The sequence below is a fragment of the Coffea arabica genome, chromosome 2e (assembly GCF_036785885.1).
Source record: "Coffea arabica cultivar ET-39 chromosome 2e, Coffea Arabica ET-39 HiFi, whole genome shotgun sequence".
Lineage (NCBI taxonomy): Eukaryota > Viridiplantae > Streptophyta > Magnoliopsida > Gentianales > Rubiaceae > Coffea > Coffea arabica.
Window position 1 is genome coordinate 17,485,780 of NC_092313.1, and position 137,978 is coordinate 17,623,757.

General features: G+C 37.5%; 17 protein-coding genes, 1 long non-coding RNA gene, 1 other non-coding gene and 1 pseudogene across 43 annotated transcripts; 11 read left to right on the plus strand and 9 right to left on the minus strand.

The window, feature by feature from the left end:
- Nucleotides 1-4,175: 4,175 nt before the first annotated feature.
- LOC113731422 (uncharacterized) lies at nt 4,176-9,042 on the minus strand. Of its 4 annotated transcripts, none has more exons than XM_072079462.1 (7): nt 8,583-9,042; nt 7,595-7,806; nt 6,939-6,993; nt 6,209-6,526; nt 5,997-6,071; nt 5,786-5,860; nt 4,176-5,016 (listed from the first exon to the last, which is right to left on the minus strand). In XM_072079462.1, the coding sequence occupies exons 2-7, from the start codon at nt 7,720-7,722 to the stop codon at nt 4,462-4,464; spliced, it is 1,206 nt and encodes a 401-aa protein (XP_071935563.1). In that variant the 5' UTR covers nt 7,723-7,806; nt 8,583-9,042; the 3' UTR covers nt 4,176-4,461. The 4 variants fall into 4 exon arrangements, with proteins under 4 accessions (XP_071935563.1, XP_071935565.1, XP_071935564.1 ...); XM_072079464.1 differs by having other exon boundaries at nt 6,939-6,987; nt 8,583-9,041; XM_072079463.1 differs by having other exon boundaries at nt 7,595-7,858; nt 8,583-8,720.
- A 1,357-nt stretch (nt 9,043-10,399) lies between these two features.
- On the minus strand, nt 10,400-15,165 carry LOC113731423 (glycoprotein 3-alpha-L-fucosyltransferase A-like). The gene is made up of 7 exons (XM_027256690.2): nt 14,561-15,165; nt 13,728-13,888; nt 12,399-12,640; nt 11,925-12,029; nt 11,465-11,621; nt 10,975-11,202; nt 10,400-10,751 (listed from the first exon to the last, which is right to left on the minus strand). The coding sequence occupies exons 1-7, from the start codon at nt 15,023-15,025 to the stop codon at nt 10,496-10,498; spliced, it is 1,614 nt and encodes a 537-aa protein (XP_027112491.1). The 5' UTR covers nt 15,026-15,165; the 3' UTR covers nt 10,400-10,495.
- Nucleotides 15,166-21,545: 6,380 nt separating this feature from the next.
- LOC113731424 (cold-regulated protein 27-like) lies at nt 21,546-26,472 on the minus strand. 2 transcript variants are annotated; one of them, XM_027256691.2, is made up of 5 exons: nt 26,166-26,472; nt 24,233-24,412; nt 23,815-24,085; nt 22,051-22,169; nt 21,546-21,959 (listed from the first exon to the last, which is right to left on the minus strand). In XM_027256691.2, exons 1-5 carry the CDS (start codon nt 26,325-26,327, stop codon nt 21,831-21,833), a joined length of 861 nt encoding a protein of 286 aa, XP_027112492.1. In that variant the 5' UTR covers nt 26,328-26,472; the 3' UTR covers nt 21,546-21,830. The 2 variants fall into 2 exon arrangements, with proteins under 2 accessions (XP_027112492.1, XP_027112493.1); XM_027256692.2 differs by having other exon boundaries at nt 21,650-21,959; nt 22,051-22,160.
- A 3,050-nt stretch (nt 26,473-29,522) lies between these two features.
- On the minus strand, nt 29,523-30,488 carry LOC113729712 (uncharacterized). The gene is made up of 2 exons (XM_027253964.2): nt 29,979-30,488; nt 29,523-29,792 (listed from the first exon to the last, which is right to left on the minus strand). Exons 1-2 carry the CDS (start codon nt 30,373-30,375, stop codon nt 29,707-29,709), a joined length of 483 nt encoding a protein of 160 aa, XP_027109765.1. The 5' UTR covers nt 30,376-30,488; the 3' UTR covers nt 29,523-29,706.
- A 9,473-nt stretch (nt 30,489-39,961) lies between these two features.
- On the plus strand, nt 39,962-43,664 carry LOC113731430 (ABSCISIC ACID-INSENSITIVE 5-like protein 7). Of its 5 annotated transcripts, none has more exons than XM_027256706.2 (5): nt 39,962-40,119; nt 41,099-42,258; nt 42,825-42,896; nt 42,996-43,025; nt 43,326-43,664. In XM_027256706.2, the coding sequence occupies exons 2-5, from the start codon at nt 41,134-41,136 to the stop codon at nt 43,398-43,400; spliced, it is 1,302 nt and encodes a 433-aa protein (XP_027112507.1). In that variant the 5' UTR covers nt 39,962-40,119; nt 41,099-41,133; the 3' UTR covers nt 43,401-43,664. The 5 variants fall into 5 exon arrangements, with proteins under 5 accessions (XP_027112507.1, XP_027112509.1, XP_071935566.1 ...); XM_027256708.2 differs by having other exon boundaries at nt 39,980-40,125; XM_072079465.1 differs by having other exon boundaries at nt 40,052-40,206.
- A 1,194-nt stretch (nt 43,665-44,858) lies between these two features.
- Nucleotides 44,859-49,259, minus strand: LOC113731428 (protein DJ-1 homolog C-like). Of its 3 annotated transcripts, none has more exons than XM_027256699.2 (9): nt 48,775-49,259; nt 48,413-48,613; nt 48,042-48,191; nt 47,765-47,944; nt 47,174-47,248; nt 46,538-46,738; nt 45,938-46,075; nt 45,423-45,853; nt 44,859-45,283 (listed from the first exon to the last, which is right to left on the minus strand). In XM_027256699.2, the coding sequence occupies exons 1-8, from the start codon at nt 49,021-49,023 to the stop codon at nt 45,644-45,646; spliced, it is 1,404 nt and encodes a 467-aa protein (XP_027112500.1). In that variant the 5' UTR covers nt 49,024-49,259; the 3' UTR covers nt 44,859-45,283; nt 45,423-45,643. The 3 variants fall into 3 exon arrangements, with proteins under 3 accessions (XP_027112500.1, XP_027112499.1, XP_027112501.1); XM_027256698.2 differs by having other exon boundaries at nt 44,859-45,319; XM_027256700.2 differs by lacking the exon at nt 48,775-49,259 and having other exon boundaries at nt 44,859-45,319; nt 48,042-48,253; nt 48,413-48,549.
- A 3,513-nt stretch (nt 49,260-52,772) lies between these two features.
- LOC113731427 (methylcrotonoyl-CoA carboxylase beta chain, mitochondrial-like) lies at nt 52,773-57,757 on the plus strand. The gene is made up of 10 exons (XM_027256696.2): nt 52,773-53,286; nt 53,386-53,505; nt 53,968-54,402; nt 54,617-54,707; nt 54,871-55,103; nt 55,208-55,372; nt 56,153-56,227; nt 56,523-56,654; nt 57,209-57,265; nt 57,338-57,757. Exons 1-10 carry the CDS (start codon nt 53,053-53,055, stop codon nt 57,539-57,541), a joined length of 1,746 nt encoding a protein of 581 aa, XP_027112497.1. The 5' UTR covers nt 52,773-53,052; the 3' UTR covers nt 57,542-57,757.
- Nucleotides 57,758-58,329: 572 nt separating this feature from the next.
- Nucleotides 58,330-58,402, plus strand: TRNAR-UCU (transfer RNA arginine (anticodon UCU)). The gene has a single exon. It is a non-coding gene; the product is annotated as a tRNA-Arg (tRNA).
- LOC113731429 (thioredoxin M3, chloroplastic-like) lies at nt 58,367-62,269 on the plus strand. 8 transcript variants are annotated; one of them, XM_072079469.1, is made up of 5 exons: nt 58,920-59,058; nt 60,849-60,926; nt 61,108-61,158; nt 61,506-61,610; nt 61,718-62,269. In XM_072079469.1, exons 4-5 carry the CDS (start codon nt 61,598-61,600, stop codon nt 62,035-62,037), a joined length of 333 nt encoding a protein of 110 aa, XP_071935570.1. In that variant the 5' UTR covers nt 58,920-59,058; nt 60,849-60,926; nt 61,108-61,158; nt 61,506-61,597; the 3' UTR covers nt 62,038-62,269. The 8 variants fall into 8 exon arrangements, with proteins under 8 accessions (XP_027112502.1, XP_027112506.1, XP_071935570.1 ...); XM_072079472.1 differs by lacking the exons at nt 61,108-61,158; nt 61,506-61,610 and adding an exon at nt 61,373-61,465; XM_027256704.2 differs by lacking the exons at nt 60,849-60,926; nt 61,506-61,610 and adding an exon at nt 61,373-61,465 and having other exon boundaries at nt 58,921-59,058.
- Nucleotides 62,270-64,018: 1,749 nt separating this feature from the next.
- LOC113731435 (uncharacterized) lies at nt 64,019-69,304 on the plus strand. Of its 3 annotated transcripts, none has more exons than XR_011840316.1 (3): nt 64,019-64,380; nt 65,837-67,518; nt 68,183-69,304. XR_011840316.1 is itself a non-coding variant. In XM_072079473.1 (2 exons), exon 2 carries the CDS (start codon nt 65,870-65,872, stop codon nt 67,451-67,453), a length of 1,584 nt encoding a protein of 527 aa, XP_071935574.1. In that variant the 5' UTR covers nt 64,019-64,380; nt 65,837-65,869; the 3' UTR covers nt 67,454-69,304. The 3 variants fall into 3 exon arrangements, 1 of the variants encoding a protein (XP_071935574.1); XR_011840315.1 differs by having other exon boundaries at nt 64,020-64,380; nt 65,837-67,521; XM_072079473.1 differs by having other exon boundaries at nt 65,837-69,304.
- On the minus strand, nt 67,704-72,330 carry LOC113728668 (subtilisin-like protease SBT3; annotated as a pseudogene).
- On the minus strand, nt 71,930-78,110 carry LOC113731434 (probable receptor-like protein kinase At1g49730). Its single transcript, XM_027256713.2, has 9 exons — nt 77,735-78,110; nt 75,908-76,462; nt 74,628-74,909; nt 74,254-74,515; nt 74,045-74,097; nt 73,821-73,888; nt 73,613-73,702; nt 73,053-73,137; nt 71,930-72,927 (listed from the first exon to the last, which is right to left on the minus strand). Exons 1-9 carry the CDS (start codon nt 77,814-77,816, stop codon nt 72,398-72,400), a joined length of 2,007 nt encoding a protein of 668 aa, XP_027112514.2. The 5' UTR covers nt 77,817-78,110; the 3' UTR covers nt 71,930-72,397.
- On the plus strand, nt 72,923-74,413 carry LOC140036776 (uncharacterized). Its single transcript, XR_011840317.1, has 3 exons — nt 72,923-73,165; nt 74,030-74,122; nt 74,275-74,413. It is a non-coding gene; the product is annotated as an uncharacterized lncRNA (long non-coding RNA).
- Nucleotides 78,111-82,696: 4,586 nt separating the features above from the next.
- Nucleotides 82,697-86,998, plus strand: LOC140036775 (PI-PLC X domain-containing protein At5g67130-like). The gene is made up of 9 exons (XM_072079474.1): nt 82,697-83,037; nt 83,270-83,365; nt 83,508-83,633; nt 83,738-83,875; nt 85,088-85,186; nt 85,516-85,819; nt 85,937-86,160; nt 86,266-86,352; nt 86,462-86,998. The coding sequence occupies exons 1-9, from the start codon at nt 82,921-82,923 to the stop codon at nt 86,618-86,620; spliced, it is 1,350 nt and encodes a 449-aa protein (XP_071935575.1). The 5' UTR covers nt 82,697-82,920; the 3' UTR covers nt 86,621-86,998.
- A 7,520-nt stretch (nt 86,999-94,518) lies between these two features.
- LOC140036777 (U-box domain-containing protein 26-like) lies at nt 94,519-96,543 on the plus strand. Its single transcript, XM_072079475.1, has one exon. It carries the CDS (start codon nt 94,940-94,942, stop codon nt 96,176-96,178), a length of 1,239 nt encoding a protein of 412 aa, XP_071935576.1. The 5' UTR covers nt 94,519-94,939; the 3' UTR covers nt 96,179-96,543.
- A 3,424-nt stretch (nt 96,544-99,967) lies between these two features.
- Nucleotides 99,968-102,637, minus strand: LOC140004550 (transcription factor bHLH95-like). Its single transcript, XM_072079483.1, has 3 exons — nt 102,043-102,637; nt 100,983-101,423; nt 99,968-100,286 (listed from the first exon to the last, which is right to left on the minus strand). Exons 1-3 carry the CDS (start codon nt 102,400-102,402, stop codon nt 100,194-100,196), a joined length of 894 nt encoding a protein of 297 aa, XP_071935584.1. The 5' UTR covers nt 102,403-102,637; the 3' UTR covers nt 99,968-100,193.
- A 4,447-nt stretch (nt 102,638-107,084) lies between these two features.
- Nucleotides 107,085-115,749, minus strand: LOC113731436 (E3 ubiquitin-protein ligase MBR2). 6 transcript variants are annotated; one of them, XM_072079482.1, is made up of 7 exons: nt 115,593-115,749; nt 112,877-114,104; nt 112,251-112,762; nt 108,638-108,688; nt 107,772-107,867; nt 107,553-107,693; nt 107,085-107,458 (listed from the first exon to the last, which is right to left on the minus strand). In XM_072079482.1, exons 2-7 carry the CDS (start codon nt 114,015-114,017, stop codon nt 107,327-107,329), a joined length of 2,073 nt encoding a protein of 690 aa, XP_071935583.1. In that variant the 5' UTR covers nt 114,018-114,104; nt 115,593-115,749; the 3' UTR covers nt 107,085-107,326. The 6 variants fall into 6 exon arrangements, with proteins under 6 accessions (XP_071935583.1, XP_071935579.1, XP_071935582.1 ...); XM_072079478.1 differs by adding an exon at nt 115,028-115,121 and having other exon boundaries at nt 112,251-114,104; nt 115,593-115,741; XM_072079481.1 differs by adding an exon at nt 115,028-115,082 and having other exon boundaries at nt 112,251-114,104; nt 115,593-115,715.
- Nucleotides 115,750-121,638: 5,889 nt separating this feature from the next.
- On the plus strand, nt 121,639-122,946 carry LOC113731438 (protein ALP1-like). The gene has a single exon (XM_072077426.1). It carries the CDS (start codon nt 121,639-121,641, stop codon nt 122,944-122,946), a length of 1,308 nt encoding a protein of 435 aa, XP_071933527.1.
- Nucleotides 122,947-128,780: 5,834 nt separating this feature from the next.
- LOC113731439 (caffeoyl-CoA O-methyltransferase 5) lies at nt 128,781-130,629 on the plus strand. The gene is made up of 5 exons (XM_027256721.2): nt 128,781-128,984; nt 129,114-129,193; nt 129,297-129,441; nt 129,751-129,882; nt 130,093-130,629. Exons 1-5 carry the CDS (start codon nt 128,892-128,894, stop codon nt 130,384-130,386), a joined length of 744 nt encoding a protein of 247 aa, XP_027112522.1. The 5' UTR covers nt 128,781-128,891; the 3' UTR covers nt 130,387-130,629.
- A 4,404-nt stretch (nt 130,630-135,033) lies between these two features.
- LOC113731440 (small ribosomal subunit protein uS9) lies at nt 135,034-135,816 on the plus strand. Its single transcript, XM_027256722.2, has one exon. The coding sequence runs from the start codon at nt 135,139-135,141 to the stop codon at nt 135,571-135,573; it is 435 nt and encodes a 144-aa protein (XP_027112523.1). The 5' UTR covers nt 135,034-135,138; the 3' UTR covers nt 135,574-135,816.
- The last annotated feature ends 2,162 nt before the right edge of the window (nt 135,817-137,978 follow it).

A 137,978-nucleotide genomic window follows, 5' to 3' on the forward strand; every position in this document is an offset into this window, starting at 1 on the left:
ATCACTTTTTTACCTCACATACATCAAATCGCTACAGTAATTTTTTTACAAAAAATCCAGAAAAATGCAATCCAAACACAACCAATTAATAGTTCTTTGAGCCATTTTTTTACAGTGAGAAAACTTAATAGCACCCAATAGTTGTCCAAAATTTTACTAACATCAAGTTGTCTAAAAAATCTTACTAACATCACGAACCGACTGATGGTGGTGATACATTTTTTTGCACTTCTACTTTACAAGTTAACAAGAGGTTCTTTTGTTTATCCCACTCAGAATTCTTCTAACGATTTCTTCTTTCTTGTTTCAAAGTTGGTATCACTAATGTGTAGAGGTGATATATGACAGCATTTTCATCACAAATTTGAACTAATTTTAAATTTTGATATAATAAATCAATGTAATAATACTCCAAATATGAAAGATAGAACTCGAGTTGAAGCCTGCATTGGAGATTGAAACCATGAAAGCTCGACTTGGAATGTCCATCCATATGGAGCCAAGCTTGAAGAAAACTAGAAGTCTATAATATGTATGCTCAGTTCAGGCAACAAACTCAGCCAACATTCTTTTTTCTATCAGGTTACAATTTTCGGCAAACATCCTCCATTTATATTTATTTCTTTCCCTCGTATAAGTTTCATAGACCATAATGTTACGCATGTCAACAGTAAGATCCCAATTTAAACCTCCCTTAAGGTATGAATTTGGCATCTTCATTTTGGGTACACATTTCGCAATTCTCTTGCAAGTTTCACTTGGAATAATACCACATGTTTTTTCTCCATTAGTCAGAGGAAAAAAAAAAAGAAAAAAAGATGTCGGATCTCCATCAGCATCTTCTATTCTTTATACAATCATGCATGGACAAGAAAGTTTTCCGATGAGCACATACAACTTGTAACCATGTGGCTACTTCAGTCCCAACGATCGAGGGTCTTACTCATGTCATTCAACCCCAGTGTCTTGTAAGACATAGGAGATGGAAAAGAAACAGGAAAAATGTAAAAGGTCCAGATAAGGTCAACCAACTTATCACTAACTTTATAAGCATCAAATTGATATAGTCCAACTGGGCTCTTGTGATGGGAACACCTGCATAACGAGTCCTTCTGGTGGAAAATTCTCAACTATCTCGCGGTGACGAGGCATATCCAAAATCTGTTGTCATTATTGTCTCGCTTGAACTGCTTTGTTGCTTGATGGATATGACCACTAAAAGAAAACAAAAATGTACACGTAACTTGCTTCCCAATATTCTGCAATGCAACTTTTCAAAGAAAAACTGAAAAAGTTTAGTCCATCATAGAGAAGATGATGCCCACTTTGTAGTTCTTGGCACTATAGCCACTGTCAATTCTAGGCGACTGTGTTCTTCACGTTGCTGCGTTGCACCAATCTTCCACGGTTTTCCGAATCTTGTTTTCGTTTTCTCTTGCTTGCAGTTATATGTACTTTTCATGTTTATTTATTTATAAAAAATCATAATTTCATTCATGAGATCAGCAATAATGGTAGAAAACACATCATCAGACATGTTACAAAAACAACAACAAAATTTCTATGACTTACATACACACCAGATTTGAGAAAATAACGAATATTAATTACATAATGAATCTCCAATCTATTTCAGATGATATCAATCTCTTTGAACCCAATAGAGAAACATCTGTGCATGTCTTCTCTTACTTGATTTACCGTTTAACTGTTTCAAATCCATACATCAAGTTGAGATCTCAGAAATTTCAAATTTAGTAAACAACTTTGAAAGATTGAAACTTGACAAAGAAAAAAAAAACGTAAACTACAAGTAAATTCTCGCTAAAAATCCTAAAAGAGAAGATTCTCTCACTTTAAAAAAATGACCCTTAAAAAACTCTAGGAGTAAGAAGTCTCTTATTAAGAAACCCTAAATACCGGAAACTCTCATTAGAAAAACTTTAGCAGATTCTCTCACTAGAAGGTCCTAGAAAAGTATACGAGAAATCTTAGGAGAGAAGGATTTGGTGCTTTAGAATATTGAATGGCTAGAAAGTCATGAATTCTGCTTTTGTGGGAGCAACACTCTTCATGTTCTTAAGGTGTCGGGATTTTATCGTCCGTTTCGAAATTCAGTTTCGGGGTTTTATCTGTTATCCTTATCCAAAATGAGCAATTGAATGTCAATTTGTTGGTAGGAAGCTACGTGTGCACATTTTTTACGGTTAAAAAAAAAAAAAAAAAAAAGGGAAAATCCTATTCTGATCCACAATTTATAAAATAGAAATAAATTAAATGATATATAGTTCAACTCTCCTTGATTTTTAGACATCTCATATTTGCATCTATCTATCGCATAGGCATATCATCTTTTAAAATCATTTTTCCTAAGTAGACTCTAAAAGCAAGCGTGACACAAAGTTAAAAACTAGTGATGCAACATGAATAATGATATTTCTATATATACCACATCACATCTATTTAGTTGCCACCAAAATTCTTTTTTAACACAAAATGTACCAAGTAAATTGAACAAGTGTTCGTGGGCAAAGTCGCAGCAATGATGATCCGGAATGTTTTCCCACGAAACAAAAGTACAGCGCTCGAAAAAGGTGGTGTTGCTCCCAGTTCCAGATACCCAGAATTGTACTCGTAACCCTATCGGCCTATATTAGCCAAGCAAAAGTGGAGTGAGTATAAAATAAAATAAAATAAACTTTGAGACTCCTTAGGATTCCCGAAAATACGGCAGACAGTTTGGGGCTCTGACTCCCTCCAATCATGCTGTACACCCTGCAGCTTTTTTTGAGGCTTTGGCAATCATTGAGATGGACAACGTTTGTGAAGCAAAAAATGTCCATTACGTAGACAAATTCATCGGGACATCCATTCTAGAAAAGATTTAGACAAAAAAGAATCCAGTTGGAAACGTACAAACACTAAACTCTTTTGTCTAGCAAGAAGCCGACGACGTTAGAAGTCATGCAAATCAATTTTGATTGCACTGAACCACTCAGCTTAGATTCCTCTGCGGATTAAGATTCTTCTTTGGAAAGTAGATTAGTAGAGGTTCGAACTCTACCTCTACAATGAAAAAAATTCATTCAAAGTAGGTGTCAAAACACCCTTTTTATCTAATAGGTTAGTCCCTTATGCACCGTGTTTTTAGCCTCCTCTCTTCCCTGGATTAGGATTAGATTATTAAGTTACAAAAATGTTATCAGTACCGTAAAAAAAAAAAGAACTTTAATTGCGCTGCACCAACGTAAGGTAGCCAGCAATTTGGATTAAAGAATTCTAATTTGGCTTCGTAACGTCTCATTTCCTATTCATGTCAATGAATTACAGCAGCCCCCTTTTTTTAAAAAAAAAAAAAAAAAAAAATAAGCTGCTTCTGCTCAAGAAGTGTAAACATGGAGTATCGTAACCAAAAATAGTATGTGCAAGTATATCATGTGGTGTACGTGTACTGTATTTGTCCATAAATGGATTTGCAATTTAAGGACAAGTCCACAGTGAAATTCAAATACAGGCTTAAACATTTAAGAATTGGTATATAGTAGTAATTCTTTTCAACCTTTGAATGTGATACATATATATATATATATATAGACACACACACACATAACCTTTATTCACATTTGCAAAATTCCTTTTACCACCACACACCAGATGTGTGTATCTATTTGTTGGTATTAAGAAAAAAAAAGTCACAATTATATTATCCACGTGAGAAAATTTCAACTAAAATTTTGAGCTCTTTTTTTTTTCCCTTTTAAGGAGGGGGAGAATTGAGTTTAAGAAGCTGGTAATGAAACTAGAAATCGGAATCCAGGGCCTCTGAGTGTTAGTAACTTAACCTCAACTGCAAGAGCTGGAAATGCATAATGTATCCATTTCCGGGAAGAAAAAGGCTGCGAGTCTCTAAATTTTGGTAGCCCTTTTGGGGCTGAAAAGGAAAAGTTTGTCGGCCGTCGACGAATTGTACGCACAACCGTTTATCGAACTCGCAGTTCAGCAATTAATGTCATTTTATGCATGTACTCCTCGTACGGACTGCTACCATCCTGACAGCTAGCTGTTACTCTAAACCAGCTTCATATTATAGTTTCATTTAATATAACCCCTGGTCGGCGGGTACACATATTTCTGGTAGATTCAGGATCATATTCTGTTTAAATGAAGCTTCAACATTTTCATTAAATCTGGCCTCTTCTTGTACATAAATTATAAAGTGAGGTACTCCAGCTTCCATTGTAAGAGCAACCCTGCTTTGCGACAATAAATAGTCGACATGTTCTATCAAACTAATGAAAAAGACTACAAATAGTAGTGTCTCGGCTACTACTCCGCTTGTTTCTCCAACTAAGAATAAACATGACATATATCATCATCAGTCAAATACACTGAATTGCTATATTAAAATGTGGAGACTAAGCAGCAGCCCAATACGAAATAGCTGCTGGAGATCTTAATATCTTAAACATACTTGCCTCTATATTTTGGCTTTGATTCCTTGCTGAATTTTGTGCCCCCTGCAGCATTAAGCTGCATGTCAAGCGGACTAAAGACGGCTGAATGAAGATTGCCATCTTCCAACCACTTGAGATGGTTTTCCCTGAACTCCAAATGTTTGATTCTAGCTGCCTCTGCAATGTCATCTGTATATGGCGCAATCTTCACCATGGTTAACAACACACGACTGTACCTGAAGCTTAGGATCTGCTCACAGCTTGCAACCATTTTCAAACATGGGTGCTCAGGAAAACTGGTATCAATTGTGTCTTCCTCTCTCAGTACAGGATAGAAGTACACAAGCCTTCCACCCATTACAAGCATCCTAGCAGCAAGGTCAAGCAAGTCGTGTACACACTCCACTAAGCTGTAAGGAGCAGTGGAAGGTATGTGGTCATTCCTTTTGTCATCAGGAACTGTATACGGGCCCACTACCCCTTTCAAAAGCTTTCTGCCACCAGATTTACGGCCCCCAGCACGAACTCCATAAGGAGGATCACATATTATACAATCAAACACCTAAAAGAAGCACAACGAAATTCATAAACCATGCAGGCAAAGAACATGCCCAAACACAATCACGGGCATACAAGTCTAACGAATGAAAAATGCTGTGCATAAACGTACAGGCAGGAGCTTCTTTGTTTTTTTCTTTTTTAATGCCAAACTCCAAGGCGACCAGCTACTAGGTTCTATTACTAGGACCACCCTACTACACAGGGAAACCCTATTCCATTTAGCTCAGACATAGGATATAATACAATTCCATTGTCCCTGCCAAATAAAGCTATCTTACTTCTTGTATTCATAAATCTTGACTAAAAGCAAGAGAATGCATTCACAAGTTAATACAACTCCTCTGCTTCAAAATAGCAGTGGATGGCAGATATTTTAACTCTACATCTGAGACTTTACCACCAAGAGAAAAATGTTTTGTTCATTGTCTGCTATCCAGGTAATGATGGAAGAGAATTTAGTCTTCTCTATAATGCTGGAGGGATAGAAGGACATGAGAAGTTTAGCCATGACAAAGACTACCAGCCTTAGCATGTTCTTAGGACTTGTGGGTCAAGAGGAAAACAAAAGATTTTAAGGATAAAATGTCACATGAAAGTCCTTGCTTAATCTATTCCAGGAGTAAGCAGTTCATCCCACACAGTTATTGATATGCTGGTGGACTACAGTGGTACATTTTAAGCTAATCCTTGTACCAGATTTGTTTCAAGCTTTTTTTAACTGGAGAAGGGGGAAAAACTGTCATTTATTGTCCTTGACCAGGATTACTTACCTCCTTTAGTCCAGGACGCCAAGGCGGGAGGTTGTTGTCTGCCCTCAACAGAGAAATTGGCATGGGCAATCCATACTGCCACGAAAGCCATATAGATGAGCACTACTTTGTAAGTATTCACAAAAAAAATGTTGAAGTATAAAGTTTCACTGCATAAAACAAGATAAAAATAATAATCATAATAATAGAAAGTCAATTTCCGTATCTTAACCTGTTTGAAATTGGTCCAGACATTACAATCAGGACCACGACCATCACGAACTACACGAATATCGATATCTGCACCCTGAGAAATTCACATTAATGGCACGCAAAAGCAAAAGAAATCTTAATGTTTTCAACCAAATGTAAGGTATCCAACCAGAAATGTTATGTGAAACAAAGCCTAGTAACAGAAGTTTTAGTGCACATAAAATCACACACCATTGTCATTGCTCCAAAATGAGCTGCAGCAATCAGGATGCTTCCAGTACCAACAAAAGGATCATAGACAAGTTTCCCAGTTTTGGCCTGTGCTTGATTGGCCATCAGGAAAGCCATCTCTGCATCCATGGCTGTGGGACCAAGGTAAGTGCGGCTTTTTAATTGGTAAGTTGGCAGAAGCTTCCTATCTGCAGCCCCAATCTCTCGACCAAAAAAAATTCTTCTGCAGACAATGGGAGGAAGCCCATTGTTAGATCCGTAATTATCAGTTTCCATGAGCCAGAACTTGTGATCAGGGTGGCTTAGATTGACCTGGCCCTGTAAGAACCAAGGTCACTTAGCATCTGCTAACAACAGGAACTATCACCAAAAAAAAAAAAAGAGGAACAAAGTTGGCAACTTCTATGAACAATGATCCTTTCACCACATTAAGAGGGACTATGCAAAGATCTGTACGTATGTCCAAAGATGACAGTTACCTTTACAGGTCTCACAATTACCACCATAGCTTAATGCAGAAAAAGAAACACAAAAGTAATGCTAGACCAAGAAAATTTTATGTACTTGCTGGTACCCACTATCATACCCTTCTTTCCCAAAACATTAGAGAAACAAGATAGGAAAGTTATCAGTACATCGAGATTCTTAAAGGCAAAACAGAGCAATTTATCCAAGATTGGTGTATCAACGAAACAGAAGAGAAAGTAAGACCATGGAGCAGATGAAACACCTGAAACTCAATTTCAGACACAAGACTGCATGAGACTTTTCCTTTTAACCTGAAACTGCAATAGTCAAAAAGTAGCACCCAGCACCACTTTGCAAGATATTAGAACACCTACCCACTTTTAAATACTAAAATTTACTTTGCAATTCCAATCAATCAGGAATACACTTTGTGAAACCAAAATTCCTAAAATAACTTTGACATCATACTCATGATGGGGGGAAATGCATTATGTTGTGCCCCTAATAATGAGACAATCAGAAAGGGATACACAGATACAGCTTCACAACTGTTTGGCATATGGGGAGGCAACCTTGCGGACTTATCAATGTTGGAGATTTTATAATGTCTGAGTTCCTTTCACATTGTTCTTACAAGTTACGATTTTCAGACAAGGAAGGCAAAAAGGAAAAAGGAATTTTAAGAAAACAAAAAAGATATCATAAATAGCTATAATCTTATCTTCCAACAGGAAGCATGCAGAAGTAAGGCTAGTTCAGAGAACCAAAAAAAATTCGTAGCATAGTCTACCATCTATCAAAATAATCCAAATTAAAAGCCATGCAAGGTATCATCTGACATGAACAACAGATAATCTAAGCAACAGAAAAAGGAGAGGATCAGATCTTTATACAAATAGAAAAAGGAGATAACCAAACCTTAAATGGAATGTAAGAGAGCTGTTGAATACGATCATTCTGCTCTTGAAAGCTAACAACTTTCCCAAAACTGTCCACAGTAATCTTGAATGTGCTTCCAGATGTAAGGTATGGCAACTTCTGCTCATCTGGACAACTTTTTATAGCCTCTTCCAGCTCCTCAAAGCTACTTCCTTCACCCCAGAGCTCATAAATCCCTTTTACAAGAATGCCTAAACATCCAAGACTTCAATTCGTCATATACTCATTCACGCTTCAAGGTGACTATTGACAATAAGGAAATAATTGTGTTGAATCAGAGGAAAATCTAAATTGAGCTCCAACCAAAAGGAAAAATGGATATTTATGGAAAATTCTGATCTGAGTAAATGTCTAGTTAAACAATCCCAAGATATAACATGATTTTCAACTTCCTTAACAATCACGGTTAACTCCTTCAAATGGAGTAAATATTCTCTGCTTTTACGCAAGAAATGAGAAGCATGCAAGGATACGGATATTAAATTGCATATATGACAAGAATGATGAGGCGCATATAACAATCCAGAACAAAGATTATCAACGAATTAGCTGTAGGGGCTGTTGTCAACTAGCATATTAACATTTGTCTGGACACCGTGCTTCTCTACAACCTAAATGAAGATCTATAAAAACTCGGCAGTACCCATAACCAATTGAAAAGAAAAATTTTAGTCTAATTTTCTTTAGCTATAAAACTTACTCTTCTTCTTAAAAGCAAGCTAACAAAAACATACCCTCCACTGCAAACAACATATTATGAGGAGAATATATTCAAGCGCAACAGCTATTACAGCCACTTCAGTTTAAGCAGCAAGATTCAGTATTCTTTTCCCCTTCTACTACGAGAAGGCCCCAAAGAAAAAACACAATAAATTATCAAAATAACAAAAATAATTGGAGGTAAATATAGTAAATAATAAACAAAAGAATGTATTAGACAAACAAAAGGAGATCCCTTGTTGCTTACTTCTATTGGCTATATTGCAGGCGATTTGTTCAGATGGAAGATTAACAAAATGGAAGGGAGAATCAGGGTGGTGGTCCTCTGGAAGCCTCCACTCAAGCGACTTCGATTGTGGGTCGGTTTCTTTATCAAAGGCCCCAAAGAGGTCTGCTAGAGATTCCACCTCCGGCCTTCTGTAGTCCAGCAACCTGTGGTAAAATACGCATAGATACCACATTATTTTGTGCTTCCTTTTCTTTTGCTAACTTTTATTTTTCGCAGAGATAGTAGGACAGAGTGGTGGTCGCCCAAGTTGTTAACAGCGGACGGCGGCTGCCGGATGGCGGCGGAGGAGCTGTACTACTCCTCCAGAAGTGAGGTGTTCCGATACCAAAATCCAAAACCCAAAACGCCAAAGCCCTGCCACCGCGCAAGGATGTTCCGCTAATAAGTTTAGTCACACGTTCTTTTCTAAGTTAAATTAAAAATATGTGGGGGACTCCAATTTTTGGCATCAAAATATAACTGGTTTTTATTAATCGAAAGTGTTGCGACGTTAAAAATTCAAATTAAGTTATACTACATAAATATTTTTTATTGAATTTGACCTTCAAAATGTCAATTCAGTTGGAATTAAGAATTTATATTGAATGCAGCAACGTTCAAGAAATCTCATTCAAGTTAAAATTAAGAACTTGTACGGACTGTGAATCTCAAAAAATTAAATTCAGTTAAATTTGAAATTTTGTTTTGAATGCAAATTCAAAAAATTAAATTAAATCAAACATAAAAACTTTTTACTGGATGTGGTGTTCAAAATAACTACGTTGGTTAAGTTAAGATTTTGTAATCAGTGTGGTGTCCAAGAAATTATATTCAGTTAATAAAAAATTTTGTCGTAAACATGACTTTTAACGGATCAAATTAAGTTAAATTCAAAATTTTGTATTGAATTCAAGTTTAAAAGATCAGGTTAAACCTAAAAATTTTTGTCGAATGTGACCTTCACAATATCAAATTTATTTAACATCAAGAATTTCGTAGTAAGTGTGACTTTCAACAAATCAAATTCAATTAAATTCAAAGTTTTGTACTAAATCTCTTTTGCTTTTTTGCAGGTGTTTGCATCCATATGCTTATTATTGTACACACGCATTCAAAAATCTGTACGTATATATATATATATATATGCAAGTGTATGTCTCTTGACCTTTTCTAAACTGAAGTTTAGAAATTCGGCTTTTATAAAACTAATCCCAGAAGAAACCTCAAAAGCCGGCAACTCTTGAGGTCGTCCCAGGGACTTATAAACCAAACCCAAACCCCCCCCCAGAACCGATGTATGCAAGTGTATGTAGTAGTATGCAATTTAAATATTTGACTGATTACATATAGTAGTAACTCTTTAAGTTAATTGGATATTAAGTACCATTCATTCCAACAGTTGACTATATTTTGAATCGAAATAATTGTCAATCAATTATGTTTTGATAATACTTTGATGAATTGGCCTCCATCCTGTTTAAAAACTGGCAAAACCTTCGTGCAAAATATCCTTTTTGAAGTTGTGTGATTTTGTCCTCCCAATCGACGGTTAATAAGGCAGAAGATAAGCAACAACTGGCTATTTCTTTCATATCACATACATATATATATATATGTCCTAATATGCAGTGGTACATCAAAGTCACGAAAGTCTTTCAAATACATATGCTGATATGCAACTAGGCAAGTAAATCTTAAGCTATTGATTTCTTCTTGATCCTTTTTTTCTCCCCACTCTCTCCCTTCCCACTTTACGTCTGGGGATACGTCTGGGGAATAAAAATTTGCAGCACAGATGCAGAGTCAAACATGCCTTTTTCCCCTCTTTCCAAGTTAATTTGTGAATTGTGCGGAACAATCTTAACAGTTGAGCAGAATTCTCGAATTGCCATCTACACGAATATGACCTCAAATTTAGCACAAGGATTGCTTTCTATGTGATTTCTAAACTCACTGTCCCCCTTAAATGTAAAGGTATACAATGCCTGTCTCTGTGTCATGCCAAGAGGATATATTCTGTGAACTTTTAGCCCATCATCTCCTCTTATCTTTTCTGGTCTTTCTTGTTTCCAAACTGGCACATGTTTCGCAGACTTGAACTTTGACAGCACCGCGGACTGCAATGCCTTCAAGGTTAAATTGGATGACCTGCCCAAAAAGGTCCAAGAATGAGAATGCAGGAAGGGTTGGATCGGTGTCAAACTACAAAATAAACATATGCATTCGGGGTAAAGTAAGAAAGAAAATCCAAATTCATCGACTTGTTCATCTAAGACGACAAACACATTCCTGATCCACCCACAAAGTCAGGTACAGTGGACTGACAATCTTCAGTCTCTATGACGAAAACTCAATAGGTCAAAAAGAATACCTTAGAAAAATCGACACCATCTCAAACCTCCCTCTTTCGCGAACATATACATGATAGACAGTTTCTAAGCCTCTGGTGCATTTGCATGGCCGTTTTTGAAACTCTACTTTTTTCTCCTCTCTCTCCTGAACTTTTGTTGCCAAGAAAATGCATAGACGACAAGAAGAATGAACTGCAGCCATATCAACAAGGGCCTTGAAAGAATCTGATGGGCCCTCAAGCTTCCACCTACAAAGTAGACTCAAATTTTCCTCAAACTGCAGAGTGGGTAGAAAATTAAATTTCCACATGTAATACAAGCAGCAAAAGAGTAAATTTTGATATCAATCGACAATGACATGAGCAGAAAAAAGTAATAGAGGAAACTGACTGCGAGCCCATTAGAGAAGTTGTACCATAATCTTTAACTAGAACAGGCAACATAACACTAACCAAGATGATGTATACGAAAGTCTACTAAAAGACTGGCCTATATACAAATGATACTCACCTTAATGATTCATTATATGCACCAGGATTTTCAGCAAGATATGTCATATTCTTGGCAACCGAATCAACATCATTTAGCTCCTTAATGTGTAACACAGAACTAGGAGAAGGGGCAAAATCTTGGATATTTGGTGCACCCACAACGACAGGAACAGTTCCTACAAGTTCATGTTAAAGCTCCTTCATTAGCAAAACAATGAGATATGAACCCATTCCCAACATATAGGCTCTTTTCACACATCCACAGCAATTACTTGGACTACATTGTTCTTTAAAAGCTATAACAAATGAGACACAAGACATTACTTCAGATTTCCATCTGAAATCATCCGAGAAATAACATTTCTCAATGCCACAAAAGTATAAGAAAACCTAGTTAATTTCCATCAGAAAGTGCTATCTCGAAGCTTCAAAAAGGAAGAATTTTGAAGGAAGGAATCGAAAAACAACATATTTCATACCGGCCACAAGAGATTGGAAGAACTTCTCAGTAACATAATCCTCCTCATTTGAATTCTCAAAAGCCAAGCTGAACTTGTAACGCATCAGCGTTTTTACCTTGTCCACTGCACAAAATTATAACTGAAGTTTAAACAATAAGATGTGCCAGCCAGCAGCATATTTCCACAAAAACACTACCTTATCAAATACGTAACAATTTAGCATCAACATTTATACAATCTATTCAAATGAAAGCATTAACATCCACTACAAAGATTTTCTGCAAACTTCTTAGATGCAAAATAGTAACCAGATATCAATTGAAAGCAATGGCTCGTTCTTCTCCTGTAATTCTAAAGTGCAGAAATAACTCCAACAAGGAAATTTTAATAGCTTAAATAATTAGAAGGCCATTAATTCCACAGTATCTAAGAACCAGACTTCAGCTTAAAGACAATAAGAAGACAAAAACATTAACAGTGCAATATGCTCACCATTTCCACCACGATTTCGATGACAACTTCCATAAGAATCAATTTTGATGTTAGCCCTCTCAAGTGCTTCAAGAGCTTGAAGTCGGAAGTTTCGAGCACCACAATTAGAAATAAAAGCTGCTGCCAAAGCACTCTCAGTTTTTGGTTGCAAAGGTGCCATTATATCATACTCAGCCCAAGAGAAATACCCAACCGGAACATCTGAAGAGAGACTTGTTGTCATAACAATATCATATCCCCTCCTGATGCATGATGACAAAACCACATATTATCAGTCCGTTAATAATTGAAAACTAGAAAAGTTCACAAGAAATGGAGGGAATTTATATCATAATCAATACAAACTAAAGTTGTATACCAGGATAAGCCACACGTCAGTAAGGTACAACTTTTCCAAGTATATATCATTAGTTCCATTATTTGTTTCTTTCACAGATTTCTACCGCAAATACAAGAAAGAGACTTAGAATAGTAGCAGTATTTCCATATTATGATGCATGGCAGCTCTAGGCTAATAGCACAATAGCATTTCCAATGTCTTCTCAAATAGTTTGTGCCGTGCATTTACCTCAGTTGCCATATTCCAGAATGGCAAAAATAAAAAAAATGAAGGGGGGGGGGGCCGGCAGAGGGGACGGTGAAATAATTAGCAGCTACAAACTGTCAATTCCACCAAGCTCCCAATCCAAAATAGAAAGATTAGAGTTAACATGATATTTCATGACACATTAAAAAACTACAGATGGGGAAAGAATATACCCTTGCATTCCATCTTTCTCATGCAATCAAGCAACAAGAATGTGCCATTCTTTTACAAAAGACCACTTTTAATGATCCTACCAGCAAGAACAAGCATGTGTTTATATTCTCATCAAGTATCAAGACAGTCACATTCTTAGTTGCTCTATGATGTTGGGTGACAAGTCCTTTGACAAATTACAACTAAAAAGGTATATTTAATTAACAATTGGCTCCAGCCTTCAGCATCTTATTCTACAAGTATGATAATCAAGAAAGTCAAATTGTTCTTGCATTTTCCCATAGCAAAAGCCTGCTATGCATTGAGTTCATCAGGACCATAAATACAAAACACAGAGAGAGAGAGAGAGCAACAACATCAAGTGAGAGACACCTAGTAGTTTTATGTGCCAATCTAAATATGCAAAGCAACTTGTTCAAATTAAACAATGGATACAGCTTACAGCAAAAATACTTTAGTGCGAAAACTGTTTCAACTCGAGGCAACGTTTAACAAGAATTAGGTTTTCAACAACATGAAAGAGACAAGGTCAATGAAATGTGAACATGCTATAGTCAGTTCTTACCCACCGTCGTGCCATAGCAACATTGTTCTCTGCATAATATTGAGCTGACTCCATTGATCGAAGCACGCTCGCGGCACCATCTTGTTGAGGTAAACCAAATGCAGCATCAGGCTTTCTATTGCTATCAAATCCAAATTTACATCCCACAGAACAGGACTTCCACTCCTAAATTGAAGCAAGTAACATTAATAAATACATGACCCACATAATAAATTATTACCCAACAAGCAAAACCAAAAGGAAAGATATTTTAATTGTATTAGGATGCTAGAATCCACATAACCCAATACAAATTTCAGAATTTATGTTCCATCAAGTAAAGAAAATTGTCATTTCTTCAAATTATTAATAAGCTTTAAAAACAGGATAGCGATTAAAGGCACGTGTGATGGTGCAAAACACAACATCACCCACCTTTACATTAATACGGTTTGTTTACATTTTTCTAAAATCAATTTGGACATTATCATTATAGGACACCTACCAGGAAAACTACTCAGTGCTCTAAATAAAATCAACAACTAACGAATTATTGAAATTAATCTACTGTAACTTTAATTTAGCAAAAATTATGGTATAGCACATCTGTTAAACCTACTTCACAATTACTCTTCTTTAAATTTCTCATCATAGAATAGGTTGTGTCACTACACTATCCGACCCTACCCTACCCTATAAACAAACAAAAATTTGGACTTTACACAAAGATTATCCACCAGTTCATCAATACTATTAAGCAGCAGCCTTACAATTCTGAACATAAAGTAGAAAATTCCAAATTAACTACTAGTATCAAATAACAAAAATTTAATGAAAGAAAGGGAAAAAATGGAAAACCTGTTCAGCACCAGTTACAAAGATGGGATCTTTCTGAAAATCCCTAGAGTAAGCCACCGAGTCCTCTTTCTCCAACCACTCCTCACAGGTATTTTCCACTTCGGAGCCGCTCTTCCGATCAAAATCGTGGCCGGTCACACTGGTCAACCCGGCGTCTGCCTCATCTTCACCGTCGCCCATATGAATATGCGTTGTGGTGGTGGTGGATGAGGTAGACAACCAAGACGACGACGTCGTATACTGGTAAAAGGAGTCAGCCCAGGAGTTGACTAAGTCAACGTTCTTGTCCACGTCCAGTCGGCCCAGAAAGGCGATCTCTGCAATCACCACTAAACTCACAATCAGAGGCATCAGATTCCACCATTTCTTCTTGGAGGTATTACTGTTACTGGTGGTGGAGGAGTAGGATGACCCGCTTGACTCTTCGAATCTGGGATGCCTCTGATTCGGAATTGTGGAACCCATTCAGATAATGGTAGAATTTTTCAGAATTTTGAAATTGGGGAAAAGCATGCACCGTCTTAGGATGAAAGGGTCCTTTGTGACGAATAAGAATCCGCCGCCTTCATCCTCAGGGGATTTCAACACATTCGAGTACGAGGGACATTAATAAGTACAACATTTTCTCGCTTTGGTTCTGGTTTTTGTAGGAATGGGTTGACCAAATGGAACCTTTGGTGTAGAGTCTAAAAAATGCTACTACTAGGACCAATGTTCCGGTTGGGATCCTCTATGCCACTACTAGATGCTAAATTCAATATCAATCCCACTTATCACGTAATGATAGAAGAAATTTAAATAAAGAATACATAACAAATTAAATAAACAGGATACTTGACATAAATATAGAAGTGGCACTGAATTATCACTTAAAAAGTGGCACTAAGGATCCCGTGTGCTAATGATCTATATCTATATCTATTGCAGAGTGGATTTTTAGGAGACGGCCTCTCAATGGCTTCCAAACTTCTCATTCTTTTTTTTAGATTTTTTGTATTTATTTTAATACATAAAAAGTAGTGGGTTATAACCAATCCTATTACCAGTTAAATTTAAAATTTAAAACTTTCTCACTATCTACTTCATAAACCGTTTATAGTTTGTTATTTATACTTTAAATCTTTTTTACTCCTTAATTAAAGACAAATGCTCATTTGTATACTATTTTAATACAATTTTACATTTTTATAATTAAGAAATATTTATCACTAAACTAATCCTATAACCACTCCTATAAATGAGCTTTGCAAATTACAATCACGTTTCAAAAAAATCACAAATGTGCAACTAAATGTAAAGTGGATGGGATAAAGTGCAACTAAATGTAAAGTTAAGGGGTTTACTATATTTAACCCAAAAAAAAATCGCAAGAACGGAACAATTGTTTTTTTCCCCTTTTAGGATGGCCGGACATCCATGTGCAGTGACCAAAAAATGTTTCCCTTCTTAATGAACGTAAGATGGCCAATTTATTTATTTTTAAAAAATGAATAGGGCTGTTTCATATCCCAAAAAAAAAAAGAAACAAACCCAGGTTCCTCCATTGTTATGATTCTTTTCACCATTATTCTAAGAAATTTGCTAAATTGAGTTCCTTAGGGCAAATAATGAGATGTGTAACCAGTCCGTTTTTTTTATTTGTGTGACCAGCCTATTATTGACAAAAGTTTAAATTTTTAAAAAGTATACAAAAATTAGGGGAGATAATATTAAGAGTTTATAGTAAATTTATCACACTTCTGGTGTGGTTTTCGCCTGTCAATACCACGAAAAAATAGAATAAATCATTATCAATTATTACACGCTAAATAGAATTCGAAAACATACAACATGATCAAGAAACAACAGAACCAGTTACGACTAGATTTTGACCTCAAAAAAAATTAGAACTAGATGCCATTGGCACGTTGCTGTAATTTGCAATGCCAATTAAGACTATTTAGCGCTTTTTTTTTTTTTTTGCAAGAAATTCGGACACTATAAAACTTATTTAGGCAAACTTTACCTCAGCGAGGATTTGAGTATACTATCAAGTTATTGAGTATACTACAAATCATATGATCATGCTCACATTTCCCCCACGTTTCCACTCCAATTAAGAGTTCTCCAATTTAAGAAATGTTTATCTTTTAACTAATCCTATAACTGCTTCTAAAAATCCTATAATAATACTCACGTTTTTCCTACATTTCTCCCACTTTTTCACTCCAATTAAGAGTCCTTCAATTTAAGAATTTCACTCCAATTAAAAGTTCTCCAAAACATAGCATCCTCATTCAACTTTCTTGCGTGCTCACTCCAATTAAGAGAACTTTCTTGCATTTTTCCCAAAAATTTATTATCTCCTTCAACTTTTTTATGGTATCCATCTTAGCTCTTAACATAATTTCACTATGGAACATGCTTGCCTACAAGCATTTCAACGACAGCTAAATTTCAAACTCGCAATATTGCAAAAGGAGGAAACATTTGTTTAGAAAACGAAACGTACACCGCAACGATTCTATACAGCAGTTCGAAAAGTTTCAACAATTTTGCTTTGACGAAAGAGAAATCTCACATCAAATTCGAAGGACAAAATCCCAACTACACCAATTAAAATGTCGTTCGCATCAAATTAGAAATCCCGATACTGTTTATTCTTTAAACATTTGCATTTTCATTGTTTTATTAAATATTATTTCCAATAATGTAATATTTTCGATTGATTATTGTTGTTATTGTCTTTCGTCTTTAAATAGAAGTGAAATGTTAGGTAATAGGTCATCGTTTTAGACGCATTTTCTCATGATTCAATAACAACTTATTACGCAACAGTAAGTATAAAATTTTATTTTATGATCAAAATAATAGATGTCCATCACTATTTTTATGTCATCTTTTTCCCTATGGCATAAGTGTTGGTATTTGATTTTTTATGGAATCAAGTTCCCTCCAGATAAAAAAATTATGGAATTGGATATGAGAAATTTCTTACGATAAAAAATTTAAATCTTCAAATTGTTGGCGACTTAGTTTGGATTCTTGGAATTCGATAACTATGTATAGTATTTGATATTGTCATAATGACAGATTCCGTACCTTTAGGCCAAAAGAGTTAATGTTTCTTATCACAAAAAGATTGTCATTATCTGATTCTTTGTCACTCTGGTCTAAATTATAATGACGTGGTCGACATTGTTGTTAGGTAATTAATTTCATGTACTTTTAATTTTAACATATTTTCTGTATTGTATATAATATTTTATTTGTCAAACAGGTACAATGTTAACATATAAATCAGAGATTCCAGTGGTAACATGCATCTTAATCTACAAGACAGACATGCACGATTCGTATTTAGTTGTGATGCTTATTATCTCAGAGAATTACAAAGAAAGGTAGAATTTCTTGATATATATTTATGTTTTATAATGCTATTTATAGACTATGTAAAAAAAATACACTAATTTTGAATTTCATACGTACTTAATTCTCAGAAAAATGGTGATAGGTTGTTCAACCAACGAATCAATTCATGCAAAAATCGTGTATTTTCATTTATAGTACGCACTCCACAAAATTCAACAGAATTAATTAAATCACCAATTTTGATTTTCGTACTAAAAGTTGAATGGTGTGAAAAGTGTTCGCACTTTCATGCAAGATTATCAAATCAAATACATAATATTTGTAAGTATTTCATTTTAACAACATTCAATTACATTCATTTTTATTCATATATCATTCATTTTCTAATATAAATTTATATTATTTTTTCAGAATCTATCTTTCGAAAAAAGGCAGTTCTTGAATGATATACACATTGTATCATATTTCAAACTATTGTTAGACAGATATTACATTTTAATTGTGTTGGTACAATTTTTTAACCTTTTTTTATTCACCATTTTATTTTCATTTTTTTCAATAATGTCAGCAGCGTGCGTAGCACGGGTATTCACACTAGTTTTCAGAGTAAAAGTACTAGATAACTATTAAGTGCGCCAAAATTAACTTACACTCGACATGATAATAGATGACTTGCACAGCTCATTAATTTTCTTTCAATTAAGTACGAGTATTATTTAATATTCTGTGTTCGGTGTTTGTGGTTAAATAATTGACTGTAACTGTATTTTGGAAGTTTTTTAAAATTTAAAATTTTATTATAACAATCTATCTCTATATACATTTGAGAAGGAATTTTTAGTAACAAGCCTCCACGCATTTTTCCACTACCAATTTCATTTTTCTAGCATTTCACATTTAATTTAATTTAATTTATAAAATATATTTCTTTCAACTTCCACATCTACTTTTCACATTTGAAATTATTGGTTATTTTTTAAAATCATTTCATTTCAAATTATTGGTTAATGTGCATGTTATCCTATTTAAACTTCAACCCATCACGTTTCCGATTACCTTGCGTTATTTATGATTTTATAACAATTAAAACTTCTATAAGACCATAAGAAGAGATAACAAATATAACATCCTTTCATGCTTTTTTATTAATTTAAATAAGTATGATTATTTACACTCCATTTTTGTTATTCACATTTCAATAATCATTTTGGTCATATAATTTTAATTAATTAGACTATATAATAAAACAAATGGTGGAATTGCAAATAATAAAAAAAATGGGGTGCAAATAACATTTTCTTAAGTAAGAAGTGACTTCCATGCTTTTCTAATTTAAAAAAGTAGTGACTCCACTTATATAGAATTTTGGTTTGAAGTTTATTAGTGGAAGGTAAATAAAAAGAAAACATTGCCAAACTTAGTAAAAGTAAAAAAGTAAATGACAATATTTTATTTTTTAACTTAGTAATACTAAGTAAAAAGGCAAAATTAAATAGAAAACAAAAACGAAATAATGTCGTGGATTTAAAAAATCAAGAATGGTACTATTCATGAAATCCAAATTATGAATTCACTAAATAAAAAACAAAGTACTACTAGCCTTTTAACGTGGACTTTTTTTTTTGAAATATTCATTTTTGATAAAAAATAATCATAATAACAACACCAATTTTACCAAAAAATTTTTAAAAAAATAACATTATAGTTTAAGAGAAAGATATAGAACATTCAACTCTAAAATACTACTTAATTTGTATATATTTGGCCCAAATTTGACATTAGATTTGAATAAGAGTGCAAAACCCAAATACTAAGGATAACTTTTGGTATCATTAATTATTTTATGTATTCTTATTGCTGTTTTCATATGTAAATATGTATTTGCTATGTTAAATATATATATATATATTGATTGTAGTACTTGAGGATATTATAGATATTATTAGTTTTTCATTTCCATTTTTAGATACTAATAATTGCAACCATTGTAATCATTTTTCAATTTTATATTTTTCATTATGATAAGTAAAGTTAAATATATTAGGTCACAGGATATGAATTTAAAGGTTAGGTATAGAGGGGGAGGGAGGGAAGAAAATGGTGAGGAGTTGAAAAGTAGTAGGAAAGATTGAAGAAAAAATATGAGTTACAAGAATAGACGGAGAAGGAAGAGAAGAAGAAAAGGGATTGTAGGAAAGAAAGTTATACGAGGCATCACTTTTTTGACCCATCACAAAAAATTAAGTCATAAGGTATTAGATTTAACACCAAGGTTAGATAATAGTTGATATCTCAAAGGGTTATTGTTACGCATTCTAACAATAAAAAATCATAAATTAACAAAATAGATCTCTAAATTTTTTCAATTTATCTGTATGGCAATTCATCATACATATGGCAAAAAAAATTTTCAGTTGCTATGACAATGTAAGAAATTTCCAAATGTATTAAGAATTTCCTCAAGGTAAACAATGAACAATATATAGAGAAGAAGTAGCAAATTTTGAACTATTGAAAAATAATGAAGTATTCGTCTAATGTGAATTTTAATTAAGCTCTTAAGAGTAATTATTGACATTATAATGGGATTTGCCTTTCAAGATGAAAGAAGATTAGAGCGAAAGCTTAAGGGTAATTAGTTTTATGAATGGCAACGGGGTCAAGTTGGGGCGGGGCGGGGTGCCCCGCCCTACTCCCCCCTCTCCTGTGGAATTAATAAAAATTTGTCATATAATTTTATTATAGTTAAATTTTAGCAAATAATCAAGTACTAAAATATCAGGGGGAGAGATGGGTTGGGTGGTACGGGGAGAGGGAGTGTAAGCAAGAGGTCTCGAGTTCGAGTCTCTTGCTTACACAAAAAAAAAAAAAAGTACTAAAATATCAATATATCATCAAATTATTATCTATTGTGATTTCACAATTGAAATTCATAAAAATAATAAAACAAAAATTATTTGAATACAATCCAACATGATCCAACAAAAACAGCTAAAGTAGTCAATTATTAATTGCTTGTGTTTGGATTGTAAATTATTTGAAATATTTTTACTGTAGCACTTTTTATGATGTGATGTATGTGAGATAAAAAGGTGTATTAAAAATTATAATGGTGATGTAAACAAATAAATTTGGACAAATAATCTCCTGTCCAAACACAAAAGTTTTCACTTTTAACACAAAGACAATTACTAAGTCATTATTATATTTTTTTTTGAAAAAAAAAGTGTTGTTGTGCTCAGTGTAATTAGAAATTTAGTATAAATTTATTAGTAAATTTAGTATAACTAATCAATAATTCCTATTAGTAGACATATATAATTATTAGTATAATTAATAATATTAATATCCATTATATAACACATATAACTAAAAATATCATTATTATAAGTTCATAACTAATTAAATTAAATATTATATATATATATATATTTTGAAACTGCATTAGTTTGGAAGTAATTTTTAAGAGAAAGATTATTGTGTCAATAAACTCCGATTTCCCCTCGAAGCATCTTAAGCATAAGACCCGTGGTTATATCTCCAGAAACGATTCAAGAACTTCTCACCTAATATATATATATATATATATACACACACACACACACACATTTGCTCAAGTTGGTGATCCACAAACTTTCACAAAACTTCCACCCTGAGATAGAGAGATGCATCAACATTTTATCTACAACCTCATAGCTACACCGTCGTGCAAGGAGGTTACATGGATCTAAAATCTACTTTTGATGATCAACAAACCTGTCGAAAAATTTCAAAACCTTCTTCCTAGTCCGTAAAACATTACCGTCATATAAAGTATTCAATGAAATAGCATCCTTTACTCCAAATGGGGTGTAAACTAAATGCTTGTCATCTTTCTTGTTGGTGGTCATAACTCAAACATCAAGCCATGCCTCAGATTTCACGTCAAATTGAGAAGGGACCAGTTCTCAAAATCTTTTGATGAATCTTCATTAATCGCTTGTCCTCCCAACGTCTTATTATTGATGATTGACTTTCCTAATGCAAATAATTTCCCAGATGGCACAATCTGAAACATGTGGCAGAAATAACGTTAAGATATCTATGACACCAGTCATATATTAAATGAAAGCAGCTAAGGAACTAAATTCAGGTATTACTTGATCTTCACTTGAAGTATCATCTGCAACTGTTTTCAACCTTTTTGCCAGAGAAATAGTGTGCGGATCATGTTCACAGTCTTCATCAGCAAAATTCTGGCCCGAACCTTCTGCAGAATCTATCGTTGAATAATTGACATTAAAAAAAAAAAAATTAGGATAAGACCATCAAAGTGATGCTCAACATTATCTATAGAACCATGGCACCTAAAGTTTCACTAATATCTAGTGTACTTCAGCGGCTAAACAAACAACATATTGTAACTACAAAAATGCTAATTATTCCCTGAGCTCAAATTATTGGTCTCAGCTGCTACATTAACAACACAAGAAAATGCATGCTGAACAAATGCAACCAGCCTGTTAATCCATCATTTCAGAGAATACATGGTACTTGCCTCAAGTTCTTTTGTTCAACAGAGATGGGTTGGGTGTACAATGGGAGGAGGGAGGTATATATTTCAGCACAATGTTAAGCTTAAGATGTAACCATGATACTTGACCAAATAAGTTGCTAACTTGAAGAACCATTAAACCAAGAGTGTATTCATGACAGAGGAAAAGAACAAATTACTAGTATTAACTCCTAAATGGAATTTTAACAATGACCTAAACAAGAAACTGGGTCAACATGTACACCTAAACCTATGTTAATGGTAAACTTTGGAAAGGCCCGTCTCACTATCCTCCATGTTCATAAGCCACGGAACAACCACATTGAAGTGGTACTAGAGGTATCAAAAATTGAAAACTCCTTGTTATCTACATCTTTTCCTACCTTGATTTGGAACACCCAGTACCAGGTGGTTCTGGAATGACATGAACAACAACGAAAAAGAGGAATGTCAATCAAGTAAAATGCAATAAATAACCTATAAACATCCCTAAATAATAACCATCATATCTGTCAAGGAACCACAAGTGCCAAAACTGCAAAGAACGTGAAGCAGAAGAAGATGCATAGATGCTTCGATCAGCAAAGTCAAAGAAAAATTTTGAAACTTGTGCATTGTCGTGGCTACAGTATACAAATTTTGACAAGTATATGGAAAATCAACTATCACAATGGCAAATAAAAGCACATATTCAAGCAAACTGACCAGCTAGTAAAGGTAATTAAAGTAATCAAGAATCCCACAGTATACGATGAGGTGAAAAATGGCCTAAAGGCTACAAAGGAAATGGAAAGCACTGCCCTAGCTGCCAGAAAATATTCAATTAGCGAGCTTTCAAAATATTCCCTACAAGCTTCCTTGAATGAAGGCAGTGTGTGTTCAAGATTTGCTTATAGCGTTTATGATTATATCTTGCAAAGACTACTTTATGCACAGTTTTACATATTCTTAATGAAATAACTAAATCTTCTTTTCAAAGAACATGTTGCCCGAGTTAATCATGTTCATGCCCCATGTTGCACATTCTCAACCCCGTAACAGGGAATTTCAAGGTCCAAGTTGTAAGGCAAGAAATGATATTGATGCATATACACAACGCATCTATTATTAAATTTTAAGAATTGACAGATTGTCTTGCATTCCTTAGCCAAACTATGCAGGAAAAAGCAAACCAAGGTCGTCCATATGTATCCCTAGATATCTCTAACAGTTACCCCAAATCAAATAGGAATACTCACAGAATAGAAATATAGGTCTAAATGTACATATATACATTTACTATACATGTATGTCAGCATTCAGGTAAAAGGGAAGGGAATGAAGTCATATATTACACAGGAATAAGTGCATAGGTCAGATCGAAGATTACCTTTAATAAATGAATTACTGTAGCATGTCTTTATATGGTTTTGTTCTGAATTTGATGCTGATCCACTAGAAAAAGGTCTCTTGCCTTCCAAATGCTCCTCCTCATAGCGTAACTTAATGTGGTCTTTAGGATCAGACGATACATGGGAAGAGTCCTTACCTGCACGTCTTTCACAATGTATTCTTGGAATCTTAACAGTAGAAATATAAGAAAGAGGCTGGTCCATATCAAAGATTATCTTCTGCCATTGGCCATCTTGTAAAACTGAGAACTGGAGGGATACCCCCAAAAAAAAAGGAAGAAGAAGAAGAATTCAAAACTACAACCATCTTTTTGGCCAGATGGGAAACCAAACAAAAGGAAGCCCATGTAATGAGAAAAATACTATGTACAGACACCAAAGAATATTGAGAGTTACCTGCTCAGAAGCTTTGCTGACACAGACAGGCAGCCTTTTAGATGAATCTTTACCACTTCTGTTTTGTTCAGTGCACCATGCTGTGAATCCTCTTGATCGTTGTAGTTGTTGAGCGAATGATGCTTCCAAATAATCAAGATATTTGTTGTGCTGCTCATTTGTCCATGCCTCACACTTATCCTGGGGTAACATGTGAATGGTTAATGAGAAAAGCATTTAATGCAATCAGCATAATACAGTTTTGCATTGATCCCTAGAAACAAATTTAACATCCTCAAAACTCCAATTCTTAGTGTCCCTCATCCCAAGGTTGTGCCATACAGTAGGATAAAGTGAAATCATTTTGGCCACCAGTAGTATTATACTGTCTAATGCAACTAGACAGTCTGCCAAAACATTGCATTTCATTGTACCTCAAACAAAAACATCCCTAAAAGTATGGATGAAGCATAAAAGACAATAACCAAAAGAAAATTCTGTAGAATTCAATAAACAAAAGAACTGTAAAACAACTGCATTTCCACCTTTCCCCATCTAAAACATGGTGACTGCATCTCTCATTGTTAACTAGGACATGAACTCATCATTTTGTCAGATCCATATCCACATAAATGTCATGCTAACACTTTGACATATTTTATCTCATCAGAGCAAATTGTAATGTCACAATAGCATGCATCAGAAGATGGTAGCACAAGAGCAACAAGTGCTTCTATAAGAACTTTAACCATTATGCATTCAATATCCTCCAAATAATGCAGACAGCACTTTTCCATGAATGCAAAGTTCATATTAAGCTGTTCTCCCAAAATGAGTCCCACATGCTAATCAAAAAATTCATATGCCTGTCTCTTCTGGTTTTCCTCAAGTCAGGTCCATAGAGATGAGGAAAAGAAAAAAATCTCACTTGAGTTACAATAAATGGTCAACATACTTAATGGATGCAAAAGTTTTGGATTCCTTAAATGTCATGAAAAACTTAATAATGAGTTGTTAGAGGTGATAAGTGGATTCAACTTTGAAGAGGAGCAAGTACATTTAACGAACTACTATTTCTCCAATCATCAGACCCAAGACAAGCTTGTTCAACCACTCATTTCTGTCACTTGAACGAGAAAGCAAGATCCCATTAAGTCTGTCTTCTTTAAGACCTCACAGTCGTCATCCATTTAAGATGCATTATACTTAAAAGTTTTCCAAAAATGCCTTTTCCAACACAGCGTCACGGTTAACGACTATCTGTCTTACAGCAACAACTTACTACTTGATTGTCAAGTTTTTAAAACTCAAACCACCCTGATATCAAATCAACATGAGTCAAGAATCAACTAAATTGTATATGCTCCGGTTCCAAAAATGCAGTGCTGAAATTTCTAAAAAAGCAATAGCTCTGTTGTTGCGTCCTGGTGGACAAGTTACCCCGCCATGCCCATTTTCAAGTCCTGCTATGGTATTACAAAAAATATATATATAACTTTTAGTACAACTAAGCAGATATCTAGCTAACACCGCCCCCCCCCCCCCTTTTTTTCTCAATCCAAAAAAAAGAAAAAGAAAAAGAAAAGGAATGGTATAATCACCTATGAAACTAGTGAAACCAACAGTTTTAACTATCTTGTTGCCTTCAAGAAGTTTGCTTGTCTTCCTTTCTCACTCTTTCATCCGGCACTGATCATACTAAATCTATTCATTCTCTTAAACTACAACAATAATTACGATATTAAAAAATAATAATAATTTGCTTATGGAATTCACACAGCAATAAATAATAAACATCAAATTCCAAAAGCAAACCGTGTCATTGTAACTTTTATGATCCGGACCAGATTTCGTCAGACAACCAAATTTCCACATAATACAAAGGAGGAAGGTAGAAAGAAAGAAGACACACATACATTTCGGGAAAAAGCAGTTGAAAAAATGCCAGAATTACCGGTCTTGCATTAGCAGAAGGAAACAAGATATCTCCGGAACTTTCAACAGTCAAAGAAGAAGCAGCCTCGGAGTTCGATCGAGTCAACTCACAGCTGCAAAACTCTTCCATCACCAGATTCGCCGACGCCGGCGCAGTCTCCGACCGGTTACTCTCTACCATTCTCCGACCCTAACAATGCAGATTTGCACCGAAATACCTCCCTGATTTATCGGATAAAACGAATGCAAAAGGAAAAGGACAGACGAAACCCTCTCGAGAGAGATTGAGGAGAAAAGTGCGGGATGGGGGGGGTGAAGCGGTGGAGGTGAAGGAAGAAATGCGATGTTGGGTGCCAATAAAGGCTCCACATGGCGACGCTTTTTACACGTGTCAATAACATCAGACTGCTGCCACGTAGGCAAAGGGCTGATAATATCTTCGTTCCAATGTCAGCCAGATATTTTCTTCGGGGGTGCAGCATCAGACGGATCGTTTTCGTAGCAGATGAGGTGACCTTGGCATAGAGGTTGTTCTCACGCGCCTTGTTATTATGACGCTTTTTAAAGTCGTCACCTTCTAACTGTGCCGGAGGATAGGTGTGAGACGATATTTTGCACTTTACTCTTTCTCTGTTTATTAGTATCACCCCGAGGATATTTTTGTGTTACGTGGCTTTACGGATTCATCACGTGCACGTCACATTTGTAAAATTTAACATTGAAATTTAGATAATGTAATGTGCATTTACACTCGTCAATGTATAATTAATTTTAAAATAATTAAGCACTCGCACGTACACATAAAAAGTGTAGCTGCAATAAAACTCTACTATTATCACACACTTCCTAAATTCATAATATTTTAACGGACAAATATTGAATTATTGCAGTCAAACTTAAATTGGGCCAACTTCTCACCCAGACACAATAGAAAATCTTTATCACGTACCTTCAAGGTATAGAATAGACAATGCCTCTTTTTTTTTTTTTTTTCTTCCTTTTTCTTTTGAGTTAGTAGAGTTCAATCGGCTCAGCCTACAGCAGCTGTTGAGTTGAACGACCATAACCAATTCTTCATCATAAATGAGATAATCTATGTGCGAATGGGTGAATTTGAACCCTTTTGTTAAATTTCTATGATAATGGAACTTTGGTAAAATAGTTGAGGAAAAGTCGAAATATAACACCTCCATTTTAATATGCACATTTTAGAAAATCTTTGGTGCTATCATTTTGAAAAAAGAAAAAATTTTGAAAAAAAGAAAAAACCAGCCTGGTGCTATCATTTTTAATCAAACAATTAAACAGAATCCAGGAGGGCAGGGATGGAATATCCCAAATACCATGCATGTAGATGTTTCATTGTCAAGAAGAAAGGTGGCCCGTTGTCTTAAAAAACTGGGTACTATATATAATGATAGCTTATTTCGTCATCCTTTTTTTTTTGATAGGCATGAGCTTGGTCCGCCCTGTCAAACCTTTTAATTTATAATTTTATATCTAAGATTTTTTCTTCCATCTTCGAGAAACTGCGTGGCTAGATATTTTTGTTGGAGTCTTGTGATCTGGTTTTCTTTCGATATAAGTATGCTTACTGGTCATTCCTACGAGGTGTACTGTAGATTAAGGTTTATCAAAGTCAATAGTCAAGTTTCTTGCCGTTTGACAAAAAAGAAAAAAAAAGTCATTCCTACGAAGACCTACATACTGTTTATGAAATATACACAAGCAGCAAGCTTTTTTGTAATGCTTTTCCTCAGAAATATTAATGAGTTTTATTCCATCCAAAATGTTACATGCATCCAATATTAGTCCATGTTCCTGTTTATGGCTATATTGATTGTTGCCCAATTTTTATTTTTTTTTATTGGCCAAATAACTTGATTATTTTTGGAAAATAATCATCCAAAATATACAAAAGAAGATTTAAAAAATAAATAAATAACTTCAACATAAGTCAAAAGCATGAGAAGTAGTTTATTATGAGTCTAAAATTGGAGTTCTTAACATGAATTTTGTTTTTTAGTCCATTTTGTTGTTTTAAGAGTTTGTAAAAAGGAAAAAAAAAACAATTTATATATTTATTACTTTTGTACTGTAGAAAAGGTGCTTCGATTTTGAACTTTCTATGTAAACAAAATGATGAATCTGACCAAAAAAAAGGCCGAGTAGACACTTTTCTTTTCTTTTTTTGACGTCAAAAAAGGAAGAAAATTTCCTTTACACCCTATCATAGCATTATGATAATACTGGTAATATTCTTGTCTTCTCCCGTAGGTTCGTATTGTACTTCAAAAATGTATGCAACACATGCAATTCTCAATTATCTTGGGTCGGCATTGAGGGTCTAAAAGTATAACAATAACTCAAGTCTCGAAGTGGAATTTCTCTGTTTTTCATTCTGCCATTAAGACAACAACTGATAGCATCATTACACGGGTGGTATTACTATTCAGATGAATAACTAGTTAGACAGTAACGAACATTTAAGAATGTTCTCGTTTATGTTAGAATAATTATCAAATTTTTTAATGTACTATCACGACGAATATATCACTAGTTTATCGTGTTTAATAACGCTATCATTAAAAACATACTATCATTATAACGGTAACTAACTAATTTGTTAATAACTAATAGCATCATTAATAATATAATACGGGTATAACGGTAAATAACTAATTCATTAATAACTATCGCTCTCATTAAAAACATTCTACCATTAAAAAATACACTACTATTATCTTCGTTATTAACTAACGCCATCATTAAAAACATTATGTAAATAATATTTCACTTACATCATAAACACATTTCTCAATTATCTTTTTATCTCACATACATCACATCACAAAAAGTGCTACAGTAATTATTCCAAATAATATTTCAAATAATACTCTATACAAACAAACCCATTATTACCTCTATAACACTAAATAACTAATGCCGCCAAAATAAATATACTATCATTATATCAATAATTAACTAGGTCCTTAGCAATTAATGTTGCCATCATTAAAAAAAACGACCAATTTAGAAGCAATGAAGTATGTCATTTATGTAAAAATTAGAAGAAAAAAAAAAAAGCTGTTCATTAGTTTAAAAAAATTGGACATTGCTAATTTGAAATTAGCGAGGATTAGCTAATAATGCCGACGTATATAGTTCTATTTGTCAATAATTCATCCATTAACCTTGGTCTCGTTTTGTGGTGGCATTGATTCACGTCCCTTGTTGAGAATTAACACGGCAGCAGTGCTTATCAATTGAGGCCTCTTTTCTTTTTCCTTTTTTTTTAAAAGGTTTGGAAAATATAGCTGTAGTTGTTTATTAGCAAGGTTCTAATCTCAAGAAGCAAATTAAGGAAAATCAAATATTGGAGTAGAAGAAATTGGAATCAATGACTGCTGTCGCAAACATTTAACAGTTGGATCATTGTCTATTGGAATCAACCAACCTAAACCATTTCTTTCTTCTAAATCTATGACAGCAAGATTACTTGACGTTGCCAATTATTTCATTCTTTCTTAGTCTCCAGTTAATCATGGATAAAACAACATTCATCTGGGCGAACATTGTCGAACTGTGCATGCCACCACCTGCACCCACTGCCTCAATCTCGTTTTCTTCACCTCCGGATCATCACCTAGGCAAAACATGAACAAGAGAAAAAAAAGTTATATATATATATATATATATATATATATATATATATATATATATATCAATCAATAATCAATTTCAAGAACAACCCTCAAAAATTAATTTGGACAAAAGGAAAAGGGGATTCAAAAACTTTGTTTCTGTGTAGATTTTAAATCTCAGTTTTTACCAGGCTCGAAAAGAGAACTGGAGGAACTTCCAGCAGACGATCGCGACGTGTCAGAGTCAGAGCTAGCAACAGTCACCGACGAAGAAGACCTGGACAAGCTATCACTCCTGGACCTGGAGTGGAACTGTTTATTCACGGCGCAGTAAAAGTCCAAAGCTGGAAAAGCACTCGACAACTTGGGGTCCAAATCGGCGGAATCAAATTCGAACCCGAATCCGAGTTCAATGCAAGCTCGGAGTTCATCCAAGTCGGAGTCCGTAAAACTCTTGCAGCGGCGGCGTTGCCAGCGACGAAATTCCTTTTTGCGCTTCAGCCACGCCGCTTCGCGTTGCGTGTCCGGGGGCCCCGACTTGGTTTCGGAGAGCGGTTTTGTTGAAAGTGCGCTGACATGGTCCATGCAGCAGCAGCCGCCGTTTGTTGGCTTGTCGGCGTGTTTTTCCCCCTTTTTTTTTTTCCTGGCGGAGAGATTAAGGACGTGTTTAGGACGGCGGGCAGGGACTCAGGAGGGAGGTCTTTTATAGAAGAGACTAAGAAAAAGTGGGGGTTTGTCATGAAACAGAAGCTAAAGACGTGAAACAAAGAAGCGCGCCTTTAAGTAAGTAACTACAACAGGCGGAAGGCGTGGATTCTGGCAACACGCTTTTATTAAGTAAGAAGACGTGAGAAACAAAGAAGATTGAAGGTGGAGGCGTGGGAAACAAATCACGCCTTTTCCGGGAACAAGCTCAAGCAACGTGAGTTTCTGAGCAAGTGGCTCTCCAACAGATTTCTGTTATCCCTCACATGGATGAGCTGGATTGGGAAGCATCAGAGGAGCGGGCTATTAGTTAACTCTATATAAAGATAGGATCAGTAGTGGAAAGGATTATCATTTTGTTAGTCAAGTTGTAAGGGATCATTCCCTGGTTCTTTCTCTTCTGTTTTCCTTCAATCTTTCATTTCCTTTCTTATTTCCGCCAACTCTGTAATCTTCTATTTTCAATCAATATCAATACTAATTCATTGATTATTCATCAGTTCATATTGGTTCTTCCTGTTGGTAAATTAGTTCTGTGCTGTTCATAAACCTGCCACTGGGAGCTGGTCTGTTGCCTGGCTACTGTTCGATACCATTACAGTGGTATCAGAGCTAGCTACAAGCCATTGGGACATGACTAAAACTCAGGAGGAAGCTCTGAGAAAGGAGCTCACTGAGTTGGGGAGTGTGGTGAGGACTTTTGCCAATAAGAATGATGGGGTAGAACAGTCTGTAAGGGCAATGGAGCATAGGCAGGAGAGCACAGATAGAGCCATAAAAAATTTAGATCAGAAATATGAGGGGATGATGAACATGATGGCTCAGATCATGGCCAAACTAAACGACAAGGGGAAGGAGGTAGAAGGGGGTAGTTCTAGGAATGAGGCTAGGATAGCAGTTACCACAGATTTAACTGAGAAAGGGGGAAGTAAAGGGGGAGCCAGACTACCAAGGATGGACTTCCCTGCGTTTGATGGAAATAAACCCAGAGAGTGGGTTAGAAGAGCAAACAAATACTTCCAGATCCATGAAGTGGAGGAAGGCCTGAAATCAGACATTGCTCAACTCCATTTCCAGGAGAAGGCAGACATCTGGTTCCATGGCATGTACCACGAGAAGGGGACAGTTCCATGGAGAGAACTAGCAATGGCGGTTTGTGAAAGGTTTGGGGAGGGAGATCCAGAGGAGGCCATAGAGGAATTTAACAAGCTGATGCAGACAGGGAGTGTCACTGAGTACCTGGAGAAGTTTGAACAACTGAAATCTATGGTAATGTTATCTCTCCCTGGTCAACCTGATTCATATTACAAATCGTGTTTTCTTAGTGGTTTAAAGGAGGAAATAGTAAGTATGGTTAGGATGACCAGACCCCTCACCTTAGCAGACACCATTGAAGCTGCTAAGTTGCAGGAAAGGAACCTGGAAGCTGTTAGGAAAACACAAGGGAAGATGATGAGCAAATACACACCCTCACCTAGCATCCCACCTGTTAACAAACAAAATTTCACCCCACATACCAAAATGAAGTGGCCTAACTTCCAATATAAGAAGCCAGAGCCTATTTCCAATAGAAGCAACCAAACAGGAAACCATACAGTAGATCAGTTCAGAAAAATCACTCCCTCTGAGCTGAGTTACAGGAGAGAAAAGGGGTTGTGTTTCAAGTGTGCTGAGCCTTATACACTGGGACATACCTGTAAACAAGCTCACCTGAATTACATACTGATAGATGATCCATGGGGGTTAGGAGAGAGCTCAGAGGAACTAAGGAAGGATACAGAGGAATTCTGTGACTGTCCAGAAGGGGAGTTAAGTAATGAGAATATAGAAGTTTCCATCCATGCTCTGGCTGGGGGAACTGAACATAAGACCCTTAAGCTAAGAGGGAAGATAGCAGGGAGAGAGATCATAATCTTGGTAGATAGTGGGAGCACTCACTGTTTCATTGATGAAAAGTTGGCTAAGACCACTCAACTGCCAACTATTGGAAATCCATTAACAGTCAGGGTTGCCAATGGTGAACAGTTGGAGTCTAGGCAACTACAAGGGCCCTTGCAATGGGAAATGCAGGGAAATAAGTTCACACACCAATTCAATACCTTGAAACTGGGAAGTTGCCACATGGTCTTGGGAGTAGACTGGCTAGCCAGATACAGCCCTATTGAGTTTGATTTCAGGCAACTCTCCATGAAGTTCCTGCAGGGGGGCCAACCAGTGGAGCTAAAGGGGGAAGTCAATGAGCTTCAACTCAAGGCCATCAAAGGAAGCAAGCTAGCAAAATGGAGGAGGAAACAGGCATATGGGATAACTGCCCAGCTGTATGTGGTGGAAGAAGGGAAAGGAGACACTGAAATAATACCAACAGAGATGGAGGAAATGCTGGGCATGTTTGAAGGAGTGTTTGCTGAACCTCAAGGCATGCCCCCAAGGAGGAGCCACGACCACAGCATTCCTTTGAAAGAGGGAGCTTTCCCATTCCAAGTCAGACCATATAGGTGCCCCTACGTACAAAAGTCAGAAATAGAGAGATTGGTGAAGGAAATGCTGCAGATGGGAATCATTCAGCCTAGTAACAGCCATTTTGCATCTCCAGTACTACTAGTCAAAAAGAAGGATGGAAGTTGGAGGTTTTGTGTGGATTACAGGCAACTCAATGAACTCACCTTGAAGGACAAATTCCCTATGCCACTAATAGATGAACTCCTGGATGAATTACAGGGCTCAAAATACTTCACCAAGATTGACTTAAGGGCAGGTTACCATCAAATCAGGGTCAAGGTGGAAGATGTGCATAAAACAGCCTTCAGAACACACCAAGGCCTTTATGAGTTTAAAGTTATGCCTTTTGGCCTGACAAATGCTCCAGCAACATTCCAGAGCCTCATGAATCACATTTTCAGGGAGCAATTGAGGAGGTATGTCCTGGTTTTTTTTGATGATATACTGATTTACAGTCCCTCTCTGGAAGTGCACCTGCAGCAGGTGGCAGAAGTACTAAACATATTGCAGGAAAATCAACTGTATGCCAAGAGGAGTAAATGCTCCTTCGCACAAACTGAAGTAGAATACCTTGGCCACATTATCTCAGGAGAAGGAGTAAGGGCAGATCCAAAGAAAGTGGACAGTATGATGAAATGGCCTAAGCCAGCTTCTGTCAAGGAGCTCAAGGGATTTCTGGGTTTAACAGGGTATTACAGAAAATTTGTCAAGGGATATGGAGCTACTGCAAAGCCACTTACCATATTGCTAAGAAAAGATGGCTTCCACTGGAATACAGAAGCAGAGGAGGCCTTCCAGAAGCTCAAACTGGCAATGTGCAGCACACCCGTGCTAGCCTTACCTGATTTCACCAAGCCTTTTGAAGTGGAAACTGATGCTTGCTATGGAGGAATTGGAGCAGTACTGATGCAGAATAAAAGGCCAATCGCATTCATGAGCCAAAGCCTGGGTCCCAAGAACCTGGGAATGTCCATTTATGAAAAGGAATTGTTGGCCTTGGTAACTGCTGTCACTAAATGGAGGCACTACCTGGAGGGGAGTCATTTCATTATTAAGACTGACCATCAGAGTCTTAAGTACCTCCTAGACCAAAGAGTCACGACAACACTTCAGCAGAAATGGCTCACCAAACTGCTAGGACTAAGCTATGAGATCCAATACAGAAAAGGGAAAGAAAATGTAGCAGCAGATGCTCTATCCAGGAGGGCAAGCAGAGAAGAAGGAGATTGTACTGAGCTGACATGTGTCATTCCAGAGTGGATGAAGGAGGTTATAGGTAGCTACCAAGGGGATGAAGAAGTACAGAACCTGATCAGACAGTTATTGCTCACTCCTAGTAATCCATCAGAACACTCTTATCAGGATGGAGTGCTCAGATACAAAGGAAAGATAGTAGTTGGCTCAAAGGGAGATGTGAGGAAGAAAATCATTGCTGCAATACATGGTTCACAACTTGGAGGTCATTCTGGAATTCAGGCTAGCTACTTAAGAGCCAAGCAGCTGTTCCACTGGCCAGGGATGCACAGGGATATCAAGGATACCATTTTGCAGTGTGACACATGCAAAAAATGCAAGGATGAGCACGTTGCTTATCCTGGACTCCTGCAACCTCTTCCTATACCTCAGTACTCATGGAGTCATGTCACAATGGATTTTGTCGAAGGCCTGCCAATATCAGAGAAGAGGGACACTATTATGGTAGTGGTGGATAGACTCACCAAATCAGCACATTTCATCAGCCTTTCACATCCTTTTGATGCCCCTACAGTAGCCAGACTCTTTTTGGATCACATCTGCAAGCTGCATGGAATTCCTTTAAGCATGCTATCTGACAGAGACAAGGTGTTCACCAGTCAATTCTGGACTGAACTCTTCACTTTGTTGGGTACGGATTTGAAGCTAAGCACAGCCTATCATCCCCAAACAGATGGCCAATCCGAGAGGGTCAACCAAGTGCTGGAAATGTACTTAAGATGTATGACACATTTGGAGCCAAGAAGATGGAATGCATGGCTCTCCCTTGCTGAATGGTGGTATAACACTACCTACCACACAACTATTCAGATGAGTCCATTCGAGGCATTGTATGGAATGGCTCCTCCTCAACTGGCAGTAGGTCCCTATTTACACCTTAGAGTAGCAGCAGTGGAGGACCATCTGAAGGATCGACAGAGGATGGATGGAATTCTCAAAACCAACTTGCAAGAAGCCCAGAACAGAATGAAGTTTTATGCTGACCAAAATAGAAGTGAAAGATCATTCCAGGTAGGGGATTGGGTCTACTTAAGATTACAGCCATATAGACAAATGTCTGTGGAGTTGAGGAGCAACACCAAACTGTCAGCTAGATATTTTGGCCCTTATCAAATAGTTCAGAAAATAGGAGAGGTAGCATACAAACTTAAGCTACCTGATGGATCCAAGGTACACCCTGTGTTTCATGTATCCTTACTAAAGAAAAAGGTAGGAGGAAATACAACTCCAGTGCTCCAGCTACCAAACTTAGACGAAAAAGGACATTTGAGGGTGACACCAGCAACAATTCTGGATCGCAGAAGCATCAAGAAGAGAAATGCAGCAACAGTGCAGTGGCTCATTCACTGGTGGGGAACTACTCCTGCTGAAGCTACTTGGGAAGACGCAGAGAAGATAAGGAAGGAATTCCCTGAATTTCAATCTTGAGGACAAGATTGATTGAAGGAGGGGCAATTGTCATGAAACAGAAGCTAAAGACGTGAAACAAAGAAGCGCGCCTTTAAGTAAGTAACTACAACAGGCGGAAGGCGTGGATTCTGGCAACACGCTTTTATTAAGTAAGAAGACGTGAGAAACAAAGAAGATTGAAGGTGGAGGCGTGGGAAACAAATCACGCCTTTTCCGGGAACAAGCTCAAGCAACGTGAGTTTCTGAGCAAGTGGCTCTCCAACAGATTTCTGTTATCCCTCACATGGATGAGCTGGATTGGGAAGCATCAGAGGAGCGGGCTATTAGTTAACTCTATATAAAGATAGGATCAGTAGTGGAAAGGATTATCATTTTGTTAGTCAAGTTGTAAGGGATCATTCCCTGGTTCTTTCTCTTCTGTTTTCCTTCAATCTTTCATTTCCTTTCTTATTTCCGCCAACTCTGTAATCTTCTATTTTCAATCAATATCAATACTAATTCATTGATTATTCATCAGTTCATATTGGTTCTTCCTGTTGGTAAATTAGTTCTGTGCTGTTCATAAACCTGCCACTGGGAGCTGGTCTGTTGCCTGGCTACTGTTCGATACCATTACAGGGTTTTCAAAGATGTGTTTGCCATATGATGTCATGTGGGACCGAACTCAAATGATTCATTCCAGACTAGCTCTGGTTCTCGCGGCGGATCATGTGAACTGCTGAGAAGGAAACGGTGACTGTTGTTCCCACTGGGAAATCATCGAATTACTACAAAGTGGAAGAAATTCATGCTAAGTCCTCAGACGGTTCCTACTTTACCACAAATCGAAATCAAGTCCCCCTTCCAAGTGCTACTGGTTTGTTAGGTTGAGGCCTAAATGCTGATTTAAACTTGTATGGTTTCACTTTGGTAATGCGGACTGTGCGGGGCAAGAAGAAAACGGAGGCGAGCTTCTTACTTTCAACAGACAAAATATGGCACAGAGTCGAGGCTTAGTACCCCAAAAAAATGACTCCGATACCTAAATCAGACTGAGTTTAAGGAGTTACCTTAGTACGTTAGAATCCCAGACATGTAGCGTCTGTCAAATGTCAGATGCGCGCATAAGTTACAGTATCAGTATCAGTATCAATATCAGCAGGCAAGGCTCGACAAGGCCGAGATCCAGGCAGGTTTCGGCAATAGGCTCAAAAAGCTTAGACACCGACAAATTCTATTATACAACCGCATAATAGTTTCAATTCTTTCATTTATTACGAAAGATGGATGCGCGAGGTAGTCTCGAGACATGGTTGTGCACGACCAAATTGCTACGTACATATCACGAGATGAATTTCACGACAGGGTTAACCCTATTGAATCCAGCTTCCAAAACATCGAGTTCTTTCGCCGTTTGCTTTTCCGTGTCGAAGTACATGAACATAGCCTAAGTTGCATGCAAGGGGTTTTAATCTCTGCGTTGCATTTTGTTGGAGCCTATAACCGCAGGAGGCCACTACTCAGAAATGAAATATCGCGTTCTTATTTTCTCTGCATGTTACAGAAGGATTCGCTGATTGAAAGCACATCTATCATTTGTTAAGACTTAAGAGACACCATGCCTCTGATTCTATCAGTTTTGTCAAGTATAATCATGGAAAAGTCAGGCTGTTAAAACTCACGTTCTATAATCACTACAGCGAAAACCCAGAAATACACATTGAAGTTACGAGAGGTCAGGAAAGTAAAAAAGGAACCCCTTTGTCGAGTAGGTGGACAGGACTTATTTATGTTTACTGTTGATTCATATATCAATTGGTTAAAATAATGTTTTGGGAGGAGGGATAGATTGGGTGGTAGGAAGAGGAAATGTAAGTGATAGGTTCCAGATTAATGATCTCCCACTTGCACTAAAAAAGAAAAAGAGTTAAAAATAATGCATTTACTCATTTATTGCCAAGTCATTCGGATTAACTACCATGGTTTACGTTTTTATTAATTAACTTTCTATGTGCTTGATGCTCGTTTAATCTGAAATAGAACAATTTGGCCTTTTGAGTGGTGTTGTGAGACATTAGATTTGTGCTACCATTTGTTTAATGGTTTTTCTAACAAATTTCCAATGGGAACTTGTTAATATATCTTAAATTTATCTAAATACCATATATATACACACATATTAATGATTATTACCCAATTTTGCATTTATATACTTTCCATAATCTAACCTACCCTCCCTTATTTATTTACTTTTCCTAATTAATCTTACATTTTAAAAAAATGACATTTAAAATATATTTTAGCAAGTGCCTAATGAGAACCCCTTGTTTATTAGTTTGGTCAATGGGTGTCACCAATCATTCCTTAAGATGATTTCAAGTACTAATTTTGCTAATAAGAGTCAAGCTAAATTAAAAAAATGTATAAATGAAGGGGGTATAATGAACGATTTTGTAAGTTAAGTGTAATTTAAATGTCTTAATGTTTGCTTCCATAACACTTCCATTAAAATAATTCCTTTTTTTTTTGTTTGCATTGACGACTATCTAATTTAGTCCTACTCTTTGCAATGCCAACTATCTAGCTTACTCCTACTTCTCCTTTCTAAAATTTTTTAAGAACAAAAAATTCTAAACTTCTTGTATGACGTATTAGGCGAGATTTGAATCCCACTGACTTAATGCATAGGAAAGCTTTAAAGAGGCTTTTCCTGGCCATTGGACCAAGGCCCAATGGTCATAGCTTGAATTATGAATTTTTGAAATGCAAGTGTTCCTTCAACATCTGCGGCGTTCAAGGGAGGTTCATTAAGCCCATTGAGTCATTCTCACTCACAGCATTTTAGTCTCTCTTCGTCACGAGTTATGGGGCAATGGACTTGTTTCAGCCATGCGCCAATCTCCCAGACAATTAGCCGAACAACTCTGTTCTCGAACACATGAAAATGTAACCGGCATGGGCCTTGTTCACCATTATCTGCTTGCATGAAATGACCGTCGTGTCTAAGGATATCTTATGGGGTTAATATTTATGATCACATGAAATTTCTTTAAAAATTAATTTTACTTTAACCACTCGTGACTACTCATGACTATTTTTATTTTTAACTATTTAAATATAAGTTTTCAACATAATTACTCCTAAACATTATAACTACCAATTATTTTTTGATTGCACATACATTGAGTGAATATAGAGCACTAGTAAAGGAAATAAGGGTCATCGATATCCTGATCAGGGGTTTGGTATTAAAAATAATGTTAACATCTATCTTTTTTAAAATGGATTAATCTGACAGTATATACAGTATCACCATTGAATACATGACAACTCATCTAAATTTAAATTTAAAATTCAAAATTTGCTCCTGAAAAATACCCTTTCAATATTTACCATAATCTATCCACATCTTATTTAAAAATCCTCCCACTCCTACATAATTACCATTACATAACTATTACTATGCTCCCCAGTTAACTAATTAACTAATTTACTAATGAATCCCAAAAATCTCACAAACTAATTTTTTATTTAATATATCTTTTTTATTTTTTGGAAACACGTTTACATTACATTTTTCTAAAAATACCGAGTGTGTTTGGATGGCCAAATAATGGTAAAAAATTATTTGCTTACATCACAAATACAATTTTTAACACACCTTTTAATCTTTCCAATTATCTTTTTATCTCATAGATATCGCATCACAAAAAGTGCTACAGTAATTATTCCAAACACACTTACTATTTGTTTGGATTCCCATTGTTCTCAAATTTTTTTTTTATATCTTTTGTGAACACATTTTTAAATCACATACATTAAATCGTAACCGTGTATATATATATACACACACAAAAATTTTACAAAATCGCAATTCGAACGGATCAAGACAAGAAAAAAATGTACTGCTCAAAATAGTCTACTTTAATCGTCAGACAGGGAAAGACGCAATGTTCAAAAATAGTACTACTACAATAATCAATTAAAAACGAAAAAACACAAAAAGGGTAGACTACTCATAATTGATAGATAACACTGCTTCGGGAAATTAAAAAAAGGGAAAACCCGAAGGTGGCAATAGACCGCCGCTCTCCGGCATATGCGTTTAGAAACAGAAGCCGACAAAACAATCAATCGCCATCCGCCATCTATTAACTGTGTCGGAAAGCATCAATCGACGGCTCAGGCCGTCCCACTTTCCCTTCTGCCATTGGTGAAGAATCACATCGAAGGGCCCGCCAGGAGTTATTGGGCCACGTTGCGATATCTGGAGAGATCCACGTAATTAAATAAGCAAACAAAAAGCAATTAAGAAAATGGGGGACAGGGTTGGGCTTTAAATGAAGGACTGGTGCGGACGGAGTAGTAAGAAGACACTTGTCGACTGCAGCAAGGCTTAACCCATCCGGCGAAGAAGAAGGAATCGACACGCCTCCTCACGCCTCCTCTTCCCAACTCTCTTTCTTCTCTCTTTCTTTCCCAGTAAGGGTAAAATCGTCTTAATATGTCAGCTTTCCCTGTAATAGTACGCTAATTTTTCTCCTGATTTCCACTGCTGCAATGCTCCCAGTAAATAATCTCAACACCAATGAAAATTATGAAAATGATTAATGATTGCCAGTCTGATTCTTCTTCTCGTATCCGTTGATTGATGGTGTTTGCTTAATTTTTTTCTTCAGTGATGAAATGTGTGTTTTTGGTTTTTATTTTTTAATTTTAATTTTGGCATTTGTTAGTAGAATTTCCTCCTGCTCGAGAGTATTGTCATGGTGCATACTATTTTTTTTTAAATCTTTTTTTTGGTAGTAAATCTGTTATTCTTTTGTGGGAATTGGATTGAATAAGGATCTGAATTTAGTGGAACTAGATTTGTAGTAAGTGGGGTCAGTTTTTGATCTGCATAATCCAATTCAGCGGGACAAGATTTCGTTCTTTCTAATCTGATCTCTTTACTCCTTTGATCGTGTTATTTTCCCTTTAGGTGATGGTTATAGTGTTCATTTGCATACGTTGTACTGAGTTGATGCTAATTTAGTACATCAACAGACTCTTAATATTGTAAGTTGGCAGTAGATAATCCTGCTATATTTTATTATTGTTTGAAGGCTAGATAAGTTGATACAATCTGACACACGGTTCGAAATCTTCATTACAGTGATTCAGATGGGGTTTGGTAGATTTATTGGTGATTTCTAGAGAGTATATACTGATTTATGTTCGTCGAAATTGAGAGGATGTATAGCAGTACTTACGTATACTTGAGCTCTGAAGTATGATTTGTATGGCTTTATGCATTTGCTATTTTGGTTTGATAGAGTAGGTTGACAAGAAAAGAAAAGACGTTAAGCATTTTAGCAAGTTCACTTGCATGGAAATATCGATAGATTAGAGGTACTGGGTTCTTAGATCTACTTAATTTGCTTTCGCTGCTAACAAGTTACAACCATTATTCTTTGACCAGCTCTTGGCAGTGGCACTTCTTAGTGTTCTTATGACATGGGGTCTTGTTTGAACTTCGACAACACGGGGAACATAACACAGCCGGAAGGTAATGTTGGGAGGCCTGGTGGAAACTTTCCGTTAGCACGGCAATCTTCTGTTTATTCAATGACCTTTGGTGAGCTTCAGACTTTTGGCAGCTTGGGAAAGGACTTTGGTTCTATGAATATGGAGGACCTGTTAAAGAATATCTGGACAGCCGAAGAGACTCAAGTTAATGCTACTGTTGAGAGAAATGGGACCACCCCGGCCGGAAACTTGCAGAGGCAAGGCTCTTTAACATTGCCACGGACCCTAAGCCAGAGGACCGTTGATGAGGTCTGGAAAGATTTGTTTAAAGAAAATGGAGGCGCAAAAGATGGAAGTGGCGGTGGGTCTTCAAACTTGGTGCCAAGAGAACCCACTTTGGGTGAGATGACGCTGGAGGACTTTTTGGTCAGGGCAGGTGTTGTTAGAGAAGATGCTCAACCTACTGGAAAGGCAAGCAATGGTGGTTTTTATGCTGGTTTGGTTCAATCTGGTGGTATTGACAATGGTTTGAATATTGGATTTCACCAACCTGCTCGAGATCAAGGAGTTTTGGGTAACCAAATGGCAAAGAGTAAGAATGCACTTTCTAACCCGTCTAATCTGATTCTGAATGGAGATGGGGTTAGATCTTCCCAGCAACAACAGAATCAGCAGCCGCCGCTGCAGCCTCTATTTCCCAAGCAAGCAACTGTGGCTTTTGCCTCTCCTTTGCCATTAGGAAACAGTGTTCAGCAGATAGGGAACAACGCTCAGCTGGCTAGCCCGGGGCCGAATGCTTCTGTCGTTGGAATGACAACTGCAACTTCTACTGTAGCTCAAGGTGGTGTCGCACCAACTGGAGTGATGGGTATTGCAGGGTTACGTGGTTTGACAACAGCAGCTGCAGGAGGGTCTCCAGGAAATCATTTGCATTCTGATGTGATTTCTAAAAGTAGTTTGGATTCTCCATCATTATCACCATCTCCTTATGCTTTCAATGAAGTGGGTCGAGGAAGGAGATCATCTAGTACTCTAGAGAAACAAGTTGAGCGCAGGCGTAGGAGAATGATTAAAAACAGAGAGTCTGCTGCACGGTCACGAGCCCGGAAGCAGGTGAATTTATTAGAAAAACCATTGTTCCTTTTTAGGTCAACGTTGCTATTTTTTCGAGCGATTTGATTGAATCTCCTTTAATTTTTATGTTTTTATTTGTGGATCATTCTTTTCCATGTCTAATGCAGCACTTTTGGGTGTGAGGATATGATAAACATGTCACATTTGGATTACGATGATACTGGAATACCGAGCTCTACCAGTTTTGCATCTTTGTCCTTTTCCAGTTTCTACTGGGACGTAGATTGTTATAGTGTGTTAGTGGTTGTGACTAAGAGATTCTATTGATAAGCGAATTACTCGTTATATCTAAGATAAACAATATGCTGACAGTAAAGAGACTGTTATGAGAAGAATGAAAAATTGGTGGCATATGTTTAGATAATTTGCTTGCTGACATACAACAAACTCAGGTGTCATCTTGAAGTTTTAGACGTTCTTACATCTTACTTTACATTTGATTGATTTATCTTACAGTAACTTCTTGTAATTTAATAACTTTCCTTATTAGATCGTTGGTTGACACTTGGTATTCTTTTCTCAATTTCTGACATTGGGTTATGCAGGCGTATACTTTAGAATTGGAAGCAGAAGTGGCAAAGCTTAAGGAACTGAATGAAGAGTTGCAGAAAAAACAGGTAATGTAGTTGGAAGTTAAAATGATATAATCTTTTTAAAATACTCTAAAAACATGTGGAGAGTGATGGAGCTTTTTAATGTTTCGAATTTCATTGCAGGTTGAACTCATGGAGATGCAGAAAAATCAGGTACAGCCTCTTCTATTTCTGGTATCTTTTAGGTCCGGCAGTGGTAACTCCCGTACCGAATGAAACACTTAAAAGAGGAGGAAGTGATAAGGAATAAGACAATGACTGTTTAATTGAAGGACAATTGTTGGAGTTGCAAGGCAGTATTGTCGCTGAATAATATCTGGCACTGAAATTTCACAGCATACAATTTTTGAATACCGTGCTTCTGTTTTACTATTGAAAGTAATTTGCAGTTTCTTAGTAGTGATTTGACTAGCCAAGTTTAGTTGTTGACAATCTTAATTATTTTTTTCCCAGATGTTGGAGACAATGAAGATGCCGTGGGGAGGTAAAAGAAGATGCTTGAGAAGAACGCTGACAGGGCCTTGGTAGAACGGGAAGATAAAATCTTGACAAGAAGTACTAATTCTAGGGCAGTACGAACTCAAGCATTGTTTAGATAAGTGGATTGGAGTAGCTAGCTTGTTATGATCTTTTTTCTGTCTCCTGTAAACATGTTAGGTAGCTTTGTGAACAGAAGCAGGGAGTGTCGTGCAGTGAATAAGGGAACCTATTTGTAGCATAAGATTTTCCTATTTGGGGTTCTGTTTGCTTCTCCCTTGACACGATAGTAATAGCTAGCAGGATCTTAAATTTTGTTGTTGTTCTTGCTGACATTTTGTAGCTTAATCTTCTGTCATCTAAACAAGAAAAAAATGTAGTGGATACGTCACCTGTATCTGAATAATCCTTTGTAGGAAAAGGATAAAGCTAGTATTTGACTAGCAGTCCTTTGCCTGTCATTTTTTCACGTAACTTCTGTTAGGACAGATAAATCAAGTCAAATTTGAATACTAGTTTGTGTCGGAAAACTTTAAATTGGGCCCAATTGGATTTTGGTTTGATTAATATAAGATTGAAATTTATTAGTAACAAATTCAAACTATTCGTACTTAGACTTGATAAATTTTTTTTTTTTGAATATAACTCGATAAAAAAACAAATCAAGTTTAAAACGTAATTTCAGATTTGCTAAAACAATCAAATAAAGTTTTTGAACAACTGGGATGTTTTGTTCTATTAAATTCATTTATATTTCTAGTTTCTGTTTGAGGGTGAGATTTAAAGAGTGGCGAGAAAACAATAGAATTAGAACTCAAAACCTCTAAATTTTGCGATCTCAACTTTAGTTATTGAACCAAAGCTACTTCAGCCATCACACGGTAGTCACTGAACCAAAGCTTTCTCATCAGCCATCACAATTCTAATTTATAGAGGCAAATGTTTGATTTTACTCCCACTTTTATGCTTTTTCTTCCGCGAAATTTAACGTTCGATGACGCGCTGTCGTCTAAACGCTTCCAAAGTTTCATAATTCTATTTCGTACGTATATATATATTTTTCCTGGTGTCATGTGGAAAGGAAAGGGACTCAATGGTTTGTATTCAGTTGCAAGATTTTGGTCGTCCACGGATGAACCTCTGGGAACTTGCGGAGCTGGTAATAATGGCTGCATGCTTATGAGCATTCATCGTCGTCTCAGGGAAGGAAAGAAATCAGCAGTGGCATTCCTGGATTGTGCAAGTTCAATCTTGGTAGTGGTCCTATTTATTTTAAGTAAAGCATCAGAGCATTTGTTTAAGCATGTATTCTATTTTTTTTTTTTTACTGTAATAATTATTTTTATAATCTAATCTATATTCTATTTTACAGGAAAAAAGAAAGGTTAAAAAGTCTAACAGATAAGGATACTTTTTAACTGCAAGTAAGGTTGGAATTCCGACCTACCGTCCAGAGAGAGAGAGGAAGTCAAGCATGTATTGCATGCTAGCATGTGATGCACAGACACGTGAAAAGGCACAGACATTTATAGCGTTTTGACCAGGGCAGTTTAATGTCGAACCGTCCTTTTGACCTCCTTGCCAAGGAGTCCCTGGTCGTCATTGATCACAATTCACAGCAATAGCGTCACATTTGGGTGTAGACATCTCGCATCATGATAGGTATCTCTGATCATAACGAGTTGGACTAACTCCAAATATAATTTATTGTTCTCAAAAAAAAAAAAAAATAAAGATTAAAAAGAAAGGACTGTGTGCATCAAACAGGGAGTATAATCACAATATCCAGATTTATGAGCCAAAAGAAACTCCCCAATCGGCAAAGGAATGCAGATTATATGTCTTTGCAGCTCTTATCACATGTCAAACATTATTATGATCTCTTGGCAGTAGGCCGGATTCAGGAAATTCCCAAAATTTATCCACCACTGCAGCTGCAAAAGTGCGTACAGCAGAAGCCCATATGAGGACTGCAGCAAAGTAGTTTACAGCATTTGATTACTTGCAAAGGCATAAAAAAAGAACTTCTAAAAAAAAACTGACAATATTTAAATTCGGAATGAAAATGTGTACCTCATGGTTTTCGCCACTTAAACATTTCATGGAACCACTACAAATTTACCAGAAACACCTCGTTGCCGAGCAAAAGATATCAGTTCATCCCAACCACTTTTTCCACATGAACAAACTTGTTAATACTTCTTAAAGCTAAGTCCCAAGCATCCACTTGTTTCCAATTGGGGTGGGTAGGCCACCCATTTCAGGATGAACCTAGAGAGGTAGTAGTCCCTTTTTTAGGCCCTTGGGTACTCAAAGACAAGACCTTCTGCAACACTCCTTGCCCTTGAATGCCCAAACAGCTTACCCACAATAGCCAGTCCAAAATCTGTTGCACTAGCAAGGCCCTTGTTTGCGATCACCTTACCATCAATGACTACTTGTGCACCATCAACCACATTACTTTCCTTGCTTAGAACTGATTCAGGTGCAGTGGCTTTCTTATCCTGTTAGACAGGGGAAGCATATGAGTTCGATATTATAATGTCAAAAAGCCCAGACTATGGCAATATTAGAATGCTGATTTCTACCTTGAGTAACCCCTGTCTTTGAAGTATTGCACTTGAAGAGCACATTGCACCAAAAATTCTTCCACCAATTTGCTGTTCTTTCAGTAACTTCCTGAGAACCCTGGATTTGTGCAACCTTTCGGCTCCACCAACTCCTCCCTAAAGTTCAGCACCAGCCAACTACTCAAAAAATGAAAAAGTATCATGCTATTACAAATTAACTTTGTATTGAAGTACTTCTATCATTCACTCTAGATACCCCATGCCCCCCGGCAACAACCCCCCCCCCCCCCCCCCCCCAAAAAAAAAAAAACTCATTGTTTCAAGAAGAGTACTGTTGACAACGAGAAACAGGAGTTTCTAATATCTGAAGTAGGGCTTGATGTACAAGCACAAAATCCAGCAAGTTCATTCAGCAGGATAAGGGATTAAAACCACCAATTCTGTGCATGAATATACATGCAAGAACAACCATGTTTAATGTGGATTGCTGCAGGTATTCCTGCCACACTAGCTCCTGATTGTAATTTGACTAAACCAAGACCAAATTCTGAAGCAAACTAGCCCAACTCTAGGGGAAAGACAGATGCAATTGAAAGATGAGAAGAAACAGAATCTCACTGGCAAAATTATCAGATCATAAGTGATCTCGGCAGCTGCATTAATCAGTTTGTCTGCAACAAGTATTATCCCTTGTGATGCCAAAATCTGGGTAGATTTTTCCACTGAAGCAACCACAACACTGGCCTTTGCTCTCCTTAGGATATCTATAGTGGTAACTATGTCAATTCCTTCACAACCATTTGCAACTGGAAGGAGGACCTACAATGTTACAAGTGAAAAAAAGTTGTTACATCTGTAACCCATCTAAATAGTTCAAAAATTTCTTATGAATAAACTCCAAGATAACTCCTCAAGATAAACACTAGTTCTACACACGTCTCAAGATCACTCCTCCAGATATAGATGCTACTGGAAAATTGCGCTCATTCAAGACAACCGTACAGAGGATGATAATTTTATCACTAGCATGCTGATGGTAAGAATGAAAATAAAGAAAACTGGACATTTCTATTTGTAAAGAAATGAAGAAAGCAAAAATATTTCATGACCAAGTAAATTTAAGATGCTATCCATTTTACAAAATAATGCAGAACCAATCAAAATAAAGTTCAAAAAGAAACAATTCTAAGAACCTTGGGCCAACTTAAAAAATGTAGAATGACACCTTGGACAAGATAAACAGTGCTGACTTACTTGAGGGGTATGATCAAGAGACCACTGGACTTCATTGAATTCTTCTTTCTTATGACTGCCACTGTCATTCACTAGCTATACAGAAAGAAGTAGGAAACGTTACTTAAAGCCAATAAAACAGAAAATAAGTTGCCCAGAACTAATTGCAATTAAATTTATGCCTTGAGACAGGCTAAATGGAATAGAAAAACAAGGTTTGTTTTAAATTTAGAAACTCTTAACTTCAAAAGGAAGCACATCTGCTTGGTTCAGATATTTCCTGGCTAAGGTGTTCATTATGAAAAAGAAAGGAGTTTACTTAGAAATATGTTTCTCTATCTAATCAAAAATTTTGATACACAGAACATTCAATTGAGTAAGAGTTGCAACTCAAGTAGTTAGCCAAAAATGGAAATTGAGGAAAAATACTGCCAACCATGATGTAGAAGGAAAGGATCTTTTACATTTCTAACAAAGAACAACATGCAAATTGATTTTCCAGCTAAATCTTGGTGTTAGAATAAGGTAAGAAACGATATAGTTCAACAATGTTCCTTTAGCTTAATAGCTTCGTAAGTGAAAATTTAGCCTAGGAAAAATTGTCATACTAACCAACGAATCCTTGATTTCCTTGGCAGCAGTCTCACCATAAAGCTGGCTCACTAATGATATAGCAAATTCAAAAGAAGTGCCAGGGCCACGACTTGTTGTCAGCTCTCCAGAGACCTGGTTATTAGACTTAACAGCCCAGAAGGTAGGGAGCTTGTCTATAAATGCAGGGTGGCAAGTCGTCTTGCAGGACAAAGCAACATGTTAACTAGATAAACAAAAGTGCAAGTACAAAGAGTATATACATTTATCAAACATTAATAAACTTGTTGAAAGTTACCTTCTTCTTCCTAAGAAGGCCCCAAGGCAAAAGTGTGACAGCTGGAGCAGCACATATTGCACCATACAACCGTTTCTCCTCAGCTTGTTTGCTAGTCATCTTCTGGAGAATTTTACAGTCTCTTAAACGTGCAGACCCTGGCATTCCACCCTAAACAGTAATCCACAACCAGTCTCTCACAATTCACGAATCTATAATTGCTAGCTTCAACGCTAAAAGAAACGAGAAAAAAGTTCAGTGGTCAAAGTGGTACTTGGTCAAAACGTGATGAAATATTGGTGTAGCTAACCACTCAAAAGAGACAGAGCAAAAAAACACAAGATGACAGAAGCAGCTGAATACTGAATTATGGAGCAGAAAGAAAAACCAACCGGAAGGGCAATTAGATCAAAGATTTGATCGGAACAAGCAGAGGCAAATGCATCAGCAACCAGCCTAGTGCCTCCAGAAAATTCCACCTCTAGTCGTTGCTCCACAGAAGCCAGAGTCACCTCCGCGCCAGCCCGCCGCAGAACATCAACTAATATCACAGCCTCCATTTCTTCTGAGCCAAACCCAATTGGCACCAAAACCTATCAGCCGTAAAAGAAGAGGAGCAAAAGCTTAAAATGAGTTCCCCAATAATCGCACCAATTCCAACGTTAACTAAACACGGCACGAAGAACCCAGCCCCAAAAGAGTAAATAAATAATAAATAAATTCCAAAATTAAGAGAAAAAAAAAAAGAATAAACCTTCTTGGTCTTAGGAGGGTTTTCATTTGCTGCAGGAGAAGGGGTGGGTATGGAAGCCGTTGGGCTTGGAAAAGGGATTTTAGGAGGTTTTGAAATGCTTGGGGTTTTACGCTGTTCGGAGACTGCAGCAGCAAACACACGAAAGCCTAAGGCCCGGAATGATCTTGTGGAGAGGGACGCCAAACAATGGTTGTCGGACTTGGGAAGAGTTGTAGGGATGAAATACAGAGGAGTTATTGAAGTCCTCATTTTTTTTTCCTTTTTAATTCTCCAAATTTTAAGTTAGCTGAGAATCAAAGGAATTATTTGCTGTTGCTGGGGGGAATGCTGGAGTTCGTGTTTCCCAATAGAATCTGTGTAATAATCCGGAGACTTGAATCCGGGATGCCTCAATCGTTAGGCAAGCTAAAGAGTTTCAGGGTCCTTTCTTATCCCCTGCAAGTTTATTTGGCCATGGTCAAGAACGAGTTGACTAGGCAGTAGTGAGTAAACTGTTCATTTCTCATACTTATTTTGTGACTTCTTTTCTTCCTTATCGTAATTTTGGCCCCTGTTGTCCCTTCAATTGCAATACAGCATCATCAAACTTCTAACTATTACAAGTTTCCGAGTCAGTTTTCCAATTTGATTTACTAGCACAAGTGGCCGTTTCTTCTACAATGCAAAAAAGTTCTATTTCTATGAGTGATTGGGAGTGAAATTTATTTATTTAAAGCATCCTTCAAACCATAGATTGGTCGTTTATGAGTGTGTTTGGATTGCTAAATTATTTTAAATAATATTTTACTTGTATTATAAACATATTTTTTAATTCACATCTTTATATTTCTAACTAACTTTTAACTCACATATATCACATCACAAAAAGTTCTAAAATAATTATTTTAAATAATATTTTAAATAATATTCAATCCAAACACTTTTCACATTCTCATTTAAAAATGTAGTCAAATAAAAGGTCTTTGTTTCCATAACGAGACACGTTCCATTCTATTTTACTATTTGATTTTTTCCAATATTTTCTTTTTTTTTCTCACAAAAAAATACACTGCTTGAAAGCTAAAATAGTACAAGATCATAATGTTTTGATAATCATGTATTTTGGCAATCAATAATTCCTTATACTATATAAATATTGAGTTTTGGTCGAAGAATATGTTGAATTTCAACCGCATAAGTGGGAATTTTTTTGAAAATGTGAAATGTTGTGTATTAATTTAAAAGCTTTAGGTACAACTTAACAAGGCATGTATTTTGGTATGTTTACTGAAATGACCCCATTTTAATATCTTTAAAGTTGTCATTGCTGAGCCATCTAGATATTGATGGGATGTGTAATGAGTGTGCAACCGTTTTTGCATTTTGTACAACCCATATATGCTTGTGTGCTAGTGTAATTACCAGAATATCTCTGAACTACCAATAATTTCCCATTTTAATACATTTAAGGTTGTCATTGATGAGCCATGTGGGTATTGATAGAATGTGTAATTAGTGTGCAACTGTTTTTGCATTTTATACAACTCATATATGCTTATGTGTTGGTGTAATTACCGGAATATCCCTTAACTACCAATTATTCCCCTTTTCAGCCGTAGGTAACCGTTTGAGATGTTGCTTTGTCTGAAACATTTCAATGGTTGCCGAACTGTTATGAATGTTAATGGTCTGGTCGGCACCCATTTCTCTATCATTTATAATCTGCATTTATGAGCCACAAACGTTGATCAGTTTATCCCTTTTCAGCTTCAAGGATTAAGTTTTCCCTTTTTGCCTTTGTTTACAATGATCTGGCTCATCGTTTTCTCTTCCATCCGAGCTCAACTCTGAAATTATCTATTATTTCGTAATTAATTACACCCCAATTCAATTGCCGAACCGTTTGTATGTTTATGCCCAGACGTTTGATTATCAGTTTCTCCCTGTTCGCATTTTGAGATTGGGATAATTCTTCCTGATTTCATACTAATCAACTCAGAATGCTTTTCAGTCTCAGCTACTCCTGATGGTTCATCTTGAGGTCCACCCCCTCCCCAATTTTTCAGTTTCTCCCTTAATTTTGTCGGTATGTTCTTAGTACCTGCAATTAGCGACTTTTATCGCATTGCTAGCTGCAAGATAGCATTTTTTTCATAGATTCGGTTGCCCTCTATAATTTGACTTTATTGGTTATAATCTTATAGGTTTGGAGTAACAGCAAGAAAGAGCTCTCGGTGGGGATTCTGGAATAATGTTAACTTTCTGTATTGCTCTGCCTTTCTGTATTATCACCGACCTTCAATTTGACACCGTTTTATTATAACGCTGTGTGAATTGATTGGTTATATCGTTTATTGTTGATTTGGGTGTGAAGTGTTCACTTCACTTACTGCTAAATGTGTTCTTTATTTTATATTGTATGAGAACAAATTTTTATGCTGTATTCCATGCCCGAAATTGCTATAAAGTTAATAACAACTTAATCTATAATGAGAAGAAGCAATATGGGACTTGCATTCACTAATCTGTCAAATGCAAGTTCGTCAAAGGTACCAGTTAAACATGGGATCACATCAAAATGGATTAGCAGTGCTACAAGTGTACATAATAACGGAGCACTTGAGAGATCTCTAGGAACTCAACTCCCGAAGAGCTCGCTGTCATATCGAAGTACACAACCAACTATGCAACCACATCAACATCCTAGAATTCTGGCAGTGCAATAAGCGTAGCTGAAGTAGTAGAAAACCCCGACTATATCTCTCAAGGAACGGCAATATATGTCGCAATGACAGAAATGGAGACAAGGAAAAGAGTCGGCCCAACCAATTTGGACACCTCATCTTCTACAAAGTCCAGTGAAGGAACCAGTGGTGCAACACCGGCACAACAAAATGATGGAACCACCAAGAAGCAACACAGCTGAGTACTTAAGGTTGCCTATTAAAGTATCTAAATTAGTCTACTACTATTACTATCACTAAATAAGGAACTGTATGGTGCCAGGATTATAGCTATTACTCTATTTGTTTTCAACAATTTTTGCTTTATGGACTATTACTACTGTTTTCGTTCGATTACTTTATGGACTATTTTTTTTTGCAATAGTAACTGCTTCTCAGTATTTGATAGCTATTTATTCTCACAATATATTATTGTTTGTTCAACAAAAAAACCTTTTTCCCCACAAGCACCAAACACCCGTGCGATACACGGGCATTCCCCCTAATTTATTCTTATTATGTCCACATATTGTAGTATCAGCAGATTATGACCATTTGAATAATCAATATATAAAACAAAGGCTCAGAACTAAAGCCATCTAACTTATATCTTACAGCTCTAAATAATGAAAGATCACTGCTTGACATACATTGTGCAACAGCATTAGTACTATTATCTTTCATAAGCACATTATGCAATAACAAATAGTAAATACAAACATGCACACGTGAACGCGCGCGCACATATATGTATATATGTATGTATATATTAAAAAAAGATAATGTTATTGGACAAAGTAATTGTAAAATTAAGTTAATATAGTCACTATAAAATTGAATGTGACAATAGGATCAGGGGAGGAACATAATTACCCTTTTATAAAAGAAAATAATAAAATAAGGAAGCGAGTGCAATGAAATGCTAACATAATATTGACACCCATTCCATATAATTTAAAGTTGTTGAAATCCTAGCAAGTAGGTAACAATTGCTCGATTTCAAGGTTCATTTTGAAAGAAGATTTTAGTAAATTATTTAGGATTTTTTAAATTTCTGAAAATTGTGTATTTAATTTGATAATTGTTTTTTAAAAAATTGTTTTGTATTATTGTTTGATCATATTTTTACATAAACAGAAGTTAGGTAAAAAATAAAACAATTCTTTTACATATAATCTTCAATTGAAACGCAAAACATTAACATTTGTAGGCGAAGAAAAAAGAAAACTTTACCTATTTAAACCCTTTTGAAATTGGAAGCAATTCAAAAGCAAACAAAAACATAAAAACAAAAAGACAAGGAGGGGAATTGAAAGGTAGAGCTGCAAATTTTATTTTATTTTTAAAAAAAATGGGGCAAATCTTTGAATAATGCACTGTATCTCAAGAGTCATGCTACCACGGCGGAGAGAAATCCTTGGAAGAGTGGATATGTATTGATGACATTGTGGACAATCCTTGCAAGCAATAATAGAACAACCCCAACCGCAATATAACAAGTGGAAACTCCAATCCGGGACAAAGCCCCACTGCCACCGCCACCGCCACCGCCTGAGTAAAAGCACGAGAGTAAAAAATGGCTGGAATCTTAGCCAGACGAATTAGTACTGGTAGATTTAGTTCGTTATTGGGGGTGCGATGCAGTCCAGTTCAGCGGCAGTTGAACAACCCGGGCACCTACATTTTCCCCCGGAGCTTCTGCTGCTTAGGGGTCTTACCCGACACCATTAATCGGAGCTCCGAATCATTCCTCAAGAACTCCCAGGTCATGGAAGGCATTATATCCCAACTTCACTCCAATATTCAGAGGGTCCGAGCTAACAACTTTGTTTCTGTTGGGTTGATTTGTCGATTGAACAATATTGTCCTTGGGTTTCACTCAATACTTGCTAGTCATGATTGATTACAGGTTATGGAGGGAGGAGGAGCGGAAGCCGTGAAGAGGAACCAGAGTAGAAATAAGCTTCTTCCTAGAGACAGAATTGATCGCCTCATCGATCCTGGTTCTTCGTTTCTTGAGCTTTCTCAGGTATAAAAAGCCATTTTGTTACAAACTAGAGCGAATGCTGTGTTCTCGATCTTGTGAGAAATACCGGTAATTATACTGCTAAATTAGCTCGAGTAGTTCAGAGTTTACCAATTGGAGGTTGTATTTGATGATGCTCTGTCACACAAGTTGAATTAGCGTTGATCTTATGTTACTATTAAAAACAAGAATGTAGGAGCTGAGAATAAGTTCTATATTTTCATTGGATAGTTGCAAAGTCTGAGGTGTCCTTATTTTTCTTGCTGGCCTTAAATTGTTTCCTTAGCATGTAATGCTTTGTTTCCTATGCCCTGCAAAATATTCGAAATGCTGAAAGTTTCAATCTAGAGATTTGTTTCCATTTCTCGCTCTTCGGAGGTTCATTTGAAAAATAAATTGCAAGTTATAGTTTCTCTCACATATTTTCTTACCTTTCATCCTGGATGCCATGTTCAATAATTTCAGCTTGCTGGCCATGAATTGTATGATGAACCATTACCTTCTGGTGGGATAATTACCGGAATTGGTGCGGTACATGGTAAACTATGCTTGTTTGTGGCAAATGACCCCACTGTGAAGGGTGGAACTTATTATCCCATCACAGTCAAGAAACATCTCAGGGCACAAGAAATTGCCTCACAATGTAAACTACCATGCATATATCTTGTTGATAGTGGAGGTGCTTTCCTTCCGAAGCAGGCTGAGGTTTTTCCTGACAAGGAAAACTTTGGTAGGATATTCTACAATCAAGCTTTGATGTCTGCAGAAGGTATTCCCCAGATCGCTTTGGTGTTGGGTTCTTGCACTGCTGGTGGGGCCTATATTCCTGCAATGGCAGATGAAAGTGTAATGGTTAAAGGAAATGGTACCATATTTCTGGCTGGACCACCTCTTGTAAAGGTTAGTAAGACGACTTTGTTGGGTAATGCCTCTTGATCTTTGATGATTAATTTGGTTAAGCAGTGGTAATGAAGATTGAGGAGCTTGACTGAAAATTTTTATGCCGTTTTATGTAGATTTATATGAGTTAGCATCTTATCCATGCACTATGTATGTCTCTATTAGCACAAAGACAGATTGATTAGTATTATTTCTAAAATAGAAATTTTTATAGGCTGCCACTGGAGAGGAAGTGTCGGCGGAGGACCTGGGAGGTGCTACTGTACACTGTAAGACATCTGGCGTTTCAGACTACTTTGCCCAAGGTGAATAATCACTGCTTCTGGTCTCTTTCTTGTTTTTGTTTTTTAGAAAAGTAATTTGGCCATTAAATAATTACAGGATTCCTCTATGCTCCAAAAAAATGTGTCCAGTCTTGTTGCTTCCTATTATACATGATGTCATATGAATTCTGCATCTATTTTGCAGACGAACTACATGCTCTTGCTATAGGAAGGAATATCGTAAGAAACTTGCACATGGCTGGAAACCATAATGTATCTCAACACAGGACATTTGATTACAAAGAGCCACTGTATGATATAAAGGAACTTCGGTCCATTGCACCAGCAGACTTTAAGCAGTCCTTAGACATTCGATCTATTATTGCCCGTATATGTGATGGAAGCGAATTTGATGAATTCAAGAAACTGTATGGCCCTGTGAGGCTTTTCTCTTCCTGAAACTCATTATTCTTTATTTTGAAATGTTGATTTTTTTTTTCTTTTAAATCTTGTGGTTTGATAATTCTCTATTGTTTATAAAGACACTTGTAACAGGTTTTGCAAGAATATATGGGGAGCCTGTGGGAATAATTGGGAACAATGGTATATTATTCAATGAATCTGCCTTAAAGGGGGCCCATTTCATTGAATTGTGTACTCAGCGTAACATTCCATTGGTCTTCCTTCAGAATATTACAGGATTCATGGTATGTCTGGACTGATGTGTGATACTGTTTTAAGTACTCATAAATTGTGTTTTCAATCCAATAGTGAAGTTTGGAAAGGAATCATATCTACCGAGGCATTCTTGTGTTGTATAGCAAATCAGTTCCACAAAAAGAGTCGGTAGGATTAAAAGCCTGTTTCTTGATGGTACCACAAGTTTGAACCTAGAAGTTAAAATTCACAAGTCCAACTGCACAAATTCAATGTTTACACTTAAGTTTTAGATAAGGTAGGTGATGTTCCAAGTCCTTGAGTTGTAAAATTGAAACTATTGCTTGTTTATTTCTTCAGTTATCCACTGAATGCTTGCAGTTATTATGGTAGTCTTGTAACTCCCTTCTGTGAAATTCCCCACAGTTCCTTTACTTTCAACTCTCTCTGTTTTGCCTGTGAAACCTGTCATCCTGTTTTCGGGGACCTTTCCTTGTATCCCAGCATAATTTTGGAGAGTATATTTGTGGCAAGAGAAAGCAGTTGACGATATGCTGGCTGACATAAAGTTCAATCATTGTCTCTAGTGTGTAGCCTTAAAGTCTCAATTTTGCTTCAAGTAATCTTAATGTCTAATTGTAGCTGATATTTGTAAGTCTGGTATTTGGCTGGAGTTAACTCTAGGAAATTTAGGTGGTTGTTGGGCATTGACATCTTGGATGGCATTCCTTGTCGACTTTCATTGTCTATCTAAAGTGTGGACATATCTTACTGGAGTTTCTGTAATGGATCTTTTTGCACATAAGAATTGTTTCTATTTCATATTGCAGGTTGGGTCTAAATCTGAGGCAAATGGTATAGCTAAATCTGGTGCCAAAATGGTGATGGCAGTTTCTTGTGCAAAGGTTAGCCATTTATTCTTATGTGACAGTTTTTAGTTTCGTATTGTGTCTTGGCTTTCTGATTTCAAAGTCCAGGACCTAACATGCTTTTCAATGTGTTGCAGCATTAAGAGTTTCTGAAACAACAATTTCCTATAATAGATTTTGAACATAAAATCCTCTTTAAATTGCTTCAATAGGATCAGTTATTGTTGTGTTTGAAGTTTTTCCCCTTGGTAATTACATTACTAAAAAGAAGGAATGTGTGAAAAGAAATGATATATTCTACTCTCTCATCTTGGAATTGTATGTCATGTAGGTTCCCAAAATCACTGTTGTTGTGGGTGGAAGCTTTGGAGCTGGAAACTATGCTATGTGTGGACGAGCATATAACCCTAACTTCATGTTCTTCTGGCCAAATGCTAGAATATCTGTGATGGGAGGTGCTCAGGTAGTTTCCTTCCAATATGCTGCAATATTACAGGTTCTTTAAGAACTTTATTTATAAAGAGAGTTGTGTTTTTTGTATTTCAACTGTTGATGTGACTCGTTTCATCTCTCCAGTAGCCTTCTAAACTCAACCTTCTCAAGTTGTTTTCAACCTGCGGAATATTTTGTAGGTCTAGTATGTTTTTGTGTGTGCCCACCTGTGCTCTGTGTGTGTGTGTTTTTTTTTTGGGGGGGGGGTGGGTGGGTGTAGTATAGTTCAATCTGAATTATAACCTAAAGGTACGCAAATCGTTGCCATAAACTCAGATATCATGAATTGGATCCCCAATTTGACCACTCCTAGGAAAAACACAAACTCCTTTTTCTCATGCTTGCTATAAGTAGTTGATTTCAGTTGAAAATTGGGAGACTGTGTAATTTCAGTGCTCCTTGGTTTTTGTTTCTCAATTTTATTGCATAATGTTCTTCTTCCTTGGCATCACAATGGTGAATTTCCTTCTTAAAACCAAGGTAACATTGCTCCATTTCTAATTTTTTTTTTGTGTTGTTTTTTAGGCTGCTGGGGTTCTGACGCAGATAGAAAAGGCCAACAAGAAAAAAGCTGGGGTTCAGGTAGGAATGTGGTTTCGAAATCTTGCAATGATTTTTCCCAGAGTACCTACTGGCATGTTTTATGTATTACAGTGGACAAAGGAGGAAGAGGAAAAGTTCAAGGCTGATGTTGTGGAGGCGTATGAAAGAGAAGGCAGTGCTTACTATTCAACTGCTAGACTTTGGGATGATGGGATTATTGATCCAGCTGACACAAGAAAAGTCGTAGGCCTTTGTCTCTCTGCCTCCATGAACCGTGGCCGAGAAAATACCAAATATGGTGTATTTAGAATGTAAAATTAAGGCTATTGTTTTTCCCAAAAAAAAAAAAAAGAAAAAGAAAATAAAAAGAACATGCTATCCCAGGAGAGGACGTTTTTACCTCCAAGGATGCTGGTTTAGAGCTCTGAACCTGCATAAACCATACCGGACAGGATGCAAGATTACTTGAGATGGATGAATCTTTTGACAATTTGCCAAAAAATGAGCTTTCTGAGTGTCCGTTTGGCGGAATCCTGACTGTCAATATGCCTATATGCGACTAATGATCCTACTATCTCACATCGATTGTGAGTGGTGTGTGTGTACTATTTAAGGTCCTCAGTGTGGTCTGAAAGTCAGCATGCCTCTTGGGTTGGGCTGTGGAATAGCCTTAGGTAGTGTGTGTGTGTGTGTTATCTGCATTTGTTGAAAGACTAATGATCCATTCATCTTCTTGATCAGAACAAGTCCAGATGATCTGGGACGGTGATGACAGTATCAACTATCAAAAGAAAAAAAAAAAAAAAATTGAGCCAAACAGTGTGCACATGGGAATGCTTGCTTCATCTCTGGTTTAAAGCTGGCCTTTTGTAGTTGAAACCTCATGTGTCATCTCAAGGACCTTTGCTTATATTTTGATCCGTATCCGAAGGTGTTGTCTTTTTTTGGTATATAAGTAAATTTCTGGTACAATCACAAGGTGGTGTCTGAAATCCCTGTATTCCAATCCAGGTTAGTTCAAACGACACTGGAGTGTCACTGAACAGCATCCACGTGGTAGTTCCCCCCGCCCCAAAAAAAAAAGTGAAAAGCTCCTGTGAAACGCGCCCGTGGCCTAATGGATAAAGTGTCTGACTTCTAATCAGGCGACTGTGGGTTCGAATCCCACCGGGCGTGTGTTTGTGCCAAACGATATATGGAGTAAATTGTCTCATCCTTTCCCCGTAAAGGATTGGAGAAATGATAAATGTAAACAAAATGGGAAATTCTCATCTGCTGCATAAAGCTCTCTACGACCCATCTCGTTTCGGTCGGTGATCTCATTATTGTCCGTCTGTGTGTTTATTCTCCTCCGCCGCGGACACAGAGCCATTCAACTAATTGGAGGACAATCTTCTGTCCCCAACTACAACACCTGAAAATCCCCTAAATACTACCCCATTTACCCACGTGATTTACCTATACATGCTAAGCCTGAGCCTGAGCCTGATTCTTTTCCCTCGGCAGCATCACCCTGTTTCTCTGCTACCGCTGCATCATTCATTTCCACTCTTCTAGTTCTAATTTCCTTCAAAGCTTTTGCATCTGCTCAAAAGCAGAATAATTGGAATCATACAAAAGTATGGCTTGGACATGTGCTGGCTGCCATTCAACTGCGACGTTCTCGTCCCTTTACCCTCCGGTTCTCCAAGACTGCGGCTTTTCTTCACTGAGACCGCAGACTCTACGGCTGCTCAATCACCCAACTCGGTTCTCATTTTCCCACCAAAAGGGCTATAGGCTTCCACAATCCCCTTCGCCTTTCACGATTCTCTGTCTCCGTGACCCCAAAGGTAAGGCTCCCAAATCCCTCATTTTGATGCTCTACGTAGTACGCCTACGATACTAGTATTAGTTATCATATCATTTTGGCTTCTGGGACCGCTCCTCCCCCACTTTTTTGGGTGGGGTTGGGGGAGTTCAGTGGAGTAATTGATTGGATGGAAGGACTTCTTGAATAGTTTTTATACTTCCTTTAGCAGATGGGCATGAAGGGTTGTTAGTGAATAGCTGATCAAATTTTTTCCCTGGTGTGGATCTATCTGAATACCCTTTCTTATACTTTATGGTTTGGTTTTGGGATTTAATTAGCAGGAGACTGATGAAAACGAAGAGAAGAGAGGGAAATGGGCAGTTTGAATTCAAAGTAATCTATAGACCATTTGTAATTACTATGCCTGATCCCTAATTCTGAGACAGATAGATTCATTTTCATGTCCGTGCTACCCATCCACTAATCAGTAGGATCTTCAGTAGTTTCAAAGTTTCGATTTAGACTGCAAAATGGACCTGTAACAGCAAAATTTGCTTTTGCTTCAAGTTTTGGACCTTCTTGTTGCTAATACGCGAAGTTATTAGTTATAGCATCATTTTTCAATGTTCATCACGGGCAAATCAATACATCGCATCCATTTATTATACAATATAAGCCTGGTTGATATCATCCAGAATGCCTTTACGTGGCCATGTTCCAAATCTCTACGAATTTATTGTTACTTCATGCTGGGCTCAGGAAAACCTTGCAAACAACTCTGGCCATGTATTTCAAATCTTCTTTATACACGGTTAGGATCCTCAGCCCCCTTACCCAGCCTCCCTATTGAGCCTCACAGACATTTTTTTGCCACATATCCAAATTTATCATCTAAACCTCACGTGAGATCATACCTCCTATCGCCTGCAACTCCATCACAGAAGCAACTTTTGCAAGATGCTGAAATGAATAAGACTCGTGCTTTTGCTTAGTTTCATTGTTCACGTAAGTCTCCTTTCTTCGCAACGTCATAAAAGATTCCATCTTTTCAGAAAAAAAAATAAAGCAAAAATTTGATAAAACACAGAAAAAAGGAGCATATTCCGAGAAATTAGAAATCAGATCTGTTCCCTACCTCCCCCAAGATTTCATGGAGTTCTTAAAGCCTTCACCCATTTGAAAAGATTGAGATCAAAGTAATTTTTGTTGGAAGTATTTGTCCTCGCCCATTAATTTCACGATCTCAATATGTTGGGTATACTTCATTCTTCATTCTCGTTGTTTTAAATCTATTATTTTTTAATCTGATTTTGGTGTCATAGAATACAAAGTAGATTCAGTTCCCTTGAAGAAAAGTTCTTTGTTTCAAACTCTGGAATAGAAAAGAGCATTGGGATGTCTAATTTATAGAAAGAGCAAAAATGCAAAATCACTTAATGCTTAGGTGACAAATCGGGACACATGGCAAAAATACGTCAGTGAGGCTCAATAGTGGGCTGGGTAAGGGGGTTGAGGATCTTAACCGCTTTATACAAAGTATTGTAGTTCTATGTTTTTCTTGGGAAGTTTTTATTCTATTTATTTTACCTGGGGAAGGGTGGAATTTAAGAAACAGAGGGGGAAGGGGGTTTTGAACCCAATACCTCTAACTCCTTTGTCTCAACCTCTTTATTGAAAGGTTGTAATTCTATGTTCAATCAATTCTTCCTTGCACCTTCCTTTTCTCATTTTAAAGTTAGTCCATACCAATAGGTGTTGTATGTGAAACAGCCTCTTTCCCACCATTCAGCAATCATACTACCAATAAGGTTTTTTGCTTAATTTCTGCAGCTGTGTATGCCAGTGTCTTCCTTGTGACTCTAGCTGACTTGATGGGTGTAAAGCTAGTTGGAAACACATTTTGAGGGGGTAAATGCATTTTACCTTTTTTTGTAAATGATTTTCTGTAACTCAAATTTTTCTTTGATAAAAGAGAATTTTGTATGGCTTAGCCAATTCATTAGCTCCACTAGAGCAGTGTGTTTTTGTGGATGTCAAATCCTTTAGTTCTGACTGGGATTTCCCCATCTCTTATGTATGCCTTGTTCAGGTATCTGAAAATAAGTAGATAAGCAAAGAAAACCAGGCCTTCCAATTTCTGGTATGTGGTTGTTTTGGCAACTTATGAAATTGTATTCTAGGACTCCAAAGAAGTATAGATAGTTAATTATGCAGATTTAAAACTGAACATGTTTAAAAGGCTGGGTATTATGAAATAGCTCTTCTCCTGATCTGAATTGAAGATATTGGGTAAGAATGCAATTTTTTAACATCCAGCAAAGTTAAAGACCTAAATATGCATTTCTTCCCTACAGGAGGCCGTCGAGATGACTGTTGGACCTTCGAAAGGTCTCAGTACTAGGAAATGATATGCAGTTGTTAATGGAATGGCAACTAACAAATGAATTGTAAGCTGTGTTTAACAGTTTTGGTTCTTTTGCTTTTTAGAATAGGTCATGCTTCCTGTCATGTACTCACTTCAGAGGTATGGCACGCCTGTGTGGGAAATAGTTGGTTGTTCATGACCTTTACCTATAAGAATGCAATTCCAAGGTTGATTTATTGTTGGCCTTCAATACGCATTCTACGATTGTTGGACGGTTGTCATGTAAATATAGAAATGGATGCTTAAACTTGCTCTTTTCTTTTGTAACTTGCAGCTATGGTGGTCACTGGTAAGTCGTGGGACAAACTGATCTTAAACAGTGATGTACCAGTTCTTGTTGAGTTCTATGCCAGTTGGTGCGGGCCTTGTCGGATGGTGCACCGGGTGATTGATGAGATTGCAATGGACTATACTGGCAGATTGAAATGCTTTGTGCTCAATGCGGATGATGACTTGGAAATTGCCGAGGACTATGAGATTAAGGCTGTACCAGTGGTCTTGTTGTTTAAGAATGGTGAGAAACGTGAATCTGTCATCGGTACCATGCCCAAGGAGTTCTATGTGGCTGCAATTGAAAGGGTCCTATCTACATAGTTGTAGATGTAGTCATGTTCAAAGCTTCCAGGATTATTGGTCAAATTTTATGTACCATTGGCTCAGCATCTTTTGTTTTATTGATTTACTCTCTCCAAAGGATCTGTAAATTATTGGTAGATTTGGTTCTCAGTTTCCTGGGGAACGCTGGCAGTCAGAGGACTGCTTTTTTTTTTTTTTTTTGTCCAGCCTTTTCAAGAAATACAGGAATACGTGTAATGTTAGTCATCAAGATTATGAACTTGCTTGAGTGAGAAGGGCCTGGGTTCGATTCCGAGCTCGGGCAGCCGGGGTAAATTCCTGATGATTCGGTGGGGCCCGCTCTCTCAGGCGCAGTGGGATTAGTTGGGGTTAATGGCGGTGTCAGGTATCCAGTCCCAGACCGCTACCCCCAGATACCCCTGTGTTGACAAAAAAAAAAAAAAAAAAGATTATGAACTTGCTTTTTAGTATGTTCCCTTGATGCGATTCATTTGTGGGAAAGTTTTGTGCACATCATTTCTTTTTGTTTTGTTTTCTATAAATATATAGATGGATTGAGATTCTTTATGGCTGCCAAACTGGATAGTTTGCACGGAAGGTTAGCTGAAAGTTCTGAATATGATAAAGGAAAACAATCTTATACATGTGTCACACATGTATAGGTTTCTTGACTATGTATTGAGAATACCTTGCAAATGCTGTCTTTGGATATTAAAGAGAAAGGAGAAAAGGACAAACTCCAGTTGTTGAGTAAATCATCAGAACACATGCCGCTTTTTTCTTTTTCTTTTTGGCAAGATAAAACCGAAGACTGTGCAACTTGATGTGCCGTCGCTCTGCCCCGGAAAAGAACCAGAAAGTGGTGCGTAGTTTAGTGAAAAGGCCAAAGAAATAATAATAAATAATAGATTCCCTATTATAATTAGATTATTTAGTTTTAGATTAATTACAAGTTGGCCCCTATAATATGGGTGAAGTAGCAAATTACCTTTATAATCTAAAAACCCACAAAATGTCTCCTGTAATCAACTGATCAAACATGTAGGTTAAATTTTTGTGTATATGAGGTGTGAAATGACAGTCATCATGCACTCATGTACATAACACTTTGATAGTTTTGTCCTCAAGAAGCTATGTTCCTATATTTTGTCGACAAAGAATTTTTTAGTGTTCGGGAAATGATGATACAATAATGTAGATGCAAATAATTATAGAAATTACTACATAAACTATTTTTACTGGATCATTTTTAGTTGCTTATGATAATTTATGCTATTTGAATATGTTTAATAACTAAATACCAATATATATTTGAACATTAAAAAGAATTATTATTATTAAGAAAAAAGAAATAAAAATAAAAGCGAAATCCCTCTTATGAATGTGTAATTTTCATTTTTTGTGGTAGTGGAAATATTTGTGAAAAAGGAAAATATATGTAAAGTGTTGGTGTTATTCAATAGCCCCTGCTCGAAAGGCTCGATCTAAGCTCCATCTACCTCTCGTCCGACTAAAACTACAATTAAAACCACTAACACCTCTATAAATATCACATTAATGCGAATTAAACTCCAATCCAATTTAAAAAATCTGCAAGGTATGTCAATTAGAAACCACTATTGTACTGAAACCACTATTGTACTGCTCTTGTACTGAAACCACCATTGGAGTTGCTCTTATATTATACGAGCACTTCGCCACTCATCCCACATTGCACGCCACTGGACTTGGTGGTGCGGGAGGTCAAGGGTTCGAATTTTGCCTCCCGCAAAATTTGTCATAATATGTGACGGTTTTCATTGACTAATTTCGATGAAGTTTCTAATCACATCGAGTCCCCTTCCCCTTCCCCCTAGAATAGGCTAGGTTAAGTTAGGTTTTAGGAATTTCATCGTATCAAAAAAAAAAAAAAAAACTCATCCCACGTTGCATGGGACAACTTGCAATTAAGTCTTTAGTTTTTGACTAAAATAACCCTATAGCATTCGTAAGTACTACTCCACATTAATTGTTTCCCAAAAATGTCAAGGTCGGTGGACAAACTTCCGTTCGTAGATTATTTTAATCGGCCGGCGTCTGGCAAGACTGACATATTAAAAAAAAAAAACCTTCTCCGCGTAAAAGCCCTTTGCACCATCGTATTGATCTAGTTTGCTTGGGCTCGGGGCAAAAGGAGGAAGAAGCCCATTAAAGTTATTGTAATACTTCTCCAGAGTGTGATCGGTTGGCTCTACAGTTGTTCAGTTGAAGTAGTAACTTAAGAAGTAAAATCAGGATCTTCCTTTCTTCAACCTTTCCTGCTACTTCGGGAAATCCTCAGTTGTCACTAATCAAATTCAACGACTTTTCTTCATCATCCAGGTTATCTCTATTTTCCTCCCTTTTAGATGAATTTAGGGTTTGAATTCGGGAGACTTTATATGTTGCAATCCTTATTTGTGTTTTTTTTTTTGTTTAATGGATAAGCGGAATGAAGTTATCTTTTTCTTTTTGTGCTTAATTTTTTGTTCAAGAGCAGAAAAGTGACTTTCTTGATGCTTATTTGTTTCTTGATCGTTTCTTTCATTCTTCAGTTTTCTCAGGCCAACAGTTTCTTTACTTTATAATTTTTTATTTTTGGGCCTGAATGCATTTATAGACTGGATAATTGTTTGAAATTTCTTAAAGAAAAAGATAATTGATTGGAATTATTTAAAGAAAGGGGGGATGCAAATTGTGTGTGTGGAATCTTTCGTCTTTTACTGAATTAGATTGCTCTGATTTGGAATCCAATTATTTTTTGATCTGCTGTTGGTTTCTAGTTTCAGCGCTTGTCTCAAAGTTGTTTCTTGATGATTTTTGACTAAAAAAAATGGTTTTCCTGGATATGAACTTTATTTCCAATGAAACGCGTTGGAGAAATTTGCTTGATGTTGGGTAGTTAACTGCAGAAATCCTGTAAAGCAATTACATTGCAATTAAGTGCTTTATGGATGGACACGCTGAATTTGTCTCCTTGAAAGATTGGTGTCTGGCAATTTCTTGCGTCAGAGATCAAAGAAATGTATTAGTATTTACACAATTGGTCGACATAAGGAGGCAGGTATAGGTGGGAGTTGGAGTATTTTAGTTTTTAAACAGAGAGTTTGTCTTTATGGATAATAACATGGTGAATATCTTTTGTTTGAACTACAATGGCATTGATTCTGAAGATGTATTTGAGATAAATAATGCTGATTGAGGTACGCGTACTTGGCATAATTTTGTCAATCTGGAAGCTGTATTGCTATAAATATTCTTCTTCTTCCTACCAATTTAAACTGCATTCTTTTCTAGTTAAGGGCTTTACAAAGCAGGCCCTTACAAAGCAGAGGCATACAAAACGTTATGATTAGTCTGTTCCAGTCTACCCAGAGCCTCTGGACGTTGAGGTACTTGGGTGTCTTCCAAGTTTGGGATATATTTTCTGGGGGAAAAGGGGAGATGGAGCAATTTCTTAGTGCAATTGTTAATTTTCTAGAATTATTGAAGTGCCTATGAGGAATTGGAGCTTTGAGTGAATAGATGGGCTTGCTGTCTATCTCTTTATATGGACAACTTTTCACTGCTTCTCAACATTCCTGTTATCCTTTTTAGCCAATTAAGAGGGAATTTAGGGGTTTATATTGAAGTTGGCATCATTCCACTGCTTCTGTCGATCAAAGTATACAGTATTCTCAAGGAGATTTGTATAAACTATTTACATGTGTATTTTTTTGTGTTTACTTATTGCTTTAGTGCTTGAATTCTGACTTTGAGCACTAATGCTTCTCCTCATCATTTTCTTAACCTGTTGCAGGGTTCTGTGAACCTCATAATTGATGATTGAGTGATGGAAAATCCAAGTACGTCTACCATGGTAATATCTTCAGAATCCTTAGAGCAAACTGGGAAATTAGTGGCAAATGCATACACGAGCGCGCCACAGCTTCCTCTGCAGCAAAGCCGGAACTCATCCCAGGGTCCTGTGGCCATACTTTGGGATATTGAGAACTGTCCCGTTCCTAGTGATGTACGCCCAGAAGATGTAGCTATCAACATAAGAATGGCGCTGCGAGTCCATCCTGTAATTAGGGGAGCTGTGACACTGTTCTCTGCATATGGAGATTTTAATGCCTTTCCCAGGAGGTTAAGGGAAGGGTGCCAGAGAACTGGTGTAAAACTCACAGATGTCCCTAACGGGAGGAAGGATGCAGCAGACAAAGCCATCTTAGTTGACATGTTTCTTTTTGCTCTTGATAACCCTCCACCGTCTTCCATCATGTTGATCTCAGGAGATGTTGACTTTGCTCCTGCACTTCACATTCTTGGGCAACGTGGCTACACAGTGATTCTTGTCATTCCTTCTGGGGTAGGTGTTTCGTCTGCTCTATCTAATGCAGGTAGCTTTGTTTGGGACTGGCCTAGTGTTGCTCGAGGGGAAGGGTTTTTGCCTTCTGCTAAGACTTTTACTCCTCCTCGTGGGAATCCCGCAGATGTTGCTGCATTTCTGGTGGGATGTCATATAAATGACAATGCAGATTGTCAAAATGAAGAAGAAGCTATAGTATATAGAGGAATTTCACAAAGGTTTTATAATACTTGGGATTTCTCAATGGTATCACAGTCTTTAGGTGAATATAACAGTAATTCAATTTCCATTCCTGGTTTTCCCACAACATTGAGGTCACACAGTCTGCCATCTGGTTTCAATGAAGTTTTGGCTGGAAATCTTGCTCCTTGTAACCAAAATGACTTGGTTTGGGTACAGCCTGGAGATTTAAATGGTTTAAAGGGACAGTTGGTGAAGTTGCTTCAATTGTCTGGAGGCTGTTTACCTCTTACTCGTGTTCCTGCAGAATACCAAAAGATTTATGGAAGGCCTCTTTATGTTTCACAGTATGGGTCGTGCAAGCTTGTGAATCTTCTCAAGAAAATGGCTGATACACTTGTTATTGAGGGGAAAGGGCAAAAGAAACTTGTCTGTCTCCGTAACTCAAGAGGTGGACAATGTGCACCTCCGGTGGTTTTGGCAAAGAAGGAAAGAAACGGAAAAGGTGCTCGGGAGGATAATGCTGATGTAGTAGCTGTAGCTGGATCTTCAGATGAGTGTTCAGAAGAGGAAAGGGTTGTCATAGAACAAGCTGAAAGGACAGGAGATAAGTGCAGTTCAGGAATGGCAGCTCATTCTCAAATGAATAATCAAAGCCTTGAAAAATTCAAATATGAGCTTCAAGAAATTCTTGTGAGCTATTCTTGTAGGGTTTTCCTGGGTTGTTTTGAGGCAATATATGAGCAAAGATACAAGAGACAACTGGAATATCAGAACTTTGGTGTGAGTGAGCTGGGGGAGCTTCTAGAGAAGGTGAAAGATGTAGTTGTGCTGCAAGAGGAGCCAGTAAGCAAAAGAAAGTTTCTGGTTGCTATTGGTGGCTAAAATGGTTCTGCCTTCCTGCAGTTGATGTTTTGCTGTCATTTATTTAACTATAATTCACGTCTAAGGTGGTATGCATTTGGCCAAATCTTTTTTTTTTTTCCATTCTTACTGCGCTGCATAAAATAGAAAGAGGGAGGAAGCGGTGTTATTTTCTAATGGACTTGGCATTCATAGAATATTCCAAATTGTTTGATGTGATTCTCAGGCCTGAGATCGATTAGTTTAAAAACTTCACATTTTCCTGTATCAACTAAATATGCAACTCTTAATTTTGATTTTCATTCCCTTTTTTTTTTGGTGGGGAGGGGGGGGGGTGTAGACATTTTGTACACTTCACAGCGTGCACAACTAAGAAATAGAAAATTATTATTTTTTTCACTTTGTTCATAAAGCCTGGAACTCTAAGTTGGACCATTGTTGTCTTTGATAAATTTTGCTTCTTCTTGTAAAAGCTAGTGCCCTATACTATCTGTTCTAAATCTATTTAGTTAGTTGAGCTTTTGGATTTTGAGTTTTTAAATGTTCATTTCTTAGAAATTTGTTGATGTACCAGTTTTATTCCTTCAAAACTTTGAACTAAAGTTACCTCCATCTTCTGAATGTGATCAATGAATTACTGGGTCACAATGATATTTTGGTTCCTGTAAGTGTCATTGATTTTCCTCCGTTTGCTTGCTTAAATCATTGGATTGGGTGTTTGAATTCCTAATCAAGGCACTCTGCTTTCAGATAATGTTGCTTTTGAAGAGGTCCTGTTCCTGGAGATAGCTCCAGTAAGCAAATGTTTGAGATGCAACTGCTTTCCCGTTGACGTAGTTGATAATTCCACAATCAAAATTCTGTTGCAATGGTTAAAATCCAATGAAGATTTGCATTCTTTCATCTTAATAGTCCAATCTGAGTGAAGGAAAAGGAAGAAGCCAGTAACTTATCCTTGCAGGTTGTGTTGAAAAGGACACTCTTTTAAGTGAACCTTCAGCATTCATGTCAGATAAGTAAAAGATGCAAGGATTTTTGTCTAGATCTCTATCTGTTTCTCTTCAACCAAATATTGGAGAAGTGCTAGAACGGCTATAAAGTCTGGTTAAGTGGTGCAGCTCTCAGAATCAGTCTCCAATTTTGAGTTTCCACTTCTAGGTCTGTCCCGGTGGGGCCAGTATACAGGGATATGCTGGATAGAGATCTGAGGCTGATAGTTTTGGCTTTGAAACAATGGCTACAAGCAACTTTTTCCTTTCCAGCTGTATACCAGGTGAACTGCCACATGCACTTGGAAATCTTATAATCTGGTTCATGTCTAGGCCATGTATACTGGAGAACAGCCAGTCATCTGTCATCAGGATGTGCAGTTGCTGCATATTTTGTAGCATTATGTGCTTTTGCTGATCATGTGGAGATATAAGTGTACTGGTTTTGCCAAGAATGTGTCGTTTCTTGAGTATCCACTGATATACCGGTACATGCTGGCCCTTGAGAAGTTAGTTGAGGCAGTTTCAGTGAGCATTGAGTGGAGCAGTTCGTAGTGCTTTGGTTCTTCTTCATTAAGCCCCCTCCTTCAGCCTTTGTTCCTTTTTGCATCTGCCTGCCTTTTCCCATGTTTGGTGTGTTGGCTGGTTGTATTATGGTTTTTTCTTTGTTTATTCATCAATGAAGCCTGGATCATGAATAAGTGATTGGTCACATGCATAATTATACATTTTTATTAGTTGCTGTAGATAGATGTGATCGTCTCACTTGTCCTGTTCAATTCTGGATGAAGCATGGACTCTTTGCTGAACATCCTGTTTTATTCTATCGGATATTTGGAGCTTTATCAAAATGGCAGTCTGTAATCTTTGCTCTTTGATCTAATTCTTCTGTTGGTTACAATAGCTCAAGGTGCAAAAGCAGATACTATAGTTCTCCTTACAACAGGTGTTGCTTTGTCCTCATAGCAGGCTAAGAAGCCATAGTTAACAATGTAATAGCTAGTTGGGTAAAGTCCCAAATCGATCTCTACGGTCAAGTTGAACGTTGACGTGCTGTATTTTCGTGGGAAATAGATTGTTGTTTGCACAGAGACCTTTATGCCTGACGGGGCTTCAACTGTTGCATGATATGTGCATTTTGCATCGACCACATTAGTCGACACCCTCTTGAAGGTGTAACTGGTAGTATTTGTATTGTTTAATATGACAATGAAAGAAGGGTATTGAGATCACATTGGATCTTCTTGTGATGGTCCGGAGCTGTTTTGTCGTGGAATTCAGTGCGCACACGCAGTTGATGTAGTCTTGAACCCCTATATCATATACAAGGCCAGGATCCATGGCCTTGTTAGGATTAACATGTCCTCCACCGAAGTCCAGAGGGGTGCCAGCAACTCCAGTGATGATGTCCATGATTGGATTATTTGCATTGTCAAGAATATCAGCAGTCGTCATCATTGCGGAGCGGATTGCAGCAGGACTCCAGTCCTTGTGTGCAGCTTTCAGCGATTCAGCTATGCCTACTATGTGAGGGGATGTGCCGGAAAAAAGTGCATAATCTGTAAACAAAAAGTCATCTCCAATTGATGCACTAGCCCTGTTGGGTGCCCATGCACCCCATACATCAACACCAGGAGACAAGATATCAGGTTTTAGGATCCATGGTGCATGGAGAACAGGCCCTCGTGAAGAAAAATCTGCTACCTGAGGAGCTGGTTTTGTTCCAAGCAAGGTTACCTGGAACTTAATGCTGACGGTAGGATTTCTAGATTTTATGATGTAATTTTTCACCAAATCTCCATCCCTCGGGTTTACTGTTACAAATGGCTTGTCAAAGTCTTTTTAACTCGTAGAAACTGCCCAGAATCAGAACTGAAGATGGCTCCGGCAGCTCCAGTCCTATACATCTCGAACAATTGTTGGAACACTGATATTTCATCATTGAAGTCACAGAAGATGTATTTTCCTTTAACATCATCTGGATTCAGGGTATAAGAGTCGCAAATTTCCTTGCTTATATTACCGTGACAATAATAAATAGGAACCCTGTCTGCTAGCAGATTTTGTGGATAGACTGATTTTCCAACTACTAGAATTTTTCCATCACCAAGAGTGACTCAAGCAGACAAATTGCGGTCTATGGTGCCTGCTCCCACCGTGGTGATCCAAGGAGCTCCATTGAGGATAGTGTAGGCATGCGGGCCTCTGTTTCCTGCAGAACATGCTACAAATATGCCTCTCTCAATTTCCGAGGAATTTCTGATACAAGTATTCAATTAGTTCGGACTTGTCTAGTATTGAATTGGGACCAAGACAAACAAAGTTGTTCTAGCAAAGAAGCCCATGCTTCTTTTGTTGAAATAAGGACAAATGGTTTGATTCGACATTTCCTAAGAATTGACTTGGTGAAATCTCCCATTTCATATATCGTAAAAAGGAATGATCCATCGGGTTCGGGATTGCTCTCTGATAATGGATCAGATTGCACCAATATCAATCCGTTTTCTTCCATTTATGCAAAAGTTCCCACCGCAATTGGGTCTTCATAAAAGGGAGTACTGAAGAATCCTAGAGACAATGACAAAAGATCAACTCCATCTTCAATGGCTTGATCTATGCCAGCAAGGGTGTCTATGGCTGCTGCATCACTGGTGTCGTTAAAAAACTGGACTTTATACATGGCCAGTCTGGCCTTGGGGACCATGCCTGTTGCTGTTTCATTGGCACACCCAAAATGATTAGCAAATGGCGCTGCACTGCCAGCAGCCGGGGATGACGTGTGGGTTCCATGGCCTAAGAAATCCCTGGGAGAATTGTAGTCATCAATTGTCGATATGTTGAGCCCTGCTGGTCTTATCCCCTTGCTAAATGAACGAGCTCCAATGAGTTTCTTGTTGCAGTTTGAAGGGTTAAACGAAGTTCCAGTTTCACAAGTACCTCGCCAGCAGCCTGGCAATGGGGGCATCCCAGCATCACGGAAGCTAGCACTTTCTGGCCATATACCGGTGTCCACAATGCCTATTATCATATCATCGCCAAGGTCAGAAACAGGCCACAGTCCCGTTTGTAGGCTCAGTCCTAGAACCCAGGCATTTTCATGGTAATACAAGTTTGAGCGTTATGGATAATGACGGAATTGGCAACATAGATTTACCAAAAGTTAAGCCCATTCTAAAGAAATAGTGCAAAAAATATATTAATTTTGGGGTGGGGAGGGGAGCGGGATGGAAACTGGGTGGGTTTTCTGTCATGGTTCCGGGCAGATTAGTGCTGCTAAGAGAGGTTATCTCTCTGATCTATGATGTTAGAGCTCGGAACATGACATGCTCATACGACATTTGGTTTGAATTTCGAGTGCAGTCAATAACTGTTAAGTACGGAAAACGGGGGTACGAATTTCGCTGTTGGTCAGAATTGCTGCATTTTGCAGGATGATGTGTTATTCAAATTCATTGATAGAGAAACTGTTTAAATATGATCAAGGATGTTTGTTGCTTAAGCGTCAAAGTAGGAAAAAGGAGTTCATTACGACTTTACTAGTGACGGCGGAAGCATTATGCTTCCATAACACAAGAGAGAAGGTACATTCTACCTCCCAAAAGAATCACATATAATGATGCTTCTTTTTAACCTACAAGTACCATGCCATTGCCATTTGACATACCAAGAAGGAAAACTCAAACAAAGCTTCTCAACAATCTCATTGTTCCCCAAAATTGCAAGGGCGTAGCATTCTGAATTACCATTTGCATCAGAGGTAGCCCTAGAAATCAATATAGCAATAGGGAATAAAAAAAAACAATTGCAAGCTTCTCCATTGTCCGCGACGTCGCTAGCCGGTTTAGAACAGGATAATGCTCGCACTCGTATGAAACCAAGATGTCCTTCCAGCTAAATGAATCACTGCATTTACCACCAGCTCACAACTTTGTGAATACACAGTGCTGTCTCTTGCCAAGGAGCTGAATAAAAAGTCTCAAATAGATGGTAAGTTGGAAGGAGACTGTGGAGAGTTGAGTAGAAAGCTTCTGCTACAATGAGACCTAGATGTGCTTGAAGAAGAAGCCAGGCACCTTCCATCCCCACTATGAAAGATTCCCTCACCCCTATGCAGTTTACTGCTGCTCATCCTTCCGCTTCCATTATACTCTCCATCTTCAACTGCTTCAACAAAGCTGCTGTGCAATGGATCTGCACACTCATATAAAACCCTCAGGACCTGCTTGATTGAAGGCCTTGCTTGCCCTTCCCTCCGAGTGCACCATCTAACAATTCCTACGACAGTTTGAAGTTGATCAAAGTCGAAAGCATCCCCAATTCTGGGGTCAACAAGCTCAGTTATCGGTGACTCTGATGTCATATATGCTTGAGACCATTCTACCAAATTTTTGTTGTCCTGTATTGCTCGTCTTGCAGTCAGCAACTCTAGTAATACAACCCCATAACTATATACATCACTTTTTTCTGTAAGCTCTTGGGACACTACATACTCAGGATCCATATAACCTATAAATTGTGCAATATTTATGCACATTAGAAGTCATATAATTCATTGCTTAATGAGGGAAAACAGCATCCTTCCATTTTTTTGTCTTTTTCGAAAACTTTGTAGACAGAGAGTACTTTCTGACCTGGAGTCCCCCTAATATCTGTATTTACAGGTTCAAAGCAAATGGAACCATCTTTTGAAGCATGCGCAAGACCAAAATCTGCAACCTGAAAGACAATGATAATTAGCCTTAAGGTAAGAGATGTTTTTCTGAAAAGATAATTGAAAGGATTGTATACGCATATTCCTTCAGTTGAATATATTCATATAGTAAAACTCTATGGAAGAGAAACCTGAGAATAAAGAAAAAAATTATGAATTACATCTAAGCAACATAAAAGAGATCAATTTTGTATTTGTAGTTGACAAAATACCAAAAAAGAAAATATTAGTCATTGCGTCTTTCAGTTTTTTCTTCCTACTCTTTTTTCTTTTGGTTTGTAGATCTGGCATTGTGTTGCACAATAAAAGATGTAAATCTGAAGGAAAAGATTTTGGGCCCAAAGAACAAGGACTTGAGAGAGACAGACAGCAGAAAGGATAATTTCTTTTCTGAAAATGAAAAATTCGGCATTGAACTTCGGCAGCCTTTAAAACGTAACAAACTAAACATAGAACCAGAGACTGAGCTCACATATTTACCTTTGCCACAAAGTTCTCGTCAAGTAATATATTGCTTGACTTGATGTCCCTGTGGCACAGAGGGGGATCACAATAGAAGTGAAGGTAATCCTGCAAGCAGAGATGGAACCATAAGCTTTGAACAGAAAATATGTCAAAAATAAACGCTCTTAAAACTTCTAGTAACTTAATTGACTTGTTCACTATATCAGCACTTGATAGAAATTACCAAAGCATTTGCAACATCAATGGCAATCTGAATTCTTGAACGCCAGCTAAGGGGAGTTTTATCAGGACCTGAACACAACAAATTCAGAATGGACAACAAATGAGGAATAGCTCAATTAGGTTTATGTTTTCAGTTAACATTGATCAAACTCTCAAGATGGTGTTTCCTTTCTCGCTTAACGATTAAACTTCAGCAAAATACATTTTCAGGAAATAAGGCCATACAGTGAAGATGATCTTTCAAGCTTCCGTTTGCCATATATTCATATACAAGAAACCTGCATAAAGTTCATGGACTTCCAGGTAAGCTGGCACATCTGACTAAACTACAGCCTAAAAACTAAAACCATAAACATGTCCTTATGACCATAAAATTCAAGAGACAAAAGGGAAAGATAGGGAACACGTATACATATTTACGTGAATGAGTAAACCTCTCTTGTTTCTCAATGCAGAAGCCTTTCAAAGCAACAAGATGACGATGATGTAGCCGAGCAAGGAGCTCTATTTCTCTGCAGAACTCATCCTCTGCTTGTTCTGAGATTTTATTCATCCTTTTTACTGCTGCCACAAGACCACCCTCAAACTCAGCTTTGTACACTGTGCCAAATCCTCCTTCCCCAATTTTGGTGCTAAAATAATTTGTTGCCTTCTTTGTATCCTTGTAGCTGAATTTTCTGAATGTACAGGGAGGACCTGCATATAGTTCAGCCCATCCAACAAAAGAGGCAAAAACCCGGGAAGCTGAAATTACACCTTCTTATGCCACATTTTGGAGAATATGCAAAGGAAAAAATGATAAATGTACCTTCCTGAAGCTTCCTTGTAGGATGGTGAAAAACTTTTGGACAGGTCCTATCAAATGTATCAGAAGAGTCTAGCTCTTCGTTTTTTGTACGGATAAGAAAGATTAAGACAGCTAGCATCACCAAGGCCATTACGGTAATGGCAATGCCAATACCTGGGACCAATGTCAGGTGGTAGGGGTGGCCTTTGTCCTTAAGGGGTGCACTCAAGGAAAGCTGACTTGGGCTGCTAGCAGGAACAGGTGGACTTGGTGAGGTTTGCGGAGACAGCAAAGGAGACAACACTGAAAATCCAAAATGCAATAGAAACCAAATTTGATTTTGCATCAAATGTAAATTGAAAGTACAACATGTGATCTTCAGATGAATATGCAATGTAATTAATAGGAATAGATATCCAGCATTTAGAAAGTATTTCAGTGATTAAGAATAACTTAATCCAGCATTTAGAAAGTATTTCGGTGATTCAGAATAAACTTAGTGAATTAATGGAATCTAAGCCCATGGATGATGAAGCAACACAAATCTCAGACAAATAATTCAGACTACAAAATTCACATTCAACTGGCAACTTATACATCTGAGATTAACAAGTCTAGATTAATTATATGCCACAATGATCCAGGTGGAGGTTATTTTCAACGATCTGAAGAATATTCTGAAAAATGAAAGCAAATTTGAAGAAATAGACTGGACATGGTGGCGAAAATGGAAGCATGGTGAATTGCATCATCTCATGACAAATTCCCAAAGGTAAAAGTGGGGAAGGAAAGGTTTAGCTGCTGAAAGGAGGAGGATTAGCATATAGTTGGATTTTCGCAATACCAAACATGCTCTTAATGAGAAAAAACAATATTGTCATTTGCATAGAAATCCTATTGTCAAGAAATGTGGCTTTAACTCCATTTGCTCTTCCGTATTCCAAGAAAGGGCAATCTGTCTGGAGTAAAATCACCTCAGATACACCTCCAAACAAAAACAATGTTTAAACATTGCACACCATCTGCCACTGCTATAAGTAAATTAGACACCAAAAAGCCTTACAGGTTGAACATTAGAAACCATTATTGACACGAGATGCAGATATTGAAATATAGGTTATGCCAATAGCACCATCAGCAACCCAAAAACCATCAGATATGGAAACTCTCCATTCAACTCATTGTTACAGAATTCTTGACACAAAGAGACAGTTTTGAAAATCAATAATAAGAAAATAAGATGGAATAAGTTTTCATTATATACAGTATAGACAACTACATAATTTATAATTGGCCCATACCTGGAGGGATAAGAATTCCTTGGACCCCAAAAAAACAGCTTGCAATATTAATACTTGTCACATTATCAACTTTGCTTGCAAGAGCCACAAAGGTTGCATCCCTGCAAGTGCTCAAGGTCATATTATCTGCTGCCAGACCAATAAGATTTCGAAGATACAGAATGCCAGAATTTAAACACTTCCTGCAGTCACTTTCCAATCTCAATGGCACTCTGCAATTTTCTTCAACATCTGTAAACTTTGGAGATTGTAGCATCTGATTAACAGTTGTTCGACCTTGGCAATCATAATTAACAGGAATTTTAGTCCCAAAGCCACAAAAGACAGTTGCATTTCTTGTTACTCCATACAAATCCAATGTTGCTGATATTGTACGGAGGCAGATCTCAACTGAGTCCAGACTAACCCCTAGATTACTTGTCAGATTTGCATATCGAGCAACAGAAACAGCAATTAAGGCATTAATGTAGCGGCAACAGTTCCCTCTTTCTTCCTTGGTGGAGCAAATTGAGGCCGCCGGTGTAAAGTTAGACTGACTTAGATCTAATGGGCAATCTGCAAAAATATCAGGACAAAGGACTATATGAATTCTTGCAAATCAAAATTCTTGTCAGAAGTTGTCTCAACTTTTAAGATTCAGGTTCCTGATTGTATTGACTGGGGAACATAATTAGAGCAACAACCAGAACCAATTTTGGGAATCAGATGAGGTCTAGAAGAAGTATAGCAAGTCAAAATAAAATCCCAAAAATATTATATCTTTAACATAATTCTTAACTGTCAAAAAGGTCATTGATGCAGAGTGCTTCCATCAGAAACTCCTACCTTCCTCTCTCCTAGAGGATTGAAAATGCCCTGACCTTCTCCTAATCAACTAGGGAGCTACCCTTTGATGTTCCTAAACTGCTCATTTTTCTTGAAGATGTTTGGTTGGCAGGCTCCAGCCAAAGAGATTTATCAGGATCCAGTAATGGAAAATCCAACGTCCTTTATCCAAGGCCATCTTTTTCCAAGTTGGAAACATAGTATGTTAAAGAAAATTTTGAAGGCTTCTTTCTTACCAAAATGGCATTTTAAGAAGAAAAATTCATCTCAAATACCAGGCTTTCCAGGAATTAAGCATCAGCATAATGTTTTTAGTTCACAGCATTGCAAAGTCGATCAAATATACAACCACAGTGCTAATCCAAATAAAAGAAACCTAAAGTCTTAACGGAGACAAGATACAGAATACAAAAGAGTCATTTTCTAAAATGACAAAATGGGCCAAAGTTTCAGCTTACTCTTAGTATTAGAGCTATAAATTCACCCAAAAACCCTCCAGCTAACTACCTGACCAAACATGCAGAACACCATTACTGTTTCACCTTTGACAAGGACAAACAGATTTTTTTTTTTTGGAAACGCGGCCAAGTTCAAGCCACCCTCTTCAATGTATTGAGGGACTGTGGCTCACCATAAACGAATGAGAACAGAAACAGAAAACACTAATTACCACAAATTCCAAAACACAAATTCGCAAGATAAAAAATTGACAGCTTGCTATAATTTAAAGTTCACAGTAGCTCCCAAATAGAAAGTCTGTCAATCTAACCCATAAAAGACCAAAGAAGGCCCAGCTAAGCAGCATACAAGAGCAAAGCAGAGAGAAACAGAGGAACAAACTACTAACAAAATTTTGCCCCACAAGACCAAAACACTAGTACAGAAAACGCTCTTTTGAGTAAAAATAAACCGAAGAAAGTTCTCCAAGGAAATGAGATCAGTGACATACCCACAAAGGGAAAGAGTGAAGATTGGAGAAATGGATTAGCACTTAACACTTACCAGAATTGACCATTGTTAAAGAACACGGCATTTCAAGAAAAAGCAGCAGACCGAGAAAGATGACCAGCCCGTGTAATGCCATAGTGTCGAAAACTGGAAACTGGGAGTGGACCCAAAAGACTTGGGAGGATGAAGAATGGTGCTGCTGAGGAAGAGTGATTGAATGCGATGTGAGCAGTGACGTGGTTTAGCACATATTTGGACAAATACAACAACACTCCTTGGATTGCTCCAAAAATATTGCAATGCAAATTGGCAAAGGCACTCAAGTCTTCAGAACCCTGAGAGGTGTCAATAGCAGTGTGTGCAACTTTTGACTTGTTTTAGACTTGGTTAAGACTGAGCTGAGCAGCAACCCCACCAACGTCTCTCGAGTCCCTGAGCGTTATTGGCATGTTTTCCCCTAGTTCTGGTTGTTTAAGCATAAAAAAAACCACACCAACAATTTATAAGACATTTGGTTGGAATCCTTGTTTGGATTGCTGTTTTCTAAGTAAAAAATTTTACATCTTTCGTAAACACATTTTTTAATATCCTTTTCATCTTACGTATATCAGATCGATACAATAGATTTTTCTATAAAAATTTCAAGAAAAAAATAATCCAATGCAATAAGTGAAAGGATTTAATTTCTATATATAAGATCGATACAGTATATTTTTCTATAAAAATTTCAAAAAAAAATAATCCAATGCAATAAGTGAAAGGATTTAATTCCTGATAATCCCACCCGCCATTATTAAAAAGAAGAATAGTAATAAAGTACTAATAATAATGAAATGTACGTGGATAGGTTTAGGTTATAATGGTTTGTTTGGATTGCCCTTTATTTCCCCAAATATATTTGCTTACATCATCATTACAATTTCCAATACACCTTTTTACCTTTCCAATTACCTTTTCATCTCACATACATCGAAATCACAAAAAATGCTACAGTAAAAATATCTCAAATAACTTACAATCCAAACAAATTGTTATTCCTTCTCATGGCCAAAAACTATTATAGAACTAATTTTGTGGTGGTACCACCCCATCTTTTTTTTTTTATTTTTTATTTTTTTACATGCTTGGAAAGTGAACACCCTAATAGTATCCATGAATTTCTTCGATTGCATGAACTTTGATATCAAACTGAAATTATTACTATCAATTGCTCAGGAAAAATCAGCTAGAATCTCTTAAGAATACGACACGAGGCCAACTTGGAGTATGGAAAATGGGCTATATGACCATTACGATTTTTTTTTTCTGCGTTTAATTTAAGAGAAGGCTTCATACTTTACAAAAAAAAAAGTGAATCTATCGTGGTGGCCAATTAATTCATGTCCCTGCTAACAAAACGGAATCTTGGACACCTTTATCAAATAGCCACTTTATATCATAAAATAATACTCCTAACGAACAGTTTCTAGGAATTGCAATATATTTTTAAATTCGGGCCTATTGAGAATTCCTGGTAATTCGTTCGATTACGCAAGGCTAAATAGTAAATACATGAACATGATGAGGAGAACCCTCGAAGGGGATAAAGGAAGCGGGGTCCACACAAAGGAAGCAGCAGCAAGATGCTTTGGGCCGCAAAGATCCAAATGAGGTTGTTGGAGCGTGTCTCTTTAGGCACGGTCTTTTGGACCTTCTGTCCGCGACAGTTCACAAACAGCACGGAAACACACACACAAACAAGATTGAAAGGCCCACCGCAGTCCCCACATTTACTATTAAGTAGGGATAATCATCCTGTAACAACCAATGTTCCATTCTCAATCTTACGTGCAATTATCCAATGTGGATGCTCTGTCTCCAAGTACAGTACCAAATGTGTTTTTAGACAGTAGCGTATTTGAGATAATTTTTTGAAAAAAGATATTGTAACAGTTTTTTGATATGATGTATTTGGGATAATTAATGTCTCGATTATGTATGACAAACACTTCACGATTCAAATGCATTAGATTGCATGGCTTATTTGTACTGCGAGTAGATAGGGATTTTGGATTGTGATGCATATGCTGTTATTACAAGAGATAAGAAACATCATGTTCTTGATGGATGCGCTATCACCAGAAAAAGCACAAAAGGTGCGAACAATTCTACTCCGTATACGTAAAAATCTATTCTACTGAATTCCGAATGCAGGGCTGTAACGTAGTCATCCAACGAATTCAGTTCTAAAGTGGCCAGCCCAGAAATACAGATGAGAAGGGGTTTATAGCCCCTGAGAAATGGACAGTATCAGCCCAGATTCCTGAATCAAAAGCCTTATCCCGCATTCTTCATCCGCTCCCCAATCTAGTAGGGGCAAAAGAAAACGAGCGCCAATCGGGCTAATTGAACTACTAGTTTGGAGTCCAGCTTTGTGCGTCCATTTAAAAACGATCTGTCATCATATCTGTCCGTTCTCCTGTCTAATGCAAAACAATGTAATTTCACTTACAAATATTGCTGATATGTCACATAACAAACTTCAGACGTTCGGCTGCCATACGCTTCTTCTTCTTCTTTGTTTTTTTTGTCCACAAACACCATTTAACTTAGATTACTACAACAACTGTTTTCTACTTTCATCTCTAGCAACCCGTTATCAATTGTAGCAATTGAAAGAGCGACTAGCATGTTTGCATGGAAAATCATGCTTTGGTCTATATATTTTTTCGGTAGGATATGTCCAATTCATCCGCAACTATATGGTTGTGTGATTGGATTCATACTGTGGGTCAATTTCAATATGTTATGGAAAAGAATTCTAAGTATTGGTGGACTCCAATGCAAAACAAGTACTTGGTGATCATTTTTTTAAGCCTTATCCATGCCTATACGTGGAATCATTTCATTAGGGATAGATGAGTGGATTTTATTCAAGTCCTTAACAGAGTTGAGCCCAGTCATCTCCTCAGTGTCATGTTTGTTGCATTCATTAACAATGTCAAAGTCCTACTCTTGCTCTTTAAATTCTTCAAAGTGTAATTGATGTCAAGGTGAAAGGTTGCTTCCCATATAATTTATTTTTTGTTAATATTTAAAAGTGCAAGAAAAATTTACATATCATCCAAATTTAATAGGCCAATGCTAATAAATAATTAATCTTATTTTATATTAAACAATATATTATCTACAATAGTAGGTTCATGGTCCAAATCATGTAATTAAATGTTCTTTAAGAACCATATTGTACCATTGAACTATTAGATGCACTAAAATTTCCAAACTATGTATCTAATGTCAAAAAAATGTTTAATGAATTTTCTCATATCTTATATTTGATAGATTATAATGGCTAGTATCTCATGCATGAAAATCCATATTCAAAACCAAAAGAGGTAAATTAAGTATTCACTAACATGCATGACACCATTTGATATTTAGAATAAGTACCCGCATCATTTGTCTAAATTCTAGTACCACTGTTAATAAAAACCATGCATTATAACTTCCGACAAAATTGTACGCTGGTTTTCTGAACATACTTATAAAGAAATGTTCAATCTCAAGACAAAATAAAGACAATTGATATATTATCAAATCCCAGTTTATAGTTCATAATATAGCAACTAGTTTGACAAAGTCAGATTGAATATGAGCATTTGTTCAAACACTTATTATAAACAATAAAAAGAAAAATATTTAAGGGACAAGAAGCAATTGTATAGATAAACATTATTATTTTTTTTTTACCATCGACAAAAGAAGTCGCAAAACTTCTTGACGCTCAAGTCTCTTGCTTAATAATAAGGTTCTCAAAATTGTTTGTTTTCACTTACACCAGGAAGAAAAAGAATTGTTTTGTTGAAGAACTTCCTTCGTCTTCTGGGCAGAAAACCGTAGCAATAGATTTTGGGAATTGTAACAGTAGCAATAGTGTTTTGGAAATTGTAACTAAATTGTGTAAATTGGGAAAATAAAAAAAAAGAAGAAGAAGAACAAGAAGAAGAAGCATAAGGCAACCAAACGTTTGAAATTTTGTTATGTGCCACACTAGCAGTATTAGTAAGTGAAACTATATAATTTTGTATTAGACAGAAAAGTAGACCGAGGATCTCGTCTGATTTAAAAATGGTAGATGCATTATGAGGATCTTAAAGAGGACATAATAGCAGTAGTCGTTGTAAATTGGTAAATTGAGGGCAAATTCCTTCGTTTATTGCAAAAAAAAAAACTTTGCAAGTATTGATCGATAGGAAGAAGGTATTGAACTATATGTCTGCCGGGCTTAAAAACTCTTTTTTTTTTTATTTTTTATAAATTGCTGGGACTTCCGAGCTGGGAACCAACTAAATTTTTATAAAAAAATTTATAGCTGGGCATAGTTCAATGCCTTCTCCTTGTCAGATCAATACTTGAACCATTTTTTTTTTTTTGGAGTAATAAATGAAGGAATTAGCCTATATTGAGGGATTTGACGCGCAGGTCATAAAAAGCTCTCTAGAGCTGCTGCTTGCTCCAAAAGGTTTCCCAACCAACCAACCACTTAATACACAACCAACCTTTGATTGCAAGCAAGAGTCAACGTTCCATTCTAAGACAAACGGCATTGAGTCGTGCAAAAATTGGATAATTCATATTTGTTGGATCTCTCTTAGTTTATAAAGAAATAAATTTATTGAAGCGGAGAAAGACAGATTCCACAGAATATGCATTTTTTTTTTGGTCTATTCAACTAACTCATCAATACACAATACTTTACGTTTCGTCCTTTTAGTAATTTTTTTTTTAAAAAAAATTTTCCCGTTTGGCTCGAGGATTGGAGGCTAACGACTTCGCCATTTTAGACGTGATGCGATCAATTGCATCGAAGAGAAGCACGTGAAAAACGATTGTGGAAGATTTCTCCTTTATTATCATTATTATTATTACTTTTTTGGTAAATAATAGTAGTAATATATGCCGATGACGTTTTCCATTTTCTTTTTCTTTTTCTTTTTTTCTCGGAGAAAACTAACAAACAAACCAATTTCCATTAGTAACAAACAAGCGAAGCATACCACCAGCTATTAATGGTACAGAACGTGACAGAGGGGGAAAGAAAGACAGAGAGCGGCCGTCGCCTCCACACACACCACAATCTTCTGCAGCAGCAGCAACAACGGCATAACTGATAGTAACTTGGACTCCACAACTTACGTGTGATGGCATTTCTATGCATAAATATATTGCAGTAGCATTTTGTAGGATTGATTTCTCCTTCTATGATATCCTACCTCTCTCCTAACTCACAACTCCCCCCCAACCCAATCTCATCATCATCTCTCAATTCCATCCATCTATCATACTATTATTATTATTATTATGCATTCAATCTAGAGGTATTACAGTCTACAGACTCTGATATTCAAATGGTTTTTCATTTTTCATAAATACTGCCACTATTCACTAGTTCCTTTCGCTTTTGGTTACTCCGTTTAGTAATCAGCAATAAAAGTACAGAGCATCCTTTCGTCGTTTTTTTTTTTTGTATTTTTTTGGTATTTTTTTTCTTTGGAAATCTTGAATATGAACTACATATGATATAACTGCAGGCGCACGTTTGTTTTGCAGAAACTCGAGCTGACGATGAATTTCTGTGTGGCGGCTCCGTTTCTGTTCTTCGCCACTCTTCTAGTAGTATTCAGCAACTCTTGTACGGCGCTCAAGGTCAGCACTCTGCTTCTTTTTACTACTCTTCTTTTTTTCCCCTATTTTCAGGACTCGTCCGCTGCTTGATTTGTGTTCTTACCGGTGTTTAAAAAATGCGAAGACAGTAGGCGTAAATGTTGTTACTCTGTTGCAAGTTTAGGTAGGGGAAACATGCCTTCTTTCCAAGAACTGCGACGATGCAGGTCTACATTGCGAGACTTGTCTCGCTGAAGGCCAAGGTCGGCCTCGCTGCACTCGGATTCAACCTATTAATCCTTTTTCAAAGGTATGGATTGGCTCTCAATTCTCTATTTATGTATGTGTTTTTTTTTGGTTAAATGTGGTGACATACTGCTATTCAAATGTGTCCTTCGCGAAAATTAAATGCAGGTGAAAGGACTGCCGTTTAATCGGTATTCGTGGCTAACCACGCACAACGCCTTTGCTAGATTGGGGGAGAAATCCTCCACCGGAGCTGTTATTCTATCCCCCACCAATCAGCAGGACTCTATTACTAGCCAGCTCAACGTAATTTTATTGCCTCCTCCTCCTCTTGTCTCTCACAAACACTGAAACACATGCACTGCCGAACGAACGCACACGGCATATATTATATGTAGAGCTGCAGAAACGATTATATATGTGTCTCTGTTGTTTAATGGAGAATTATGAGGATTCATATGCAATTAGTAGTATGTCTTTCTTATTACTTAATGCTAGGTCTGGTTTGGTGGTGTGGCAATTTGGGTTAGCGGAAAGTCATTGAATGTGACAAATATTAGTATACAAAACTTGTGTGACATTTACTTGATTAAAGAATTAATTAAGCTTTGGCATAACTAAGTTGACAAAGTATCGTTAAAGCTACTTTATGAGGCCGCTATTTCTCACTTTATATATTGTTATGCCCCAAGGCCGATGCAAACAGTTGATAAAATTATATAGTACTAACTAGTATCAAAACTTCTGCAGGATGTGAATCTAATTCAAAAGATAATTTTCTAACTCACCTGTTCCAAGCAGAACCAAACTAGTCCTAATAGTCTCAATCTAATTGTCTTTGTGCTCTTATGCTTTGTCAAGGTAGTTGTTAGTTGCGGATTGAACATGGCTTCCATATACACTGCATAAGCATAATATAATATGTTAGCCATAACGTCCCCTCGTTGATTCTTGTTGCTTGTATGCTTTTGGAGTTGTTCATGTGTTTGGATATTCATAGACTTGTTGCGGGGTGTTTTGGCGTGTGAGGTATGTTTTCTTTATATATTTGGCCTGCATACCATAAAAGAATCAATTCTGTTCCTTAGGAAAACATGAAATGTTTTTTACTGCAGCAAATTTGAAAAGCCAAGCATCTTCAACTAATTGCTTAAGAGAATTCCCCATATTATACCAAACAAAACTCACGAGTTGACTACTAAGATTTTAGTTGACCCTCAGGTGTTTCTGTAAGTAACCGAACATGAATGCCAAGTTTTTGGTGCATTTAGAAGATTTCTTAAACAACAACTGATTAGCAACCTATGAGGGACGACCAGCTTACATCTTTTATACAATAAATTTCTATACTACATTAAGTATACATACAGTTGATATACAGTCATCAAACCTACACTCTTTATTTCTGGTCAATTAGGTGCTTTGTTCATGTAGATTTTCTGCCTATCCATTGATAAATTCCAGTAACTGTAGTTTAAGCCTGTTTCCTTTTTTCTTTTGTTCTTCTCTCTCTGGCAGAATGGTGTTCGGGGACTGATGCTTGATATGTATGACTTCGAGAATGACATTTGGTTGTGCCACTCCTTTGGAGGCAAATGCTACAATTTCACCGCCTTTGTAAGTACATATGCTACATCGTGACTTGTCATGATAAAATCATCTCTTAAACCAATTGCTTTTATAAAAATTTGGAGGTTTTGACAGTCTTTCTTTCTTAGTGTGTTACTTCCAATCCTTTCTCGTAAATGTCCCTTCAGAGAAGCCAAATCTGATATATCTTTTGATGTATCCTTCCTTCAAGGCTGTTCTATATAAAACTTGTATAGAGACACCTGAAAGAATTCTCTTTTCCAAGTTACTTTCTCCTGGAACCATAGTTTATCACATCACTGTTTACATGGATTACTATATAAGTTGACTCTAACCTATAAAAATCTTATTCGCAGCAACCAGCCATTAATGTCTTGAAGGAGATTCAATTGTTTCTGGAAGCAAATCCATCTGAAATTGTCACCATCATAATTGAGGACTATGTTACATCTCCTAAGGGTCTAACTAAAGTATTTGATGCGGCTGGTCTGAGAAAATACTGGTTTCCAGTTTCACAAATGCCAAAAACTGGTGGGGAGTGGCCAACAGTTGATGATATGATCCAGCATAATCAGCGTTTGGTAGTTTTCACGTCCAAATCTTCTAAAGAATCTTCAGAAGACATTGCTTATGAGTGGAGATACTTGGTAGAAAACCAATGTATGTACTAAAATCAGTTCATCTCAGGTTGTGGGTGATTTGTTAAACATGCCTAGTGTTTTAATACGGTGTACTTGGAAAATTTTGAATGTCCAATTTAGTGCTGTATATGTGCAGATGGTAATGGTGGGATGAAGCCTGGATTATGTCCCAACCGTGCAGAATCACCTGCCATGAACACAACAACAAGATCATTGGTGCTAATGAACTATTTTCCAGATACACCAGATCTTACCCAAGCCTGCAAGCACAATTCTGCCCCACTGATTAGCATGATGAATACCTGTTATGCAGCAGCTGGCAAAAGGTGGCCCAATTTCATTGCTGTTGATTTTTATAAGGTACCAGGTTATTAATGAATAGCATTTATAAATCAATTCACAAAGAAACCTCTTGACAAACATGCTTGAGTTCTGTCTAATATTCTTATGCTGAGGACATTGTAGAGAAGTGATGGAGGGGGTGCACCTCAAGCTGTTGACACTGCTAACGGTCAATTGATGTGTGGGTGTCCAGATATCTCATCTTGCAAGGTTTACCCAAGTGCCAAGATATTGAAATTTCCTTCTTCCATTGCAATTTTGACATTGTAAAAGGCAGGAACTTTTGTGGACTTTGAATGCCTATTCTCACCGTGTGCAGGAGAACGTGACTTTTGGCTCATGTGATGTACCTGAAGCTGGTGCTACACCCAGTGCAACAATTAGAAACGGAACCAACTTTGCAATTCTAGAGACAAGACCAATTCAAGTCCACTGGTCGATTGGGGTATCTCTTGTGGCCATCCTTTTGTCATTTTAACCGTGAAATCCCAGCTTGCACTTGGTATCTTTTCGGGCTAACCATGGGTAATAAAGACATCTAACTGACTGACAGCCCGTGTTGAATTGTTGATACCATGTGATTCTTGACAAGAAGTTAACATTAGCAGAGTTATCTCTCTTAAGCTCGTCCCTTGCGCTTGGCTAGCAAAGAGGTTGGTGTATGCTTGTTAATTTGGATGGCTGCTTCTTGAGAGGTTTGCAGAATTCAGGAATTGGATGTAGTGTTTTAGTGGCTTCGCGAGTTCGCCTTTCCACAATGATTCAGAAAACCATGTGTATAATTTTTTTTTGGTTGACTGATTTGTTCAGAAGTAGTTCCAGCTTGTTGGGAATAATCCAATTAACTTTGGCAAAATCTTTCCCTTGTCTACCTTTTGTTGCAGAAATATTTCAATGTTTGTGGTAGAAGTATTCTGCTAGGTTTCAATGTGAAGATGGGTATTATGAGTTTCAATACCACTTAGGACAGCCTCTACGTGTGTATCATCTATCAAAAAGCCAGGAAGCTAGAGATGATCATAGTTCATTTCCGACCAAAGGCACGCAAATGATTATGCAAAATAAGAAACCATATGTATGGTGAAAAATTACCATGTTCACTTTGAAATACGACTGAAAACACACTGAGAGCAACAGAAATTGGAAGATGCATTTTGGATCCTGTTGCCGTCAAGGTCCAGTTTGAAAGGCTGAGGAATGAGAAAGAAAAATGTCTGAACGAACAATCTGCTGCCTGAATCGAGCCGGATTTGAAATTTGGGCCGATAGAATGGGAGGTCCGCTCTCTGAAGGAAACGTGAAAACCGTAATTTGGCTGGATATTGGTGAAACTCAACAGTCTGGGCCAACATTGGGCCCGTATTCTTGATTGAGACCATTCCAGTTAAAACAGCCCAATCCCATTTTGAGTTTGCGTCTTAACCGCTAAATTTGCTGTTGGTTCCCACCTTGTGCCCAAAACATAAAATGGGGTGGCAGAGAGAGTATGCTATCGATATTTAGCTATAATTAACTTAAGACTGATGTCAATCATCTTCATACCTGAACTCTAATACCGAAAGTCAATATAGTTAACTGGAATCATGCGCAAGGCTCAAGACACCGTCAGTTTCTTAGATTAGGTAGCTCGAGGCAAATTATTATTTTAAGATAACCTTTGTAAATCTGCTCGCCCATTGGCTTAACCTTTTTAATTAAGTAACTGAGCTCATTGATTAAGATATTAAGCAAGTCAGAGTCAGACTCTTCACTTTGTAGGTTGGTAGGAAGAAACCGGCGGGGAGAATATTTTCTAGGTAAAGGACGCTATTAAGTTGAAAAAAAAATGGAATTAAAAATAGAAAAAGGGTTCAAAGATGGAATATTCTTCTTTCTTGTCCTAATTTTATCCATTTTGGCATCGCTGATCACTTTGTCACGGATCCCTTCAGTTCAAGTCCCAAACCAATCTGTCCGCTTAATATTGGATGAAAGCGTAGTCTAGCTAGCGTTTAGAATTAAGGGTGTAAGTTTTGGATTCAAATCTCGTCTCCCACGCTTTATATCAGTCAATTTGTAATGATATTAAGACGTAATTTTCACCATTTTATAGTTTAATATGAGTTATAAAAATTTATTTGTATTACTGTCACTATTGTTAACTTCTATAATCTTATACCACTAAAAATATAATATTGCAATTCTTATTTGATTATGGCGCATTTGCTGATTTTTTGCCTGGAAGTGGCTATTGAGTCAACAACAACTTCATTGCTAATTGCCAGTTGCTAAACCGATTTGAATGGTTCACGCGACGCATATATCCTTAATCATTACGCACAATGACGTAACAAAATCACCTAAATTGCAGTGATCTAGAGCTCCACAGAGAAATAAGATGTTTATTTATTATACGTTAGATTCTGATTATATCTGGTGGGTCAGGACGAGACCTGCTTCACTTGTGTGCAATCTTCACACACATTTGTTATTCTGCTTTTGGAGACACGAAAGCAGACGGAAGGTGGTTTTTTTTTCCTCCCTTGCCTTAGAGACAGTCTTCTAATTTAATAATTCACACTTGAGGCCCTACTTAATTAGTGTGCTAAAAGCATTCATTTGTGCTTCAAAAGTTTTAGTAAAAAATTTTTAAAAAAAAAAAATCACTCGTGATTTTTAGTGGAACTTAGATGTTTAAAGAAAGAAGAAGGAAAAGGGCCTAAAACATCTTCTTAATCCTACTGACATCATCATCATCTATAGCGTTATCATCATCTATAGGGTTGGGGCGCCGGGTCCGGGCTGCAGGCGATTAGTCGGGCCCCGTAAGGATTGACCCGGACACCCTTGTGTCGACCAAAAAAAAAAAAAAAAAATTGTTCGGAGGCATATAATAATATCTCGAGAAATTGTTTGGGATATTATAGAAACAGTAAGTACTACTTATATGGCACGTATATACAAGGAAAACTAACATAAATTTGTGAGGCTTGAAATGCTGCGCGTAACCAAGAAAGTAAGGACCACCAAACAACACCCCCAGAACCAGAAGTAGAACCTTCTTCAAATTAAAGAAATCAATTAAATTTAAAGCAACTTTTCTTGAAATTGAATCAAAAGCATTGGTACTTTAGGAAACGTCGTGAGGCTACTCTAGAGCACAGCATTGGAGAGATTGCATGTAATAGTATTATTGCTTTGTTTTTTCGAATTTGGGACGTCACAAATTTATACAATGGACTAAGACGGGGATATAGACATAGTACTATTTTTTTTTTTTTTTTTTATATTTTGTACATATACTAGTTTATATATCACACAATTAAGGGTTGGACATCAGAGTTGCATGTCACGACTTCCCACGTCGAAAGTGGACTCAATTATGACCTTATTGGACCACAAAAGAAGAAGCTTAAAAACCACACACCCCCCAAGTCACAAAGCCAACTAGCATTTGCCTTCTTTACACTCTGATATACTATATCGCAATATCAGTTGAAAAAATCGCTGGAACTCTTAAGAATTCTTTTTACCCTGCAAAAGTAATTAGTATATAGTATATGAAAAGCCAGAGAACACAAGTATCCATAGCCGGATCGGATATACATATAGCAACTACGTCCTGTATTTAATACACTATCAAAAGTACTGGACGGTGATAGAAAAGGGACTGTCTGCAAAATTAATCAATGGTTTCCTAGCTAATCGTCCATTTCTTTTTTCCCAAACTCAACAAGTATCTAGTAAGTACTATCTTTTTTTTTTTTCTTTTCCATCTCCAATCAGCTTCTCTGATTTCGCTGGCTTGATGGGGTTTGTTTTAAAAGAGGCTTTGCATGATGCTCGAAATGTTCCGAAAAGCGGCTGATGAACCTTTTTTTGATAGGAAAAGTGGGATCGCTCAAGCAAGCATGACATGGTAGTGATGATACTAAGAAGTGACATTAGCAGCAGCAGCAGCAGGAGCACATCTTTTTACCAAAAAAGGAAGCTTTAAGATGCAAAACAACAGAATAGTAAATCCTTCTGAATTTGTTTGATCATGCAGCGATTCATTCATGATCATTTCAACAACATTCATCATGAATCAGTAGTGTAGTATATAGAATTTACCTGCAGGCCCAACAACAAAAATGGTAGATAGTACGTGATTAAGAAAGATGGAGGGAAAAGTTGCAGTGAAAAAGTGTAGAAGTGAAGTGCATGGTATCTGGTCGTCTTGTCTTGTTTTAACTTTTAAAGGCAGATAGAGCAGAGAGGTGCTATGCTAATCCTGGGACATCTATATATGTTGTTGGGAGCCACGTCAAAAATTTAGATTGATAATTTACTGCTCCGACGGAACATTCCTGCCTTTTTAGCCACTTTATTTATATATATATATATATATTTGACCTATCAAAAGTGGTTAATCTGCGTTGTATATTTGAGAGGAATCGTCAGAAAAGAAAAGAAAATTCCTTATTAATTGTGGGAAACAAAAGGTTTTTGTGGAAGATGCCGCCCCATTAGCAATTTGAAGCCATAGTGATGTGAATAAAAACGAGCTAATATAGCAGTCGCGGAACCCATGGCTTGTTTAATTCTCTGAGTTAGCAGACAATTAATACGATAAAGAGTTGTTCTACAAATTACTCTAAGCGTCGTCTTCTTCTTCTTCTTCTTCTTAATGAAAAATTGTATGAAAATAGAAGCAAGTTTTTTGAGATTTTATAATTAAGCTGCAACCTCAGTGTACATACTCCAATATGACGGCTTTCTTGATGCTTAATTCTCTATTTGTTCACAAACACATTTTACATTGGAGCAAAAGATACTACTGGCAATGATGGTTAGCATCTCGACTTTGTCTAACAACTCCTTTTCTCTGTGTTTCATAATTAAGAGCTGTAAAGAGTAAAAACACAACGAGAAGCGGGGAGGTGGGGGAGGGGTTTAACTACTTTTATCAAATGCATGTTTTCCAAATTTTTTTTTTTTTCTGAAAACGATAATTGATTATATTAACTTGCATAAGAAATATACACTTAATGAGCAAAGGTTCAAGTTGAACTGTACAAGTGTCTGCGACACTCAGAATTTAACCACTCCTCGTCAAAAAGATATATGCTTAGCGCATAAAAGACTGAGCATGTTTTCCAGATTACAATATGATTAAAAAATGGCAAACGAAACTTTGATCTTATAAGCATCATCACATGGCTAACATTTCATTGGCAAGTACGTTCAGAGAGTTGAGGAGCAGCAAGTCCCGTGTGCTTCGCATTATTTAATTCCTTGGAAATTCATTAGATATAGCACGTCACCACATAATGCAGTAAAAGAAAAAAAAACCAAATGCTATAAATTTAAGCTATAAAAAACATAATGCATAATACAACACCCCCTCCAAAGAATTTATTTGTATTGCATGTAATGTTGAAAACCCACGAAAGTGTCTAAAATTTTAAGGGTAGAAAAATATTTTAAAAAAATATATATATAAATAAAGAGATGAGATAGGATGAGTAATAGATTTCGAAATGTTAATGATTAAAAATATATACTGCTCCAGTATGTAATCTCATTTCACTAAAAATAAAATAAAACTACTGCTACTTACCATAATAAAAAAATTCTGAAGAGGAATTCCGTACTCGGTCAAGCAAGCAGTTCAGGGACCACGGGTAGGATCCTGACAGTTACGTACATTTTGCACGGCGCATAACTTTGTTTACACATGGTATAATTTACTTTAACGGTGTGTAATTTTAGAACAAAATTTTATGAATCCCACATATGTTGTTAACATTGAGATACAAGACGAAATCTGAATCGTATAAATTTTTTTGACTAAATCTTGACCGTAAACTGCTCATGACCGTCCGTGCCCCATTTCCAGCCGTTCAGAGCAGAGCTGCAGAAGCAGAACCAGCTGGGTAGTGTGGAGGCATGGGGTTATTTACCTTGTGAGTTAGGTCAATTGGAAAAACCTTTTAAGCAGTCAAAAGGTGAGGTGAAAAGAGGGGGGCATACTTAACTGGGAACACGTGCATGGGGGAAGCGATGCTGATGCAAATTGCAAAGGCCAAGGGGTGGGGACTGACCGGGGGGGCGACGGGGTTTGAAGCTGTACCGGCAAAATTGCCCGGTTGACTACAGACAAAGCAGGCAGGGTCCTCTTCCTCTTGGGCCCCGTGGACCAAACAAATGTCTTGCTCACTTACTCTTACCTTATATTTTACAGCAAAACATGTGAAGGATAAAATAGATTCTTTGTTGAGTGATGCAAAAATGAGATCCAAAGGAGGGCTCTGTGGGGCTTGGGGAACGTGTGCCTGTAGTAGGACCCATTTAATCAACATCGTTTCTTGCATGGGCCCCAATATTTTAGTCCAGAAAATCCCACCCCCATCTCCTCCACGGCCTCCGTGGGGGTTGTGGTGTGTGTCGGGGGGGGGGGGGGGGTCCCTGATTGGTCTTGGTGTTATCCATTAGATTAAAGAGGACGACTAATGAAAGCCAGCAAAGATGCACATACAGATACAGTACAGGTAGAAAAATATTTTTGGAAAGGAGGAGGAGGAGGGAGTTTTCAGTTTTGGAATAAAGAGGTTTGGAGAGACAACCCAGCATCCGCACATTCCTCTGCTTTATCTTTGACCTTTGACCTTTGACCTTTGACCACACCCCCACACACACTTCCAGCGTCCAGACTCCAGACACACACCTCCAGCCTCCAGCCACCAATCCACAAATTGCATAGCAACAAAGCAGCAGCAGCAGCAGCGGCAGTCTGGCTCAGTGCTGACTGCTGAGTCGGGAAACATATTTTTAAGTAGTAGTAGTACTAGACTGTATTACTTGCTTTTACTCTTTTTTCTTCTGAACACAGGAGAGAAGTGAAGAGAAGAGAAAGCTGCTGCTGCTTGCTGCTGCCATATTATTCCTTTGACGTACGTACGCATACAACAATTTTGGCCACCCATTCCTACTTCCATCAGACAATTTTTCTCTTTACAGTAAACTTATAATAGTAGCAGTAGCAGTACTTGTTTGGTTGGGGAGGGTGCAGTTGCTGGGAATGAGTTGTTGGTCTCACCACCAAACTTCCAGGGTTAAGGAGTTATTAGGACCACTAATGCCTCGTCAACTACATTTTATTGCTCTCCTCTTGCCCAAAAAAAAAAAAACACTCAAAAAAAAGGAGATAATATAATATTCCTAGCGGTGAATATTGACTAATATACCGTATTTTCTTTTTTTTTTTTAATTTAAAAAGAGATTCCAAGCTTTACGAAGAAGAAGGGAGTAGAAGAGAGGATTTAAGAGTCAAACACAACATCTTAGCAATTATGAAATTAACTAAGAAATCATTTTATTTAAGACTTATCACTAAGAGAAAGAGAGACAGGAAAAGAACAAAGAATAAAAGGAAACAAGAATATCACAATGTGCAAGGCCAATTTGCAAAAAATCTAAAAACCTGCACTGTATCTTCATAATACAAAATTCTATACGGAATCTGATGGCATATTTCAAGTTATATTACTCATGTAAGCCCCCTATATATTGGATTTACAACTCAACTAAGGGTGCATTTGATAAAATTGAAATCTAAAAATTGAAACTTGAAATCTAAAATATGAATTCATTAAGTTATTAAATTATTGAGTATTAAATCTAATATATTTGAGTGCATATCACATTCAGTGATAAGTGAATAACTTATTACTTAATTTTAAAAGCAAATTTTACCTAAGAAATTCAGTGCTATTTAATTAATTCAGATATTTAATTTTTCGTTATCAAATGGTCTGAATATACTAAAATTTAAATTCATTAAATTTAAGTACTGAATTGAATTATCAAGCAAGGTCTAAGATAGCAAAAGAATGATACAAACTGAAAAAGAAAAAAAAAAAAGGGAATTAAAGTAAAAGAAGGAAGAAGTTGAAAGCCTAGAAGCACAGGGGATAGGGGACCCTAGAATCAAATCAATACCAGGCGGTTAAGGAGCACGATTGGACCATTGAGAAGCCAACGGATGTAAACAGGAGCTAGATATGAGCATAATTCATGGCCCCACTGGGTCTTCGCTGTCTCTTTGACCAGCCAAACCCCCAAAGGCCCAAACCGCAACCATCCCCATCAACTCAACCCTGATCAAACCCCTCACCCCTCCCTAGTCCTTCCCCTGCCCTTGTTGGTTAGTTAACCTGGAGCAATCCAGTCAAGTCAGTAGCATTATTAAGTAGTAGCAGTAGAGTATTAACCCAAACAAAAAAAAAACCGAGCAGCAGTACCAGCATTATTAGCATCATACTACTACCACTACCAGGCCAGCAGCGGTAAAATCAAAAAAAGAATAAAAATAAACCACACGTGTGGGGCTGCAGGCTGCCTGCCACCTTAGTCAGAATAAAACCCACAAAAACACAGGCACAACAAGAGACACAAACAAACCCATAGCAGAGACCAGAGAGAGAGAGAGAGAGAGAGAGCAGAGAGCACCCTCCTGCTGTGCTCCTTCCCTCCCCACCGCCCCAAGAAGAAAGAAGCAAGTGCAAAGAAGCTGGCCCTCATTTCCTTGCCCGCCCGCCCCCTCCCCTGCGGCCCTAGCCCCTCCTCACAGCATTATCTTTAAGTCATGGTAACATTAACATTCCCTAAAGAGAATTTGCAGTGACCCCCCCGGCTTTATTTCTTGCCTTCCTCCTCATTCTTTCCTGCATCGCTGTCCACAATCCACATACATAAAATTGACAAAATATTTATACGAGAGATACTCCACAAAGACAAAGACAAGGACAAAGTAGGAACAGGAGGAACAGAAGGAATGCGGGGAAGCTTAGAGCCATTGGACGTGGGAGTTCAGATCCCTTACTACTTTCGATGTCCCATTTCTCTGGAGCTGATGCGGGACCCTGTCACTGTTTGTACTGGCCAAACCTACGATCGTGCCAGCATCGAGTCTTGGGTCGCCACCGGCAACACTACCTGCCCTGTTACCCGTGCCCCACTCACCGACTTCACTCTCATCCCCAACCACACCCTCCGCCGCCTCATCCAGGACTGGTGCGTCGCCAACCGCTCCTTCGGCATCGAGCGAATCCCCACTCCTAAACAGCCCGCCGACCCCGCCCTCGTTCGCTCCTTGCTCCACCAGGCTTCCTCTGCTTCCGCCCTTCCCGCCTCCCGCCTCTCTGCTTTGAGGAGGCTCCGAGCGCTCGCCCGCGACTCCGATAAGAACCGCGCCTTGATTTCCGCCAACAACGTCTCTGAGCTCCTCCTCTCCGTCGTTTTCCATTCCGACTCCGCCGACCTCAGTCACGAGGCGCTCGCGCTTTTGGCTTTATTCCAGCTCTCCGAGCCTCAGTGCGCCCTCGTCGCCTCCGATCCCGACCGAGTCTCGTATCTCGTCTCCCTGCTCAGTCATTCTTCAGTTGACGTCCGAGTCAACTCGGCCGCAGTAATCGAGATGGCCGTCGCCGGGACCAGATCGCCGGAGCTCCGCTCTCAAGTCAGCAATGCCGAGGGAATATTCGAGGGGGTTATCGGAATCCTCAACTATCCCTTGGCATATCCGAGGGCGTCGAAGATCGGAGTCAAGGCTCTGTTCGCCCTGTGCTTGGTGAAGCAACACCGGCAGAGGGCGGTGACCGCCGGAGCGGTGGACGCGCTGGTTGACAGGCTGGCGGACTTCGAGAAGTGCGATGCCGAGAGAGCGCTGGCTACGGTGGAGCTGCTCTGCCGAATTCCGTCGGGGTGCGAGGCGTTCTCGGCGCACGCGCTGACGGTGCCGCTGCTGGTGAAAATTATTCTAAAAATATCGGACCGCGCCACGGAGTACGCGGCCGGGGCATTAGTGTCGCTGTGCTCGGCTTCCGATCAGGCACAGCGGGACGCGGTGGTCGCCGGGGTGTTGACTCAGCTGTTGTTGCTGGTCCAGAGCGATTGCACGGATCGAGCGAAGAGAAAAGCGCAAATGCTGTTGAAGTTGCTACGGGATTCTTGGCCGGAGGTCTCAATTGGAAATTCGGACGATTTTGGTTGCAGCGACGTCGTTGCGTTTTGACTCACATGATGGATGATTTCAACCTTCTCATTCTTTCCGTTTTTTTGGGGAGCTGTAGTAGAGTGTAATTTCCAGTAGTAGCGGTATTTTCTAGTACTAGTAGTAGTGTATTTTTTGGGAAAGCAAAAAAAAAAAAAAAAAGCCCCCAAAAATAGAGACGAGCGAGCGAGTAAAAAGGAAGAAGAACATAGAGACGAGCGAGTAAAAATTGAGTGAGAAAGAGAGAGAGTTTTATGTTGGGTACACGGTGGGGGAGGTGTTTTGCTTCTGTGTGTACTTTTTCCTTTCCTCTGTAAGTAAGTTTTTTTTTTTTTTTGGCTGAAAATGTTTAAAGAAGTTAAAAAAGGAAAATTGGTCCAAGCAAATCCTGGCGCATGAATGATCTTATTGCACTTGGCATCGCACGAAGTCTTGTTTTATAGTAATAGTAGTAGTATTTATTATTGACTGCTACTGAAGATCATTTTACTCGCAGGCGTTAATTCTAAAATGGGCCACAATTTCAATTTGTTTTCTCAAACAGTTGATGAATTGTGCAGTCATTATTATTATTATTAACCACTTGACTTGAACTCTTTGCTTGTAAGTTGTGTCAATGTTATAATTGAAATCGGGTCGGTGTGTTTGGATTGCTAATTTTTTAAAGAAAAATTGTTACGGTGAACATATTTTTCAATCATCTTTTTATTCTATATATATTAAATTGCTACAGTAATTTTTTTACAAAAAATTCAGAAAAATGCAATTCAAACAATTAATTTGAAGTCAGAGCTTGTTAATTTAGCAACCCATTCCCATCCTCAGTCACTGCTAGCATAAACAATTGTTTGACTTTATGATTTAGAATTAAAGGGAGCAGTAGTAGCAAATTGTCAAAAAGAATACTTGTGTGGAATACCTTGTTCTGCCTGCAACTGCAAGCAATTTCTTGCACAGAAAATTTCTTTCAAATCGTCAAAAGATGCTTGCTGTCAAACTTTAAACAAAACGAAAAGGGCACTGGAAGAAGAACATGATGGGCTGGCCCATGGATTAGTCCTTGACATTGACATGTTTAGGAGTGATGTGAAAGGCACACAATCAAAATGTTGCCTTGTTTCGAAAGCATAATAACTTTTTTAACTGTTTCACTTGCAGATTCATTCATTCATTAGCTGTGATTTTTGGCAACTTCTTCTGGGAGCTGGGGGCATCACCTCATTAGCTATCTCAACACCTCACACCTATGCGGCTACACCAAAAAAAGAGAGACATCTACTACGCCTACAGTTTTTAATCAATTGAGCTGAAAAGTTTCAAAAAAAAAAAAAAAAAAAAAGACGAACCGTGATGCATACGATATTGAATGCATTGATCCATTAATACGGACGAAAAAAGGGACGTCTGATCCGGCATTTCCCTACACACACACACACACACACACAGAGGATATATATATATATGGGCAAATTATCCAATTGGCCCTTGAACTCTTTGTTTAAGTAAAAATAAGCCCCTCATCTATTTTTTGCTGACTTTAAACCCTCGAACTTGTAAAATTGGGTATCCGTGACCCTTTTAGCCAGTTTCTCCGGTTTTGCAACCGGAAGGGGAATTCACACGAATGGCAGTATGCTTTTAAGAAGGGCATTTTTGTCCGCATATTCTGAGCAAAAAAGGAACAACTCCTCTCTCTTCCTTTCATGGACTACTCCTACACCTACGACGACCTCATCTTCCTCCTCTACTTCATTGACTTCTCCACCGATGCCGTCTCCCTCTCCTCTCCTCTCTCCTGCAACCTCTCCCTCACCCTCCCATTCGTTTCCTCCCCCATGGACACCATCTCCAAGTCCTCCATGGCTTCAGCCATGGCCTCCCTCGGCGAAGTCACAGTGAAGCCCTCCATCTCTGAGATCAAAATCTCCTCGCTCAGCTTCGCCCTCAGCAGCCCATACAGCAGGCACGCGAAGTCACAGTGAAGCCCCTCGTCCCGCGAGATCAGCTCGTTGGAGAAGGTCAAGCCCGGCATCAGCCCCCAATTCTTCACTCAGAATATGGCGCAAAAGCTCCCTGAGAAGAATATCCCCTCCACGCAGGCGAAGGCCACCAGGCGTTCCGCGAAGGACTCGGAGTCGTCGATCCAGTGGAGGGCCCACTTGGTGCCATCAGGTTTTCGTCTAGTCTGCACGAGCTGAAGAATGAGAGGTCGGCGAGTACAAATATCCGAACCTCTGGGCAAGAAATCTCTTCTGACTAGTGCCTCCAGAACATTCGATTTTCCACTGCTCTGGCTTCCGACGACCGCCACTTGCGGCAATTCAATTGTAGACTAACTGGAGAGCTACGCGAATATGTCTTGGAGCTTGTTGACGATCGGAATGACCGAGCTCCCCAACGGCACAACTGGCTAAAATTGGATTGACTGGCCAGAGACGGAGAAGCAACGGTGTCGTTTACTGGTTCACTGTCGTCGGCTGAGAATTGAGACCAATCAAATCAACTGTGCATTAGCTACCGTGTTCTACTGTGTGTGGAAGAGATCGAAAGAGGGGAGTACTGAAACCCTAGTGTCGCGTGAGTTTTGAATCTTTTGACAAAAATGCCATTTTTCAAAGCATACTGCCATTCGTGTGAATTCCCCTTCCGGTTGCAAAACCGGAGAAACTGGCTAAAAGGGTCACGGATACCCAATTTTACAAGTTCGAGGGCTTAAAGTCAGCAAAAAATAGATGAGGGACTTATTTTTACTTAAACAAAGAGTTCAAGGGCCAATTGGATAATTTGCCCTATATATATATATATAGCGGTGCAAAAGGGGCAATCGATTGCTAAATAAAAGAAGAATAATGCTCGAGACTTATTAGAGAGTGGATTTATTTAAAGGCCCTGAAAAAGTGCTCAACGTACGTATGGGAAGGTCCACAGAAGCTTTCCAACCAAAGTACCCATCATCGCTTCGCTTCCATACCAATCATGATTTTGATGTTCTTTTTCCCATACCATCGGATCTAAATTAAAGACCAAAAAATCTTTTTTTAATTGTCCCATGCCAAAGCCATTTCGATGAAAATATTTGGCACTCGGCCCCTTAGTCTAATATATATAGTCCAGGGGAGGATTTCGAAAATATTTTTGGATGTTGGAAAAGAAGAATGATATATTGGCAAAGACTTTTTCCACTTCTTGTTTGTTTTAATTTGATTAGAAACTTCGCTTGCTAAAAGTTTGATGAATAGACTATAAGCTTAAATGGAACCATGAAATCTGTCGCCAGAATTACATTTCAACCACCCCCGGCTTTGCAGTGATCTGATGGGCTCTCGTACTAAGGTCCATTAATGAACACAAAGTCCAAACTGGAGCCCAACAATCACTGATGCCACCGTTGGGCCCCTGCGGCTTCTCTCGACTCACCCGTAGTACAATCAGAAAAGAAATTAAACGGCCAAAAAAAAAAAAAAAAGGAGATATTTGATGGACATGCAAGTATGATAACTTATCTCGGATTTAAATGCATTTCTTGAAGGTCAGGTCAGGTCAGGTGGGCTAAACACACTAGAAAAATATTTTTGCCATTACAGTACTATAATGTTTGCTTGCTGCAATCTGGAACAAACTTTTGTGGCTGATCATGAAGAAGTTTCTTCTTTATCATCATCATGATTATTATTACCAATTCAAGCACTCAATGCAGCACATAATTAATTATGGTTAAATGGAAACAAAATTCATATGCAAGAGATTAGAGATGACATGGAAGACGAAACGCTGAAAAATAAAAAAAAAAAAGCTCAAAGAGATTAAAGGTAGTGGTGCAACTTGGATTCTGAGTGAGATATATCATATGCTGCAACTTTTGCTGATCAGGATATATACCTGACTGACTTCAACATTAAAATCCTAATTATGCTCTTCCTCCAGAGATAGACAGCACCCAAAATAAATAAATAAATAAATAAACATTTCGGCCTAAGAAATTAATCAATCATGATCTCATATCTTATTGCTTGAACTTGCGCTGGCGCTGGAGCTGTTACAAGGAAGACATGTACATCATCATCTCCCCCGTAGCTAAATGGAAAATATCATCAAATGAGAACGCCTCCGGGTACTGATGATCCAGAGCCTGAAACGCAAAATCATGTTCCCAAAATTAAAAAATGTTATCATGCATCAAGAAAGGTAAGACTACCAACATTTGCAGCAACCATCGACTAAAAGATACTCGCTAGATTATGAAATGAAACTCGTTTGATTATGTACTTGTTGTGTTGATGCAAGAATGGAACTTTTAATCAGTGGTCATTTTACTCTTTTTTTTTTTTTTTGGAAAAAAATGAGGATAAAAGGCTAAGCACCTTCTTCTTCATAAATTTTAGTATGTCTATATTTGTTTCTTCTTGATCTTGATATTATTATTATTAATCAAAATGGCAATTGCATCTACTACGTCACAGCGACAGTGGCATGCAACAATCACAGCCGGCTAACTATCCTGTGGAGTGGCAATCATCGTAAGTAATTCAAAATTGAATGAGTAATCGAACAAGTTTCTTGAACTCGATCATGAATTTGTGGTTAAAGGGAAAAACAAAACGCCCACACACACACACACACACGGTCTAGCATCTTCCTTTTACCTCTATAAGATGTACTCCTATATGGTGCACCATCCAGGTCACTGATCACAAGCTTAATTCCTAATTTCGACAAGAAACATTTCTCGCGTAACTATTTATTCTTCTCCTGAGGTAGTGTTGAATTAAGTTCTATTGAATAAAATAAAGACTGACATTTGTTGGCAATCGAGAAGATTACTTACTTGGGCTTGAATCATGTACAAGCTCCTATAATTGTCAGATGAAACATGAGCAGATACAACCTCTAGCTTATGCTTTTCCAAGAAGTAGCAAATGGCACTGAAAAGTCCGAGCTTCTTGGGACAGCAAATATTGATGTGTGCTTTGTCACCGCATACATTGAGGACCATGTTTGGAGTAGCCCATGTTCGAAAACTAGTAGGAAATCGAGCAACCCCGAGTGGGTTCGGGTTGGAACTCAGTTGGCTCGAAGATCCCTGATCAGCTAAAAATGCCTCCCTCGAATCCATGGCTAATCTGTGTGGTGTAATCATAGAAGGGTCATAATTGATCGTTGTCAGGCCACGAATCATTTCTAGCTTTTGCTTCTGAAGCCGCTGAAGTGTTTGTTGCAGTGACCTGATGTAGTTTACTGCCTCATCAACAATAGTTGACTTGTCAGCCTGAAAAAAAATTCAGTGAGAATTACCACCCCAAGAAAAACATCATATACACGATGAACAATTCTTTGATTTCTAGTAATTTTTTAATCGCTAGAGGAGGATAAACGTCAATATTGATTTTATGGACTGAGAGAGAAGGCATCCAAGGAGATTTATGGCACTCCTAGGTACAGATTAGTGCCTTTCAACAGAGGCTGCTAGTTTCTCAAGCCGTCTATCCATGCAAAGCCATCCTGTGAGCTTCGGTTCCTTGTACAACCGTGACAAAAATGACTTGAGATGAAGCAAGTCATGAATTTTCCTATATGTTTCCAAAATTCGTTAATAGATAATCAATTTCTTCTTCAATTTTTTTTTTTTTTTGGTTTGTTGGCTTCGCAGAAAGAACTGAACTTGAAAAGCCGAACAAACTGCTTATATAGTAGTATGTCACGAAAGGTGCCTTTTGATATATCCTTCTTTCTTTTGAGAACATAACTGATTACAACTTTGTCCGATCAAAACTCGAAGAGAGAGGGTTATCCAAAAAGGAGGGAAATAGAGGACTCTAGTGTCCAAGGGAGAAAATTGATGGTTTAATCAAATTAAACATTTTAACATACATCGATGCATGAATTACCTTGGGAGGAAGTTGAGGAAGCAAAGACTGGAGATTAGAAAACATGCTTCTCATCTTCTTCCTCCTTTCTCGTTCTGTCCATATATGCAACTCATGATCTGCTCCAGCACTGCCTTTCCCTTCAGCAGCCTGATCATTCCCTTCAACACTAGGCTGCTTTCCATTTTTTCTCTTCCTCTTCCCCAAGGATGGCCCAACGCCGGGCTCAGCTTCCCTCGGAGTGGGACAGTTTGAGTTATTGGATTCGCTAAACTTCTTAGCAGGTTGGTTTTCATCACTTCTTCCCGAGTTATCCGAGTTTGATAACGCCCATACCTCATTATCCCAAAGGAAGTTATCGTGGCTACCCCCTTCAGACATGGATGAGAAGGAAGTTTTTAACAAAGAAAGAACAGAAGTTACAGAAATATAGACAATAGAGACTATATATATTCTTGCTTCTGATACGTGTGCAGATTGTAAAAGAGAACAAGGAAGAAAGGAGAAGAGGGACAAAATAAGAAGGAAAAGGGTGCAAGGGAAGAGGAAGATAGAGTTATGGTGAAGATAGAGGGGCGCAGGCCTTTAAAGGGTTGGCCGGGGTGGCAATCCAAGCAAATATATATATATATATATTCACAAGGTTGTAGAAAAATAAAATGCTGATTCGCTTGGCCGGTGCCTTAATTAGGAACAGACCAAAAAACAATCATATGCCAAAATGCCGTTACCGGCTTCAATATAAAAAATAAAAAAAATAAAAAAAAAACGGCAGCTTGCTCAAGAAAGCAGTAAGCAGCATCCAGCAAGTACCCAAAATAAATTAATTAAAAATGAAAAGAGTGTTCTTCCTTCTCTATCTCTCAAGGGGGCCCCACTTTCCTACTCGGATACTCATGATGGACCCTACACATTATTTGCCTTGAAATTACACTGGGGGATGGGATGCCATTGCCAGTAAGAAACCTATTTAACCCATCTCATGCACCACTCATCTCTGCATCAGAAACCAGGTTACCTCTGATCAGTTCAAGTGTGAACTAAAAAGATGCTAATTGAATTTGCTCCCTTTACTGACCTTTTTATAACCCTTTCTCTTTTGTGAAGAGAGTAGGATAAGTTTTGTGCTTTGTTTGTTGTAATCTTGTGACTAGATATAATCATTATTAAGGGCCAAAATAACACGAGAGTTACATGTAAATCTCATGTTTTCACACTTACAGCAGCTGTCTTCAGCCTTTACCTCCTCACTTTCCATAAAAAAAGTGCGTGTTGTTTAACATGAGTTACCACTCCTCTCACCCTCCAAATCTGCATGAATTACCACTCCTATATCTCATTCTTCTCCTGATGTTTGGCCTAAATCATTTATAATTGGTTGGATGAATTTACTTTTACATGTTTTACTTCTTATAACGTACGATTACAAGAGTTGCGACCTTTTTCCCCCATTAGGTGATTTTAAGTGTGTTGTATATTGGAAAAAGCTCGCCTGCGTTGAGAAATATAATCGGCGAACAGGAGGTGGCATCGTGCATCTGAATATGGCTTGCATGCTTTAATTAAAGCCTTCAATTCTTGCAGCCATTCACCGGTTGGGCGTATTAATCCTGTTCTACCTCATCCCCTTGCTGGATTATGAGCTCACGTCTACATTCATGGCAAAACAAATGCAACCAGGATCATTACTGGTGAGGCTGTGAATCCCGCTCATTTGCACTGAATTATGTATCGTTTTTACTATGACTCGAATCATTGTATATGCAGAAAATTGGAACCGTAGAAAATGGTGGTGGCATGGAACCAGAAGTGCCTCGCATGTAAAATGGTTGCATAGGGGAAAAGGAAAAAAAAAAAAAGGCGCAAACAAACAAACGAATGCTTCGCTTATATATTAAACAACGGATAAGAACGATGGTATATGCCTTTCTAGCATCCCTATTGCAGTTCAGACTAAATAGAATAAATAGCTTCCTTTTCCTGTTTAGTTTATGGGTCCATATTACGAATTTTGTAGCAATTGTACTGCATTAATTCACTCGTAGTTTACGTATACAAGAAGTCATTGCATCCGAATAAGGGTTTGCTCTTTTTTCTTTTTCATTTCTTTTTTTTGTTTCCTCTCTTGTAAAACTGGTTAAGGGGGGAAAAAAATTTGCAGAGAAGGTACTGTAATTTTCGTGTAAACTATTCATATTTGGTCTTCTCAGAGGCAAAGAAATACTACTGTTGGCTGGGTGACATCAGTATCACTGATCACGCTCACAGAATACAGCAATCCAAGAAAAAGAATTGAAGATATTAGAAGGTGCATTAGGAGGATTAATTTTGTGGTGGGAACAAATACACACACATACATACAATACTGTCAATTTGGCAATGAATTTTTGGCATAATTTTATTGGTTTTCTGTAGCGAAGAGCCGCAAGCTGCCATCCTGACGATAACGAACCGAAAAAGCAGTTGCAGCCCTTTTGATCCAAGTTCCACTTGGGCTTTGGTTGATTCTTTCGTTCTTCATATTTTTTTTTAGGATGGCGGATGTTCTTGTCCCTGATGTGATGTGCTGAATGAAGAACATCTCAAGCTGATCTACTTGCGCTGCCAAAAATAAATAAAGAGTGCTTTCCTCATTTTTTCCTGGGAATACGATTTTCTTGGCACCTTTTCGGAGATGATTATGTGTATGATTTAACCACGATCTTGAGCGGAAGCTTTATAAAGTGATCCAACTCCCTCAAACTCAATTTATTAAGAACTGGAGTTCAAGACAAGATTAATTGTGGAGCATATTATTACTGGCATTCAACCTGGCAAATTTACACTGACACATATATATATATATATATATATAGCATATGAAGATAATATTCAGAGCTATTTTTTGAGGCAGAACTAACGTTGGTTCTAAAATAAAATCATCGAACAACTCGAAGTGTAATGAAGACATTAAATCCAATTTATTGTTCAACATCGTTTATGCCCTTAAGTTCATAGATCTTCTTTCAACTGAAAGTCTAAAAGGTTTCAAGTACGAGGAGGCAATCAAATGCCAAAAAGCCACAAGAACTTCAGCCCTGGACGAACGTTTACGTTGTCGGGAGCCTCGCGCGTAGCGCCTCGCAGTCCTAAAACCGGAAACAAAACTTAATACAGAGTTTCCCATCGATCTCCACGAAACCCCCCATAGCTTTTGATACTCTTGGCTCTGTCAAGGATGCCCAGATCGCACCTTTTCCCCTTTCTTTAACAGTTAAAATGCCACATGGGGAACCATGTTTTTTTTTTTTTTTTTTTTTTTTATCTTCATTTTACTGTAAACTGTAGAGGCGTTACAAAAGTGAGTTAATGATTGAAAAAGTTAAAGAAAGTAGAAAAAATGATTGGAGATAGGGTTGTCTGTGACGTGACGTATGGGATGGTTGTTAGAAGAATCTGAGGGGGGTTTGGTTCCAAGTTTGAGTGTTTCCTGGGGAATGAATTATGAAACTACACAAAAAGGTCTGAGAATGCTTGCGTTTCTGGTAATCATGAAAATTCGTCGTCCTCCATCCATATGCGTATCTCTTCTCTCACCGGGTCACCACCCACAACAAAACCTCTGGCCCACTTTCTAGTACACAAGGTTCTAGTTTGGAATTTCAGAAATATATATTTATTTCTTTTTTTAAAAAAAAAAAAAAAGATACTACTGCTTCCTACGTGGCGTACATGCAACCAACGTCACCACCGTTCTGGACCCACTCGCTTATTTGTCACCGCCACATCAAATTGGTTTCAGACACAACTGGCAAACCTCCGCACTATATTAACAATGATGAAGATTGAAGGGCCGATCCATCCATCGATGTTATGCACCTTGTCAATCCGCAGAAGACGCGAATGCTGAGGCTTGGCTTTAAGACTGGCAATACAAAAAAGCTCGAGGGAAAGGACGGAACAAAGTAATCTTTCTGTCGGATTGCAAGTATTCGAATCCTATCATCGATCTAAGAATTGTGTTGGCGAGCGATTTGTAAAACTTTATATAAACGACTTAATAGTTCTAGAAATCATGTTCTGACTCACAGTGGCAATCAAAGCCTAATACATCCAAACTTTTTTCTATAAAAAATGAATTTAAAAAAAAAAAAAGAAAAAAGGATGGCAAGCAGCTGGCGGACAGAATCAATTCAGGGTATGTATAGATGGCAGTTATCTGAATGTATTCTTACATGACATAGTTAAGTTGAAGAATGGTTACCGTGCCTACAGTTTTTAGTCATTCAATGGTAAAATTTGACTCCTTGGGTTTGTCCCCTTCTCCTCTAATGTAAAATAGATTAAATTATACAACAGTTATCGTCTCTGAAAAAAAAAAAAAAAAAAGGCAAAATTTGCCTCAAATCCTAAGTATGATGTAAGGTGGAAACAGAGAGTTTCCCCCACTTGGCTTGACACACAAGCCAGGGCTGAGATCCTGGTACTGACCCGATAATTGTACACCTCTCGTATACCTTTTGTTATGGATATATACAAAACCGACGCTTCTGGGGCAAAAAAAAAAAAAATCCAGAGAAGATATATACAAGAAACAAGCCAACAGAAAGTGCAGAAACCATCAGAGAAGACAATGAATTGAATAATTCCAGGGGTCCATAATAAACATAGTTGTTGTCTCAAAAAACGCTTCCTTGGATTATGTTATGCTATTAGCTAATCCCACCGCCCTACGTTTCCGTTCTGGTTCCGCTAATCAACAATAAAGAAACCAATAGAAAACGCAAATTCTTGGCACAGGTTTCAATGCCTACAATTACAGACGAGATTGCGATGACTAATCGCCCGACATTCACCCACTTATCAGAGGACCCAGCAAAGAATTCCAACTAAACCGTTGTTCAATTTTAACAATCAACACAAATTCGATCTTCCTACCCTCAGGTAAAAGCCGAAAAATAGAGAGATATCCATATTAGTGTTCCCATACCCTCGGATAAAAACTGGGAGAGAGAGAGAGAGATCCATATTACTAATTGCTGTGAGGAAGTGGCATGACAAGGCTAGCATAATACACACTAAAATTTAAAAACTGTCCCAAGAATTTCATGTTAGAATGATACTCATCAGAATAGATGAAGTTTATCACATAAATGCAGTAAGACTTGTTTTATAATATACCAATCTCCTTTCCCCCTTTGAACCACCCGGTACAGTATTACACAGGTAACACAAAAAGGGATTTCTTATGGTATGACAACAAAATGTATCTTCAAGTTGAAGAACCAATAAATATCCAGGGGGGAAGCAGGGGTGAATTTGTGTTTCAAGTTTCCAAGGCCGTTGTTTTACAAATGGGACAGAGATTCTTCATTGTCAACCACTGTTTAATGCAGTTTGTGTGAAACTCGTGCCCGCAATTCAATGTCCCAGTATCGTCTCCAGCGATGTAGTCCTCCTGATAAAGATAAACCAAATATACAATTTATTTATATTGCTAACTGTAACCTTCCAACTCCCTGCTCTCATAATATTTCAAAGATGGATCTTACCTGACATATGCAGCATGGCTCAAGGTTTGGCGATTCATCTGTGATGAACTGATATCTCCGATGTTTCAGTGCATGAAATATGGCATTATCACTCAATCCCGTACTCACATTTCCGATGCGTTCCTCCAAGGCAAGCAACTCCTGGAAAATCGCTCAGGTGTGATGTGAACTAACCAGGAGGGAGTAAACCCAAGTACAGCAAAAGTTCTACCACATTACCTCATAGGACATATTATCAACATCCAGCCTCATGTCTCTGTGCCTATCATGCAACTCAGCAGCCCCATTGACAAATGGATCTAACATCATATAATCCTAAAATATAAACCAGGGAACAATGTGGGGCACGATTACATTTCTGCGCGGCAATAAAAAGTGCCCAGGTATGGCAAATCAAGACACACCTAGAAAGCAGCATATGAATTTTTAAGTTGCACTTCCTCAAATTTTTTCTGACTCTTCACAGCTCAATTTCAATCGAGCAAACATCGAAGAAAGGGGTCGCAGATGTTTCAGTTTTATATGGAACATGTTTAGATCCTTTTAGTGGATTTCCAATTAAAATTCAAATTACAATGTACACAAAACTTATGCTTGATTACCATAAAGGCACAAAACATGAGTATTGCATATGTTGCAGTCTATGTGCTTAAAATTCAGGTAGAAAACATGAGCTACTGGCAAAGAGGGCTTTACTTTTTCCCACTCCTATGGTAAATTGTTAGGACTAACAGCCATTCTTGTTTTAAAAAAAATGAAAATTTTCACGCTAGCTAGATAATTGCAAAGATGGTTCCCTGCAGCAGGAAGCTTGATGCAACAAGGTAAGGGGAGTGGCCAAACAAGTTTCAAGAGGTCTTCATGTATAATCTTCTTTCTGCATTATGTTCCAGTTGACTAAGCAGAAAGCTATACATATCAGTTGCAGTTATTCTTATACATTCCGATAGGCGCAAGAAGTACATCAATCAGCATATGTTATAATGTAAAGCACATGAAAAAAGCACCATTGGTCGAGTCTCCGCTAGTTAAGCTGCAAAAAAGCTACAGACTATTCATGATTGTATAAAAGATTAATTTCAAACCTCAGCTCGCAAGTACTCTGCCCGCCGCATCGCATTCAGCACTTGACGAATCTGTTGCACATGTTACAAAACAAAAAGATGAAAGAAATTTCAGGCAACAGATACAAGGAAAATAATCAGCTGAATCAATTATACAAAAAGCAGCACGAGTGCTGAATGAAATTTTAAACATGTAATTTTCAGTCATAGCTACCATACCAATTCAAACTTATGACCAGTAATTTTGCACTTGTATAAAAGAAACAAGAAGTTAGGGTGGGTAGTTTGGGGAGCCACCCCAATGTGTCTGTGATCATATGAGAAAACGGGGACATCAAAATGCATGGGAAAAAGTTTTTACACAATGACCAACTCGAATAGACACCAACTGCACATAGCTATCAGCTCACTGAAATGTTGAATAAGTATGCCTCATTATCAGCAAAAGCTTCAAATTTCTCCTAATTGCCTTGTAGACTCAAATTCCTAAAAGAATATATTTTCCACTCGCTTTAACAAACATAGTAGAAGAAGCATGAGGATGAGCCAAAAAACTTACTCTACCAGGCAAAGATTAACATGAATCAAGGACCTACTTTGCCCAATTTTAAGCTCATTTGGAAAGAATGCTGCACTACAATTGAATGCAAATATCTCATGCCGAACTTTCTTTACTCACTCATGTCCAAAGTTAAGAGGAATGTTAAAAAATTTACTAAAAAGAGTTACACTGTAAAACGACTGAAATCATCATGTTTCATTTCTTGGTTGTGAGTTAATAAATATTTGGGATAATTTCAGAAACCTTCCCTGAGGTTTCTGACACTTTCACTGGCACCCCCTGAGGTTCTCAAAATTTCACTGACCTCCCTTGATAGAAAATTGGGCCCCTTTGCTGACATCATGAAGGCCAAAATTACAAATATATCCTATGAAGTTGGATTTTATTACTGAAGATGGAGTGTATTACTACCGTTTAGTTGGAGAAAAAGGCATCTAAAGTGATTAATCAAGCTTAATAACAATAACACAAACTTGATGGCTAATACATGAATTAAAGCTGGATTAGGGAGTAAGGCGCCATTTTTGTGCCTGCTGTGAATATATAAATGTTTTTAAGTAAAATTCAAAAAATGTTACAGTAACTTCTTACGAAAAAAAACTAGTAGGTTATCTATTTAACATAAATTAAATATTTTTTAAAAAAGAAATATCCCATAAAGTACCAACTCTTTATGGCTTTTCTCTATTACATGAACCAAGTACCAAGTTTTATGGACATTTTATTCTGAATCATTTAATTTATGTTAAGTTCATAAATATTTGCAAATAAAATTCAAAAGCCGTTACACAAGTATTTTTACGAAAGGAAAAGTAGCATGTTTTGTATTTAATATAAATGAAGTATTTGAAAGTAAAAAAAAATTTCCATAACATACAAGTTCTTTACGAGTTTCTTCCATTGTATGGAAAGTACTAGCTATTTATGAGCAATTTAATTTGCATCATTTAATTTATATTAAATACATAAATGTTTACAAGTGAAATTCAAAAATTGTTACACTAATATTATTACGAAAGGGAAACTACTAGGTTTTGTATTTAACATAAATTAAATACGTGAAAGTAAAAAAATAAATTACCCACTTTTTACTAGCTCTTTACGAGTTTCTTCTATTATATGAATAAAGTACTAGCTATTTATAGGCATTTTACTCTGAATCATTTAATTTATATTAAATATACAAATGGTTGTAAGTAAAATTCAAAAAGTATTACACTCATATTTTTACGAAAGGGAAACTGGTAGGTTCTGTATTTAACATAAATTAATTATGTGAAAGTAATACTCGCAGGTAATTTAATTAGTTTAATTAGTTACTTAAGTTATGTTAAATAGATAACATACTAGTTGACTTAAGATTTATGAAAACCGGCATTTTCCCTGGCACATCTAGTGCTTACAATTTTTTGTATTGTACTTACACCCCCTCAACTTCAGTAATCATTCTAATAATTTATTATTCTTTCAATCTTCTACTAATACAAGGAGCAAAGGGGCAGCCATGGAATAAAAATTCCTTCTCACACATGAAAATAATATTTTAATCAGATTTGGACTGCATTGTTACCAAAAACTCAAAAGCAAGGGAGGTCAGTGAAATTTTGAGAACCTCAAGGGGTGCCAGTGAAAGTGTTAGAAACCTCAGGGGAGGTTTCTGAAATTATCCCTAAATATTTCTCCCTTTTTTCCGGCTTTCCCATGCCCTCAAACTCCTAAGAGATATATTCTCCACTAATTTCAATCAATATAGAAATAGAAGCAAGCGGAAGAAAAAAAATTGCTATGCTAAGGTAAACATAAATCCAGGTCCTACTTTTACCAATTTAAGCACATTCAAGGGGTATAGTGCATCAAAATCAAATGCAAATAAAAGATCTACAAATATGAAAAAAATTATTAAATCTACAGAAGTTAAAAAGGGGAAGTCGTGATCATCAACCTTGTGATCCACGAGATGCACAATGTGCCACAATCTCTATGTGCTAGAGAGATAATACACTGTTAATGGAGAATTTGTAGGGTTCTCCAATCTAACCATCACCCAATAGAAAGACAAGAATAAGAAATCAAAAAGAAGAATGTAGCGATTTATACCCAACCCAATCATGGAACACTATGATATCATGCAACAAATGAGTCACTTAAACAATTTTCCCAACCATGGAACACCATTACATCATGCTACAGAATGAGTCGCTTGATAATAATTTTCCTTAAGTCTGAAAAATATCAAGCTAAATATCCATCACAAAATCCAGCGAAAGTATCAATATAGATTACCCCTAGAAAACAGTACCAGACTACTGGCAGAAGGCTATGACTTAAAAAAATGTGAGACCAACCTAAATGAACTGCTTAATATTCCTTCAAAACTTTTTTTTAAAAAAAAAAGTAGTTTTACCAACTCTTTTATCTACTGTGTACCTCATTGGACCAACATGAACAGCTACCACATTTTTCAAGCAAGACAAGTATAAAGAACAGTGGAAAATTGCAACGTAGGTCATGAATTGATAAAATAAGAATGCTAAGAGCTCCTAAGCACACAAGTAGGGGCATTCTTTTCTTGCTTGTGGGATGTATCTTTCACAGATTAAACCAGGCCCGAAGAATGCTATCTTGTATAACCCATTTCTTTTAAGGCTTTCCCCTCTCCCCAAACCCTGGTTTGCCAGAGTGATCGTGTTTGATTTGGTTGCAGCTAGGAGGATCAATGTCAGCCAATACACTTTATCCTTTGGCAAAGCTTACTCTTAACTCTATCAAACTACGTGTAGCACCTTCTATTAGGCTCCCTCTACTGTCCTCAATTAAAAAAAAAAAAAAAAAAAAAAAGGAATGACATCAGAAACATTCAAACTGTTTGCATATAAATCCATACACAGGACCATAAACAAGAAGCGCTTAGGTGTAAAACTATAAAAGAACAAATACTCTAAATGTACTTTACAACATAAAATAAGACAGTCCAATATTCAATCACACATACTCAATTCACAATGAAATGATAATGCAATGCACAGATCTTGGATGTGCCAAACATGAATAGAAGAATAAAAGAAGGCAAACCTCAGACACGATCCTGTGCCTCCCCTCAATGCCAGCAGCTAAAGCACGCCAACCATTAATGTCCTCGCTGGAAACCTCCATCAACAATGACCTAGAATATGGCTGATTATGGTCCCCGCTACTAGATCCAGATGCCATCACAGCCTCCTCTGAGGAAGAAGAGGCTGAAGGCAAGAATGAAAAATTGCCTCTCTGGCCTCCAGGATCAGGTTCAACAGATGGGAAGAGGGTCCATGGAGGGAATTCGGACAACCTCTGCTGATTATGTGCTGTTACATTTTGATGAGGCATCCAGACAGTTGGGAGAGGTCCTGTACCAGAATTAGGAGTATATCGAGAACTAGAAGGAACATTTCTTGAAGAGCCAGTATTTCCAGGTGAAAAACTCCAAGCTGTTGGTTCTTGTACCATGTGCCTGCTCTCACGAGCAGCAACAAAACTAGGATGCTCTGGGTTGTTGCTTAGGGAGCCTCTGAAATTGGCTTCATCCCTTACTGCAGCACCTCTTTCCCCTGAAAACAAAATAGGACTGGATGAAGCACCACCTCTTGAGTTAAGAGATCCACTCCAAGAAATCGGAAGCATATTTCTTGCCAAACCATGCACATGCATGAAAGGAGACTGACTTGGGTTACTGTTTAAATTCAGTGGACGAGAAAACGGAGTTCTCAGTTCAGGCGATTCAGTTGCTGAGATAAGTCTTGATTGGTGGTTCGTAGAGTGAGCATTAGAATGCCTAACATCAGACGCTGCAGCAGATAAGTCAAATGGGGCTGGTTCCTGATGTCCAAGATCCACTCCGAAACTGAAATTTCTTTGTGAGCTTTCTGCAATGTCAGTAACCCTTGGAGGAAATCTATCGTAAGTCATTCCTCTCATCCCAGACACAATTCTTGCATTTACCTGTCCCTGATTGTTAGCGCTAGGTGAGTTTGTAGATGTTGCAGACACAGCTAAGCTGCTAGAAGCATTATGATGAGCAGGAATGTTGTGCCTTCCAATAGTTTCATCTTGTGGCTCCATGCTCAAACTTCCACTTGAACCAGATTGACCAGGATTACCTTCAAGGACCTTTCGCTTGCAGGACAAACCCCAGGAACTAGAAGAAGAACCCGAGCCATCATCATGCCGAACTAGATAGCCAGAATTACCAGAAGAAGTCCCAACATCATTAGAACCAGCATCAAAAGTAGCAAACTGGTCTATCTCTGACATGCCAGACCTGTAGAAACTTGGAGATATGCCTGATCCTCTACCTTGCCAGCTATCATGACTACTACTTCGATAGCCCCCACTTACAGTAGCATTCGGAGAAGTACGAGTAGACACAGAGTTGTTTATACTCAGAGGTCTGTGAAAATAATTGCCACGATAGCTATTTGTACTACTTTCATGAAGAACATTAGGTTGTTCAAATTGCCAGTCTGCTGATCTTCCATCAGGTCCCACACAAGTATTTATTGAAGGAGACCAACCTTGTCCTACCTTTAAATCATGACCATTCAACTGGCTTTGCATATTAGCACTGGAACTCGACTCACCAGGATCCCAGCCACCAAATGTCCGACCATTGTGGCTTGCAGGATTTAAAAAATTAGGGCTCCCATGCCCTGAAGAAAGAACATAACTGGACAACCGGCTTTCCGCTGGATTTAGAACATTATTCCAAGCAACTGGCCTATCCGTAGAAGCATTATTGGAACCAGATACCTGGTTAAGATCAATGGTTTCAGGAAAGGGTTCCAAGATACTCCTTTCCCCCTGCATATCAGAAACTTCTCAAAAGAACAATGGCTCCAGAATATAACAAAGCCAAGCTGCAACAGAATTCAGGCAGCTCTAAGTTTCACACACCTATACATGGAAAAAATCAAATAAGGATAATCTGATTGCAGAAAACCAGATAGGAAACTTTCAAATTAAGAAAGAAACGGTTTTCTTCTAAAAAAGAGAAAACCAAAATAGCATTGCTAGTTTTATATGAGTTTAAGGTACAAAAAGCAGGAAGCAGGCAAAGATATTAAGACAAAAGGCATTTTCAAGTTAAGAATTCAGAAGTGTTCTAGCACCAGGTGCTAACGAACTTTGCAGCTTTACAACACAAACATTAACAACTTCACCAGAAACGTGACATGAACATACATCTCAACAGATCTTGACTCATCGTGATATGGAGCATATGGAAACAAATGAATATCATATGAGATTTTGGAACCAGGCCATGCTTAATGACACATAGCTTCAAACCACTTTTTTTTTTTAATTTCAGAGTACATTCCAAAACAATTTCATGCTTTCTGTGCGTAGTGCTCAATTTAGAAAGTCCAACACACAATAGCTACAACAAGACCTAAATGAACTGACAAATAAAGCAAGAAAAGGGAACCAAGACAGTAGCTTTTTTCCCAGACATATTAAGACCATCAAATTCACATAGACAACGAGATTTTGGCAAGAAATTCAGACCAAATCGTAGATAGAAAACCAGAAAACTAACTCACGGTTGTCAGCTGTTTCTACCTTCTTTTTATTGGTTTTTCGTTCGAGTGCAATGTTAATGGAATTAGAAAAGTGTGCATCGATCTTTCACTTTCATTTTTTTTGTACTTCAATTTAAAAACTTCAGTGTTTTTTTCACCTTGAATGACCAATGCAAGAAGACATAAATGCATGCACATCAAGCATTTTTTTCCCCTATATAGCTCATAAAAAAAGATAAGCAAGCTCTATTTACTCAAAAAATACATCAACAGAGATAATCTTTGGTAATATCTCACCAACAGCCATTTTCTTTGACCACTTGATTTTCGAGACGACCCAGAAAAGTCAAGCCTTGGATATCCCACAAGCACAGCCACGAAAATACACAAACTATACATCAATTAACGGGAAAAAGTAAAATAAAATCCAAGAGAAGTGAGATTGTAAAAATAAGCAGAATTTCGAAATTTCAATATCTGGCAAATAAAATCCCACTATGAATCCAGCAATTATTCACAACTGAACCTGGAAAAAGATCTAAAGGAAATAACAATTAAAACGATACTAAAATAGAAAAGTGCAACAAAAACAAAAAGAACATATGCGTTACGAGAAAAAACCTGTGAGAAAAAGGATCCGCGATCTTAAATTTGGTGTGGGAATTGAAAAAAAAAATTCAGTGGGTAGAGAGACTGAAGAGGCGCTTTATGATGGGTTCTACTCAAAGCTCCATTTTATATTATTTTATTTTATTTTTCCTCCCCATCTTTATCTATGATATTTGCATATATGCAGATGACGGTTTCAAATACGAGAGAACCAAGAAAAAGAGCAGAGAACAGAGGAGACAATCAGCCGAACCTTGGGTGAGAACTCGTGAGAGAGATGTGGATGTAGGAGAGAGACTACGATTATTATGTGTCCGCAAGAGGAGAAGGGGGCCTTTTTGTCTGTGTGATGACAGATTAAGCGGTGATAAACTCGTTTCTGCCAAGGACATGTTTGGCTTATCAGCTTCTGGTTTCTCTTTCCTTTTCTTTTTCTTTTTTCTTTTCCGTCTCTAATTTGGAAATAGGATTTTAAGGAAACTTCGTCAACGTAATTAGTGAAATTTGGCCCATTATAATTAGTTTAGGTTTTAAAATCAAAATTTTAATAAATTGGAAACAATATTAACAATTAGATCCATTCTTTATTTTTTTAGTGTCTAAATTTTTGCTCAAAGTGTATGACAAATACATCTTGCAAAAAAAAATTATATAATGACTTGTGGAATGATAAATATCTAAATTTGTGCCCTATTGATAAAACTTATATGTCTAGCCATTCAATTTTTAGAAATTTTAGCTTACAATAATGTCTTTTTTTCTATGGAAGATGAAAAGTGATTACATGGATATGGATTGATGATTAGCAGTTTTGTAAGCTAACAAAAATAGCTTCATTTCTTCTCGTATTATTGTCATTTTAGAATAACAGGGTCATAAGTTTTTATGAATAAAGTTCAATACTAAATACGACGTCACTAATAATTTGGAAGACTATATCACACATATACCCCTTGGGAATTGCTTACAATTTTTTATAAAAAAAATAATAATTATGTAATATTGTTCAATGTTTAATTCTTGAAAACAAATTAAATTACGATAGTAGAAATTAATCCAAACCTAAAATAGAAATAAAACCACTAGAAAGTTTTATCTATAATGTTGTTTTAAAATTCATAGAAAGAATATTGCAAGTAATGATGTATTTCGCACCAGTTTAGTGTGCACATTCATAGGATAGCGTGAGTATTGTCTCCTAATATATTAATATTAACATGTGCGCTTCTATGTCCACACACATTTTCTCATCAAGATGAGAGTTAAAATAAAATGTGACACTAGAGGGTTAGCATCAACTGAATTTGGAAGGGTTTTTTTTTTTTTTTTTTTTTGTCGACACAGGGGTGTCCGGATCAATTCTTACGGGACCCGACTAATCCTCTGCGGCCCGGACCCGGCGGCCCAACCCGGCCCAAACACATTAAGTGCTCGGAGGAATCCAGCGTAGCGGAGACTCGAACTTATGACCTCAAGTGTCACTGGTAAGAGGCGCTGCCGCTGGAAGGGTTTGTTTAGAGATGAAATAATTCCTATGGCACAAAAAACACCTATTGACACCATATCACTCGCAAGACTGCGTGTGACTATTATATATAGGCAAAAGTCAAAAGTATTTGAGCTCGAAATTGGTGACTTCAATGTTTTGCCAATAGCAGAAGTTGAGGATCCGGTGTTCTCTCTTTCTCATGCTATGAATCTCGGAGGAAAAGTTCCAAAATTTCGCAAAGTATAATTGAATAACGCACGAAATAGTTAGGTTCAAGATGTTTATCTCCTACTTAATATTCATTAGACTTGTGTATATGACTCGTGACTCTTGTAAAAAGTTAGAATTCTAATTGAGATTCATTTTACTTGATGATGTTAATTATTACACGTTGAAAATTTAAAAAACCTTGAAAAAACTTTTAAGTTAAAAAAAGCATAAAAAACATAACATGTTACATGTAGAGGCACAATAGCTCGGTAATTCTTTAACAGGATTAAATCTAAAACAAACCGATTGAAACATATAATAAAGTGGTAAGAAAGAATTGAGCCCCCCAAACACGGTTTGGGTTTTTTTTTTTTTTTTATTACAGGGTAACAGTTAACCTAGTTTACTTCTACTCTTATTTCAACCTATACTAGGGAGGAGGTGAGAGGCCATAACGGACTCGTATAGATTTTTAAAAAATCACATATAGTGACACATTGATGGGAAGTAATATTTGAATTCTTGACCTTCTTCCATCTCATTAATTTTTAAAATCTTTAGTGATGGCCAACAACGTAAAGGACATTATCTGGTTTTTTTTTTTTTTTTTTTTGCCTGCAACGGTAAATCCTACATTTATCATATTTTATTCTATATTATAAGCGAGGGGGATCCGAAGAGGCTAAGAGGGATTGAACCACCTACTGTAGGTCCAGCCTTGGTGTTAGTGGGCAAAATAGAGAGACTTGTCCCAGATTAAGGTACATTGTCCTGCAGGACGCTGGTGAGAAAGTGACTGGACTAAGCAATAGCCAATAAGCACATCCCTACCCAACACCCTAATAAGTTATACGTAGAGTTAACTCGATCTGTTCAACGGGGACGACTTTAATTAATGGAGCAGAAGAAATGTACCTGTACTGCACTCCTACTACTGTTGATTTTGTGTAGTCCTCAGAACCATAGGCGTTACCGATTCCAAGTGATACAGCTACGGACAGGTCAACCATTGTGCAGGATGACCAAATCTAATGCGTTTTTAGCAACTCTTTTTAACTTTTCCTGGATTTGGTACATTCTAACTCATCACTCGTTATCTATTGAGCTTGTATTTAAAGTAGTTCTAAAAAAAAATTAAAGGAAAAAGAAAAGTGGCCTGACCTCCTTGAGGTTTATCATATTTGCATTCACCTCCTCTTTATAAAATAATTAAGGGATGGCCCTTAATTTTGTCCATATTATTACATTATGGCCTTAAACTTTTCTATACAAGTCCATTTGCTTCTTTCTTTGTTTTGTCTATACCTCAAGTTCACACCAGATTTTTTTTTTTTTTTTTCCGTTCATAACTTATAGTAGTATGTCATATAGTTTGGGATGGGAAATCAGTGGGGATTTGAATAATTTTGAAAAGAAGCTATGTGGGCCTGGGAATATATGGGCTGATGCCCAAGTACACGCATTCCACCATGGGATTAAATAGGACGGTTACTACGCGTGCATGGTAGATGTTAGAGCGGTTCCTCAAAACGTTCCACCATGTGCTCGGCTTAAGTGGATCTTTAAATAATATGGGTCAAGTCCAGATAATCACCCAAATTCCTACCTGAGACCATTCAGGCCCAACCTTTGTTAAACTTGTTTCTTCTTTTTCAATTACCACTGAATTTTATTCAATTAATTAAACCAATTTCAGTTCTACGAAACGGTTGCTGGCTGGAATTCAAAGGCAATCGGTCAGTCAGTCAATCGTGGGATTTTGGCCAAGTTTCCGTTCGTTTGAGCAATTACCAAACTATGCTAACTTGCGAAGTTGGGCGGCGGCTTCAGTCGCCTTTTTATGCTCAAGTAACTGTTCTATTTTTTTTTTATCAATTGTCATCATTTACACCTATTTTTATTCATATTCTAACTTATTTTAGGGAATGATCCAACAGAATCCGTTGAATCATATGAATGCATTATGCACCCATATGAATTTAAGAGAAGCCATACTAAGTAACAATTTTAATAGGATAAGTTTTGAATTATTGACTTTTTTTATGCTAAAGTAACTGTTCTATTTTCTTTTTTTTTATTAATTGTCGTCATTTGCACATATTTTTATTCCTACTCTAACTTATTTTAGGGAATAATCCAAAAGAATCCGTCGAATGATATGGATGCATTATAAATCTAAAAAAAGTTACACTAAGTGACAATATTAATAAGAGACAAGATTTAAACCCTTAACATTTCACCCCAGAAGGGTAGTTAACCTAATAATTGTGTTTGACCATTCCCAGATAAAATGAAAATCATTTGATGTCTTGTTCATTTACCAGTGGTTTTCGATATTAATGTCAACTTCCTTCTCGATTTCCATTACACAAATCTATCTACCACGTCAAATTATTAGATGCATTTCTCTACCAAACCCAAATATAAGCTCCCTGTTGTTTTGTTTCTTGTTAATGCTATTCACATACCAACATCGTCCTGATATTTTTTGCAGCAGAGAAGGTTGCAACAAAAGTGCCGTCTTTATTTAGATGCTCGATTTGGCATACCGCCATATACGATTTTCATGATTGAGATATTAGAAAATTCAAAAGCACGATTTATGTCTGATATAGTGTTCTATATTTTCCAATCAATTTAAGAAAAATAAACTACATTAACATGAAACTTAGCAAGAGTTGTTTTAAACATTTTATGCTATAAATTGCTCTAAAAAGTAAAAACGATTTTTTCTAATAGATACTTAATAAGCAATGGTTGATGATGCGACGGCTGAGTGGACAATCCGAACTGAGCACCAGGGATGTGCTCGAACGGAAGAGAAACGAACTGAAACTAGCGAAGCGATCTGAACTAACCTGTAAGGAGATGGACAACGGGACTAGCTCCCCGTCGTGACTCCGACGGTCAAGTTAGTTATGATTACAAGTAAAGCAATAGTTTTGACTATTGTAGATGCGCGTACCTTGTTTTGTCTCGTTGTGTTATATTTATAGGATCTTTGATAGTTGTTTCCTTGTAGGATCATGAGTCCTACTAGAGATGGACTCCTTCTTGGATTTTGCCTCCAACCCAGCCCTGAAAGACCAGGGAGCCTCGCTCCACTTGGCCCACCAACGGGGGGCGGCGGCGGTCTTGCTCGAACTGGTATCGCACCAGTTCGAACTGATTCGTTCAATCTGACATCTCGTTTGTCCGGACTGACACGTGACCTCGGCGGATTGGCTCCTCCACAGTTGACACTCAAATCACATCCAATCAAATGGGAGGAATAGGTTATGTAGTATTCCCGTCGAGGGGAGAGGGAGTGTAAGTGTTTCCCCTAATTAGTTTTTTTTTTCCCTTAAAATGTATTACATAAAATACATCTCAACGGTTGCCCAATTAGATAAACCTTAAAAAATTTAAACTTCTTCTAAAATTGTTGAAACATATCAATGCATTCTATATAACTGCTAAAATATTAATAATTGACAAATAAAGCACAAATGTAATTGTCTACGTGATTTTGATACTCCAAAACCATTTGGATTGGGATCCCAAAACAATTCAAAAACACTCCAAATACAATTTCAAATAACATCTAACAAAAATACAAAAAAAAAACTTGCCACTTATTTTTTTATCTACCATCATCTCGAGCCCCCCTCTTTCCTTTTTTTCTCCTCTTGCCTACTTTTGCACCACCAACTTTCGCCTCCTCTTCTCTTAGGAACTACAGTCAATGCATCCACTAGCCCCACCTCCATTGCCTATGCTACCACCTATAATTTTCTCTCTTCTCCTCTTTACCCTTCCCTCTATAGGTCTCATCCCTTTGCTAATTGCAGCTAGATTTGATTGCAATGACAAATATTTGGTTATGACCGGTCCAAGAAAAAGAGGGAGGAAGGAGATTGAGGGAAGCGGACGTGAGGATTGGTGCTAGTGCTTGCTGGTTGTGACTAGGGAAGGGAGTGAAAAGAAGGTGGTAGGAAATAAAAAAATGTAAACAATATACATCTACAATGAAATTTTTTTTGAAAATAAATTATAATATTAATACATATACAATGAAAGATTTTGAAACACAAACTTATAGTAATGCTTCCAAAAATATTTAATCCATACGAATCAAAAAATTTTTTTAAGTATTTTTGTTGTAAAGATTGGATTTATTCACGTGGAGAGAAGGCGGTAGGAAATAAAAAAATTAAAATATTTTAATAAAATTTTAAATTTTAAAACACCCCCAATATACATCTACAATGAAAGATTTTTTTTTTTGAAAAAAATTATAGTATTAATACATATACAATGAAAGATTTTAATATACAAACTTATAGTAACGTTTGAATATTTAATCCATACGGATCAAAAAAAGAAAAAAAAATTATAGTATTTTTGTTGTAAAGATTGGATTTATTCACGTGTCGAAATAGAAACTTCCAAATGAGTAGAAACGTGACCTGGCGCTGGGGTACTTGAAAGGTGTTGACCATTATTAGTTTTCAACCGTCTCGCTGACACAGAGGCGGAGAGAGCTCAGAGGAGCACAGAAATCGAAAAACCCATTTCCCGACAAAAAGCCAAAAAAAAGAAAGAAACCCGAAAAAGATCCATGCCGCCCCCGCCCAACAACGTCAACCGTTCTCGTGCTTTGGCTGCTTTACTTTCTTCTCTGGTTTCCCAGCTCCTCTTGCTTCTTCTCCTCTTTTGCCCTTCCTCAACCCCTTTCTCTCTTCTCAATTCCTTTTCCTCCACCCACCAATTCTTTTTCCCTCTCCTCCACCATTTTCTCTCCACCTCGGAAACTTCCGCCACTTTTTCCCTTTTGTCCTCTTTTTCCAGAAAACGCAAGCGGACCCATTCTCCAAACTCCGATGACCCGACCCATGCCAACGCGGTGTCAGGGTCCGCACCCGACTCTGTCATCCCGAAGAACCCAGATTCCTACAAGCAAACTTTCAAGATGAATTGCTCAACTTTCGAGTGGCTGTGTGGCCTCCTCGAACCCCTTCTCGAATGCCGGGACCCGGTTCAGTCCCCACTTAATCTCCCCGTTGAGACCCGACTGGGAATCGGACTTTTCCGACTCGCCACCGGATCGAGTTACCAGGAAATTTCCCGGCGGTTCCGCGTCTCGGAATTGATAGCCAAATTCTGCGTCAAACACTTGTGCCGCGTTCTCTGCACCAATTACCGATTCTGGGTCGGGTTTCCAGCTGAGAACGAGCTTTATTCCGTGTCAACTCAGTTTGAAAAGCTCGGTGGATTGCCCAACTGCTGCGGAATTATTAATTGCGCGAGGTTCAAGGTCAAAGGCTCTGATTCAGTTTTAAAGTATTCCCATCTGGAAGACACAGTAGCTGCTCAATTAGTGGTTGATGCATCATCCAGAATTCTGAGCATTACAGCCGGTTTTCGCGGTAACAAGAGTAATTTAACCGTCCTAAATTCATCAAGCTTGTATAAAGATACCGAAACAGGAGCTCTACTGCACACGCGGACGCTGTACATAAATAATGTAGCTGTACCCCAGTATTTGATCGGGGGTGGTGGTTACCCTTTACTTCCTTGGTTGTTAGTCCCCTTTGCTGACCCTTTAGGAGGGTCTAGTGAAGAAAATTTTAACAATGTGGTAAAGATCATGTGTGTTCCGATGCTTAAAACCATAGCGAGTTTGAGGGGATGGGGTGTTTTAAGCGGGCCAATTGATGCAGAGTTTAAGACAGCAGTAGCTAACATTGGTGCTTGCTCTATTCTTCACAATATGTTGCTTGCTAGGGAGGATTATTCAGCTTTTTGTGATGAAGTTAGTGAATTTAGGGTGGATGATCAGAGCTTTGATTATACTTTGGATGAAAATTTGAATGAGAAGGGGTCTGCTATAAGAACTGCACTCTCCACTATATCGAAGAGAGTTTAATCTTATTGGACTATGTAGGAAGACTGAAAGATTGATCACATTAAGGCAGCAACGAAGGGAGATCATATAGAAAAGGGCTGTTAATTGGACTGCGGTCAACAATTTTGTGGGACGTAGCTAAGCACAGTTTTTTGTTCCTTCTTCCTTTCTTATTAGAAAGTAGGGGGTACGCATAGTCTGTATAAAATGATCACATTTTTTGTCGCTCAACTTGGTTTAATTCAACAGATACTTTTTTTTAATGTAAATAAAATCTAATTTTTTCTGAATGTTATTTTTCTAAATATTGTTTTCATACCTAGGTCTCTTGCTGTTAAGGCTGTAATGATTTTTTTTTTTTTGTTTTTTCTTATCATCTCTGAATGTGAGTATCACCTATTAGGTGTTATTAATTACCAAGTTCAATTAGTTTACCTCCATGACCTTGACTATTATGAGAAGCATTGCGTATTCTTAGTTGCTTTTGGTGCTAATAAAATCCCCTTTCTTACCCTTGGTATGCATGAACAATGTTACCTTAGTAGGAGAAATCTGGGTGAATATGTGGCTGACTTTACTACAGTTCATATTCATTGCTAATTGAGGTGTATTAGAACACTGCTGTTCACTACTCCTTCCAGTCAGGAAACTATATGTGTCTTTATCCTTCCAAGCAGTTGCTTTAACCGTGATGTTTGGATTGAAATTAAATGAATGAGCGAGATGTTGTGAAGCTCAAGATTCAAGTGATGCATTTGTTTGGCTATTCCTTTTTGTTATAGTTGAGCTGCAAGTCTTCGTGTGGCCAATCTCCATTAAAATTTTTATCATCGAGCACTGACATCTAATTGAATTTTTTTTTTTTTAATGAAGTTAACGTGCTTTGCTAAAACTTGAGGAAGTGTAGTTTTGCAACTTTTCAAAGTGAAAGTTCCAACTTTTAGCTGAAATTAACTGCAATTGAAGGCAGATTCACTTGAGTGCCATCCGACTGATTGCATTTGAGAACTGGTTGTATAATTTCCTGCAATTTCAAGCTGAAGTGACGTAGCCCTGGGGAGGAATGAAACCTTTTTGCTATATCTGGATTACTTGCATTTGAACTGGCGCAAAATGGTTGAGCATGAGACATGTTGCAATGTTACTTGCATAGTTTACAGTTTGGACAGCATAGAATTCTCGGATCTCAGAGTTAACTTGCGTTGATATTTCAGCCTATTACTTCATTATGTGGAAAAATGCTACATTTCTGATCCTTATCTTGAACTAGTTTTGGCTCCGATACGGTCATCCCTGAACTGTCAGTCTGTTTAATGATGCTCCACATGACTTGTTTTAAGTAGAAGGTGTGCAGTTCGTTAGGTTAGGTTCCCCTCTGCAATGATCATGCATATATATCTTGCATTCAGTGGATCAATCTGAGTGGTAAATGAAAACAAAAAAAAGGAAGGGGCAAATTCTCAGATTGTTGCATCTACCAAATATACATTGTGTCTACTGTGCTTGTTATCTTTTAGGTACCGAGCAACTTACTTACCGCAACTACTGAAGCATCACCTACAACAGAAGTCGTCTATAGAGCCTTGGTGCTGAGCAGAATTATGGCCTGTTGATGGGGTGATCCTACTGTCTGAGAGGAGTTATGGTTACTCATATCATTCTTGGTAAGCTTTCTGGACATTTTTCATTCAACCATTTCTTACACGTTGGAAATTCTGTCTTCCAGAGTAAAGCGCCAGAATCACTCAAAGCATCTAACGTACAACAGATTTTGGATTCCAACTTTTCCAAGCATTTATTGTGCAATTGTTAGAATAAGACTTAGGGGAACCTGTTTTTGCGCCTGCTATTATTATTGCCTAGCGTCGGTATGTAATTTACCACTGTAGTATTTGATTTTACTTCCAATTTCAAATGACAGCAAATCAGCTGCTTCAACTGCAGATTCTCTTTACTTATTATTCTCTTGAAAGGGAGAGAATCTTTAAATGATGGACCAGCTCCTTCGGCACTCTTTCTTCTTGTGATCTCACATTGAAGAGAGATGTTTACTACGGCAGCTAAAAGGAAAGCTAGGTTTCTTGGTGTGTATCCACTCCTGTTTTGTGCAAGGAACTTAAATAAATCCTCAGATCAATGTTCTTAATACAACCTTCTTGACCCAGATTGCTGCAAGAGTTTATCCGCTGCTTGGGTTACATTAGTTGATCCTGACCATTGGTGGCAGGAGGAAAAGGGAAAGCAATGAACTATCTTTCACAGGAAATTTGAGAAAATGAGATTAGACATGTTAGAGAACTTGCATTTGGTTCTGTGAATAAGCTGGTATAACATCGATTGCCATGAAAATTGGCTAATATATGATGAGATAGTAATTCATTCATAAGGGAATGATGAAATGTAAACATCTTGTTTAGAGAGTGAAGTTTTCGGAAATATCTCTGTGCTTCGCAAATGAAATGCGTGCAGTTCCAAAAATTAAATTTAAGAAAAGCATTTATAGAAGCATTTTCCTCCAAAAAATTTTTAAATTTTTTTGAACACATTTTTCAATCACATTTTATCTCATATATATTAATTAATTCACTACATTACATTTTCCTCCAAAAAGCGCCAAAAAATAGCAATTCAAATGAGTTAAGTTGTTGATTGAGGGTTCTGACTGTTACAATAGAACTAAGAAGTTAAAAGCACCTTTTATCATTTAACCATGTTGGGCAAACTCAAAAAGAACAAACCTCTTTTTTTCCCCCCTGGTTTTGCGATAGAATCTCATATTTTCTCCTGTAATTGATGGTAAAATGGAAAGAACAGCGTTACAGTGAGACCAAGAGTAAAGAGTTCAGGACTCAAAAACGTTTGCAAGATAAACAATAGTCAAAGAGCATAAACAAGTCAATTCATTGGCAGGTGATGTCCACCAATACCACCCCATTCGAACTGATGATTTTTGAGGTTGAAGTCGTTCTCGAATTTAGCCTGTAAAATCATAAAGCAGTTGACGACAAAAAGTCGGCCATCCAAACCAACCTCGCCACGTCTTTCCTTCAACGAAAAAAAAAAATGAATGAATGGCCCAAAAAATTAGTACTAAACTACTAATAATGGCATTGATCAATTATCAAACCATTTTTATGATCACAATGGTCATTAAACGGGAATATACGGACCAATGAGGTCATTTTACTAAATTTTACTAATAAAACAATGGGTTATCAAAGGTCTTCTTGCCAAACAAGTCTTCGAGTTTCAATGATTTATCGATTGTTTTGTTGATAGAATTTGACAAAATGACCTTGATGACCTATTTTTGCCAATTTTGTGATTTTTGTGGCCATTAAAAAAGTTTAATGAGTAACAATACCATAATAATTTAGTGACATTTTTGGTCATTCACTCAACAAAAAACCTTGTCACATCTTTTCGATCTTTCTTGAGTTTTAATTTTGTTCTGTGCTTACTTGTAGGGTTTTTTTTTTTTTTTTGGGTGGGGGGAGGGGGGGGGGGGAAGGGGGAATGGGTGTTTCTAAACTTACTAAGAATTGGCGATGGGATAATTCATATTTCTTTCAATATAAGAGATGGCAAAATTTTACGACTCCGTTCCACTGTGAAGTAGCATAAAAGAGGAGGATCATAACCACGCCACTTCAATTTTAATTTGAATAGCTGATTTTCAAAAAGAAAAAGAAAAAGAAAAAAATTTGTGGTTGAATGATTAATCATGGATAAGGCTGCAAATAAGTCTAATCGAATTGAGTTTTATCCTAATCAAGTCGAGTCTTAATTCAATTTTATCAAACTCAAACTTGAGTTTGAGCTCGACGAGTTTTCAATGTAAAACTCGAATTCGAATTCAACCTAAAATTCGAGCCTACTCGAACTTAAAAAAATTTAAAAAAATTGTTTTAGTTTTAAAAACTGAATAAAATGTTCATTTTTCCTTAATAACTAATAAAATATTATGAATATATATGTAATTTCACTATTAAAATAAAAATAAAAATACATGTATATAATCGAGTTGGTTCACAAACTAATGAGTTGAGTTTTTCTATGTTCAACTCGAGTTCGATAGATCGAATTGATTGGTTCGACCTCGATGCTGATTGCTATTGAGTTGAGTTTTGATTGAATCGATTTATGAGTAGTTTGATTCGTTTGCAGTCCTAATCAAAATATTCATTTGTATCATAAATCGTGTGACACTCACTGGTGCTTACATATTATTACAAAAAAAAAAAAAGGTGCCTATATATGTATTTTAATTTTTTTATTAATTTTGTCAGAGCACTGGACGTTCTTGCGTTGAATAATTCGGACTTCCAGATGATTTTTTTGGTATAGTTACCGTCATTGACCCATTCAATGGTACCCGATGAAGCAATTACTCTGCGCTAATGCTTGATTTAGAGTTATACATGCAAACGTTGTTGGAAAATAAGCAGGTTCTAATCAATCAAGTCATCATCAGTCTTAGCATCTCAAGACAAATGTCTCGAGTTTTTTGCTTACGCAGGCGTGTCTGAAGGCATACGTGTCAAAGCCTTATTAGGATAAGCCACATACCAATTTATAAAATTTTTGAATGCAAATGATTAATGGACATTACCAGGTTCAGAATGGTGGTATTCATTTTCCTTTTTTCTTTCAAATAACTTTTCTCTAATTTTCTTAACGAATATTTTTCTTTTAGTTTTTTTTTTAAAAAAAGACTTTTTGGATTCTCGCTAATAAAAATATATGTTCTATTATTGTCGTAAGATAGAGAATGCTGTGTTGATCTAAACAAGGCTCTGTTAATATCGTATTATATTGCTTTAACACCACATAACAGTGGAAGAGTGGTTGAACTGGAGACACAGATTAAAGTTTGTTGGATCAAGTTTAAAGCCAATTATTATCTGTCACGACTCACACGCAAGGATGTGAAAATGATTATTTGATTTTTCCTTTATGGATCATAGTATGTGGTGGCGAGCCGGTGGCCACCAACTCCCACCCCTTTCGTGGAAGCAGTTTAGTTTCACCAACTTTTAAGAGGAAAAGGAAAAAAAAAAAAAAAGGACCAAAAAGGGAGATTAATTTCAGTTTTCACCAACTCCTCACCAACCGCCGTTGTCCTCCGGCTGTCGCATTCTCCTGCCACGTTCCATGCCCAAAGGCCCCAACCCGAGCGTGGAATTTCTTAGCCGATCCACCCACCCCCAGCATTCTTCAAGTTGGGTTTGTTTGGACAAAGTATTATTTAAAATAATTACTGTAGTATTTTTTGTGATGTGATATATATGAGATAAAACATGATTGAAAATATAAAACGATGGATTAAAAAATGTGTTTATGATGACTTGATAATAATATATAACTTGATATGTGACTTGATAGTTTTATGATTGTTACCGCAACACCATCTAGTGAGGAGTTAGAACAATTAAAAAAGCGCCAAAGGAAAAAAAAGAAACAAGAAAAACCTGGTAGAATTCCTTGTCCTTGGGATGGGAAAAGATAAATTTGAAGCTGTCCAATTCATCTTAGGGTTGGAAGCGAAATATACTGTCCCCGATCTATGGATTGTCGCCACTTCGTCAAATGCAGGGCCCGCCCAACAACTTTCGTAGTGATTAATTATCCTCTTTTTTTACGAAAAATAAGAAATACTAAGAAAAACTGATCTCTTGCCCACCCCGTACAGAGAAAAGTCCAATAGTGGGCGTGGGGGTCCAGTCACACTCATTGGCCTACCTCACCAACCCTCGCAAGGCCCCGACTCGGTTTGGCGTGCGCTACCACTCCTGAACCGAAACATCACCGGTCCGAACCGGACTTCTGGAGTTGTATATATTCTGCACCTCCTCCCTTTCCATTCTCAGCTTCGCGGATATCACCATTGTCTGTCCAAAGCTCCCTCAAACTAAAAGAGAAAGAAAGAAAAAAAGCCCCAGAATTCTAATCTCCAACCAACAATTATGGCCCAGAATGGAGAAGGAAAGGATAGCCAAAATCTCAGGCATCAAGAAGTAGGCCATAAAAGCCTTCTGCAAAGTGATGCACTCTACCAGGTAATTATGCCTATGACTACTGCTCTATTGTTACGTTTGCTTGCCAGAAGTTGAAGACCATTCATTTCTTTGAGTCAAAAGATGACATGCCCTGATTTGATTCGTTGGTTTTTTTATCCCCTCTTGCAGTACATCCTGGAAACCAGCGTGTATCCAAGAGAGCCAGAGCCCATGAAAGAGCTGAGAGAACTGACAGCAAAGCATCCATGGTGAGTCTTGACCGCTGATTCCTACAACATCAATGCATATACTAGTCCTCGTGCATTTTCTTGATGTCATGCTAATGCATTCATATTGGTATCACGGAAACAGGAATATTATGACTACATCTGCTGATGAAGGGCAGTTCTTGAACATGATTATCAAGTTGATCAATGCCAAGAAAACCATGGAGATTGGAGTTTACACTGGTTACTCACTTCTGGCTACAGCTCTCGCTCTTCCAGAAGATGGGAAGGTAGTCTTGCTTGCTAGTCTTGTCTCAGTTGCAAGTTGAATCTATTAATTCAATCTGATGGGCAGCCCTGTTCAGCCTGAGGCAAAGAATTCAAATATTCTCTTTTAGTCATCCAATTTTGTGCCAAATTTTGATAGGGCAGATGATCTTATCTCGAGCACCCTAATTTGAAAGGAATTTAAAAACATCTAACACTTTTAACGCTTCCATCGACTTTGAAGTACGATTTGGTATTCACCTGATTTACTTGATGTGATCCGAGAAATCTAATGAATGATTCGTTTTGACTTTTACTGCTGATTATTGCAGATATTGGCCATGGATATTAACAGAGAAAACTACGAATTGGGTCTGCCCGTGATCGAAAAGGCTGGTGTGTCCCATAAAATTGACTTCAGAGAAGGCCCTGCTTTGCCAGTGCTTGATGAGTTGATTGAAGATGTAAGGCCTATAACACCACCAAGGCACCAACCACTTTTTTTTTTTTTTTTTTTGGGGGGGGGGGGGGGGGGGGGGGGTGGGGGTGTGTTTAATGTTCATAGTGCGGATCAATCAACTTTTCGTTTTTTAATTGATGCTTTTTAACCAACATGGAAGCAACCTGACCTGACATTTGCTTTTTATATTTTAACCTGTAATGCATGGGGGCAGGACAAGAACCATGGAAGTTTTGATTTCATCTTCGTGGATGCTGACAAGGACAACTATCTCAACTACCACAAGAGGATAATCGAGTTGGTCAAGGTTGGGGGATTGATTGGGTACGACAACACCCTATGGAACGGCTCCGTGGTGGCCCCACCAGATGCTCCAATGAGGAAGTACGTGAGGTACTACAGGGACTTCGTCTTGGAGCTCAACAAAGCCCTGGCCGCTGATCCCAGGATCGAGATCTGCATGCTCCCCGTTGGCGACGGTATCACCCTGTGCCGCCGCGTCAGCTAATTAATTTCCCTACTAAACCCTGCGGAAAGTTGGGAATCAAATGCAAATGAAAAATAGCCCAACACCTACTTCTTTTGCTTCTTTTTTTGTTTTTGGGACCCTTTGTATTTTACTACTGCTATTTGTTTATTCTGTGGGACGCTGTTATATTTGTAATTTTCTTTGTACTGAGAATAATTATTACTATATGAATCTCACTACTGTTTACGGCAACTAGCAAGGACTAGTTGCCTTTTCGTGGTATGGAATCTATAATAACCTTCTACCTTCTCTCAACCAACCCAACCGGGTAACAACTTGAAAACCTACCACACACGATCAATTGTAGGTACAATTCAATTTGGGTTGTTGGATTGTTGCTTGTTGGTTGTTTACCGGAATATTTTTGGAACTTGTACAAGAGAGAGGCTAACCGTGGACTACTAATAAAACTTTCACGAGCACGGCACAAAATGTTCGAATCCATGTTTTACTGCATCGGCCGCCGGAAGCCAATAAGTACATACGTCTACTACAACTGCAAGTCTCCAAAAATTTTACATGTGCAGATGAAAATTACCAACAGAACAAAAGCAAGTCATACAAACATAGCTCCCAATTGTTAAATGAAATATCAGCGAGAATTATTCAATAAAAAAAAAAATGATTGCCGGATTTACCAAGAAGGAATCAGAAGGCTTCGATCGCAGAAGTAGGTCGACCAATGCAATTCGTGAGAAGGGGATCGCGGAATCAGCCCATTTATTTCTCATATTGGCAAATCCATATTGAGAATGGAATAAGTTGAAAAATTCGACTACAAGAGTCAGTGTTTGAAAATCAATTCGACATAAGGTTGGTTGCAAACGAATCAAGATGCTTGCGCTTGCGAGCTGGTTCGGCCAACATCAAACTGGACTCGAATTCGAACCGACCAAATCAAGTTATTGGACTCGAGTCGAGCATTGAAAAACTCAACCCAACAACTTGTGAGCTGACTCAAATATTTATTTTTTATTTTAATTGTGAATATATATCACTAATTTTTATTATTTATTAAGGAAAAATGAATATTTTATTTATTTTTTAAAAAATAACATAATTATTTTTAAAAGTTGAGCAGGCTCGAGTTCGATGCCAACATAGTTTGAATTTGAGGTCAAGATCGAGTTCGAATTTTGATATTGAAAGCTCTCAAACTTGATAAAATTTAGTCGAGTGTTGGTTTGAGTAGGTCAAAACTCGACTTGATTCAACTTGTTTGTAGTTTTAGTTCAACCGGTCGAACCGCAAGGTATCATGGTGTCAATTTGATTTACTAGTAAGTCTAAACAATCAATTCAACTAGTTAAATTCGATCAAGAACCAATCAAAATAATGGAGTTTTAAATTGGTTCATACTAAATTTTCTTTTTTTAAAAAAAAATCAAAGTCATTCAAGTTACTTAATAATTAACATAATTTAAAAGGGTGAATGAATGAATTGGGTGGTTTGCGAAGAAGGAATATAAGTGATAGATTTCGAATTCAAACCCTTCGGTCTACAATATTAAAAAATTTAAAAAAAAACTTTGAACCATATATAATTGATTTAAACTGTGAAATGAAAGCTCATTCGATTCATTTGACCGTCCGAATTTGTAAACATTGAGGAGAGCCGTAAACACTGAGCAACAAGGCAAAGAAATCGCATTCAATCAAACGTGATACCATATGACTCTTTGCGTGTTAAACTTTTTCATGCTATGGTAGGGAAAGGATGATTTGAACCGGATGTTCCAACTAGACAAATTAATTTGGAACGCTACAACGTGCTAAAGTCCTTCAGCTAGTTTTATAGCCCAGCAGACGTTAAGGAGAATTGCTTAAACTTTTTCCTGTTTTACTAGAGATACATGATCTGACGCTGGGATCTGCATTGAAGAGAACAAGTACGAAAGTAATGGAGTATTTAACTTTCCTCCACGAATATCTTGCAAATATGGGCGCAGTTTTCCTAGCTGTCGCGATGTGGACGTTTGATGTACTGTAGTTTATTTGTAAATTTTATTTACTTAAATTTTCAACACATATTTCAATTATCATTTTATTTTACATATATTATATTAAAAAAATGTTACGATATTTTTTAAAAAAACTATTCCAAATAATCTATGATCCAAACACACTCGCGTATAAAGTGTCAAAAATCGTGCAATCTTATTCTCCAACCAAGAATTTAACTAATAGTATTGTCATAAAAGGAAAAAAAAAAAAAATAGAACTGGTAGCATAGTCAATGACAACTTATTTAGTGCGTATGTTTACTACTAGGATACAATACCATCTCTTTTCCTGTTTTAATCATATCATCGATTTAAAAAAAAAAAAAATTGGTGTCAATGCCAAGCAAAAAATAATAATAATAAAAAATTCCCGCGCCATGGTTGAGCTTCCCTCTCAGTCACTCATAATCAGCACTGACATATCTGCTTACTAGCTGTCTAAGTTGAGCAGAAAAAGAAACGGAAACCAAAAAAAAAAAAGAAGAATGGCAGATTGCTCATGCGTTGAATAATAAGTGGTCCACTGATTAAGGTCTTGAAGAGATGTAAAATGTGGTGGTAATCTCATCTATAGGTTTAATCAAGAAGGGTTGGCATGGATTCGCTTTCAGAAAGGGAGTTGGTTAATTGGCAGTCACCATTGAAATTTGATGGCTGATGGGCTTTGCTAATTAATACTAATCTTTTTTTTATTGTAGGCTTGAAGCCGGCCCGGGCCTCTAGACCAATCCATTGAGTTTCAGGGTGGTAACAAGAAAACTAATCTTGCAATTTTAATTTTCAACCCAGTATTGAGCTATTCGTATCGTCGTAACACGAAAAGATAAAAAAATATCAAAGTCAATCCCAAGTAATTTAATAAATATCATGTATGTTATATTAGGTGACCGTATTATCTCTTTTTCTTTTTCTTTTTTGTATTTTTTATTGCATACTGGATAAAGCAAGGTGTCAATGTCAATCAACTTTCTTTCAACATTAATTATTTTTTTTAACAAAGAAATTCGCAGCCGCTATCCGAGAGTGCACACTGAGTAAATTTCGTCCCGTGCAATAACCTGTCAACCACACAGTTCTGGATTTTGACAGTATAGTGTGGTGTTCTGTCAACACCATTGTTGATCTTTCATGTTCACTGTCTAATTAATTTCTGTACCACCACCGAAGTCCTCACAATGAACGCTGATGTATACGTTTTATCAACTAGATTCCTCATTAGGTTGGGCACAATGCTGATGCTTTCATCATATGAACGGTCCATGAACTAATCTCCTGGAAAAAGGCAAAACCAGAGTTGGTATTTATGGACGGCTCGCACAAAAGAGAGTTGGTTAATTGGCATCAGCATGCTGTGACATTTGCCAACTGAGGTTTCTTATTGGAATCGGTTTTTCAGTAATTGTATGATTTAGGAATTTGTATTTTATTTGGTAATTTCTTATGCAAATGGTTTCTTTTCCAACAAGTCTGATAGTTTATAAATTGGACATTAGTTTAGACTATTTTCTTGAGAGAGAGAGAGAGAGTCTAGAAGAATTTGTCAAATTTTCTATTGTGGTGAGACTTTCTTCATTATTTGAGATTTTAATAATATTGTGAGTTGAGTTTATTATTTTCTTCTCTCCCATATTTATTTTCAATGTCTTTTTCATTCCTTCAATTCTGTAACCCTGCACGCACTGATTATTATTAGAACCCTAAAATTTGGATTCTACAATTTCTTATATATTAATGGATATGTCTAGCGATTGACAGGTTAAGATGTGATTAAAGTGTTAAATTAAAAAAAAAACAGAACATTTATATAAATGTAAGGAAAGTTAATAATCATATGTGTGTGCATTCACGTGACAGATTGAGCGTGATTTGAGTGTATGAACAAATAGCTATTGAGCACCTATTAGAAAAATACTACATTGGGAAAGAATTGGATTGCATGATAAAGTGGGAGGAACTATAAGTAAGACGTCATCAATGGTGGATTTAAGGTGGGGCCCCCACTGCCTCTTTAAATTTCTATAGTACCCATATAATTTAGATATAATCTCAAGTGTGCCCCGGAGTTTTCTTGCGAAGAAAGTAAAAGTATTACGCGGTTCTCTAAGTTGATTAATGAACTAATATTCTAAAAGGATAAGTGGATCACAAAGTTTCATTTGAAGTAAGCTAAAAAAAGTTTTTCATTTCAATTTGTTGGTGAATATTTTTTTGCTTAAAAAATTAGAAAAGAATAGGTAAAAAATTTTAGTATTACATTTGCCCTTAGTGAGAATTTTTTTGGGCTGCGCCACTGGACGTCATTATAAAAAAATGATGAAGAAGAAGAAGAAGAAAGCTATGTTAATTACTTTCACTTGGCAACCTCAGGTCCGTAGTTGCTGGGCCAAGATTAACGTTCAAGTAGAAGAATAGAATCTCTAACAGAAAATCAAACTCCGGAAATCTCGAGTTGGGCCAAAACAGAAATGCCGAAGAATAAATGAAAAACTTATTGGGCCTCATTTCGTATGCTAAAATTGCAGAATGAAGGCCGAAAATGGCAGCATCGTAATAAACAATTGTGTATAGGGTATTCTAAGGAATCTCACAAAACCCTAACCCCTTATATTCTCCACTTCGCCTCTGTTAGTATCTCATTTCATCTCGTCCTCCACAGTTAAATTGTCGCTCCCCACAAAAAGGCTTAGGGTTAGGGTTTCTCGCAGCCGCAGAGAAGAATCAAAGCACCATGGCGGCGCCGGTGGAGTCTGTTCAATGTTTCGGCCGTAAGAAGACGGCGGTGGCAGTTACACACTGCAAGCGTGGACGCGGCCTGATCAAGATTAACGGCGTTCCCATCGAGCTCGTTCAGCCAGAAATCCTCCGCTACAAGGCTTTCGAACCAATCCTCCTCCTCGGGCGTCACCGCTTCGCCGCAGTTGACATGCGCATCCGCGTCAAAGGAGGAGGTCACACTTCTCAGATCTACGCCATCCGCCAGTCCATCGCGAAAGCTTTAGTTGCGTACTATCAGAAATACGTTGACGAGCAGTCTAAGAAGGAGATCAAGGACATCCTCGTTCGCTATGATAGGACTTTGCTTGTGGCTGATCCCAGGCGCTGTGAGCCAAAGAAGTTCGGTGGTCGTGGTGCCCGTGCTAGGTTCCAGAAATCTTACCGTTAAGTGCGTTTATTACAGTTTTCATTATATGGAAAAAACTATGGTTTTGGTTTAAGGTTTCAGTTATCATTAATGTTTTGGATAATTGAGCTCTTGTTGTTTCGTATTAAGGACCAGTTGAGAGGACAGATTTTGTTTCTAAATAGTCGTTTAATTAAGCTGTCTTTTTTTTTGAGATAAGTATTAGGATGTGATAATTTTGAATTTAAATCTTCTACATTTAATATCAATGCTGTGGTTGGTTTACTTTGGTATGATGCCTTGAATTGCTTTTCCTTAGCATTTGTGATTAGTTATTTTCATCTCTCTTGCTCAGTCGTTTAGGTATAAATTGTTTTCGTGAATTAAATTTCTTAACTGTTTTGATGCTAAGTTCAGAATTTACGAATCTTTTTCTTGCTATCACTATTTTGAAAATAAATCTTCCCAGTTGAGCTGTTGAATCGCCAACCTGTTGCTTTCATGTGTTATCTTTTATTGTTGAATATAGCATAGTGCTGTAAGCTATTCAGCCTCTGTGCGGACCTTGATTTTGAAAACACAGTGAAATTCAATAAACTTATTTTCTCAAGGAATTTTTGTGTTGGTGAGATCAAGATAACGCTAATAGATATTCTTCTGTAGTGTAGAATGTTTTTTTCATGTTGCAGTTGTGGAGTATAAGGTAGATAGATCTTCCATGCAACCTGAATCATAAGTTTGGTAAATTAAATTGTTGCTAAGAGGAAGTTTAATATTTTTTGTTAATGCTACATTTGCGATTCATTATCTGTTAACCGATGAGCTGAACCTGAGTTTCGAATCGAATCTGCAACATGCATTAAACATGTGAAATTTTTGAGGACATAGGATTGCTTACAATGCAATTGGTTAAAGCTGTGTGCATTGGATGGCAGTGGATGCCGTAGTGATGGTTATTGTGCTAAGCTTTACTGTAACACATCCAATATGTTTCTGGTGGCGATCAGAAGTGCATTTTCAAGTTGTATGATTGGAACCAAACTGAATTAAGATGTTTATCTGTTGAGAGAGTGGCATGGTCCATTGGTCTTTGGTCGTGTGATTGAGACCAAACTGAATTAAGATGTGATTGAAAGTTTGAAACCAAACTGAATCAAGTGTTGAATGGTCGTCGGTTGAAGGAAATTGTACTATGCAGCGAAGGTAACTGTTGAGGGAGAAAATTGGCTTCCCACCATAGCTCGCTAACCGCTAGGTGGAGTTTGGTTACTTGAAACTGAACGAGTTAGCTGATGCTGCAAAAAATGAGGCAAAGACTTTTTTTTTTGAGGGGATTGAGTGGCTAGGGATTTTTTTCTGCGCATTATTTCAGACAAATGGATAGATGTCAGGTCGTCAGGAGAAAGTTGAAGCCGGACTTACGCTTGGTACCGGTCTGCATTGCGACGAGACATGAAATATCTTGTTTTGTCGTTCGAGCTTCGCATTGAATTGAAGTCTGGCTAGCCAATTTTGGGGAAAGTTCATGTTAGTCCTGACTGACTGGTAGTTGTTTTTGAACCAATTAAAGAGTTTCGTGTGGATATACAAGGGTTTCATTTGATTTAATTTCGCATGTCAGATGTATTTTACTTAGCATGTGAATTAGCAAATAGGGTCTTTATATGTCCAACATCAAGCCTTTTATTGGTCTTGAATCAATAAACCAACATAAATCAACATGTCTAATAGTGCTTCTGACCTACATAAATGATAAACCAACATAAAATGTCTTGCCAATTTTGCATTATGGAGGTTTTTTGTTTGACCTTTATTTGCCTTACCGTCCCTTGGAAAAAACAACTGGTTGATTCCAACCACAGGAGGGGTAGCCGGACGGGGCAACCTGGCAGGAGCCCACTGCGCAGAACCGTGATCTTCTTTTAGGCCTAGACTGGGAGTTCTAGGAAAGATTATATAAATTAGTAAGGTAGGTTTTTTCTTAATCCAAAGCAGAGCCATTAATTAATCCAACGCAGTACAGAGCTATTTCCACTGTGGAGAATCAGGGTTGAAACATGGATGTATAGCAGACTTTTTTTTTTTTTTTTTTTTGGGTACAGATTTATAGCAGACATTAAGAGACGAAGTAGTGGGTCTGGGAATGCTGCGTTTTGAAAAGAATGGCTTCTTTAATTTCCTAATATGGTTGGAGGGATTTTTCCTGCAGTATGTCGGATGTTATATCCTTGCCAATTACTATATCCAATGTAGCTTTGAAAACCGGGGTTCTTACTTTTTCTCGAATATTGGGTCTTCCTAACACCCAATAGTTTCTATGGTTTTATAGCAAATCTAAAAATTCTCAAATTTGGCACCTTATTAAATATGATTAGTATTCAAAATTGGTCCACAATAATAAAGTGGTTTCTAAAGTTTCAACGAAGATTTAATCTGGTTCCGTATAA

Excerpts from the sequence above, each read along its gene's own strand:
- LOC113731422 (XM_027256688.2), bottom strand. The coding sequence starts at position 8,796 with ATGTGGTATCTATGCGTATTTTACCACAGGTTGCTGGACTACAGAAGG. Across the intron at positions 6,527-7,594 it reads TCTCTTACATTCCATTTAAG|GGCCAGGTCAATCTAAGCCA; the intron begins GTTTGGTTATCT and ends TGGTTCTTACAG. Across the intron at positions 5,861-5,996 it reads TCTGGACCAATTTCAAACAG|TATGGATTGCCCATGCCAAT; the intron begins GTTAAGATACGG and ends CTTTCGTGGCAG.
- LOC113731423 (XM_027256690.2), bottom strand. The coding sequence starts at position 15,025 with ATGGGTTCCACAATTCCGAATCAGAGGCATCCCAGATTCGAAGAGTCA. Across the intron at positions 12,030-12,398 it reads TCGAAATCGTGGTGGAAATG|TGGACAAGGTAAAAACGCTG; the intron begins GTGAGCATATTG and ends AATTTTGTGCAG. Across the intron at positions 10,752-10,974 it reads ATGGTGTCGATTTTTCTAAG|GTCATCCAATTTAACCTTGA; the intron begins GTATTCTTTTTG and ends CTTTTTGGGCAG.
- LOC113731424 (XM_027256691.2), bottom strand. The coding sequence starts at position 26,327 with ATGGTAGAGAGTAACCGGTCGGAGACTGCGCCGGCGTCGGCGAATCTG. Across the intron at positions 24,086-24,232 it reads TCAGCAAAGCTTCTGAGCAG|TTCTCAGTTTTACAAGATGG; the intron begins GTAACTCTCAAT and ends GTATCCCTCCAG. Across the intron at positions 21,960-22,050 it reads ATACTTCAAGTGAAGATCAA|ATTGTGCCATCTGGGAAATT; the intron begins GTAATACCTGAA and ends CACATGTTTCAG.
- LOC113729712 (XM_027253964.2), bottom strand. The coding sequence starts at position 30,375 with ATGGACCATGTCAGCGCACTTTCAACAAAACCGCTCTCCGAAACCAAG. Across the intron at positions 29,793-29,978 it reads CAGTTCTCTTTTCGAGCCTG|GTGATGATCCGGAGGTGAAG; the intron begins GTAAAAACTGAG and ends TGTTTTGCCTAG.
- LOC113731430 (XM_027256706.2), top strand. The coding sequence starts at position 41,134 with ATGGGGTCTTGTTTGAACTTCGACAACACGGGGAACATAACACAGCCG. Across the intron at positions 42,259-42,824 it reads GGTCACGAGCCCGGAAGCAG|GCGTATACTTTAGAATTGGA; the intron begins GTGAATTTATTA and ends TGGGTTATGCAG. Across the intron at positions 43,026-43,325 it reads TGGAGATGCAGAAAAATCAG|ATGTTGGAGACAATGAAGAT; the intron begins GTACAGCCTCTT and ends TTTTTTTCCCAG.
- LOC113731428 (XM_027256699.2), bottom strand. The coding sequence starts at position 49,023 with ATGAGGACTTCAATAACTCCTCTGTATTTCATCCCTACAACTCTTCCC. Across the intron at positions 48,192-48,412 it reads TTGATCTAATTGCCCTTCCG|GGTGGAATGCCAGGGTCTGC; the intron begins GTTGGTTTTTCT and ends ATTACTGTTTAG. Across the intron at positions 46,076-46,537 it reads ATGATCTGATAATTTTGCCA|GGAGGAGTTGGTGGAGCCGA; the intron begins GTGAGATTCTGT and ends GCTGAACTTTAG.
- LOC113731427 (XM_027256696.2), top strand. The coding sequence starts at position 53,053 with ATGGCTGGAATCTTAGCCAGACGAATTAGTACTGGTAGATTTAGTTCG. Across the intron at positions 53,506-53,967 it reads CGTTTCTTGAGCTTTCTCAG|CTTGCTGGCCATGAATTGTA; the intron begins GTATAAAAAGCC and ends CAATAATTTCAG. Across the intron at positions 54,403-54,616 it reads CTGGACCACCTCTTGTAAAG|GCTGCCACTGGAGAGGAAGT; the intron begins GTTAGTAAGACG and ends AAATTTTTATAG.
- LOC113731429 (XM_027256701.2), top strand. The coding sequence starts at position 58,848 with ATGGCTTGGACATGTGCTGGCTGCCATTCAACTGCGACGTTCTCGTCC. Across the intron at positions 59,059-61,717 it reads CTGTCTCCGTGACCCCAAAG|CTATGGTGGTCACTGGTAAG; the intron begins GTAAGGCTCCCA and ends TGTAACTTGCAG.
- LOC113731435 (XM_072079473.1), top strand. The coding sequence starts at position 65,870 with ATGGAAAATCCAAGTACGTCTACCATGGTAATATCTTCAGAATCCTTA.
- LOC113731434 (XM_027256713.2), bottom strand. The coding sequence starts at position 77,816 with ATGGCATTACACGGGCTGGTCATCTTTCTCGGTCTGCTGCTTTTTCTT. Across the intron at positions 74,516-74,627 it reads TACAAGGAAGCTTCAGGAAG|GTCCTCCCTGTACATTCAGA; the intron begins GTACATTTATCA and ends AACTATATGCAG. Across the intron at positions 73,703-73,820 it reads TTGATGTTGCAAATGCTTTG|GATTACCTTCACTTCTATTG; the intron begins GTAATTTCTATC and ends CTCTGCTTGCAG.
- LOC140036775 (XM_072079474.1), top strand. The coding sequence starts at position 82,921 with ATGATATCCTACCTCTCTCCTAACTCACAACTCCCCCCCAACCCAATC. Across the intron at positions 83,038-83,269 it reads ATTATGCATTCAATCTAGAG|AAACTCGAGCTGACGATGAA; the intron begins GTATTACAGTCT and ends TTTGTTTTGCAG. Across the intron at positions 83,876-85,087 it reads CTATTACTAGCCAGCTCAAC|AATGGTGTTCGGGGACTGAT; the intron begins GTAATTTTATTG and ends TCTCTCTGGCAG.
- LOC140036777 (XM_072079475.1), top strand. The coding sequence starts at position 94,940 with ATGCGGGGAAGCTTAGAGCCATTGGACGTGGGAGTTCAGATCCCTTAC.
- LOC140004550 (XM_072079483.1), bottom strand. The coding sequence starts at position 102,402 with ATGTCTGAAGGGGGTAGCCACGATAACTTCCTTTGGGATAATGAGGTA. Across the intron at positions 101,424-102,042 it reads TTCCTCAACTTCCTCCCAAG|GCTGACAAGTCAACTATTGT; the intron begins GTAATTCATGCA and ends ATTTTTTTTCAG. Across the intron at positions 100,287-100,982 it reads TGTACATGATTCAAGCCCAA|GCTCTGGATCATCAGTACCC; the intron begins GTAAGTAATCTT and ends TTTGCGTTTCAG.
- LOC113731436 (XM_072079477.1), bottom strand. The coding sequence starts at position 114,017 with ATGCAGGGGGAAAGGAGTATCTTGGAACCCTTTCCTGAAACCATTGAT. Across the intron at positions 108,689-112,250 it reads GGCACAGGATCGTGTCTGAG|ATTCGTCAAGTGCTGAATGC; the intron begins GTTTGCCTTCTT and ends CATGTGCAACAG. Across the intron at positions 107,868-108,637 it reads CAGAGTACTTGCGAGCTGAG|GATTATATGATGTTAGATCC; the intron begins GTTTGAAATTAA and ends TTTATATTTTAG.
- LOC113731438 (XM_072077426.1), top strand. The coding sequence starts at position 121,639 with ATGCCGCCCCCGCCCAACAACGTCAACCGTTCTCGTGCTTTGGCTGCT.
- LOC113731439 (XM_027256721.2), top strand. The coding sequence starts at position 128,892 with ATGGCCCAGAATGGAGAAGGAAAGGATAGCCAAAATCTCAGGCATCAA. Across the intron at positions 128,985-129,113 it reads AAAGTGATGCACTCTACCAG|TACATCCTGGAAACCAGCGT; the intron begins GTAATTATGCCT and ends CCCCTCTTGCAG. Across the intron at positions 129,883-130,092 it reads TTGATGAGTTGATTGAAGAT|GACAAGAACCATGGAAGTTT; the intron begins GTAAGGCCTATA and ends GCATGGGGGCAG.
- LOC113731440 (XM_027256722.2), top strand. The coding sequence starts at position 135,139 with ATGGCGGCGCCGGTGGAGTCTGTTCAATGTTTCGGCCGTAAGAAGACG.